The sequence below is a fragment of the Macaca thibetana genome, chromosome 14 (genome assembly GCF_024542745.1).
Source record: "Macaca thibetana thibetana isolate TM-01 chromosome 14, ASM2454274v1, whole genome shotgun sequence".
In the NCBI taxonomy this organism is placed as follows: domain Eukaryota; kingdom Metazoa; phylum Chordata; class Mammalia; order Primates; family Cercopithecidae; genus Macaca; species Macaca thibetana.
The window spans coordinates 118,509,664-118,653,842 of record NC_065591.1 but is presented as its reverse complement, the minus strand read 5'-3'; the positions used below and the strand labels follow the sequence as shown (position 1 = coordinate 118,653,842).

General features: G+C 42.2%; 2 long non-coding RNA genes across 2 annotated transcripts; both read right to left on the bottom strand.

The window, feature by feature from the left end:
- Nucleotides 1-70,382: 70,382 nt before the first annotated feature.
- Nucleotides 70,383-136,626, bottom strand: LOC126935005 (uncharacterized). Its single transcript, XR_007719190.1, has 4 exons — nucleotides 134,798-136,626; nucleotides 85,939-86,106; nucleotides 82,481-82,708; nucleotides 70,383-75,246 (listed from the first exon to the last, which is right to left on the bottom strand). It is a non-coding gene; the product is annotated as an uncharacterized LOC126935005 (long non-coding RNA).
- LOC126935006 (uncharacterized) lies at nucleotides 90,293-123,713 on the bottom strand. Its single transcript, XR_007719191.1, has 3 exons — nucleotides 123,598-123,713; nucleotides 93,019-93,199; nucleotides 90,293-92,353 (listed from the first exon to the last, which is right to left on the bottom strand). It is a non-coding gene; the product is annotated as an uncharacterized LOC126935006 (long non-coding RNA).
- Nucleotides 136,627-144,179: the final 7,553 nt, after the last annotated feature.

Below are 144,179 nucleotides of genomic sequence, written 5' to 3'. Positions count from 1 at the left end.
CTGTAATGAGACCTCTCCAGTCCCATTTGCTGCTTTACCCCCGTCCTCTCTCAAGCCCCATTTCTGGCCCCTTCCCAGTCCTCCTGTCCAGCTGCCTCTCCAGCTGTGCTGTGCCTACTACCCTCTGAGAAGAGCTGTGTCAGCTCCTCTGTACCAGCTGGCAGGAAGACCCCTGTGAAAAGGTGAGTGCCTCTTCGTGCTGGCGTCTGGCAATTTTTTCCCCTATGTATGTGGTTTCTCTTTTCCCTCTAAATTGACTATTACCATTTTGCTATTTTTTTTCTATCCTATTTTTTTTCTATCCTATCTGAATGGTGTCTCTAATGCAGTGAAAGAGAAACAGAAAAAGAGCCAAAGCCCATTAAAAAACAAAATAAACCAAAGCTTAGAATGTGGCAGTGGCTTAAAGGAGCCTCCTCCTCTTTCCCATTATCTCAACCACCTCCCCACCTCACCAGTTTCTCGCTTCTCTTTTCCTCAATGCTTTCATTTTCCTTATTTGGCTAACTTGGTTCTCACCTTCCTTTCCCTCCTTCCTTTGTGCCATCTTCCTTCCTTCCCTCCTTTGAAAGATTTCCCTTCACAGCCTTGGTCTTTGTTCCTTTTAACCATCTCATGGCCTATCCTTTTTTTTTTTTTTTTTTCCCCCGAGACTGAGTCTTGCTCTGTCATCCAGACTGGAGTGCAGTGGCGCCATCTTGGCTCCCTGCAACCTTCGACTCCCAAGTTCAAGCCCTTCTCCGGCCTCAGCCTCCCAAGCAGCTGGGACTACATGTGCGCATCACCACGCCCAGCTAATTTTTTGTATTTTTAGTAGACACACGTTTCACCACGTGGACTAGGCTGATCCCAAACTCCTGGCCTCAAGTGATCCGCCCGCCTTGACCTCCCAAAGTGCCAAAGGCTCATAGGCAAGGTCCTAGGTTTAGTAATTCTTAGGAAGAACAACATTCTGAGGATGCGGTGAAGACAGCTATGAATGAAGAGCAAAGGAATCAGGAGACTAGCTAGTCATCCTCATAGCAACCCCCTGGACAGAGGCAACAGATGATGAAAGGCAGGTAAAAAGGAGGAATGGGACCAAGAGCTCTGCCAGGGAGACAGTGCTGGGGAGAACAAAGGGCACAGGGTAACAAAGTGGCTCGGCTGCTGATTTGCTTAGTAGCTAATTACATGTCATTTAACTCTGTGAGCCTCATCTGCAAAATGGACATCATAAGCTCTACCCATCTCTTAGTGAAGATCAAATGAAGAGTGTGTGGCAAAGGTTAATATAACTATAACCTGTGATATAAAATAAGGTATTTATTATGACTAATGAAATCTCCTTTGACAAGAAGATATATGTTTACTCATCCTGTGACTCCAGAATCCACAGACGACCTTGCACATGGCAGGGTGTTACAATATAGATTGAGTATCTCTTATCTGAAATGTTGGGACCAGGAGTGTTTCAGATTAAGAATATTTTCAAATTTTAGAAGATTTGCATATACATAACGAGATGTCTTGGGGATGGGACCAAAGCCCGAGAACAAAATTCATTGATGCTTCATATATACCTTATACATAGGACTGCACGTAATTTCATACAATATTTTTAATACTTTTGTGCATGAAACAAAGTTTGTGCGTATGGAATCATCAGAAAGGAAAGGTGTCACTATCTCAGCCACCCATGTGGACAATCTCTGGCTGTTTGGCATCACTGTGATTTCTTACTTTGAATTTATATGCTCCTGATAAGCAATCCTTTTCTTATACTTATTCACACATAAGTACTTAACAGTAAAAAAAACAAAAACAAAAAAGACATATCGTGAATACAGTGAAAAAAATAATGTGTTCAAGGTGACAGAACAACACGGCAGCATCGCCAGGTATCTGTGTTGGCTTTAACAGCAGCAACAAATGGCAGCAGGCTTTGGTCTCCACGTTGGTGCTCTAAAAAGTTCTACATTTGGGGGCCTTTCAGGTTTCAGATATTCAGATTAGAGATGCTCAACATGTTTTGTGTTGTCAAATATATCGAACTGAATTCCTCCCATTCTTATGCTCTGGAACCTCTCTAACTGTTTATTTCAACAATAGCCATATTTTCTACCTCTCAAAATTGCCAGTATTGAATAAAACATGTGACATCCTATAATGAAATACCTCGTATGCAGCTCTTAAAAATTGCCTTGTTATGAGTTTGAATAGTCTAACAAAACCCTTCTGCTATATTATTGTTTTAAAAGCATGATACGAAACGGTCTCTTTGGCAGGAGTCCAATTATTTGTGCTGTGTATGTATTTAGTATCCAAAATATGAAAACTTCAAAATATAATTATTTTAAAATTTTGATATCCATCATTGCATTGAGAGGTTATGATTGATTTTAATATTTTTGTCTTTTAAGAGTTTTTGACTGGACGTGGTAGCTCATGTCTGTAATCCCAACTCTTTGGGAGGCCAAGGCAGGAGGATTGATTGAAGCCAGGAGTTTAAGATCAGTATAGGCAATATAGTGAGTTTAAAAATTAGTCAGATGTGGTAGCATGTGCTTGTGGTCCTAACTACTCAGGAGGCTAGGGACAGAGGATTGCTTGAGCACAGGAGTTCAAGGCTGCAGTGAGCTATGATTGTGTCACTGCACTCCAGCCTGGGCAACAGAGCAAGAAGACCCTGTCTCAGAAATTAAAAAAAAGAGTTTTCAATAATGATTAAGTAACATTTCGTAATTAAAAAAAAAAACACACAAAATGCAGTTTTAAACAAAGATTACAAGTGCTAGGAACGACTATATGTGCACTTTCTCATTCCTTTCTTACCAAGAGAACTGCCTTCTCAGATGATGAGTAAATGCAGGGACAGAAAACCTGTAAGAGACCAATAAGCATGTGAGTTATTTTATTTCTAGGAGATCATGCCTAGTTCCTAATGCCTTCATTTTCCCAAATACTGACAACTTCATCTCTTTGTGCAGAAAAACCGGGATTTCATGTTGCTGAGCACAAAGACGAGGCCCCGTACAGTAGAAGACAGAGGAAGAAGGAGGCGTCCACATTCATAATTCACATGAACTTTCTCATGTCTTCTCTCAATCATTTGACAGCTAAGGTCAATAGATAATTTATTTCTACTTGCCCTTGAAGGAGACATGCTCAGTGACCATTGAGGGAAGTTTAGCAGATGTTTTAACAGTGTGGGGTTGGCAGAGCCAACATATCAAGGCCTTGTGCAAAGTACGTGTAACCTGGGTAGAATATGGCACCTGATGGTGGACAAGGAGGAGACAAGGTTTACGAAAAACAATGCCTTTCTGTGCAACAGCTGTACTTTGATGTGCTCATTGCTCTTTTAAAAGATATAACTTCTATCCAAACACTGGCTGGTTCATACCAAGCTCCCAATCTTCCCAGACAGAATGGGAAAAGCCCCCTCAGGCTTTTTCGTATTTTTAAGTACTTACAGGTGTCAGTCCTCGCAATTCAACCATACTGGCCCCACTATTTGCGTATCTGGGACCACTTCTGTACTAGGTGAAGTATACTGAGAGTTCCTGCTCCAACATAAGTGCACAAAAATATTTTTCTAAAAAGAAAAGTTACATATTTTAAACCTTCCAGACACTGTGGGCTGAATCAGAAGAAACTGCAATGTAAATTGATGGTCACAAAGTAGGTTTCCTATGAAGCTGTGACTTAAAATGTAATTCAATTACTTTATGGTAAGCTAGCTATGGGTAAAGTTAAGTGAATGCTCTGAAGATAAAAAGAAATTTCTCAAACTCCGTAATTTATCCTGTTCCCCAGAGACAGGATCTGTGCAGAGAAAAGCTCATTCTTAGACCTACCTTTTCTGGAACTCTATCCCCAGTAGATATTTTTTAAAGCCTCTGAATGAAAATATGCTTATTTTCTAAGAAATCATTTTAGCCCCAGACTCCTGTTTCTTAACCAGAAGAATGGCTTCAAACAAGAGAGTATAATCTCAGGTAATATACTCTGGTGAATATGGGATTTACCAAGTTTTAATTTTCTGGAAGACCTTTGGAAAGGGAACGCTGGTTTATAGTATGAACCTAGAAATTATCCCAGGTCTTCTTTACATCCAGGGCACATTTATTTTGGCATGACTGCATGTTAGGTATATTCTGCTGGGCACCCCACCTCACCTGCTCTTCTTTCTTTGACACCAAATTAATATAAGGAAAGTCAAAGAAAAGTCCTATGACAGAATCCCAGCCCCGCTGACAATAAAAGGTTCCGTGAACATTTTCCCTAAGGCCATCTAATATGTAATATGTATCTACCAATCCCGGTGTGTTATTTTTACTTAAAACTTTCACCCAGGCTCACTCAGCTCTCACTAATACCTGAGCCATTTATCTTAGCTTGGAATTGAAAAAGAATTTTTTAAGCTTGTAAGCTTTCAAATTTTGGTTGAATACTGCTCCTTGGACATGTCTCACCTTTCAAAATAAATCTTTCTTTTTGGTATTGGGTCACTAGGTGCTTTATACCTTCCTACAGTGCCATTTATCTTAACCAGTGTGTTTTCTCATTGGCTGTAAATACACATATGTTGTCTTATTTTGTTCACTTGCAGTTGAGGGCAAAAATGAACTTTGACAGTATAACTTGGTTATTCCTCTTCTGCCATAGTCACAGGAAGAAAAAATAACGCCTAGAATGTCAAAACCCAGAGAACGCCTGAAGTGTAAAACTCTTTGTAACTAGATTTTACAACATGAACCACTTTGGGAAGCTTCCAGAGTAGCAGGCACAATGGTAAATCGACAGTGTCATCACCAAATGGCCTGGAGAGGCAGAGAACCATTGGACTCATTAATTATTGATGACAATCAGAGTCAATTTGACTTCATTATGGGCCGAGAAGAGGAAATTATTGAGGAACTTGTTCTTAATGGACCTGAGTACAATGGGGGATGTTATGGGGGTGGGGGGATTCTATCTCCTCACCTCCTTTCCTCCATCTCTTTGACGGCAACATGGTGACCAGAACTAGATGAAATATCTAAATAATTTAGGCAAAAGTCAATTGGTGGGAGGCCCTGAGTTTCCAAAAACCTAATATCTGTCTCTGTGGCTTACAGCTCATTAAATAATTATACTGTTCTCGCTTGCAAGGGAGGAGATTGTTAAAACAAAAACTGGGTTTCTTCACGAATGTTTGCCTCTGATTTTATGCCCTCTCTCCAGGAGATAATGCAAGCCACCTATCTGAAGATGAGAATGAGACTTAAGACTCGCCATTCAAGCGTGGGGATGGAGCAAGCTGCAGGGAAACATTGAGGCTCTCTCTCAGTTACTCAGCTTCCTGGGCCTTTCACCCAATCCTTGTGTGCAGCCTCTATTTATCAGAGCACAGACATTAGAAAAGAAATGAAGCTGAGTACCATATCTGATTGGAACTGCAGGGGGCTTTCAAGAGACAGGATGCAATTACTTAACTTGGACTGCAGCCAGAGCCTCCACTCCTGTGATCACTCTGATTCCTTTGTATTTCTCCAGCACCTTCTCTAGCACAGTTCATTGCCATCTTCCTATTGGAGCTTAAGAAAAGCTTCTGCTTTCCTACCAGTTTTCCTTTTAAGCAATTTCTTCTAACTGAATAGCACCGAGCTTGTGATATTCCCAATGTTGCACAAGTCATTTGGGGAATTACAAGCAAAATATAAGGCGTGATCTATGTGATCAAGAAACTTGGTCTGTTTGAGAGCAATGGAAAGCATAAACAAGTACAAAACTAAGGGGCTACAAGCTAATGATATTGCTATGCCCAGATAAGAAAGGGAAGCATACACTCTCTTCTTGGCTATAGGGGTCATAGAAACTGATTTTCTTTTGGTCATAGCAATACATTGAAAAATTCATTGGGATAGTGCAGGCATGGTTTGATTATCTGTACTCTCCCAATTAATTTCTCAGTGTGTAGAATTGTTCTATCTAAACCTACTTCTTAAAAAAAAAATTTCCTAGGATCACTCTTTGGCCAGTGGCTTGGTCAATGTGATATGCCATACAGCAGATCTTCACTCAAAATGAATACGTTTTGACCTTCTAAATAATATGTATTCAACTTGGTCCTGAGCATGGTGGCATTTCACTCTTAGAGCCTGGTGTCTACTCAAGTTCCTCTCTCCTTAGGAACTGTAATCAATTAAATCGCAAAAATCTCTTCTGCTCATTTTTTAAGTGGCCTGTGCAGTTCACTTACATTTATTCTTTGAAGTCATTAGTTCCGATTGTTAAATGAACATAAAGTTAATTGAACATTATTGTTAAATCTAATAGAAAGCAAATAAAATGATCAAGAAATGGCAGTACTCATTACTGCCCACTGTACAGCTAGTATGGTCCTTCCCAATATCTACACTAGAAAGATCATGCTCCTTTGGACACTCTTCTTTGGAGATAGGGTCTCACTATGTTGTCCAGACTGGAGTGCAGTGACTATTCACACATGCAATCATTGCACAGTACAGTTTTGAGCTTCTTGGCTCAAGGGATCCTCCCACCTCAGCCTCCTGAGTAGCTGGAACTACAGGTACATGCTATCATGCCCATAAAGGTCATGCTCCTTTGAAGAGTATGATAGGATGACCACCATCTTTAAAAAACATAATAGAGTACCTACATCACTATTCAAAGTTCTTGCATAGGCATTATTGTATTTGAATCTCACAGACACTCTGAGGCAAGTGTGGCGTGTTTTATTATCCCCACATTCATGGCAAAGAAACTTAGGTTTAGCAAGGTTATGTGACTTGTCCAAAGTCACACCTTTAATATCACAGTCAGCTATATTGACTCCTGATCCACTGCTCTCTCTGCTACAATCTCTCATGACATTCCTAGATACTGGGTGTCCAGAACTGAGAGATTAAGTGACACAGTTTGTATCCCATAAGCTAGCCTTCCACAGCCTCATGAATGCCGCCAGAAGACAGAAAACCCCTGGTTCAAAGATGAAAGTGTATTATCCACAGCAATAGCCATGGCTAGAATAACATCATTTTGTCTTCAGCTCCCATAACCCCAGTTCCCTAAGGATGACTCCTGAACATACAATAACTTATATTACAAAACAATAACTCTCATTATAGGGAACCCAAGCCTTCTATACGGGGCATTGAGCATGCTTGCTCTTTGCTCTGAAGATAGACATTACCTCTATTACACTGGACAGGAAGAACCTACCTTTCCTTCCAGAGAGATGTTTGTTCTACAAACATCATTTTGAAAGAACAAAGGCAGTCAATATCTCTGTTTGCAAAATGTGCTAACAGAAAGACTGATGGAGAATTGTCTCACAATACTAAGTGGAGCATGAATTATGGTTTGCTGATTTGCTCAAGTTTAAGTAGCCTATTCTATGGGACAATAACTAGTAAGTGGTTGGCTTGGGATTTAAACTTAGGCCTTTTCACTCTACATTTCATATTCTGCTATTCTATGCTGCCTTTCCAAGACTGAGGCGATATCTGGAAACAATGAATATTGCTTCATTTATTAAATCATACCCTCTAGTCAACTACATCTCCTTCAGTCCTGGTGTAATGGAAACAACAAACATTAACTTCCTATACATGGATGTTACTCCCCATAAGTAATGAGAAAAGATAAAGAGAGTGGATCAGGACAACAGATGGGCTTTTTTTTTTTTTTTTTTTTTTTTTTTGTGACAAAGTCTCGCTCTGTCACGCAGTGTGATCTTAGCTCACTGCAACCTCCGCCACCCGGGTTCAAGTGATTCTCCTGCCTCAGCCTCCCAAGTAGCTGGGACTACAGGTGAGTGCCACCATGCCCAGCTAATTTTCGTACTTTTAATAGAGACGGGGTTCCACCATGTTGGCCAGGAAGGTCTCGATCTCTTGAGCTCATGACCAGCCCGCCTTGGCCTCCCAAAGTGTTAGGATTACAGGCGTGAGTCACTGTGCCCAGCCACAGATGGACTTTTGATCTGCTGAGCTACTTGTCAGTAATGTGAGTCCAAGTTTTAGAGCCAAATAAAATTAGATTGCACTGAATAAAAGAGTAAGCACACACTATATTAAGGGCGGGGAGACCAAGACGGGTGGGGGAACACCTGGGGCCTAGGGACTGAACGAAGTAAAGCCAGATACTTACAAGAACAGATTTACCTAATGGAATATTTGTTTTTATCTTGTACCCTAATGCTTTTGTAGGAGTGGATTCTTTAGGAGAGGAACTGGCAGAAGTGCTAAATTTCATTTCTGGGTCTCTATGGTTTAGAGATAGTGGCAAAGCAGTTTAGAGGAAAAAAGAGTCAAAAGATCATACCTCTCCAGAAACTCATCCAAGTCTCAGGAAGGCTTGGGATGTTGCCCAAGATGCTTTGTGCTGCCAAAAGTCAACTTGTATGGCCTGTATCAATGGGGCCTCTTCCTCTTTAGCTTCTAATTGGGTTCAGCCAATGGGAAGAACTGACAAAAGGTCCACAGGGCAGGAGGAGACTGCAACAAGAATATTTCCTCTTTCCCCAGCTCCCTCTACGAATTGACTTACTCCATTTACCTAAGTTCACCATTCTTTTTTTTTTTTTTTCTTTTTTGAGACAGGGTCTTGCTCTGATGCCCAGCCTGGAGTGCAGTGGTGTGAACACAGCTCTCTGCAGCCTCGACCTCCTGGGCTCAAGCAATCCTCCCACCTCAGCCTCCTGAGTAGCTGGGACTACAAGTAGGTGCCACCATGCCTGGATAATTTTTTTAAAAAATTATTGCAGAGACAGGGTCTCACCTTAGGTTGCCCAGGCTGGTCTTGAACTCCTGGGCTCAAAGGATCCTTTCGCCTCAGCCTCCCAAAGTGCTAGGTTTACAGGGTTGAGCCACCGTGCCCAGCCTACTCAGGCAGGCTTCCTCGGTCACTACTCTCTGGCTTCATACCTTGACCTCAAGGGAAACCTTTGAGGGTATTCTGGATCAGAGTAGCACGGAGTAAAGTTCCAGCTCTTGAGTTGTCAACTGGGCTTCACTGCTTGTTAGCGGTGTGACCTTGGGTGACTAATGAATTTCTCTGTGCCTTGACTTTTTCTTACGTAATATTGCACTAATAATAGTACTTATAGTAGAGGGATGTGTGAAAATTAAATTAGAAAGCCCTTCCCATAGCGCCTGACATGTAATAAGGAGTCAAGAAGCATTCGTTAATTTTTATCGTTGCCATTATTGTTATTGTAATTGTTATTTTTCATCATCAGTAGTGTAGAAAAAGAAGAAAGTTTTGTTCTCAAAGGCCCATTAACTTCTAAAACTGAAAGACCTAGCTAGGGATCCAGTAAATGTCAGTGAACATATGGCCCTTCTAGACTAGAAGATGTGTAGGAACTATCATATTCAGAGTAGCATACTCAGAGTATAGGTTGCAAGTGTTTCAACTGGAATGTCAAATATTAATAGTCCATGTTTGAATATGTTCACTCAGTTCTAGAAAAGATGTCATCTCCATATCAAGGGATTAATATCATTGTGTGAATGTTTCCTCTAAGCTGAGATTTCTTTCACATTATAGGATTCTCTATTATTAATCATTTTCTTTAATATCTTAATAATGTGATAAGAAAATCAAATTAGGCTGCTAGAAGTTTCCCATCAAACTGTATTAACTTTGCCTAGCAAAGAGTTCAGTTTTCTTCCTAATGAGAATGCTAACAGCCAGCTGAGTTGACACACTGCATGCATCAGACAAGCTTCAAGCGCCTCTTTTTGGAGCATGTATCAGAGTCATCTAGGACTATTTTCCTTTTATTTCCCTTTGCAATCAATTAGTTTCCAATGCTTGTCAATTCTGCGTTTAATTACCTATTATCTGTTCTCTATAATTTCACATAGGCTCCCACCAATTCTTATCTAGACTACTATCATGGGCTACAACAATGGCCCCTATCTGGTTTGTTAATACTGTAATCCATCCTCCATGATTTTGTCATATTAATCTCCCAAGGGCACATCTCACTTTATGTCATTTCAAAAGTCGTCTATGCCCATTACCTACCAAAAGCAGGAGTAGGGGATACAAGTTCTTGGCATTGTTCTGCGTGCTGGGTCCCAAATGGCTTTTCCAACCTTATCTTCCACTACTCTCTTCATCAACTTTCTTTGCTAGTCAAACGAGATTTTTTGGCTCTGATGAATATTTTCCCTTTGCATATTTGTGCAATATTTTCCAACTGCACTCTCTACCTTCTCCGCCCTGTTGCACCAGGAAGCTGACCTGTGGAGGCTTTCTTGCTCTCTGGCTTCTAGCTGGGTTTGGTCATTTGAAAACACAAATAAGAGATCAGACAGTGGGAGGAAAGTTAATATAGGATTTTATATGTTCCTCTACTAAAAGCCACAGGTGCTGTCAGGATGTCCTTCCTGTAAGCTCTCTCTGTATTCTCTCTAATCGTGTTCCAGTAACTAATCCCTCTCCTTGCCCTTCAGGCAACACCTGGAATTCTAGACCATCCCTTGTCAGGTTTCCTAAAGCCTGACCACCCTTTTTGTAGACAATTCCTTTATTAAACTATCTTTAGCTACACAGTTTGAGTAATTTGTACTCATCTAGTCCCTGCTGGGACTCTGGTTGATATGGTAACAGGTACCAGCAGTGGCTCCAAGAAACCAACCCTCAACTGTGATTCAGGGGATGGATTTGAGGAGCACAGGCTAATCTTGCAAGAGGGAAACAGAAACTGATTATCTGACTTTCAGTGGCATTAGGATAACTCAGACTAATACCTGTGGTGGCATAAAACAGGCAGCAGTCAAGGAGCTGTGGGGCTGTAATGACAATAGTGATTCTGAAGCTGTGGGATTGGACGGCACTGCCTCCGACAGCCATAGAGTCTACAGGGAGAAGGACACATTGAAGGCCTTCCACTTCCAGCTTAGTACCTGGGTGAAAAACCAAAAAGGCTTCATGACACCTTTGAACACACTTTTCGTCCCTGTAGTTGCTGGGTAGATATGGCTGAGCAAAGTCACAGTGGCAATTAAACATCAAAACTTGCCAGGTGTCTTCTGTCAAGGTAAAGACATTGGTGGAAAGGAGTGGAATCCCCTGGCATGAGACGGGGACATTTGGCAGATAAATCAGAAGAGCCTGGGAACTCTGAATCTACAAATCCCTCTGAACCTCTCATTTCCACCCTTATCTGGTAGGACCTGCCTTCCCCTGCATAAAATATTTTAGTAACTTAAATGAGGCAATTACTTCACAAGGCAACACTAATTTTCCTGAGGAATCTTTCTCTCCAAGCTCCACCACCCACGTTGCCTCCAGGACCACAGCAGGATTTAGATTCCACACAGAGAAGTATGAGGCCTGACCCTGGAAGGCTTAGCCCATACACAGGGGCCGTTGAGGACATCACCTGTTTGTATTGCAGAGTATATAAAGAATGCATGAGGCTGGCTTGGTGGCTCACACCTGTAATCGCAGCACTTTAGGAGGCCAAGGTGAGAGGATCACTTGAGCCCAGGAATTTAAACCAGGCTGGGCAACATAGGGATACGCTGTCTCTATAAAAAATTAGAAAATTAGCCTGAGGTAGTGGCACTTGCCTGTGGTACAGGCTACATGAGAGACTGAAGACGGAGGATCACTTGAGCCCAGGAGATGGAGACTGCAGTGAGCCGTGTTCACACCACTGCACTCCAGTCTGAACAACAGAGAAAGACCCTGTATAAAAGAAAGAAAGAAAGAAAGAAAGAAAGAAAGAAAGAAAGAAAAAGAAAGAAAGAAAGAAAGAAAGAAAGGAAGGAAGGAAGGAAGGAAGGAAGGAAGGAAGGAAGGAAGGAAGGAAGGAAGGAAGGAAGGAAGGAAAGAAGGAAAGAAAGGAAGGAAGGAAGGAAGAAAGAAAGAAAGAAAGAAAGAAGGAAAGAAAGAAAGAAAGAAAGAAAGAAAGAAAGAAAGAAAGAAAGAAAGAAAGAAAGAAAGAAAGAAAGAAAGAAAGAAAGAAAGAAAGAGAGAGAGAGAGAGGGAGGCAGGGAGGGAGGGAGGGAGGGAGGGAGGGAGGGAGGAAGGAAGAAAAGAAAAGAAAACGACTTGTGAAAGCAGATTCTAGGTCAGAGTTGCCATTGGTAATTTCATCCATCTATAGAAAGTCACAGTGCCTGTGAGGCAGCCTTCTTGCTACAGCTTCTCTCTGAGTTTCAGTGAGGGCCTCCTTCCCATGCCCCTCAGGCTCAGGGGTGCTGACTCCACACTGCTACTCACCCCAAGGTACTGGCTGGCTATTCCTTGTTGACTTTTCTTAACCCTGGCTATCCCTTGCTGGCTTCTCTTAACCCTGACCACAACCCCACAACTTTGAGCTCTCCTTAATTATCCTGGCTGTGAGTGTTAATTCCTGCCAGGACCCTGACTGATATACTTTCTAGTTTCATGGTTTCTTGCCATGGTGCTTTCTCTTTGTGCTATTCTGTATAACAGGAGGAAACCTGGTTTTTTTCCTTTTACATTCACACTCAACATAGAGTATTTCACCTCTGGTCACCAAAACATGTGTGGGATTTGGTGATCAATTCTGTGGACACTAATGGTTGTCCTCTAATTCAATTTTGATTCTGACACTGTGTACCTGGACTTAAAGTCAGACCCCAAAGACTGAAGACTCAGTTGCCCAAGACGGCCTCCCACTTTAGATACCAATCACAAGTTGTAAGTAGGTTGTTATGGTTTTGTTTTTTGTTTTTTTGTTTTTTTTTTTTTTGAGACAGGGTCTTGCTATGTTATCCAGGTTAGTGTCAAACTCCGAGACTCGAGTGATCCGCCCACCTCAGCCCCAAATAGCTGAGACTGCAGTCACATGGCCATGTCCAGCTTGTCACCTACACTTCTGACCAACCAGCTATTGAATCAGGGTTCCCACGACCCCCTTCTTGGGTTTTGATTAAGTCTCTGGGACAGCTCACTGAACTCAGGGAAACATGTTTACTGGTTTGTTATAAAGATATTACAAAGGATATAGATGAACAGCCAGATAAAGAGGAACACAGGGCAGTGTGTGGGGAAAGGGGCACAAAGCTTCCACACCTTCTCTGGGGGCACCACCCTCCAGAAACCTCCACATGACAACTACACAGAAGTTCTTGAATCCTGTCCTTTTGGGTTTTTATGGAGACATCATTGAATTAGCCATAATCAATTATATCATTGGTCATTGGTGGTTAAGTCCATTTCCAGTTCCTCTCCCGTTTTTGGATGTCTGGGGCCAAGGTAGGACTAAAATTTCCAACCCTCTAATCAATCTCCCTGGCAACCGCCACCCTGCAGCTCTCCAGGAGCCCACCACAAGTCTCATTAGAATGAAATTTTAGATCTCATTAGAACAAAAGATGCTTCCTATCACCCAGGAAATTCTAAGGGATTTAGAAGCTCTGTGTCAGATGTTCCTATTACTCAGGAAATTACAAAGTCTTAGGAGCTCTGTGTCAGAAACCAGAGTCAAAGACCAAATATTAGAACAAAAGACACTTCTAGTGCCTCTATCTGCAAGGGTTTTCAGGAGCTCTACGTCAGGAACTGGGAGCAGAGACACATATATATTTCTTATTATTTCACACACTCCCTCTGCTCAGAATCTCTCCCTGCTTGTCCTTCATTAAAAGCTCAAAAGTCAGCTTTTAAATGAAGCTTCTCTAGCCCTGAAGGTGGTAGTGATTTATCCCTCCCCAAAGTCATATTGCCCTTCCTATATACACCTTATATATTCTTAGCAATTTCTTCTTTGCCTAATGGCTAGTTCTAAACATGGTGTATTTCCTTTCTCCATCTATAAGCATCCTGAGGGCAGTATTCCTGTTTAATTCTTATTTTTATTCTTATTTTATTCTTAATGTTTAATAAATAGTAATAACAACTTTGTTTTTTCTTATGTTTCAGGTTCTATGCTCCTTGCATGTATTAACTTGTTCAATCGTCCAACAAACTTTAGAAGTCACTACTATTATAAAATCTATTTTACAGAGGAGAAATTAAGGCCTGAGTGACTTGCTCAAGGTCACATAGCTAATAAATGGCAGAACAGGCTTCAAGTCCAGCATTTTGGCTGTAAAGCACATGCACTTAACTGCAGTAATATACAGCCCTTGTTATATGAGTGGAAACAAAAGGAAGGATATTCTGACACATGCTGCGACATGGATGTACCTTGAAGACATTATGCTGGAGAAATAAGCCAGTCACCAAAGGACAAATCCTATATGATTCCATTTAGATGAGGTCAAATTCATGGAGGCAGAAAGTAGGATGGCGGCTGTCATGGGAGTAGGGGATGGGGAATTAGTGTTTAATGGGTACAGAGTTTCAGTTTGGGAAGATGGAAAAGTTCTGGAGATCAATGGTGATGATGGTTACATAACACTGTGAATGTACTTAATGCCACAAAACTGTACACTTAAAAATAGTGTTATGTCATATGTAGTTCACCATAATAAAAAAAAAACTAAATGCAAATGAGTGGAAAGAATGAATAAAGCAACAGACAAATTACATAACTAACGTTGACAGTAGATTTTCGAGTCAATAGTTACAAAAAACCTGACAAGGTGAGGCAAAAGCATCTCTTGCCTCCAGTTTCATTGTTTCATCGGATAATCCAGGTAACGCCGCTGCTGTGGCCGTGGCTTAGGTTGTGATGTGGAGGCACTGATCTTCCTCATTTGAGGCCACCACATAGCCTGAAGGAGAAACCCAATCACCTACTCCCAGCCAGTGATGTAAATGGTCAATTGTCCCAAACTGTAAAAGAATGAATCCAATTATATCCGCTTTTTCTCAAAGAATGATGTTATTACTAGGACCATGGAGAATAAGGGTAGAATTTTATGACTTTCAATCAGTGGACTCCCTTGAGTAAGAGAAAGGCCCCTAAATCCAAATATAGAAGAGTCAGGATGCTTCTTGCTCCCCCTTCTCTCCTATCATCTACCAGCTCTCCCTGGAGATCATCCTGTTCAGTGTTAAATACTCCCTATCCGCCAGTGATTCTCAAATCCCCATCTTCCAGCCCGACCCCTCCCTCCAAGTCCACATGTACGTTTCAACTTCCTACCTAATATCTCCACGTGGATGTCTAAGAACCACGTTAAACACAAACCGCCCAAACAGAACTCAATTCGGTCCCTGGTATCCTTCCCCTTACAGAAATCTGCTACTCATCCCAGTCCTCCCCATCAAAATAAATGGCACTGCCTTCCAATGAATTCTTCAAGCCTTAAGATTGCAAATTATCTTTTAATCACCGAATCCACCACCCATATTGTTACATGCAAGTTCTGGCTACTCCTAAATCTTATCTGAAAACATGCTGCCTTCACCGTATCTGACCTGTGCTCATGGCTCCCCTGAACTACTGTGGTAACTCCAGACTGGTCTTCTTGGTTCCACTCTTGCCTCCTGTAGTCCATTCTCTGCACTTAGAAGCCAGAGATAAAGTTTTAATTCTAAAGAATATGACGGCTCTCTCTTGCCTAAAATCCTGCAATGGTCTCCCTTTGAATTTAGGTATAATTCAAATTCCAAATGCTGCCTAACAAAACTCTGTGTGATTTGGACCTCACCTGCCTCTCACATTTCACCTCTTACTGTTAATACTTGTCCCTTTGCCCTTACACTGCAGTCTTGCTGGCCTTTTGACTTTCTTCAAGCATGGCAATCTCATTCTTGCTCTAGGACCTTTACACTCTTTCCTCTGTCCATATCACAGTGCCCCCTCATTATTCTACCCTGCCTTCTTTATATTATCTAGATGTTAGCTCAAATATCCTTCTTCAAAGAGCCCTTCTTGGCCACCAAATCTAAAGTGATCACCTACTTACTTATTAATTTTAATTAATTTCATTGTCTCCATAACACTTGTCATTACTCCTTTTCCCCTTTTCTCTTTCTTCTCCTTCCTTCTTTCCTTCCTTCCTTCCCTCTCTCTCTCTCTCCCTCTCTTACTGTGTCTCCCTCCAATAGAATAGAAGCTCCATTTGAATGGGAACCATCTCTATCTTAACCATATTCCCCACAATATCAAATAGTGTTTAATACATAACAAATACTCAATGTACCTGTGTTGATTGTAGAAGGTATTTTCACTTCTGAAATATAAATTATTTGTTCAAATTTAGTACATAATCACACATTTAAATTTATATTTGAGCTCCTTTGGGCTTTGAGACTGGGAACAAAACAAGTTACACTGTAGTGTAAGAAGTTATTCATAATAGCCAAATATGAAAAAAAAACTAAATATCAACTGGTAAATGGATAAAATGTGCTGTGTCTGTAACATGGAGTATTATTCAGTGATAAAAAAGGAAGGAATACTGATACATGCTACAACACAAATGAACCTCAAAAACGTAATGCTAAATGAAAGGATCTAGACATAAAGGACCACATGCTGCATGATTCCATTTTTACTAATTGTCCAGGATAGATGAATCTATAGAGACAGAAAGTAGATCAGTGGTTGCCTAGGGCTAGAGTGAAAACAGGAATTGACTATAAATGGACATGGAGAATCTTACCTGGGCAATGAAACTGTTCTAAAACTGGATTGTGTTCATGGTTGCACAAATGGGTAAATGTACAAAAAATAATTGGATTATTCACTTAAAGTAGATAAATGTCATGATACACAAATTATTACTCAAAAAAGATTTTTAAAGTTAAAAGCACTACTTGCCACCCTCCCAAAATAAGTTTTTTTACAAAAAGTAGAAATCCTTGAAAACCACTCTCAAGTAACACTTGTTTTAAGATATGGCCTCTTTTCTATGCTTAAGTAACTAAGTAAGTAAATATAATTTTTCTTCAGCCAGGAATCTACAGTTTTTTCCATTTCTAGTAACATCATGCTTAGTTCATCAACTTTTCAGCTTTTCCCTTTCGCGGACACTTGGCACCTCTATTGCTGTAACATAAACACAGAGTAAATGAGTTGTAGCTGCAATTTTTAAGGCCCACAGGAAGAGCAAGAGATTCCCAGAAACAGATTTTTGAAGCAATAACATGTAAAAATATCTCTTATTCTAATAACTGGCATTTTCTAATCTTATCTTTACCAAATTAGTAAAGAGCTACATCTTACGACATTCTTACCTTAAATAACAAAGATCAATTTTTTAGTAGGTGCATCTACCGTTAACACGTGACATCACAAGTCCTGTCCATGATCAAACTCCAGATAACAGAATCTTAAGTGCAGCCTCCCCAATGTGAGCAGATGAAGTGAGGATGCAGGAAGCACGTGGGGTCAGGTGATCCTGGAAGCATAGAGGACATCTTTATAGCCTTTGGATAAGCCAGTGGAGTGCAAAGGGCATGTAAGATACAAGAAACAAAAAAGCCTGGAGGCTAGAAATTGCTTCAAAATGCCAAGAAACAAGAATTATCAATGAGAGACAATCCAAGGTTCTCATTGAGTATGACGCTCTTGGTATATTGCCTTCTTGTCTTGTAAGTCATGAGAATAAATATTTCCTTGTGAAAATATTACCCCTGGGCCCAATGTTCATTTATACAATGAATATACACTGTGAGCCTACCATATATATTATAGAAAGCTCAATGGTGAACTGTAGGAGAAACAGTATGGCACATTTGTTGAGTACAATTGAGAGTCGGATTCCTCAAGATCAAGTTAAGGCTGTTCCATTTAATAACTATGAAACCCGAGGCAATTTTCTTACCCTCCATAAGCCTATGTTCTCATTGGCAAAGTAGGGATGGAATATGACCTCTTTCAGAGGAACATGTGGAGAATAAGATAATATGTGTGACATTCTTAGCACAGAGAGTAAGTAAGTACTCTGTAACAGTTACTTTTTATTTCCTAAAATAGTTCATGGAGACTGGAATTATCTTTTTCCTTAAAAGTTGAACACAATTACCAGTGAAACAATCTGGGTATGGAGTTCTCTTTGTGGCACAATAAATTGAATTTCTGTAATAGATAAAGAACTATTATGATTTTCTATTTCATCTTGCATTAGTATTGGCAACTGCGTTTTCCAAAATATTTACTTGTTCACCTAAGTTGTTAAGTGACCTTAAGTTTTTCATAATGTCCCCTTATTTTTGTATGTTTGTATGTGTTTATTTACATATACTTTGTATCTATTTATATGTATATTTATATAGTTATATATTTCCATGTATATTTACATATACATATTTATTTATATACTTATATATATTTACTTATATATATACACACAAACAGTTGACCCTTGAGAAACTCATATTTGAACTGTGTGGGTCTTCTTACACCCTCTTACACTATAGAATGGCTTTTCTTCTGCCTCTGTTACTCCTGAAACAACAAGACCAACCCCTCATCTTCTTCCTTTTCCTCTTCAGCCTACTCAATGTAAAGATGAGGATGAAGACCTTTATGATAATCCACTTCCACTTGATAAATAGTAAATATTGGGTAAAGGATTCCCTATTTAATAAATGGCTAGCCATATTAAATGGAAAACTGGCTAGCCATATGCAGAAAACAGAAACTGGACTCCTTCCTTACACCTTACACAAAAATTAACTCAAGATGGATTAAAGACTTAAATCTTAAACCCAAAACCATAAAAACCCTAGAAGAAAACCTAGGCAATATCATTCAGGACTTAGGTATAGGCAAGGACTTCATGACTAAAACACCAAAAACAATTGCAACAAAAGCCAAAATTGACAAATGGGATCTAATCAAACTAAAGAGCTTCTGCTCAGCAAAAGAAACTATCATCAGAGTGAATAGGCAACCTACAGAATAGAACATTTTTGCAAGCTACCCATTTGACAAAGGTCTAATATCCAGAATACACAAGGATTGGATCACAAAGTTTGGATCACAAAGTGATCCAATCTCATCAAAAAGTTGATGAAGGATATGAGCTTCTCAAAAGATGACTTTTATTTGGCCAAGAAATACAATAAAAAGCTCATCACCACTGCTCATTAGAGAAATGCAAATCAAAACCACAATGAGATACCGTCTCATGCCAGTTAGAATGGCGATTATTAAAAAGCCAGAAAACAACAGATGCTGGTAAGGCTGTGGAGAAATAGGAAAGCTTTTACACTGTTGGTGGGAGTGTAAATTAGTTCAACCATTGTGGAAGACAGTGTGGCGATTCCTCAAGGATCTAGAACCAGAAATACCATTTGACCCAGCAATCCCATTACTGGGTATATACCCAAAGTATTATAAATTATTCTACTATAAAGACACATGCACACATATGTTTACTGCAGCACTATTTACAATAGCAAAGACTTGGAACCCATCTAAATGCCCATCAATGATAGACTGGATAAACAAAATTGGCGCATATACCCCATGGAATACTATGCAACCGTTAAAAAAAAAAAAGAGTTCATTTCCTTTGCAGGGACACAGATGAAGCTGGAAACCATCGTTCTCAGCAAAGTAACACAGGAATAGAAAACCAAACACTGCATATTCTCACTCATAAATGGCAGTTGAACAATGAGAACACATGGACACAGGTAGAGAAACATCACACACTGGGGCCTGTTGGGGAGTAGGGTCAAGGGGAGGGAGACCGTTAGGGTAAATACCTAATGCATGTGGGGCTTAAAACCTAGAAGACGGGCTGACAGGTTTAACAAACCACCATGGCACAGGTATACCTATGTAACAAACCTGCATCTTCTGAACATGTATCCCAGAACCTGAAGTAAAATAAAAATATAAAAATTTAAAAAAACAAAATAAATAAATAGTAAATATATTGCATCTTCCATATCATTTTCTTAATAACATTTTTTCTAGCTTACTTTATTGTAAGAATACAGTGTGTAATACATATAACATACAAAATGTGTGTTAATCAACTGTTTCTTTTTGTTTTTGTTTTTCAAGAGCACTCTGTTGCCCCAGCTGGAGTGCAGGGGTGGGAACATAGCTCACTGTAACCTGAACTCTTGGGCTCAAGCAATCCTCCCACCCCAGCCTCTCCAGCAATTAGGACTAAAGCAGGCCACCACATCCAGCTATTTTTCTAGACAGGGTCTCACTACATTGCCCAGGCTAGTCTTCTGTTTATGTTATCAGTAAGGCTTCTGGTCAAAAGTAGACTATTAGTAGCTATGTTCTGGGGGAGTAAAAACTCCCGTTTGGATTTTCAACTGTGCAGGGGGATTGGCAATCCTACTCCTCATGTTGTTTAAGGGTCTATATAAAACTTATAGTCACATCCACTCTTATTGATGATGTTGGTAATTTGTCTTTTTTCTCTTTTCTTCTTCGTAAGTCTAGCTAGAAGTTTATCCATTTCCTCGATTTTCGTCATAGAAAGAACTTTGGGCTTTATTAATTTTCTGTTTGTCAGTTCTCTTTTTCATTGATTTCTGCTATTATCTGTTGTTTCCTTCCTTCTACTTATTTTGGGTTTACTTTGCTCCTCTTTTTTTAACTTAAGGTGCAATATTAGGTCATTAATGTTATACCCTCCTTCTTTTTCTATAGATGCATTTTAATGTCATAAATTACCTTCTAGTTACCGCTTTAGCTGCAAGCAAATTTTAATATATTGTATTTTGCTATCATCAAGTTATATTTTCCAATGTCCTCTGTGACTTCTTCTTTGACTATTTGATTATTTAGAAATCTGTTTATTAATTTCCAAATATTTTATATATATCTTATTATTTATTCATAATCTAATTCCCTTGTGATCAGAGAGCATGCTCCATATGATTTCAATACTTTTAAGCTACTGAGGCTTGATTTATGACCCAACATATGGTCTATCTTGGTAACACACCATGGGCACTTAAAAAAAGCTGTATATAGTTGTTAGGTACAGTAGTCTATGAATATTAATTTGATCGCAATGATTTATTGTGTTTTTGAGGTAATTCTATATCTTTAGTCGTTTTTTGTCAAGTAATTCCAGCAATAACTGAGAGAAGGATGCTAAAATTGTGATATAAAATTGTGAACTTTTCTATATCTCCTTTGAATTCTATCAATATTATATTCGTACATATTAAAGCTCTATTATTAGGTGCATAACCCTTTAATATTGTTATGTATTGTGTTATGTATGAATCCACCCTCTTGTCATTATGAAATGTGCTGTTTCATCTCTGGTAATACTCTATCTTTTTTTTTTTTTTTTTTTTTTTTTTTGAGACGGAGTCTCGCTCTGTCGCCCAGGCTGGAGTTCAGTGGCACAATCTTGGCTCACTACAAGCTCTGCCTCCCGGGTTCACACCATTCTCCTGCCTCAACCTCCCGAGTAGCTGGGACTACAGGTGCCCACCACCACACCTGGCTAATTTTTTTGTATTTTTAGTAGAGACAGGGTTTCACCATGTTAGCCAGGATGGTCTCCATCTCCTGACCTCGTGATCCACCTGCCTCAGCCTCCCAAAGTGCTGGGATTACAGGCGTGAGCCACCACACCCGGCTGGTAATTCTCTATCTTAAGGTCTTTTTTCATTTGATATTAATGTAGCCACTGTAACTTCCTTATGCCAACTCTTTGTATATCTTTTTCATTCATTTTTCTTCAAATCATTTCTATCTTGACATTTAAATTGTATCTCTGGTAGATAGTATATACTTGTGTCTTACTTTTTAAATTTATTTTTATAATTTCCACCTTTTAATTGGAGTGTTTAAAGTCCACTTATACTTAATGTAAGTTTTAATAAGTTTGATTTAAATCTATCACTTTATTATTATTATTCCTGTTCATACTTCTGTTTCTTGTTTCTCATATTTACCTTTCCAGACTTTTAAAAAATTATTTTCACTTTAGAATTCAATTTTCACTTGTCCATTAGCTCTTTTGGTTATATCTCTTCATTTTATAATAGTTAGTAGAGATTATGATATATATCTTTAATTTTTAGTAGCATAATTAGATTTACTATCAGACCATGTTATATAATATGTAAGAACCCAGTAACTATATGAATCTATTTACAGCTTTTTGGTATTTTGGGCTTTGATTGCCATATGCATTACATACAAATACATTATAAACTCCACAATACAATATTATAATTTTAGCTTAGTTATATGTATTTTTCAAATTTAGATTAAAAATCAAACTTGTGTATTTCCTCCTGTACTTACCATTTCTACACTCTTTGTATCTTCTTGAAAATCCAAATTTATATCTGAGGTAGTTTTCTTTCAGCCTGAACAACTTCCTTTAGTATTTCTTGTCACATATATCTGCTCGTGATAAAGTCTCTTAGTTTTTGTTTATCTATAAACAATATTTATTTTGTCTTCATTTTAGAAGGATACTGTTACAATAAGTGCTGGTTGGCAGGTGTTGCCTTCAGCACTTTAAGGAAATTCTGTAGTCAGCTTATATAATGTTTCTCCAAGTATTGTGTCATTTTTCATTGAAAATTATCTTAACCGTTGGTTTTTAACAGTTTGAATTAATGTGCTAGGTGTGATTTTTTTTTGTCTTTGTCCTCCTTAGAGTTTTCAGAGCTTCTTAAATCTGTGAATTTATGTTTTTACCAAACTTGAAAATGTTTTAGTCTTAGTTTATTCAACTAGTATTTCTGCTGTGTTCACTTTTTCCTCTCCTTCTGACATTCCAGTTACATGTATGTTAGAGTTTTGCTATTGCTCCCCAGGTCTCTGGGACTTTTCTTCATTTAAAATTATTTTTACTCTGTGTTTTTGAACTGGATAATTTTTATTGCACTATCTTTAAATATACTCGCACTTTCTTCTTTCTCTTGCCATAGCCAATATGCTGTTAAGCTTATCTGTAGAAATTTTTATTGCAAAATTTTACTTTACTGTGTTTTTTATTCTAAAACTTTCATTTTATTCTTCTTTATAATTCCTCTTTCTTTGCTGAAATTAGTTTTACTCATTCATTTGCTATGAGTTTATTTTCTTTTACATTGCTGAACATAGTCGTAACAACAGCTTTAACTCTTTATCTATTAAATCCAGTATGTGGTCCAGTCCCCATTGATTCCCTTTTCTATTGAATACAGGTTGTCACATTTTCCTTTTTGCCCTGTGTCTGTAAGTTTGAATTGTATTCTAAACACTGTGTGCTGTAGATCAGTTATGTTTCCACAAAGAGTTTTAAATTTTTTGTTTTAGTAATCGATTACCTTAACTGGACTCAGACTCAAAGCTCAATCAATTTTTTGGTGGTAGGCAACTGAAAGCTCTGTTCTTTCCTTTATGCCATAGCTGGGGTGCTTAAAGTATGCTCTTTGAATGTACATTTCAGAAGTGACTCAGATATTTGGGCAAAGTTTGTTTTTACACAGAATGTGAGGCTCCCCCTCTCTGGCTCTCTCCTTTCAAGAATCCCCCCTCCTCGTCAATTCTGGCTGCTGCAAATGCTCCGAAATCTGTTCTCTGGTTCTTCAAGATAAGATGATTGAGGTTTTCTATCCAAGTTTATTCCACCTTACCTGGAATATATACTAGGGTCTGAGCCCAAGGAAAAAAATTAAAACAAAACATAAAATTAGAAATGTGATAACAGGTTGAGTAACATTGCAGAAATTTTATTGACAAACCTATAAATTAATTAGTAATATGGGAGAAGTCAAAGATATACACACACTGTTGCTTTTATTTAAAAAGGCTTTCTCCTCCTTCCACACACATAAAAGTCAATTCATCCCGCCAGGCATAGCTCAAGCTTCCTTGCCCACTCCACTATTTCTCATTTCTACAAAACATCAGGCTGGCCCTGCTTTAGATTGCTTTTGCACAGCATATATCTTGCATTATCCAAGTTGATTTCAGTCTCTCTGAAATTAGGCAGCATGCTTTATACATTTTTGTACAGTTACAATGTCTATCACAGCGGAAGTACTCCGTAAACACTTCTTGATGAATTTCTTATTTCACTAATCTTACATCATAGCGTCTCTGATAATAGAGCAAGAGTTCTGAGGCACTGCGAAGCCTCGCCGTGATTTCTATATACTTGCTAAACCTCATCTCAGAAGAAATTGCTACTCCTAACATCAAAGTTTGTTGATCGATTTATAGTATCGGGTTTTGTCCAAGTTGTCCATTTTAAAGGGACAGAAAAAATACGGCACTGAGAAGAGGGAACTATTCTATTTGAGTAGCTAAAGATCTGTAGAAATCTACTGGACTAGTAAATACATCTCTTTAGAATGGCTCTAGCAATACTAGGCCTGTCTCAGATGGGAAGAAGTGAAACAAAAGAAAAGCATTGTCTGTAGCTATAGGGCACTCCCCTTGGCTCTTACCTGTTGATATTGGTGCAAAGAAAATTATATGCAACTCTTAAAGATGTTGATGCACTCGATTGCAAGCATAATGAATGTTAATCTGCAGCTGTTCACACCCAAACGCTTCTTAGTATAAATAACGAAATGCACAATGATAATAAATGGAGACTGTGCATCTCTGGAAAGTTTCCAGAAGGCAGCAAATTGGAACAGCACAAACCCCAAAGCAGTAGTAACAGAAGAAAGCAAAAGCCAAGATGCCTTGGATCCCAGTGCCCTCAAGAGCTCCCAGTGAGGCCAGTGGAGAAGGCAGCTGGAATTCTTTATGGGAAAAGTCCATGACTAGGTTACAGTGTGGTGGAGCCTGTTCTGAGGTTACATACACGTAAATACACTTTGTCCCCTCTTGCAAGGAATAGAAAGGAGCTAGTCTTAAGACACTCCTTAAGACACTAGGAAGTCTACGGCATTCAGCAACTTCATCTCTTCATAATACCTTGGATGGCCCGACTGAAGGCAAAGAATTGTTTAGAAAGCCTGTAAACTAAGGACAGATTAGGGGAAGGGCAGAGGCAACGGTGGGATAAGAATAGGAGTACTGCTGGTGAATTGCCCTCCACACCACTGCCCTCCACAGCTCCCCTAGCTACACAGGTGGCAATGCAGTTGAGCGTCCCCTCCAGCCTCTCCTGGACTTTGGCTAGTGAGCCCTGTACCCACTGTTTAGGAAATAACACCTGAAGGGAGAACAAGGGAGACCATTCGGGATCCTTCTTACTCTAACCTTACAGAATCCTCCAGGACCCTAGGGTGATTCTTTGTTCAACACAAAGAATCAATTTACTTCCTGGCCTCACTCTCCACTACTTGACAATGAGCTCCATGAGGATATGGGATCCACCTAAGTCATCCTTGTTATCATCGTGTCTAGCAGAACAGAACTTGGCACAGAGCAGGCACACCATACATGCCTCTTACTAGCTTCGTGTCTTGGTTTCCTTACCTATCTTAAGCACGAATAATTAAAATACTTAACTCACAGGATCTTACTGTTATGATGCATGAAGTGAATTTAAACATTTAAAGCATGAAATCAATGATAGGCCATAGTCAAGGTCCAATAAGTGATATTCATTATTATAATAGTTGATATTACTATTATTATTATTATTTTGAGATGGAGTCTCACTCTGCTGGCCAGGATGGAGTGCAGTGGTGTGATCTCGGCTCACTGCAACCTCGGCCTCCTAGGTTCAAGTTATTCCTTCCTCAGCCTCCCAAGTAGTTGGGATTACAGGCAAGCACCACCATGTCCGGCTAATTTTTATATTTTTAGTAGAGATGGGGTTTCACTATGTTGGCCAGGCTGGTCTCAAACTCCTGACCTTAGGTGATCAGCCCGCCTCAGCCAATATTATTAATATTATTACATCGAGTCACTGCAATTTGTCCTTTATGAAAAAAAATTGTGATTTTCAAGACACTTAAAAAATCCCTCTTTTTAAACATATCCCCCTTATTGAAATCAAAATTTTATGTAAAGATTAAATATCCTTCAATAAGAAATTTTCTCCTTTAATTATTGATCTTTCTGAATACAAAACCTTTGAGTGGAGAAACACCTTCGGTCTCTAAAATGTTGGTAAGTTTGAGGGGGGTTTTCTAAATTAATTATTTATTTTATTTTGGATTCAGGGAGTGGGTCTGCTCGTTTGTTACATGAGTATGGAACACTGATGGGGAGTGAGCTTCTAGTGTACCTGTTACCCAAATACTGAATAATGTAATTTTTTAGCCCTCACCTCCCTCCCACCCTCTCCTCAGTGTCTATCGTTTCCATCTTTGTGTCCATGTGGCTCCATTGTTCAGCTCCTACTTGTAAGTGAAAACATGCTGTATTTGGTTTTCTATTTTTTAGTTAATTCTCTTAGAATAGTGGCCGCCAGCTTTGTCCACGTTGCTGCTAAGGACATGATTTCATTCTTTTTGAGTTGTTAATATGGCTTTTCCCTAGACAGAATTGAAGCACTGAGAATCTGGGGGGTAGGGTATGAGGGCACTAATATAGAAACTATTAGAGAAAGGTAATGGCAAGAGGGATGCAGACAAACTCCTCTGGGACTCCATTTTTTTTATGTATAAAAACGTGGCTGGATAAGCAGTTTCTAATGTGCTTTCATTTCTAGCAAGTCATAAGCTCATGTAATAAGAATTTGCCTGAGTTTAAAACTTCATCTAAACTCAGACTTACCAGTTTTTAGGATAAAATCCAACTAGAAAAGCCAGTTCTCCTGGTTTTACTTTGAAACTCAGCCTTCTGATTATCTCGGCTTCCACTCCTTTGTCTGTCAAATGGGTTGAGCAGAAAAACTGAGACTGTCTCGTGCAGTGTGACTTGCAGCGGAGAAGAGAACTGTTTCCAGTGTCTGAGTCAAAGTCAGAAATTCTAGTTGTAACAACTGTTACTACAGTCAGCCGCTGTGCAGTCTACAAGCCTCTGCCCAACTGTTCTTTGAGTTCTGTGTCTTGGTGTTACATGTAAGCAAGTTCTTCAGTGCAAAATTACTTTGTTCCTGAATCAGTTATGTGTATGTGTGTATGTGAATGTGTGTACGCACATGTGTATGTACACAGGCAGGCATAGCATTGCAGAATAATGCTACCCTAGAATATTCTTGCAAACATTAGTTTATGAAGCTATAATGTATAATGTCCATTTTACAGGTAGAGAAAATTATCTAGAATCCTACCCAAACATTTTCCCGTGGGCCAAACCTGAGCACTCTGCCTGCTAGCTACACACTTGCGAACGGGTTCTTATACTTTGTGAGTGGGCGTCCCCCAGGAAGCATGCAGTTACATCTTGAGAATGAAGTCACATATTTTCAAGGAGGAGCGAGTGATTGTAGGACCAACATCAAATTATGCTGATTCTATTTCCCCTCAATCCCACCTCCAGAGAAAACCCACCCCGAACTGTAAGAAACTGCATATTCCTCAAAGAGCAATTCAACAATTAGGGCCAGAAATCCTTCAAACAGGAAAGATTACCAAAAAAAAAAAAAGGGCTGGTGTGACATCTAAAGATGCAAATGAGACCTTGTATATAACATGGCACCTGGCTTCACTGAAGGGGCCCAGATTCTCACTCAGTGTCCCCCAGCCTGGCAGGACCCCAACACAGTTCCAGGCTGTGCCCACATTCTGTTTTCTGCCTGTCGGGAAGACGAAGATCCCCTGTGGGTATTTTCAATCATTCAGCCACCTCACCTCCAGACTTCAGAAAAACAAGAGGGGGTAGGGATAAAGTTAGAATGCCAAGCCTTTCCCCCTACCTCTTTTAGCTTTTCAGATAGGAAAAAAAAAAAAAAAAAGGTAAAAGTGAGCTGTTTTGGCTGATATCCAAACCAAAATAGAAAGAGCTGAGGCCCTGCTAGAAAGAGTACAGAAAAGGGCCTCTTCTATCCAGAGGTGAAGAATGAGGCATTTATGCTTGCCGGGGGAATCTGAAGAAAATATCTATTTGCTGAAGAGCTGTCCCGGCCCCTGGGGTTCTTAGCTCAATGACCTCATATTGGCTGTTCTGGACAATCTAGCAAATTCAAACACAGAAGTGCTACAAGTAGGAACCAACCTCCCCCTGACTGCCTTCCAGCCCTGAGTAAGAAATGGCAGGAAGAAAGATGGTTCGGAAGTGCTGAGCCAGGGTGCCCTGGGCCCTAGTTGTGGAGGATGTGCGCAGTCCTGCCAAAGATAAAAGTCAGGGAAGCTTTAAATCTCATTGTAGGCCTAGAGGAGTGGAAGAACCTTGGCCGTGACAGCAAAGGTGGGTTCACATAGCAGGCGGTTCACTGAACCTAGTCTGAGATGATGCCGAGTTCTCAGAGGGATGAGCAGGGCTGAGCTAAAAGGCACACGTTCATCCAGAAAGGGGATGGCACCAGAAGGGAATGGAAGCTAAGCCACTGCTGCTGGAGGATCAGAGAGGAAGGGAAGATGAAGGGAAGCTTCCATTTGTGAAACAATAGCTGGCAGTCGGGCCACCATGGGAAGAGCAACCACAGGCAAAAGCTCAAAGCCAGGCTTCTGGATGACAGAGGCAACCAAATACCCACCGAGAGTGAGTGTTCGGCGACTGGCTCTCTATCCAGCATCTTCCTCTAATCTTCCTAGGGGTCATTTAGCAAAGAATAGAAAGTGCTGAGGCTGAAGAATGACTTTCCTGGGGAAGGCTACTGCGAGGAAGTTGTTTAAGTTCCATAAAATCTGACTCCAATCAGTACATTATTTGCAGCAATATGGCAACAAACCACACGTTTGTTAAATTTAGAGGAATTTAATAGATTTTTAACGATAGAAAATTAGGGAAACTCTAGACACAAAGGTTTGTTAAACAGATAAATTTAGTCGAAGGATTGCAAATTAATAAATGACCCAGTGCTAAACATGAAACTGGGTCCAGAATTTATTCAAAATGTATTTGAATGTCTTCAGAAGCGGCACACACTTTTCAGTCTCCCAATTCAACACAGTCCCCACCATTCCCTCTTTAATGTGTATTACCTACCCAGCATTGTAGGTATTTGTTCTTTTTTTAATTGATGAGGACCCTACAACCCAGAGATTTAGGGGCAGATACGCTTTCACTTTAGGTTGCTTGCTCCTGTGCCAAGACACGTCGCTTCCTTTCTGGTAAATGAATACCTATATTACCTATTCTAGTCTCCCAAGGTTTTCATTTCTATACTAAGAACTGAATCATTTTTTTGCCTCGAAATTCTGGCAGCACCATCCCCTCCTTTGCATTGCCTTTGGGACGGCATTGTTCCCTTGTAGACTGAGGTCACAGCAAATGTTCCGGACCTGAATGAACTTTTCCATCTGGGTCCTTCTGACCTCTTTCCAGCATTCATCAAATTCCAGCAGATTGTGAAAAAGGTAATAGTGCCTTTTCTCTCTTCTGTTCTCACAATTCATTGCCTGGTCTTCAATTCAAGTCTATTACCTTTGAAAGGATCTGGAAGAATTGTTTTCCTTTAGTCAAATCTCAGTTGAAGCAAATACTCTTACTCAAGAGTGGGCTTGAGTCTTGTTAGTTTTGTCTCAGTATCACCTATTAGATATTTATCTTGGCAACTTTGGCAACTAACGGGCGATGTCAGGAGCGTTTCATTTTTTGTTACTTAGGCAGTCTCTACTTCAGTACCCTTTACCACCCAAAATTAGTGGGTACTTGGATAAAATGTTATAGAGATGGGGCTTCCTTAAAGGCTATAAAACATGTGTCCATTGCCTAAGGGCTGCACTCTTAAAGCAGCTTTCAGAGAAAGGCAGGAAATTTGCCTGAGTTTCTGATCTTACAGCAGCCCTTCTATGGATGCCTCCATTATTTGATCAAAAAACAAACATTTGAAATCTGCGTTCCACAAACGAATGAAAAATCTAATGAATGAATAAGCACATAAATGAACACATGAATAAACAAAAGAAACAGATAATAAGGATAGACTATAACTAATAAGTTGAATTGTTCAAACTATCAATTCTATAGTCCTTAGAGTTTAGAGAAGAAAGGTGCTAAGCATTGCTTAGGGTGGCCAAAGAGCTTTAGGATGGAAGTGATATAGTTTGAATGTGTATTCCCAGCCAACCTCATACTGAAATGTAATTCCCAGTGTTGGAGGTGGGGCCTGGTGGGAGGTGATTAGATCATGAGGGTGGGGTTCTCATAGCAAAACTTGGCTGCATTGTGCTCCTGCCCTAGGAATCTGTGGAACTTTGAACTTAAAAGGGATGATTTAGTGTACTAGCAGAAAAAATTTCTAAGCAGCAAAACATTCAAGATGTAGCCTGGCTGCTTCTAACAATCTATACTTATATGTGGGAGCAAATAAATGACTTTAAGCTGGAACTTACATTTAAAGGGAAGCAGAGCATAAAAGTCTGGAAATTTTGGCAGCCTAGCCATGTAGCAGAGAAGGAAAGCCCATTTTCAGAATTCAAGTGGGCTTCTGAGAAACCACATGCTAGAGAAAGCTGCATAACTAAAATGAAGGCAAGTGCTGGTAGCCAAGACAATGAGAAAAAAGCTTTGAAGGCATTTCAGAGACAGAATGGTTTCATGGACCAGGCCCAGGGCCCAGCTGCCCTGAGCAGCCTTGGGACATGGCTCCCTGCCTTCCAGCCACTCTACCTCCAGCAGTGGCTTAAAACAGCCCAGGTACAGCTTGGCCACAGCTCCAGAGGGTGCAAGCCATAAGCCTTGGTGGCTTCTACATGGTGTTAAGCCTGTGGGTACACAGAGTGCAAGAGTGAATGAAGCTTGAGAGCTTTGCCTAGATTACAGAGGATGTATGGAAAAGCCTGTGTATCCAGGCAGAAGCCTGCTTTAGTGGTGCAGCCCTCACAGAGACTCTCTACCAGGGCAGTGTTGAGGGGAAATGAGGGATTGAAGCTCCCAGAGTCCCCACTGGGGCACTGCCTCATGGAACAATGAGAAGAGGGCCACTGCCCTCCACATTCCAGGACAGTAGATTCACCAGCAGCTTGTACTCTCAATGTGGAAGAGCCACAGGCACTAAACAGCCTGAGAGAGCAACCTCTGGGACTGAACCCTGCAAAGCCACAGAGACAGAACTGCTCAAGGCCTTGGCATCCCAGCCCTTGCATTAGTGAGCCCTGGAAGTGGGACATCGAGTCAAAAGATATTATTTTGGAGCTTTAAGATTTAATGACTGCCTTGCTGGGTTTGGATTTGCATGGGGCCTGTAACCTCTATTTTTGGTTGACTTCTTCCTTTTGGAACAGGAATATTTATCCAATGCTTGTACTCACATTGTTTCTTGAAAGTAACTAACTTGTTTTTTATTTTACAGGCTCATAGGTAAAAAGGATTTTCCTTGTCTTAGATGAGACTTCAAACTTTGGACTTTTGAGTTAATGCTAGAATAATTAAGACTAAGGGGTTATTCGGAAGGCATGATTGTATTTTGAAATGCAGGCAAGATATGAGATTTGAGAGGGACCAGGGGTGGCATGATCTAGTTTAGATGTATGTCGGTGGTAGGGTCTGGTGGGAAGTGATTAAATCATGGGGGCAGATTTCTCATAAATGGTTTAGCACCATCTCTCTTGGTACTGTCCTTGTGATAGTGAGTGAGTTCTTCTGAGACCTGGTCCTTCAAAAGTATTTAGCACCTCTCTTTCTCTTGCTCCTGCTTTCACCATGTGACTTGAAATCTCCCTTCCAAATCTTGACCTTCCACCATGATTGGAACCTTCCAGAGGATTCCCCAGATGCTGATGCTACTATGCTACTCATATAGCCTGTGGAACCATGAGCCAATTAAACCCCTTTTCTTATAAATTACCCAGTCTCAGGTATTTTTTACAGTGATACAAGGATGCTCTCATACAGCAAGAAAACTTAGAATTCAATTAATCATCTTCCTTGTTTCCCCGTAATGTCACATGTCTTATTCAAGCGCTCTAAATCTAAGTCACTCAGTTAAGAGAATATATGGAGAAAGAACCCAGATCTCTGACTCCCAGGCCAAGGGGCTCTCTAGCTCCCTGCGTATCTTTCCAGCTGGAAAGATGTCAAGGAATTTCTGAATCTAGCCATGCAAGCATTCCCATCGCCACCTGACAGCAATTTTTTAAAAAGTTTTTGTTTCTTTTTGTTTCCTATTGTGGATGTCAATCTATGAAGGATAATGCATCTCTTAAAAATTTTGCCTGATATTCTCTTCTCAGGGAACAGTCAATAAATACACATTTCTCTAAAACACATATAAATGGCGTAAAAATGATTGTCTATCAAGTCAGCTTGGCACCAAAAAGACAGGTTTGCATTATGCCTCATGGTCAATAGCCTGGGGTCATTACAAATATCTGAAGACTTGACCTAAAACCTATTTTCTCCCTCAAAGAAAAAAGACTTTAAACTTGGGAACATATGGCAAGGTAGCAGCAGATAAACTGCAGAGAAAACTAATGTGACTTGAGTCATACATGTTTCTGAGACTGAGAGATAGAGTTAAACAGGGAAAGGTGATGGACCATTTGACAGGTCAGGAAGGAAAGTTACAATTATCATGGTCATCTGTTCCACCGCTTGCTGTGGACACATTTTCTCCCCTTCCCCACAACTCCAGAGAGGCCACCGAGAACACAGTGGCCTTCGATCTGGCCTAGGTGGGCTCCACCGTTCCTTCACAAGGGCTGACAGGTTGACAGACACATGGCTTGCACATCGACAGCCCAGACACCCAGCTCTGCGGCCTCGCTGGTCATCATCAGCACTTTTAGAAAGGATGCCAAATATATAGAGGAAACAAAGAAAGAAAAGAAGGAGCAACAGTTTTCCTGGAAAATGGTCACAGAATTTGCTGTGGGTGGACACCTGCCCTTCCTTGCTTACCTTTAATGCCAGTTGAATTTAGGCTTTCCTGCTGAGATGACCTTGACCTCGGGCTGTTTTACATCCTGCAGAACAGCAGGCTGATCATCTTGTGGGTTATCCTGAGACTGACTCAGGCCTTGATCTCATTCTGCCTTCTCCTAGCTGACCCCAGCACACCCAAGAAGCGTGAACTTCACCAGGAACATGTGGCTCACATTGTCACTGTGTATTCTCCTAGCCTGAGGCTCTTAACCCGTCCTTCTGATCAAGGAACCCTCAAGATCCGAAGAAGCAGCCTGTGTCTGACTTGTTTGGTTATCACCAGTGGGTAGAAGACTGCAGACACAGACAAGGCATTCAGATGCTTGTTAAATGAAGGAATAAAGGGCTTTTCCTGTGGAATTTAATGGTGAATCTGGAATTCCCCATCTCACAATCTAATCAGAGCTGCATGGAATATCACCTGTCTGAACCCAGAGTTTATCTATGCTTCCTATGGCAGTTGCCACTCTGATTTATTATACTTATTTTTAACTTAGTAATGAGCCCTTTAGAGCAGAACCTGTGCTCAATTCATCTTTACATCACTCATCGGATACATGTTTATCAGATACTCAGTGTTCTAAGGGTTTTAGAGAATAAAAAGACAAATCAGGTCCGTGCTGTTCCCTCTGGTGTACATGTCGATTGGGGTGCTGGTGGGAGAGAAAGTGTGCCTGATTGAAAGGTGTGGGGAGTGAGTAGAAGAGGATGAGAAGTGAATAATCGTACTAATCGCATGTTCGTGAGTGCTTACTGTGTAACAGGTTCTTTATCAAATGCTAGACTCTCATGAAATAAACATTAGTATTATGCCCATTTCACAAATGAGGAAACCAGCCCAGGCTCAGAATGGTTAAGTTATTAGCAGGGCAAAAGAGGCAGGAAGACATTTCTGATTCTAGAATCCATTTATTTCTCTCTCTTTCACCCCACACATACACACATGTATGCATGCACACACACACACACACAAACACACACACACACACAATTTTGGCTGAATTCATCTTTTAGTGACAGTAACCTTTGTATTATTTGAAAGACAGTCTCATATGTATAATAAAACATTAATAAACATACTATTACCTATTTCATTGAATAAACTGACTTGATAATGTGCGACCAAAAGAGTAAATGTGCTCTTTCTTCCACAGTCCCTAAAACAATCACTGTGGATTAATCTTTTCCATCCCTGGGGTAAAATTTCAAGAAAGTCTATAAGCTGTCTAGGCTCCTTTTAATCACAAAAGCAGTCTCAATGTAGTAATTAAAACACTCAGTCCACTGTAATCATGAAAATGCCATACTTCATTCAGCTTAAGAATTCCCCTTAGGGCCAAGTCTGGCTTCCTTTAGGGACAAAGCCTGAAGTGGGCCGTGGGTATTATTTCCCTACCCTGCTCTCCTCTTTCTACACCCCACTCCCTGCCCAAGGTGAGAGGAAATTAGGAGGAAAAGACACAGTGTTTCATGGAAAGTACGGTTGTAATCTGGACATGAACACTCTCTGAGTAGCAGAAGTATGATTACTAGCTTTTTTACTGTTTGTTGTACTTTGTTTTAAAAAAAATTCCTGCTGAGACCCCTGATGCATCTTTCTTGATATGAGCAAAGTCTGTATTCTTGGGGTCAACCTAGGACTTTCCTTTCAGAAACCCAGCCCAGCCAGCTCCCAATGTGGGAGTTGTGCTCCCTCCAAGCAAAATTTTCTTTAACATTCCCAGGCCAGCTCCTGCTGTGGTGTTGACATTTGGGCCCTGGGAAGCATCTTGCTTTGAGGGGAGGGAATAAGGGAGTCATTCCTAACAGCCTCTTTGTGCTGGCACCAGGTGACCAGCAACATTAGTCTTCCTCTGGCAGAAACCAAACACCAGTTCTAGATTTCTCAAGTTCTAGAGGGCTCGCAACAAGCTGCCTGAGTAGCCCCCTTGAAGCCTTTCTCATATGCTAGAAGATAAGAAGAAAGAGAGATGCCTCCTCACTTTAAAAACTCCCTTCTAGCTTCTCAACCTCAACTACTCCTATGGGCTGGATGTGGGTAACCCCTTCCTATGGAAGAAGCAGTTTCATAATCTTTCTTAGCTGGTCCTGGGCAGGTGGTCTAGCACTCCCTCCTGAGGCAGAGCTGCTGGGGTCTGGTCTATGTTCCTCAGCCTATGAGGCCTCAGGGAAAACTGAGCTAGGAGAAGGCTGTGTTACCATCCTGTTACAAGTTTTCATGTGAGACCCTTCCCATCCAGCACACATATTTAACCACTAGTAGCAGCACTGTCTCACTTCTGCAGGTGCCTACTCCAGAAAGCTATGTGCATTTCCCTTTCAATATTAAGGTCCAAATTCCTAGCCTTCGCTCTCTATCATGTTTCCATTGCTTGCAAGGGCCATTTCGGGAGCAACATCACAATAAGAGCCACATCTGAGAGACTGATTGTCTGCTCTTGGATATCAGTGTAGTCCATGTTTCTAACTACTAACCAGGTGGGTGAAGTTGGGGTTTCCTCTTTATGGCTCTAGAATCCAGAATGTAGAGAGACGGGAGGAAGAAGGCAAGCAATATGAGAAAGGCTCTTGGGTAAGTAAGGCCAATATTCCTGGAAAAGTTTGCTGGAACAGAAGTGCAATATGACTTTACTGGCTAATTTGTATGCAATACTGATCTGCCAGACATTGTTCTGACCACTCTATGTGCAATAACTTGATTCTCACAATACTTCTTGGAGGTCTCTACCATCCGTATTAGCTCCATTTTGCAGATTAGAACACTGAGGCACAGAGAATCTATCTAACTTGTCCGAAAATAGTAAGTGAAAAACAGTCTTTCCAGGGCCCGTGCTTGGAAGCACCTCACTCACCTGCCTTTCGTAGACACAGTGGTGGGAATTCAGGGGCAGACTGTGGAAGGCCCCTTGTGCCATAGGAGTTTTGGATCATCCTCTGTCTCAGTAATATCAGGTTAAGAAATGCCTCTGTGGAGCTCTGCAGGTGGATTCTTAATGGCCTGTTTTTATATAGGCCATGAGCTAACAATGGTTCTTACATTTTTAATGGATTGTTGAACTGTGAGGCAGAGCCAGTGTGGGTATGCAGCTTACAAAACCTAAAATATTTACTATCTGCCCTTTATGAAAAGTTTGTTGACCCACCGCTGAGCAACGATTCTCATGCTGTGTCATCTTGAATGATTGGGATCTGCAAGGATTCAGTGACCACTGAGGCACCAGAGGGTAGAAGCTGCTAAGGGGAACTCCTTAGCAGGAATCCCAGATTTCTCTCTCAGAACTCCCTAAATTGAACAATTCTGCAGTTAAAAAATTTATTTGGGTTCTGTGTTAATATTTTGTCTACAAGGATTCTACCACAAAAAGAACACTGAAAATCTATAGTATGGGTTATAGAAAACCATTGTAAGTCTCTCATTGGGGAACTGGGCCACAAAGCAGAAAGAAATAGGGGCTGATAGTGGTGTTCAGGATGAACTAGAGGATAAGAAACTCAAAGTGAGAAAAAAAAGGTTAGGAAACTGTCTTGATAATCCTAGCATGAAACTCTGGAGGAGGACAAGAGTAATGATAGAAAAAGAAGGAGAAACGTGGGGAACTGGCAGGCCTTAATACATTAGCACACATGAAGAAATGGAAACCTGAAGGATAATGCCAGCATTTCATCTGTGGGTACTGGAAAGAAAAGGATTCTCTTGATGGAAGTAGATAATATCAGAAGGAAAACTCAGTTTGGATGAAAAGTTGTTGAATCGAATTTCATCTGTGTAGTTCAACCTCAGAAAAGAACTCAATGGCTGTCCCTTCTGTTGCCCAACCTGAGGATTAAAGGACAAGAAAGACGAGAGCCACAGAATACTAACCTCAAAACCCAGTCAGCATGGGGCAGTAGGGAGGACTAACGGACACTGTAGCACCAGGATGGCCAGCCATAACCAATTTTCTCATCATTCTCCTTTTCAGGAGAAAAAGGTAGGGTTGGGGCTTTCCATCTTTCTTTCATGTTTTCTTTTTCCGTTATTATTGGTTGATAAAAATATTTTATTATGTTATCAACCAATAATAACAGCAATGACAAGATCAGATGTTTAATCAGCATAGCTGAAAGTACGTTCGGTGTGTTTTACCAACTCCCCACTCCTTCTCCTACACAATGAACCTTAGAACTTTCTCTTTCCTTGAGAGACAGTGATGACCCGTAATAGGTCCCTGATACTGGATTCGACTTCTGGGAAAGAATGCAAACCTTCTAAAGCCAGAAGACTTTAATTCTCTGCTATTCCTTTTAGATCTGTGCCTGTGTCAGCAGTACTATTACAACAGGAGACTTTATTACATCTTATCCAACTGTTGGCAAGTTCTGAATGCTAAAGAGAACTGTTTTGTAGTACAAAGATTAGAGTGCTCCATAGAATACTAAAAAGGGAAAGAGAAAAAAAAAAAACTAAGTCATCAAGAAAACTTTTTAAAAACCCTCTCTGCATATGCTTATTTGAAGAGCCTGTATTATGCACTTGGAATTTACTTTAATTATTAACATTGAAGGAAAATGTTCCTTCTAAGCATAGAAACTTCAAAAGGTAAATAGTCACCAGGGTTCAGGTGCCTTTTTCTTAAAGTGCTGTCATAATAGCAGTTGCGGCGATGCAGCTATTTGGAGGTTTCATTATAGTTGTTTGTTTTATTTTGTTTTCACTCAATAATTGCAAAGTGCTTCATAAGGAAAAAACAATCAAAGCTTCTACTGGGTTGGGGCAAATTGAGACACGAACTATGATTTGGCCAAAAGTCCTTTTGCCAATCCTCAGGGAATGCTCCACTGTCTACAACTGCCGAGGACTGAGGAGCTGGCTTCCAAGGGAAGACTACAAGAAGGGGTGTGTGTGTGGCAGCTTGCTGAATGATGAGTATCTGAGACACTCCAAGTATAGCAATGCCAGGAGGAAAGGGATTGATTAGTGAGACCAAAGAGGGGAGGATGCAAAGAATGGATAGAAACTGCACAGAATCCAGCTGGAAATTTACATATGACCTTAGATGTCCTGTAAATGACATGTGGTTCTCCAAAACAGTCTCCATCATGGGCACAATTTAAACCTAAACTGAAGAACACACCAGCCTTCCTTCCCCAGAGACAAGACAATGACTTGCTAGTTATTTGCCATTTTCACTTCTTTACATCTGCAGCACTGGGTGGCTGGAGTTGGACTTCCTGTTGTAAAACAATGACTCAGAGGTCAGAGAAGAAGTCTCAGGTAATACTGACCTCTTGAAAGAGGTCAGCATCAATTTTTAAGCAATGGGGCAATTATTTTCCCATCTGGCTCATATCTGGCCACATTTCCCTGCACTCCTCAAACATCCATTTTCACCTAGACTGTCTTTCACCTTGTTAACTCTAAGCTGAAGGATTTATTTTCAACTGTAGTCTCATGACTTTGTCTCTGTCAATTACATTCTGCCTGTATCTCCAAGAGGAATTTACACAGGAGAATGTAACATGTATGCTCAAATGTCCCCAAAGGTTACCCAGAGATCTGTCACTAGGAAGTCACCTGGTTGGTTCAGTTGGGAGACGTACAAATTTATACACACACAAAGTACACAACATATGTCTGTGTTTTTCTGTGATTGAATAATTGATGGATTATTTTGCAGGTGGCTGAATAATAGAAAAGACAAAACATGGACAATACTGAGCATTTGTTCACTCATTCATTCATTCAACCAACATTTGTGGAACTCCTAAACTCAAAATACTCACTCGTACAGCTCATTCCTCAATGAGCTTGGTTCTACACAGAGTTCAGCAGAAGCAATTATCTAATGAACTTGAGTTTCATTGATTGACAGTCTTGACTAAGCAAACCTTATACCTGCTCTTTTGTTGAATATTTTGCCTTAGTTTTTAGACAAATGCAGCAACAAATTCTAGTACCAGTTCTCCTTCCAATATCACACACTTGGCCTAATTTCATGCTTCTCATTCTTAATAATGCCATTTAATTGGTGCCATCTTAACTATTGTCATTGTAATCAATAAATATTTATGGAGCAACCACAGGATATCTTGTACTGAACCTAAATCCTTAAAGATTTTATAACCCAGAGGATGTGTGGCCCCTGCCGTCTAGAAGCTTAAGGAGATAGGTGTTAAACATACTAGCTAATTAATGGCAGGAGCTGTTAAGAAGCTACAGAGCTAACCAAATCTGAAAAAAAAAGTGTTCTTATATGTAATCAGTTATTTTGATTTATGGAAAATATACTGTCTTCCCCTCTAATAAGAAGCAGGGAAATAGCTATTTTCTGTTTCGCCCATAGGGATATGTGCATACAAATAATTCAAACAAAACTAAACTTTCAAACTTCACGCTTTCCCAAGGGAATCATCTTTTATTAGAAATAGTCACTTCAAAGGTTTGAATAAATGTGAGGGTTTTTTTAAACACTGGAAGCAATTTACATTTTTTTGTGTACATTCTCTAAATGATTCTGATCAGATTCAGAGACTTTATCCTGCCAGAAATGTTATGAAAGTGTGAAACTTCTTAGCACAAGGATATCAACCAATTAGTGACAGAAATTGGCTGAGTATTCAAGCCCCCAAATAAACTTTAGATCCAATGAATTTCTGACCCAAACTCAAGAACTGAAGGTAAAGAGTGTGTGTTTAATTGGAACTTCTTCTCCAACAATAGGAAGGTCTTTTAAAAGCATAATCATTTCTGTCAAATGTCATTTACAACAATAATTTGACACTATCACCTTTACCAAAGTTTACAAAACGCTTTCTCACCCAATACATTTTATTTATGTCCTCTTTAAACAATTCTATGAGTTTGATCCTGTTATTCTTCTCATTTTATGATGAGAAAACTAAAGATCAGGCTCAACAAGAATTGCACAGCTAAAACATGGAAGAACAGAATCTTGAAGCCAGATTTTATTTTAATATATTGGAATCTATCCTAAGCTGTTTTGGCCTGAAATTTTCAGATGGTTCTATATCAGGCAGTGTGGGAGAGTAATGGTGATGGTAAAAGAAACCTAAATGATTCAGAATGACAGTATATGCATTACAAATATTCTAGATTAATAGTAACCTTTATGCCTGTCTTGATGCTAAGCTGAATTACATCAATAAAATATTTAAATTGCTAACTAGTCTTGTCTTAGTAACCATTGAAACCAAGTAATATGAATAAACTAGCAAAGACCTGAGACTCTGGTAAAATCCAGGGCTGATGATCATGGGTGTGCATTGATAGAGCTATGCTAATTGGTAATGTCTAGCTTCCTTTCTGATTAATGAACACTTGCAGTTAGATATTAAATGATGTTTTCTATAAGCCTGACTCTAAGCTAGACAGTTTCTGATACTTGAGCTCATGAAATCTTTACAACATCACTCTGTGATAAGCATCAGCCTGTTTTCGTTCTTTTTTTTTTTTTTTTTTTTTTTTTTTGGCACATCTTAAATAAATTGCAAATTTTGTGATGGTGATGTTCTGTGTCTTACACAGACTGTAAATAAATTGCAAATTTTGTGATGATGTTCTGTATCTCATGCAGGCTGTAGCTGTCAGGACACATACCAGAAAAAGCAGAAACCAGCTATATTTAGGTAGAGGAGAGTGGCAGTAGGTATTTCATACTTGGGGTGATTATAATCTATTGTATAGCCATTGCAAGAGAGATTTTTTAAAAAATCTGCTTATCTTCCATTTAGGGTTTATTTGCCTTTGACAAGACCTCTCCCTTAGCATAGTCTTGCATAAGACACAACAGAATGCCGATGAAGCATGGACAGCTCTCAGTGCTAGAAATCCTTAGGAAATCATCAATTCCCCACGGGGACTTGAGTCACTGATTCCCTCCTGGGAACTGCCTTCAGAAAGAAAGATCTCAGAGGAATTTAGAAGAAGCATTAGCTCTGTCAGTAAGCCCAGAGGGAAAAAGTAGAGACAAATTCTACTCTCAATTCAATTTAATTCAGCAAGTATTTATTGAGTCTAACACAGTCTTCAGGATACAAAAGTAGAAGAAGTCCCTGTCCTCAAGAAGCTTGATAGTTTAGAGTGGGGGGAAGAGAGGCTTCTCCCTGAAGGTAGTCTACCTCTCTGAGCCTGTTTCATACAGAGTGAATAAATATCACCTGCCTCTACATGATTGTCTGGATCAAACAACATAATGCATATCAAATACCTAACATATGGTGAGAACACAGCTAAGGCTGGTCATCATCACACAACGAGTAAATATTGCTGCTTTGTTGACTTGCTGAATTCTTGTGTAAACAAGAATTCTACCATATTTATGAGAAACAAAATGGGTTGCTGATGTGGTAATTATAATTTGCTTCCTAGCTTAACTTTCGGTGACAAGAGAATAAACAAACCTGTTTAAAATGGTCACAAGATCTGTGCACCAAGGATGAACAAGACATATTCCTAAGTGTTTGGGACATATCTCAACATGGTACACTGGTATTTCCCAGCTGTTTTCTGCCTGGTCTTTCCTCTACCTTGTTCATAATGGTTTGTCAGCTCTTCTATTTGCTATGCATACTTGCTTAGCATTGCAAACACAGATAACCAGAGTACAGTGGTTCTTTAACCTTTAATGGTCTCTCCCTCTCTCTCTCTCCGCCTCCCTCCCTCTCTCTCTGAAGGACCTGGATTTACTTTTCCTTTGCAGTTGTTTTAACTTGGGTTTGTGTTGTGCCTACACATGATTCAAATTTCTGAATATGAAATAAACAAAGCTAATAAAGAATGAGGTTTAGTAGAACAAAGAAAGTCCGTTATCTTAAGCCAGTGACTCAGATAAGAGTCTTAAAGACCAATTAAGAAGGATAATTTTGAAGAGGGAAAAAATTATATGAGCTTACATTTTACCAATGAATGTGAGATGTGTATGCAGGTTAGAAAATACCAGTTGGATTTACTTTAGTTTCTTGAATTGGAAAATACCAGTTGGATATATGTCAACTACACACACACACACACACACACACACACACACACACACACACACACACACACACACACACACACACACACACACAACACACACACACATACACACACATACACACACACATACACACACACATACACACACACATACACACACACACAAACACACACACACACACACACACACACACACACACACACATATACCAGCCAGAAGTAGACTTACCCTAAGTATTTTGGGGCCCTATGCAAGAAGAGAACCACATATATGTCTCAATATTTAAAAGCTTTAAACAAAATAATGAACAATTAGTTAAAATCTGTTTATTTCTGCTACCTTAATAAACATAATTTACAGTGACCTGAAATGTCAGATTCAGACTTAGAATTGTGGGACTTCTCTGAGTCCACTGTTGCAACCTGGCACTGAGGGAGAGCTGGCACCTAGCCCATACCCCTTCTCTTCGTACCTCTGGCTTTGATCCACATGAAGCACCTCATGCACAAGTCTATGGCTCCCCTAGCCTGCACACCAAAGTTCCATTCACACTCACTGCCTAAAGCCTTCCTTGGTCACCAGCAGGCCTAGCAGTGTGCGGATCAGCGGCATAGTACATCCTCAAAACACACACCAAGGAAGAGGCCCTTTGAGGTGCAGTAAGTGGGCTAAAAGGCTGCTGAGCAGAGACTTTTCAAATCCTCAGTACCCATAGAAAAATCTATAAAGAGGGGTACAGGCTCAGGGTATGCTCAGTCCCTTGCCCCACAGACTCCACAAAGAGAAGTAGGACTCGCTACCTCCTCAAAAAGTAGTCCATAGATTAGCATCATTCACATCACCCGAGAGATTCAGAACTTACATTTTTAACAAAATCCCCAGGTGAATTCAGTGTACAATGATGGTTAATAAGTGCTGTTCTGCTATTTGCAATTGCAAAGACATGGAACCAACCCAAGTACCCGTCAACCAATGAGTAGATAAAGAAAATGTGGTATATATATACCACGGAATACTACTCAGCCATAAAAAGGAATGAAATAATGGCATTCACAGCAACATGGATGGAATTAGAGACTATTATTGTAAGTGAAGTAGGTCAGGAATGGAAAACCAAACATCGTATGTTCTCATTTCTAAGTGGGAGCTAAGCTATGAGGACACAAAGGTATAAGAATGATATAATGGACTTTGGGGACTTGTGGGAGTGAAGCTGGGAGTGGAGCGAGGGATAAAAGACTATATTTTGTGGACGGTGTACACTGCTCAGGTGACAGGTGCACTAAAATCTCAGAAATCACCACTAAAGAACTTATCCATGTAACCAAAAACCACCTGTACCCCGAAAACTATTGAAAGACAAATTTTAAAAAATAAATAAATAAATTCCAGAGAAATATAAAAAGAAGTGCTGCTGTGAAGTGTGGAGCCCCACAGAGGTCTGTCTTACCTGCATCTAGAGACAATATTGGCCGTAAGCAGCCTGGGCCTCTGTCACTGCCCTAAAGATGTATACAGAGTACAAAACCAATGACCTGGGATGCTTCCTGGTGCCTAACCTCCCCCTCCTGATGTTTGGTGGCTAACGATCAATCTGATTTTGGCTGTGAATCATTCAGCCCCAACTGAGGCTACCCAGTTATTTCAAGTCCATCTTCCTGCCCCTTGAATGGATGTGAGAGAGCACCACAGATGATCACAAGAAACACAACTTCAATATCAAAGAACACGCCCTCTTTGCTATGATTTTTGTTACTCCAATGAAAGTAGGTCAAGAAACTCAAAAATAATCAATGTGTTTTAAACTGAGACTCAGTTCCCAGATATCCTATAATGGTTTGCAAATGCAGGTTTATTTTTTTCCTATTTAATTTCTTTTGGTAGGTACAGGTAGAGGGAGTCCTACTACTTTATTCCAAAATATCCTTGAGTCATAGTCCCTGGACTCCAGTTACTGAAAACATTACAACATTGATCAGAGCTATGATTTTGAGCTAGAGGATGTCTATTATTGGAGGGCCCTGCTGCTAGGCAGCATTAAGAGTGCTAGAGGGACTTTAAACAGATATTAAGAGCCCCTAAGACACGAAACAGCTCCCCTGACTGTCATGACTCTGATACACAGATCCCTCAATGGGAACAGGTAGAGAGGGCAGACACCACGTAAGATGAGGAAGACCCTGACTTAGAAAACTCTCTAGTTTAGAAAGATTTCTTTCAACTTATTAAATGCTTGATGCTAAGGTTTTCTGAAGGATCAAAAGGAATCGACCTCAGGTCTTCGAAAATTATCTTCTTCTCCAGGGATATCCCTTCAGCTCTAGGTAAGGCAGAAAGACTGTTTTTGGCATTTCAGCATTATCATCTTTTATGAGAAATTCATGTATACATTTTCCCGAAAGCACAGGATTTGCCATCTTCATTTTCTAACTCATAACCAAGTAGAGACATTTGGAAGATTGAAATTTTGTTTTGATGTTTAGAGTGGGAAGACATGTTCCAGAGGTCCATTTTTAGGAAAATGACTAATTATTTGATTAGCATTATTACTACTAAAACAGGTTAACATAAAGTGGAAAGCAGGGAATTTTCAAGTTAATTTATAATTCAGCCCAAATGTGCACCGGAATGACTGCCTCAAATCCTAACCCACCACATCAATGGTTCTCAAAGTATGACTCCTAGACTTGCAGCAGTATCATCACTCAGAAACCTGCCAGAAACACAAATTCTCAGACCCCACTACATATGTACATGGTCAAAATCTCCAGAAGTAAGGTCCAGCCATCTATGTTTTACCAAACCCTCCAGAGAATTCTCACGCATGATAAATTTGAGAACCACTTTGCTAAATCACTGGTTCTCAAGCCTAGATGCTCATTAGAATCACTCAAGGAGCACACAACAAACAGCAATGCAAGGCCCACCTTAGACCAATTAAAACACAACCCAGGGGGTTGAGGCCCAAGCTTCTCAGTAGTTTTTAAAGTCTACTAGGTGGTTCTAATATGCAGCCAATAATTGAGAACCTCAATGCTGAATAATTTTACTTTTATAAATCTTGCTCTCATTTATTCATAAGCAAACTTTCATCCATGAATCAGTAGGCCATTTGCAAAGAGGGACATGTTGTCAAAGGCCTATGCCACTGAGGTTTGGTCACAAAGTCAACCTGCACTTTAGACATAACCTAGCCCAAGCTCCTGTGTTCCAGGCTACGGAGCATCATTTGCACAGCTGCAATTACTTCAACCGTGGTTAAAAATGAGAAAGGAATTAAATTAGCTTGCAATCTTTTTGCATGTTTCCAGAGAACATGTCACCTGTCACTCGGAATGAGATGTGCCTCTCCCTCTCTCAGGATGTGGTATAATGAGGTCTCTCTCTGAGCTCTGAATGCAGAAATGTATTTATGGCACAAAGGGAGATTTATGTATTTTCTAAAAATCCTGGCAGCCAATAATAGCCTTGACTGACTGACTCTCTGGAGCTCCAAATGCAACTAGATTGCGTTTGGATATAAATCTGGATGCATTGTAATCTTAGCCCTGTTTCTCTCCACTAAAGGCCAGATGGGGCACTGGGGCTTGAAGGGGAAGAGGAATAAAATTATTGATAAAATGCATTCAAAAATACTAAATCATGAAAGAGTGTTTCGTTATAATCTGTGCAAAAATCTCTAAGATATCATGTGTAAGTCCCATCTTGGTTAGTGTACTAATGAATTCTGGGATAACAAAGATTCTATACAATCATAGCTTGGTGGTAACTTATATTTTTTAATGCCATAGAAGGTTGTAGAGAAAATATATTCTGTAAAGAATTTGTCCCAGGGTAAGTAAGAGATTCCAAAACTATTTAAACATTTGCCATCTGATAAGTCCCCTCACCTCCATCATTTCATCACTCAAGGAAGTATGAATAACAGAATGAAAAGTTAGAAATGAAACTGACATGCATCAGGCCCAGGTCTGTAATACATAGGATGACCCTAGTGCTCAAGAAGACTGAGGGTAGGGCAGGTGACAAGCAGTTTTAGAATCACTCTGGCTCTGAGGTATGGCATAGATTCCAGTAGTTAAATAGAGTTGACACAAGGTACTATGTGAAAATGTTCTCAGTAAGTAGCACAATCACTTTAGGAATTCAGAGGAGGAAGATGCATTGTGAGTTGGCAGGAGAAAGTGATTTTTTTTTTTTTGACACAGAATCTCAATCTATTGCAGAGGTTCGAGTGCAGTAGTGCAATCACAGCTCACTGCACACACTCACTGTGTCTGAGCCTTGACCTCGTGGGTTCAAGTGAACCTCCCACCTCAGTCTCTAGAGTATCTGGGACACAAGTGCGTGCGACCATGCCCAGCTAATTTCTTTTTTATTTTTTGTAGAGACTGGATCCCACTATGTTGTCTAGGCTGGTCTCCAACTCCTGGGCTCAAGTGATCCTCCCATTTCAGCCTCCCAAAGTATTGGAATTACAGGCATGAGCCACAGCCCAACTGGAAAAAAATGGAAATTGAGTGATGTTCTAAGTAGTACCAGGAAGTCCCAGTCCAGTAAAGCATAGTCCCCACTCCTGGCCTTAGCATTCTCGGAAATAATTTGTTTTTAAAAGCTAAGCATACTCCTGCAATGTTTGATCTTCACAAATTTTATTCATTCCTCGTCAGTTGGAACCAGCTATAGATTTGTGATCACATACAGGAGGGCATCAGCAGAGGACCAAAGCTGCGGAAGCTGGGTGACAGAAACCCAAGGGCTATTGTTAAGTGCCCTGGCAGAGAGAGCAGGTCAGTGCTGCCATGATTCTTATCCTCCTGGATGAGAGTGACCTATATTAGTTTTGGCCACTGCCATTTGGAGACTTGATAAAAACAAAAAAGTATCTGTCCTATAAAGCAAAACCAAGAGTAGCACAAATGCCCTGAAGACATTTTTTTCCAAATAAACTACATGTGTTTGTTTTTCACCATGGGGGTCAGAATCGAAAAGCTAACAGGCTCCAGAGGGATAGTGCATGCTAATTCCGCTGATGGTAAAGGTCCTTTAAAATGCCACTCACGCCTGAAGCACTGATGAGTTTGCAAGTCGCCAGGCTGGAAGTATGCTGTGCACGCTCCCGTTGGAACCCATTAGATGGCCTATAGATAGATGGGCGCTGAATAGTCACACATGCATACACGCCATTCAAAAGTTTAAAATAAATTACTAAGCAATTACACAGATTTTCCAGCTCTAAAAACAAGGCTAATGGCAGCCCGTTTGCAATCAAGTACAGTAGATTAGTAAGGCACAAAGGCAGCTAAACTGTTTAGCATCAGGCTCAAAGCTCCCATAGAAATTACATTCAATCGCAATTCACAGAAAATGATGGGGAGGGGCTGTGTTTTATGTCACATACACTGGATACCACACATCCACTGTGGATGCAGACCATACCCAACCCTCAACCTTACACACTAAAAGCTACAGAGACGCTCTCGCAACCAGCCTACAGAATATACAGACTCTTCAAGTACTTGTAAGGAAGCAGGGACATTTACAGCTGGAAGTAAGCTTCGTTTGACCACTTCTCAACGTATGTATGAGACTTCTCATTGTATGCATAAACACGTATACATGCACACGCACACACATCATGCTAGGGTGACCAACTGTCTCAGTGTTCCAGTTTTAGTACTAAAAGTTCTATGTCCTGAGAAACCTCTCAGACCTGGGAAAACCAGGTCACCCTAATATACCTACGCCTGCAATGAAATCTACGGAATCTAAAAAGCTAACATTAGAGCCCCTTCCAAGGAAGCGTGATGCCCACAAAGTCCTGTTCATGGGAAACACAGTCCTGTTACCTAAGTTGGGTTCCTTTTGGAGCTAAAAGCACAAAATGCAGACACCATATGAATTTCTACCTGTTCTTGCATAAATCAGATCATGAAAGCACTTATTAGAGTTGTAATTAACAATCTATTTAATCAATTGCTTGCTTAGTATCTGTCACTTGCTGCCGTAAGCTTCATGACGGCAAGGTTGTGATCACAGATTTGTTCGTTACTTAATACTCAATGCCTGAAACAGTGCCTGACTCACCAGAAGCATTCCACAAATATTTGTGAATAGAATGAACAAATTCAGAAGAAAAGTCTGTGAGAGTTGTGGTGTGGTGTGCAGACAGTTTAAACTGAGCCCTCCCTCAGTTTTTTTAAAGCATTCCCTCTCTCTCTACAAATGAAAACAAACCCAGAGAGTCCATAGTTGCTCCTTCACAGGCTAAAACTGCCCCCATCCCACCCTTCAACCCCAATATCAATCTTTGTTTACTGTGATTGCCACTCTTTATTCTAAGAGTAAAAACGTAACTATAAAAAGAAAGTTGTTGGTTTTCTACATGGCAATAAATTATAAGGTAGAGTCCTCATCCTGTCTCAGAGCAGAGTCACCACTCTTGTGGCAAAGGATATTTGGGGCAGACTTGTCACCTCTCCACCGTGCTATTAGTCTCTGGAAGGGACAGGCCGGATTCAATGCAAGGGGCTAAAAGCCATCATTACTCTATTATAAAATGCAGGGCGTCCAAGTCCAGGCCTGCGTCTGACTCTGGAGGCTGAGCTCTTCTCAGATGGGGCATTTGCTGTACCAGCAACTCCAAAGCCTAGAGGACTGGTCAGCACTGAGCAGGAGTACAGTGTTGGAGAAATGTCTGTTGGTGGTAAGTGGGAAGGTGTAAGAAAAGATGCTGATTGGGGCAATAAGTAAATGAATGATAACGGAGAGCACCTCAGGCTTACTTTGTCTCCAGTCCTTGAATAGGAAACAGCACATGGTAAGTGTGCAATGACACAAATGGAATATTGGAATTTTGCATTCAAAACTCCACACCTTCCTGAAGTCAGAGAGGAAGAAAACAAAACCCCGAATGCTGTGTTTCCTCACATAAATGAAGAAAATTACCTGGCCCCATCAGTTCAGTGGATCAGCTAAAAATCTCATGGTATGATACAAGTTTCACATTTGACACAACCTGTTCCCTCCGTGCCCTCTCCAAGAAACCTCAGCATCCAGTGGCAGTCTGTCCACTTTATTTCTCTCCTCGTCTGTTTAATTTCCTCCTGCAAGACCAGCTGCAGCTCAATTGTGGACTATGTAATTCAATAGATTCGCAGATATGTCTTGAGTCAATTTTAATTCTATTTAAAGGACAGTCGATAGAGTCATCTCTGGGGCTTTTGGAGATGAATTTCATATTCCATACACTGAACAAAGTGGAAGGGAGAAATGTACTTCTCTTTACAGATATAATGGCTAGGTTTCAAAATGTACCGTGTCTGTCCCACTTCTCCAATTCAGCAAGATTCAGGCTCAAATTTGGGAAATAATTTAGGAAATCTGAATGGCAAGGGAGGTATGCATCCATGAATAGAAAGCAATAGGCTAACCATTGCCTTTTGAGATCATCAAAATGGAGCTGGTAGTCTCAGGAATTCCCTACCCCTTACACTTGTTGACTTTCTCTGCATGCATGCTGTTCCATCCACCAGGGTGCCAGAGATGCTATTCCTTGCCTTTCCTTTTTCCCCTCCCCTTTTTTTTTTTTAAGGACAGCACTTCACTCTGTCACCCATGCTGGAGTGCAGTGGTGCGATCATAGTTCACTGCAACCTTGAACTTCTGGGCTCAAGTGATCCTCCCACCTCAGCCTCCAGAGTAGCTTGGAATATAGGCAGGTGCCACCATGCCTGGCTTTTTTGTTGTTGTTCACTTTTTGTAGAAATGGGTTCTCCCTATGTTGTCCAGGCTGTTTTTGTAGAAATGGGTTCTCCCTACGTTGTCCAGGCTGGTCTTGAACTCCTGGACTCAGGCCATCCTCCTACCTCAGCCTCTTGAGTAGCTAGAACTACAGGTGCATGCATTCCTCGCCTTTCACGTGTTTTCATCCCTCCATGAGAGCTTCAAGATTCACAGCGCTTTAAGATCCAGCACAAATACCACATCCACCATGAAGCATTCTTTCTGCTCCTCCCTCCCGCTCATCCCCACTCTCACGCTGGAAGGAAACTTTTATTAATATTACTTCTCTTGGGGTACTTATCATGTTTTATCTCATATGTTTTTCATTGAGTGTATTGGCTTTATTTCCCCAGCTCATGTCCAAGTTCTTTGAGTGCAGGGTTTATAGATCTGATTTATTTGGGATCCTCCTGTGTTAGTCAGGTGTTGTGGTGGTTGGTTTGTTGTTCTAATGGTATATAATGAATATGCCCAAAGCTTCCCTTGCTCACAAGCACAACAGTGATTTTCCTGACTTGGGTTTGAAAATCAGCTGGGCTGAGTTCAGGTCTGCTCCACAGATCTCTCAACCTGGGACCCAGGATAAAGCAGCAGCAGCCGCCTGGAGCAGGCTCTTCCTGTGCCAATAGCAGGAAAGCAAGAGGTCAGACCACACCATCAAGTACATCGAAAGCCTGGGCCATGTCACATCCTATGCCGCTGGGCAAAGCTTGGCACATAACAAAGCCTGAAGTCAGTAGAGAGAGAACATCTACTTTGCACTGCAAAGTCATGTGGATGCATAACTTTATTCTATTTACCACACCCCTACAGCCCGACAGCTTCCCACGGTGCTTAAATAGGTATCCAGGGAGGTCAGAGGAGGCGGCACCCACCCCCAGGAAGCTTAACTGTGGTGCTCACTGCCTGGCCTTGGCCCAGCACAATTCTGGAGTTTGAGAGCTCAACACACAAGCAAACGAGCAGGGCCCAGTAAGTGACCGTGTGTGTAGTACAGCCTAGCTCTTGACGTTCCCCCAGCCTGGTGGGTATACAAAAATGGGGCAAGCAGGTGGAGGAGAAAGCAGAAAGTCAGTGCTGAAATCTGGCTGAAAAGTTTTTGGGGAAAGCAATTCAAGACATTGGTACTAGTGAGAGCCTTGCCACCGGCCATTATTACTGGAGTTCTGGAGATGAAAACAAGATCTTTGCTACTCAAGATTTTCGTTCGTTCCTGCTGCGTCTTCCCACCTGAAGTGCTAATCCTCTGCCGGTCGCATCAGAGCTGCCTCCATGGCAGGACTCACTGCTGAGTCCAAATACCCGATTGTGGGTTCAGGTGGTGAATGACCAGCAGGTGTGTCTGAAACAGTCCAACAACTATAGTCCTGATTTCCCTGGGACTATAAAAAATAAAAAGAGGGAAAGAAAACACATGCTCTGAGGATGGGCTTCTGCATATACTCAACTTAGCTAAATTCAAAATGTTCTCCCTACGTTTACTCATGATGACTGTGGAGCTAGTAGGGAGAAAAAAGGGTTTGCACCCACTTGCTCTCCCTCAGTGAGTAAAATGGAAGGGCCTCAAAGAGGTATGTCATTTTTGGAAGGTCAACAGGGATTCAATGCTTGGGCCAAGTCTAGCCTGCAGAGACTCTGGCTTTCAAGGGTACTGTGCTCGTCACGAGACCACACCCTGGAAAGTGTTATTGCGAAAGCACTTATTCCGCGATTGGATTTCATTCCAGGCAGTGTTCAAGTAGGTTTTTAATTGTACAATAAAGTCCATTTGTTTGATGCACGATCCCAACTTACTAAATTGTGTTTGCTCCTATAGCCTCTAATCCAGGCTGCTCACTGCTCAGTAATTAGTCAAGTCGATCCTAGCCCTTACTGCAAATTAACAAGGTTCTACCAGAATAGGCTTCTGAGCTTTTGATGAGACGCGAAAATAGTTCTCTCTCTCCTCCTCCACTCTCATGATATATGATCAATTTATTTAACTCAAATTGCATTTTCAATAGCCCTGTCTTTCCAGAGTCAGCATGTCTGCTGTAACTTATACTTGCGAAAGGGAGTCAGTGACAGGGTAGTATAGCTGGAGATAAACTGGGTGGAAATAGAAGTGTTTTATTTTATGCTACCTTAGATAAGCACAGTGACATTTTGAGCAAAGACAGCAAAGCCAGTGGTAGCCACAGTCCTCCTCAGCCAGCAATAATTATCAGGGGACTACAGTGTTGCCCAGGCTTTCTGTCCGCTCTCCTAAGGCGATGTTATTGGAATAATTAATGTATCTCAAAGTGGAGCCTAGTCCGAGTGGGCATTTAAACAGTATACCGTGTTCCCTTGTCAGATGGTTTCTTTTTAACTACATAGAAAGCTCAAGTGAACATTTACTTCCCTATTATGCCTCAGAAATGAACTTAGACGGCACTAATAATAGCATCACTTTAAAATATAAAGTCGAGAGAACATATTCTCCAGTGTCACCAGTGTGGCATATTTGTCTTCTGCTTAATTTGCCCTCACTGTGTATTATTAGGAGTTAACACTGTAGTTTTGTTTAATAACCAGCTTCACCGCCCATGGCTGACTCCAAACTGATCACTCAGTCCTGCTGATGAAAGTCCTAATTCATCCTTGTTAGAGCAATTAGAGGGAAATTGGATAACCGTGCCACTTCTTGCAAAGGTCTACGTGCAGCTATAGCCTATCCCCCAAGAGGTTAAGCAAACGCTCACTTTAGCTGCAAGTGAAATAGATACTTTCCCTGTAAGTGAGATAGGACCAAATTAATTTAGACTTCAAGAAGTTTTTAAGTGGGAGTTGGAGCTCAGCTTCTTTTCTCCTCCTCGTTCCGTTCCTCTCTCTGCGCGCCGCCGGGTTAAATGTTCTCTGCCATTAGAAATCAATTATGATTCCCCGCTATATTGCATGCGCTGTCGTGGCAGAGCTACACCTCAGCACGCTGACTTCAGATGCCTTTTCTTCTTGCCCTTGACATCCGAGTGGTAATTTGAAAGTGGAAAACTTCTCAGGGGATACGACACATCCTGTCTCAGACTGATCACGTTTGCCTGATGGGAAGGTAGCCATAGCTGGCTTGGTTTCTGACTGGGAAGATGGTGTTTCTTCTGTAGGTGGATTTTCAATCTGATTGGAAAGATTCTGGTGTGAGGGGAAGGCTAGAACGGGCTACAGAGATTAGGGATGGGAAAATTAATGCAAAAATTACATAAAATATGTCTGTCAGTGTTATGGCAGAGTTGGTTTGGACCCAGAGAAAGTAAAACAAAACAAAACAACAACAATAGCAACAAAAACAAGTGCCATCAAAGAACCACGTATTTCCAGTCCCTAGACCAGCATGTCTGCTCATTTTTCTGGGAGACTTGTGTATGTCATTTAACTTCTTAGGCCTCAGTTTTCTAATCTGCTAAATGACAGCCTTGTGATCTCCAGTTCTTCCTGCTTCTCTAACGGTTAGGAATACATTTTACTCCAAGTAACAGAACAAATGGGTTTCTTTGTATCACATTACAAGAAATCTAGAGAGAAGTGGCTATTGACCTTGGTTCAGTAGCTTGAAGTTATCAACGTCAGCATCTCTGCAATTCTTTTAGTTTTTTTCTGATCTTGCCTCGGGTGATTAACAAAATGACTACTGCCTTTCAGGTGTGGCGTCCGTGTTTCCTACAAGAACAAATGGACAAGTAAGGATTCCTCCTCCTGAGCCTTTGTCTTTCTCTTTTTTTTTTTTTTTTTTTTTTGAGACAGAGTCTCGCTCTGTCACCCAGGCTGGAGTGCAGTGGCGCAATCTTGGCTCACTGCAAGCTCTGCCACCTCCCGGGTTCACGCCATTCTCCTGCCTCAGCCTCCCTAGAAGCTGGAACTACAGGCGCCCGCCACCACGCCCAGCTAATTTTTTTGTATTTTTAGTAGAGATGGGGTTTCACCGTATTCGCCAGGATGGTCTCGATCTCCTGACCTCGTGATCCGCCCGCCTCAGCCTCCCAGCCTTTGTCTTTCTTAAGTAAGAGATGCCCACCCATCATACTGCTGCCTACATTTTATGTCTCCAGAACCTGCATTTGGCAACCTGTGATACAAGATTCGCTGGAAAGTCCATTGTTTAGTTTTCCAGACTCTGTAGAAAAGGAGCCGAAGTAGAAACGTTCTAAGACTGGGTGCCAATGCAACATGCGGTATCTGCACCCCAGCTTGCCTATTGCGCTACCTGTCTCACACACACAGGATAAGAGGACATTTGCTGTTCTTCTCTCCATCTGCCATAGTAGAGACAGCACTTCCCCACCACATGAAGCCAGGTACAGTGGCCAGTACCACGCATGCAGAAGTAACGTGTGTCAGCTGCAGATGATGAAAACATTTATGAGCCAGTGCGCACTTCTTGGTGTCTTCTCATCTCTCTACTTCTTCATCTAGAGATGTTCCAGATGGTGGACCCCCCATCAGCCCAGATCTGGGGGTGAGGATGAAATGGAGCAGAGTCCCCTGATGGCACACAGTGGACCTACAGCATGAGTGAGATTTAGGGCAGTTCTTGTTATCACAGAATAACAAAGTACCCTCACAAAACACATAGGAAGAGAAGTTGTAGTTATTGCTGAAAACTCTACAACTATTGTTAGATCTCAATCTGGAGTCTTGAACCTCCAGCTTTTCCTGAGTGTGGCCATTCCCTTTGCCCCTTCCTTCATTTCTGCCCTGCAGCCTTAAGAGCTTTGCAAATGATCAAGCGCTACACTGGCCATGGAGACATGATGACAGTGACAAATTGCTGAGATGACTTCCTTTTAGAGCTCTGCAGCCTGTATTGTGATGTGGGACCACATGGAGGGGTTGCTTTCAACATCTTTTTGTTAGGCTTCTCTCTGGCTCCTCAAAGTGGGAAGGGAATGAAATTCTTCCTGGGCTGCAGCACTTGAAATCATTCTTTGTGCTGCAGCCAATGTGATAATAATAACAGCAATGGCTTTGTAACAAAGTTCTGTGGGCTCCATTATCACCATCATCATTACCACCACCAGCACCATCGTCATCATTATTATTATTGTTGCATCTAATAGCATTTGACACCCAAGGAGCCCTACCATAGGGCTGGGGACCTGAAACATATAATCTCTTCCTACTGAACATGTATCTTTGAAAAGCCACTGGGAAAAGCAAGTCATAGAAACCCCAGGAAAGATGGATAATCCTCACCTACAAATGCAAAGAAAGGTGGAGTAGGGGTTTGGAGAGTGGATTCAGCATTCAGGAAATGTGTTCCTTACTCATTTGTAGACTCTCTCTGTGACCCTCAACAAGGCTCTTGTCTTTAAAGTTCCAATTTCTCCAATGTACTATTTTAAATATAAATAACATAATGCACTTTTGTATTTTAATAAACTCAGAGAGAAAAATGTTGATCTTAGAAAAATCTAGCTAGTGGTCAACTTGCTGAAGCCAAGACTATGGGTGTGGTCAGGAAATTCACAGGCACTGGTTTCTCCATATTAAAGGAGATCCAAGGCTGTATGTATACTTTTCCTGCCCTGTAGGAGCTATTCGCTTATTTGCAAAGAGAGAAATGAACAGGCAAACAGGAAAGGCTAAATAACATTAGGCTATTTATTTGCAAATAAGTACAGCCCTGTGGTGTCTGTGTATGCAGGAAGATATTGAATAGGAAAGACCCAGCAGGGCTGGACGCAGCAGCTCATCAGCCCAGAACTCCTCATTTCCAGATACACACTGTCACACACCGCTCACATGCATTAAAACTTCATGTCCTTCCCTGTGTAGCTCGGTAACAGTGAGCTTGGCCTAGGGACTTGTCTTACACCTGTACAAGGCAGACTCAGAGGCCCCCTGAGTATTCTGAGGAGCAGCCTGCCTCTGCCCGATCTCTATTCCAAAGGCTGGCATATTCCGTGGGTAAATAGAACATAAGGGTGGTTCAGCCCCCTAACAACTTGCAAGTATCTGCTGGAGGTCAGTTTCCTTTTGAAAGGCAATATGGTGTTATCCACTTTCTAAGATGCCTCTCCTTCTTAATCTTTTGGGGTTTTTTTCTTGATTTTTTACCCTCACTGTTAACTAAGCCATAGACTTCATTGCTATTTCACCAGTTTTCCCATTCATATTCTATTTCTGCTTGAAGATACCACATTGCATTTAGTTATCCTGTTTCCTTAGTCTCTTTCAATCTGGAGCAGTTTCTCAGTCTTTCTTTGTTTTTCATAACCCTGACAGTTCTTAAAAGTACTAATGAGGGATTTTATAGAATGTCCCTCAATTTGGATTTATCTGATGTTTTCCACATTATTAGACTAGAGTTATAGGTTTGGGGAATGACTATCACAAGAGAAGTGCCTTCTTATCACATATCTGCAGATATGTGGTGAAATGGTTTGGCTATGTCCCCACCCAAATCTCATCTTGAATTGTATCTCCCATAATTCCCACGTGTAGTGCGAGAGACCCTGTAGGAAGTAACTGAATCATGGGGGTGGGTCTTTCTTATGCTGTTCTGGTGATAAGGAATAAGTCTCATGAGATCTGATGGTTTTATAAAAGGGAGTCCCCCTACCCAAGCTCTCTTGCCTGCCGCCATGTAAAACATGACTTTGCTCCTCATTCACCTTCCTTCATGATTGTGAGATGCCCCCAGCCATGTGGAACTGTGAGTCCATTAAACCTCTTTCCGTTATAAATTACCCATTCTCAGGTATGTCTTTATTAGCAGGGTGAGAACAGATGAATACATATGGTCTCAGCATGACTTACCACTGGCAATGTTAACGTTGATCACTTACATGGTTAAGGTATTGATTTCCAGCTTTCACCACTGTAAAGTTACAACAGTTCCATGTTCATATTCTATTTTTTAGAAGGCAGTCACTAGGTTCAAGCCACAAGAGGAGGGGAATTAAGCTCCATCTCCTGAAGAGGGTGTCTATGTATATTATTTGGAATGCTCCTGTAAGAAAGATAGGCCCCTTCCCCACCTTATATTTATTTATATCAATATGGATTTCCATGTATATATTTTTTAGACTTTGGGTTATAATTCAATGCTATGTTATTTCTTTCTTGCTCAGAGTGCTTCAATTTTGGCCATTGGAAGTTCTTTCAGATTGACCCGTGTCCTTTTAACATGTCTCTAGTTTTCTTCTTTCCTACTGCCCTCTTTCCCTTTCTTCTTTTCTTCCTTTCTTTCTTTTTAAATCTTTTAGTGCTTTCAGGCTTTCTGGCAGTACATTATACTCCAAGCTCATCTTGCCCCAGCCCTATCAGCAGACATGTCTCCAAGGAGCTGTAGTTCCTTTCATTGGAGAATGATATATATTAATAGTAACCAAGATCTGGATACTGGCTGTACTCCTTGCTACTGAGGTGTCATTGCTTCTAGACCACCTCAGCAAACTCAGCTAGAGCATATGTAAAAAGTGAACCATGTATGGACACATATCTGTATCTATCTGTAGGTATGTGTGCATACATATACATGTCTATACACAAACATGAGTTAATACTGTCTCTTGTCCTGGCATGAATCCAGCACCACGGGGTTTATTCTAGCTTTCTTCCACTTAAAAAAGTTACTTATTGATAACTTTTTTCTCTGACAGTGAGGAATCTGGCACCCATTACCTAAAATCCATTTGCTCATTTGTTAAACTCTTAACTTCATTTGAAATCTCACTAATCCTTCAGTGTCAACTGGGTTCCTGAGTTCTAACCTTTAAGCGCATCATCCACATCTCACTCGCACTGTTTGCAAGAGTGTTCAAATGACTATTTATTTGATGCCTTCTCACCCTGCCGTGTTGAAAGTTGCCCCAACAGCTGGACCATGCCAACTGTTACACCCTGCAAGTATGTACTGGATAAACTAAACAAGGAAGTGGGAAGCCTGACTAATGTGACAGCTGCTTTTACACAGGTCCTTCTGCCCAGTCCTCATTTGTGGTATTGTCCTCACTATGACATTGTCCCCCGGGCAGAAGGTTTCCCTAATGACTCCCCAACACTCTATGGCATTATCCTATTTTGTCATCTTCAAAGTGGTCACCATTATCTGCTGCTATCTTGACTGTCCGTTATCAGTCTCCCCACTTAGACAGTAAATGCCACGCCGACAGAGACCTTGCTCATCTTATTTACCACCGCATCCTAAGAACAGTATACGATCCAAAGCACATGCCTAATAAAAATTCACTGCAGATTAGCAGCAAGTAGGAATGTTATTAAGATTATTGGTTTTCTTGTATCAATGCAGACAGCGACTAGATATGTAATTAGTATTATTTGAAATGTTATTTTGAAATGACTCTGACCATAGATTGTAGACATAACACTATAATAAATGATTTCGGCTTTCTCCTGATGTTCTTTACCTTTTCTCATTGTGAGTCATTTCTGTAAAATAGGCAGTACCCCTTCTGATGTTACTCATCTCCTCTAGAACCCTACTTAATTTTTAGCCTAAAAAACTCCATCCAGACCAACTACCCTGACCACAAATCTTTTTTTTTTTTTTGGAAACGGAGTCTCCCTCTGTCACCCAGACTGGACTGCAGTGGCACAATCTTGGCTCATTGCAACCTCTGCCTCTCAGGTGCAAGTGATTCTCCTGCCTCAGCCTCCCAAGTAGCTGGGGTTACAGGCATGCACCACCACACCCAGCTATTTTTTTTGTATTTTTAGTAGAGACGGGGTTTCACCATGTTGGCCAGGCTGATCTCGAACTTCTGACCTCAGGTGACCCACCCATCTCGGCCTCCCAATGTGCTAGGATTATAGGCTTGAGTCACTGTACCTGGCCTACAAATCTTTTTATTTTATTTTATTTTATTTATTTATTTATTTTTATTATACTTTAAGTTCTAAGGTACTTGTGCATAACGTGCAAGTTTGTTACATATGTATACATGTGCCATGTTGGTGTGCGGCACCCATCAACTCGTCAGCACCCATCAACTCGTCATTTACATCAGGTATAATTCCCAATGCCATCCCTCCCCCCTTCCCCCTCCCCATGATAGGCCCCAGTGTGTGATGTTCCCCTTCCCGTGTCCAAGTGATCTCATTGTTCAATTCCCACCTGTGAGTGGGAACATGCGGTGTTTGGTTTTCTGTTCTTGCGATAGTTTGCTGAGAATGATGGTTTCCAGCTGCATCCATGTCCCTACAAAGGACACGAACTCATCCTTTTTTATGGCTGCATAGTGTTCCATGGTGTATATGTGCCACATTTTCTTAATCCACTCTGTCAATGATGGACATTTGGGTTGATTCCAAGTCTTTGCTATTGTGAATAGTGCCGCAATAAACATACGTGTGCATGTGTCTTTATAGCAGCATGATTTATAATGCTTTGGGTATATACCCAGTAATGGGGTGGCTGGGTCATATATTATTTCTAGTTCTAGATCCTTGAGGAATCGCCATACTGTTTTCCACAATGGTTGAACTAGTTTACAAAAGAGAGAGAGAGAGAGAGAGAGAGAAAGGAAGGGAGGGAGGGAGGGAACAAGGGGAAGGAGGGAGGGAACAAGGGGAGGGAGGGAGGGATGGAGGAGAGGGAAGGAGGAAGAAAAAAGAAAACTAAATGAAAGCCCATGATAGCCAATGTTAGGCTTCAGTAAGAAAACAACTTTTAACAGATGTAGATTTAGAAATACAGAAAGATCACAGTTTGTCATTTACAGCCTGGTTGGGTTTTTCGGCATTTTTCTACAATGCTTTTCAAATTTACTTGCATCACATTGTCTGCACAAACTGCTGTTTTATACTCTTTCCTGTTTCTTTTCCATCATCTTTCTCTCCCATGAAACTTACGAAAAAATATAAATCATTCAAAATGCAAACTAACTGAAAATGTGTTGGCTAAAGTAAAACGTGAAAAGATTTATCAAGGGGTAGAGATTGTGGGCAGGTTTGCAAAATTCCCTGGGCATAACTAGAGTCCTTGGTCTCAAGTCCTTGGTCTTAAACCTAAGTCCTTCTCTTCAGGTTTTGCTTCATTTATCTGTAAATGGCATCACTTTTAGAGTTGAAGCTTATTAACTTGGACATTCTCAAATCAACTTAAAAAAAATTTGGAAGGGCACCAGGATAATGCTTACTTTATCACCGCCCCCCATCAACCAAAGAAATTGTTTCCTGCACTAGTGATGTACTACCCAAGCAATCTGTCAGAGTCACCTGAGGTACTTGTTTTTAAAACTACGGATTCCTGGAAATCACCCCAGACCTACTGAGCTAGGCAGAGCCTTAGAACACAGGCTTTGGAAACATTCCCCAGGTGGTTCTTATGCCAGCTGCACAGCATTGGGCTGGGCCAAGTACACATAATAAGAGTGTAAATGAGTTTGTAGTGGCACTGTTTAAACTAAATAATACAGTCTATTTTTAGAACTGTTTATTCAAACCACTAATAAATTAATGTTCAAGTGTTCTTTGCATAAAGAAAGTCAAACTTGTTTTTACCATGACCTATGGTAAGAAATATATTTTACATTACATTCTGGTATGCACACACAATAGACAGATGTGTGAAACTGCACGTATATAAGCAAATTGAAAAATTCACAACATAATACTTGTATAGTCGATGATGCAATAAGTATCAAAATGATATTGATATGATCAAATAACAAATAATACATGAAAAATGTCCCAAATTAAGAATACAAAAAATAGTCTAGCCCAACCCATACATACTGATTTCGTGACCCACTAACGAGATGTATTCTGAGGTTTGAAAAATACTAAGTCACAACCTGGAGGGATCAGTTTCTTCTTCCAGGTGTCTCAAGCACTTAAAAATAACAAAACTGCATTTTAAAAAACCCAAAATTTAGAAACTCTACCCAAATAATGAGGTGCTAGGGAATTTATGAAACAGCTTCAAGCACTTTGGATAAAAAACACACTAGTTTTGATGTTTGACAGTTTGGAGCACGATTATGTTTAGAAGCTCACTTACAATTTTCCTGTGCCCCACCACTATTTCCCTGCTACTTACTACATTTCCCCCTTCAGTTTGGATTCAGAGTTATCAAGTGTTATTTTCTCTGTAAAGACGAGAGTCAAACTGACTCTGACCATAAATTGTAGACATAACACTATAATAAACGATTCAGGTTTTCTACCGAGGTTCTTTGCCTTTTCTCATGGACGAGTCATTTCTGTAAAATAGGCAGTACCCCTTCTGATGTCACTCATCTCCTCTAGAACCCTACTTAATTTTTAGCCTAACAAACTCCATCCAAACCAACTACCCTGACCACAAATCTTTCCTTTTTGCCTCCCATGCAAAGTCTCCCTTGTGCCCTTGTGTGCTGTTAGCTGTGCCCATCTGACCGCTCAGGTTTGATTCTTCCATCTGCCCCTCCTGTTGTAAAGTTTATGGGGCCAGAAACAATAACCCCACCTTGACAAATAATACCAGAAATGCTAATAGTGATGGTGATACATTGAATTCATGTTGCTCCCTCTTCCAGCACCTTGGGAGGTCCCAAGATGACAAAAATAGTACATACACAAATTCTCATTATTGTAGACCAGAGGAAGTGGGGGAAGGAATTCTGCATTCTCTAAAATCTGAATTAATAAATTAATGAAACTTTAAAATCTGAACATATATAATAAAGTAGTTCTGCTGGATAAAAATAGTTTCTTTTAAGTATGATTAACCACGAAATTCAGGTTTAAAAATTGTTGTTGAATAGAGCTCCTGAGGGGCTTGCTTTCACAGAAATAATGCTATGTACCTAGCATTTCACTGTTGATTCCAAAACAATTTCCAATGCTTGTTTTTACGAATAGTAATGGGAATAACTAACTTTTATCAGATCAGACTGTTCCCATTTGAGTCTAACAACAGTGCATTGTAATTATCCCACTTTACAAAGGAGGCAACTGACATCTTAAGAAGTAATCTGCCCAGAGGCGTACAGCTAATAAATTCTGGGACACAAACTCTAATGTCAGAGGCACTTCTGTCCTTAACACCACTTCCTAACGCCTTATTTATGTTATTAACTTGCTTTGAAATCCCTATAAAAGTAAGCTCAATTTCAAACTCTTATGTAAATCACTGGGAATTTGAAAAGAGGTTGGTCAGATTTGGTGAAACGTTACCATAATTGCCTTGGGATATTGGAAATAAAGGAAGGAATTGCCAGGAACAGTTCCATCATTTCAGGCTTTGAGAACAATTCCCCTCTGGACCTTTATTTCCAACTCTTATAAATATTGCTGGACCAATTCTTTGCAGGAGGCCTCTTGCTCCCACCTCACTTTGACTCAGAGGAGAGTCATTTGCAAAGTTTCAACCAAAGTGGAAGTGCCCTTTCTGAGTTACAGGCCTGAGAAAAATTAACGTGTTTGGGTTTGCTTGGGCATTTTTTGTTTTGTTTTGTTTTTAAAGTCAAGACCTTTTTTTTTTTTTCCCCGCTAGCTCCCCCGTAAGTCACAAATGGCTTTTCTTTCAAAGTTCAACCTTGTCAGGCTGTTAATCCTCCATGAGGAAAAGCACACGTGATAAGTTTATAAATGTTTAGCTTTAAAATAAGGAAGTTATTAACTTTTCCATTCCTTTTTGGCCCCCCTCTCAATAGTTCTGGAAGTCTCTTGGACTGAAGAGGCCAAATGAACCATTTTCTCTGTGACCGTTGGCTCATAGCTCTCTACTTTCTCCAGGAGAAAGTGTGCCTGGGGTATGAGAAGTCACCATAGAGAGCAGAGCAGGACGGGAAAAGGGCAAACCTCAGAAATGATGCTCTGAGGCTCACCAGACACCTGGGAGGGAGGTGGACTGGACAGAATCTGGTTGGAGACTCTGAGGGGAATGTTACTCGTATGGGCTGAAGACATAGTTGAGTCCTCAAATACTCCTCGGGCATATTATCTTTCAGAGTCATCATCCATCAGTTAACTAGGACATTGCAAGAACTAAACTTTCAAGGCAGCTTCAGAAGGAGTATGAAAAAAGAAGAAGGACTTACATTCAGGAGATCTGATTTTGACTCTCAGCTCCACTTTAGACAGGTCGGCATGCCTGAGCAGGTGTTTTCTCACCTTTAAGAATCCCCACTTCTCAAGATTTTCATGAAAATAATCGCAGCATTGATGGGGTGTCTATTATGTGTCCAGCATTGTGTTGCATGTGAGTTTCTTCTTTAATCCTCCCAGCAATCCTAGTAGGCGCCCACTATGATGATCCTCACTTTCCAGACGAGGAAGCTGAAGTTTACAGCTTAGAGAACTGACTTTCAAGAGAACAGAGTTGGTTTTCCAACTGACACGGTTTAGGAGAGTTCCGTTCACTTAGCCATGGAATTCACTGCCTCAAAAAAGGTAACGGACATGAAAGCATTTTGTAAATTCTAAGGAACTGCACAATAATGGTTACTTGTATTGTCTTATCAAGATGTGACATCCCGAGTGTAATTCCCAGCTCTCAAAGTGACCTCAAAACAAATCCAGTAGAGAAGGGGGAACCATTAAACCACCAACTGGTGCAGTTGTTCTCACTTTAGCATGTCTCCAAATCACCTGCAGGAATCGCGGAAACAAAACTACTGGACCCCAAGCCCAAAGTTTATGTTGCAGTCAGCCTGGGGTGGGGCCCCCAAATTTGCATTTCTAACACTTTCTCAGATGGAGTCAGTGCTGCTGGCCTGGACCACATTTTGAGAGCCGCTGGTATAGTGGTGCAAAGCTTCTGAGGGAGCTCAGAAGTCAGGCCCGCCCCTGCTGACTTAATGAGTTTGCTTGCATCTTAATTCTTCTCACCTCCAAAATGTAAATACTGTCACTGAGACAGCCAGGTGGGAAGAGTTCCCTCGCAAAACTCCAACTGGCCTGTGGACTGGGGAGCACACCGGGAAGGAGCCACAGAAGTCCGCACCATTTGCGGTGGGGAGGAGCCTGGCGCCTCCTCTTCCTGTGTGGTACCTGGAATTCAGTTTGCGAGGTGGGAAGTCCACGGGCAGGAAGCACACTCTCTCGCTCGCTAAGAGTCTCTGTTTCCCTGTTTTTTCCTTTTTGCCCAATAAATCCATTTTTCTCACTCTTCAAATTGTCTGTGAGCCTAACTTTGCATGGCCGTGTGACAAGGACCCCGCCTTTAGTTGAACTAAGGAAAAGTCCCACAACATTAATATCTACCTTGCAGACTTTCCATGAAGATGAATAGTACGACACATGCCAAGTCCGTAGGCTCTTATCCGGAACATGGGAAGCACCGTTGTGGCTGTTTGCATCCTGCTCTCGGCAGGCCCAGCTTTGTTTTCTTAGCAGTTTTCATACCAGATCGTGCAAGAGTTAAATAGACCATCTTAATTTTGTGTCTTTTAAAACCTGTACTTTCATTTTTCATTGAAAAGGCGATGAAGTAACACTAACATGTTGTATCAGTCAGGGTCCCAACAGAAAACAGATGGTATACTCAAAATAGGAACATTCTAGGAGGGTTTATAACAAAGGGACTGTTTACACTGTGTGGGTGTTGGGGGAACCACAAGGGATGGTACAGTAAGCTGGGGCTTAATTGCAGTTAAGCTGATAGCACCCCTAGGCCACAAGGAACAAGGAAGGGAAGAAGCAGTTATTAAGCCTGGTGAGAAAGAATTCTTTAGAGTTGGCTGCCTTGAAAGAAGCAGTGATCTTTAATCAGGGGACACAACCAGCTCCAGGGTACTTGCCAGGAAGAGAGGCCAGGGTATTAACTCCCTGACCTCACTCTTCTTCCTCCTTCCATTACCTGCCAGAGCTCCCTACTGACTAACTGCTCAAACCAAAGGCCATGGGAACAAGGGATGAATCCAGTATTGGTGTATTTACTTTCATTGTATTGATTGATTCTGACACCAACCCTATACTACAGATGAGGAAAGAGTCAGCCTAAGTTTAAGTAACTTGCCTCATGCCACACTGTTTGGGAATGGGTGGGTAGTCAAACTCAGGTAGTTTTATTTCAGAGCCTGTCCACTGAGTGAGCTCAAGAAAGGGAGACCCAGGAGAAAAAGAAAAGAAATTGAGATGCATATTTTTGGTTAAGATAACAATATTATCCACTGTGTATGGTGGATATTACACAGTTGTGTGATCCAGGGCCTCAGTGACCTCATCTGTCTTGTTAAGTTTAAAAACAAAAATAAAAGTGAACAATGCTCTCTCATTGCTACCATTACAAGTAGGTAAAACATGCATATGGTAATTGATAACATTGGCTATAATAGGACATTAGGATGATGCATGATATTCTTTTGATTTTCTCCATTTTCCGAAGTTCTAAAATATGGCCAGATTGGACTTACATCTTTTTAGCATAAAAGCAATCAAATAAAATTTTTAAAAATAAAGTAAAATGGAAGGTGAACCAGGCAATCTCCAAGTTTTGATGAATGTTTTATGAGCCTACAATCTTGATGTCAATCTCTCTATCTCCCCTCTTTTAATATTAAATTAATCCTACAAATATGAATAAAGGTCCACAGAATACATGCCAAGCCTGGGAGACTCACGGTTTAAGAAAACTCTGGTGGAGGGAGTGAAATGAGCAAACTATAGCACAATTGCAGTGATGCCCTCTGGAGTGGGAACAGTTACTTGTACCCTCCAGTTGCATCTGATCCATCTTCTGTAACATTTCCTTGACCTTTCTGAAGGTCATGGAGATTTAGAAAGAGGCTGGGCAAAGCTTTGAATATGGGCAGATAATCTGCTTTTGAGGCATCCCTGGAGGACATTGCCACTGGAGCATTCTCGAAATGAGAGTTGGAGTGTCCTGTAATGGGTATCCTGCTTGCTAGATGACCATAAATGTAAATGGCTTAGAAAGAAAACCCTGAGAGGTCAGAGCATGACATTTCAGAGATGCCCCACAAATAGGTCACAGATCTCCTACAGGCATGAGGTCATCTTCCACAGGAGTGTACTTGCAGGTGGGTCATGGAAAGCCAGACCCACTGCCTCTGTCCTGAAACAGCAAAACTGCTCTGTAAGGACCATGTAAAGTCAAGTCTCTGCATTTCCATTTGTGATACCAGATGTCATAATTACAAATATGGAGACTAACATAAGTCTATCAATTCTTAATATAGTTATGGCATCTTTTCCTTACGTTCTAACTTGGACAAGTGACCACCCATGTCTAAAGGGACTTCGCGGTATTCTTAGCAGAGAGATGATCTAATCTGGTAAATTACTCAATTTTCACTCAGCATCTCTTCAGGGCACTGAGTCGATGGCCACTCACTGACAATTTACTTTGTAACTCTTCTCAAACCATGTTTGCATAAGAATGCTAAATTCACTATGGACAAGGAAAGTGTCTTCTACTTTTCAACACTTGCAGAGTCCCTGGTGTAGGACTCTACATTTGGGGTAGACGGTGGGACTATAACCAGAAGTTACTAAATCTTGAACTTGAGTGAACTTCAGTGCCTCTCGCAAGAATCTATTCCTATGCTCCATAATGGACTTTATGTTTGTAATTTTGCATTTTTAAAAAGAGTCCCCCAAACTGTATAAATTTTAGACATCACATCCATTACACACTGAATCTACCTGGTGTGTAAATCTAAATATTTCAGACTGTTTGTCGGGGTAGGGTTTATATTTCAACTATGTTTAAATAGCAAAAGCCCAGGATATAGGCTCCCTTCATTTATTCAGGCTGATATAACAAAGTCCCCTAGACTGGGTGGCTTATAAACAACAGAAATTTAGTTCTCACACTTCTGGAGGTTGGAAGGCAAAGAATGAAGCACTGGCAGATTTGGTATCTGGTGAGGTCTCACTTACTGTCACAGCTGGTGCCTTCTCGCTGGGTCCTCACATGTAGAATGAGTTCCTTTGAGCCTGTTTTATCAGGGCACTAATCTCATTCATGAGTGCAGAGCTTCCCGAATCTTCCCAAAGACCCCACCTCCAAATGCCATTCAATTGAGGGTTAAGTTTCAGCACATGAATCTGGAGAAACACAAACCTTCAGTGCATTGCACAGGCTTCTGCTCCAGATCTGTTTCCTCTGCCTTCCCCACAACCTCACCAAGTAGTCAAGGAATGGAATGAGAAGAGGAGCTTCAGTTACCTAAACAGTTTAACGCTGAAGGCTGCCCATAGCGACAGACTGTCGTTAGTAAGCAGGTGGGAAATATGGTCCAACTGAGCAGAGACAGTGAAGAATGGGGAGAGAGATGCCCACGAGGTCCCAAGTTCAGCCCCCTGAGTGAGCCTAGCACGATGGTGAAGAAAGTGGGCTCCGGTGTGAAACAGCCTTACTGCTTACCAAGTCTGAAACCCTGTGCCTTGTTACTGAAGTCTCAGTTTCCTTATTTTAAAAAATAAGAATGAGAACGCTTACTTCTTGGGGGTTTTACAAAGACAAAATGAGATAATATGTGTAAAATGCTCAATGTGGTATCTGGCACAGATATATATAATTGTCTATAAACAAGAGCATCTGCAATCATCACTAAACTAGACAAGACAAAAATAAGATCATCTCAGAGAAATGCGACATACCATATGATATTTTACTTAGCACCTTACATTATTACTCCTTTGCCCCCAACCCTTCTCATGTCTTTTATCAGTACATCATAGTTATTATAACCTCATGACTATCTTATAAATAGAATAATATACCATGGAATTAAGAAAAGAAACAAAAAATGTCTTGCCCATGTTGACACACAAAAAAACAAATTATAAAATCAGAATAATAAATTATATTCCTAGGGAGCCCAAATGGTTCATGGTGCCAATAAAACTGATTTCAGCTTATATTCGGTGAGCACTTATTACATACAAGAAATTTGCTAGACACTATGGGACAGTCAAAGATAAAAGAGATTCCCTACTCTCAAAGACTTTATAATACACTAGAAAAGATTTCCCAGAATGAGTTCTTTCCGTGGAATACTAGTTAAGAGATGTTACATTAAACAGGTATTTCGTGAACAAATTAAATTTCAGAAGCTTCAGATTAAACACAAGTATACAGGTTTTTTCACTATCCAGCCTCTCATAACCATTGCCATGCTGATATGCCTTGCAAAGCTCTAAGAAGAGAAAAATGACTACAGCACTTTGCAAATTTGTTTAAGTTTCTTTTGTTGTTTTTGTTTGTTTGTTTTTTTGAGATGGAGTCTCACTCTGTCGCCAGGCTGGAGTGCAGTGGCACGATCTCTGCTCACTGCAACCTCCGCTTCCTGGGTTTAAGTGATTCTCATACCTCAGCCTCCCTAGTAGCTGGGATTACAGGCGCGTGCCACCACCCCCAGTTAATTTTTATATTTTTAGGAGAGACAGGGTTTCACCATGTTGGCCAGGATGGTCCTGATCTCTTGGCTTCGTGATCCGCCCGCCTCGGCCTCCCAAAGTGGTGGGATTACAGGCTTGAGCCACATCACCCGGCCTTGTTTAAGTTTTGAACTCTACTAACATCGTATCTCATAGGTCTAGGGTTCCAGGAAAACACTTCGGGAAACAATGGAGTACATAACTAAAATAAATACACAAATGACTCTAGGACAGATTGAGTGAAGTTCGGTATATAATAAGAGCTCAGTAGAAACAGCAAATATCCTAGTTAGTAAGATTCTGGAAAGGTGTCGGGGGAGACATGGTTTGAGATGGGCCTTAACAGATGGATCAAATGTTGTGCTATTGATACCCAGGCATGAGAATGCCTTGTAGCAAGGCTAACACAGACCGGGAGAGGCACGAGGCCAAGAGTGTGGAACAGTGGGTTGGCTCCATCAGACTAACTCATAAAATACTTGCAGTCAATATGGGGGAGATAAAGTCTGAGAGAAAGAGTGAGCCATGGTGTGTAACAGCATGAAACCCACAGCAGAGTCATTGGAAGTAACTGGGAGAGCTGATCAGAACTTCAGGAAGAAAATTCTGACAAAACGGAAAGACTAGATTGGACTGGGGAAAATTAAGAAGTGAAGAAACCAAGCAAAGATTATCTTAACCTCAGCAAGAAGTCATCTGTCCTGAACCAAAGTGGTGACAGCTACATAATGGGGACCAAAACATTTCAGAGAGAAATATTTTAGAGATAAAATCTTCAGTGATTTGAAATCTTCTGTACGTTTTATCCTATTGATGACATCTTCTTATAGTTGTAAGTGATCAAGTTGTACTTACCAAGTTTAGGAGGTTGAACCCAACATATGTTATTCTCTGCCAGTGTGATGTCAACTAAGGGAATTTGATCAAGTTACTCATGGATAGGCATTTAAATTCTTACAATAGAAGACTTCACTGAAAGAGCCAGTGACACTGTCTGATCAGATGATGACAGACTCCTCTGATCCCCAAAAGGTGATTTATAGGTAAAATTGACCAGAAGGTAGAGCTGAAATTCAATACGCATTTCTCTTTCTTAACACCTTCGGCTGTTCGGACCTGTGAGGAGCACCGAAACATCGGTCACTTAGAATTCAAGGTTCTGCAACACTGAAACCATATTTAAAACTGCTCCCCACACCGTACACAAACAGGCCGTTAGAACAATGCAAGCCCCGGGTCTCTGCTCCCTTGCAGACTAATTGGACAAGGTACAGCGTGTGGTGTGTGAGTGCAATTGTTCAGAGCGGCAGCAGGCTCTCTCAGGTCTCCTGACCCGGACTGCACAGCCCAGAGGTTGTCACCCACTGCTGCCTCTGCTGAGTATGCGTGAACAGAGAGGCCTCGTACTTCATCCACCAGATGGAAACCTTGCTGCCCCATACTGTGGGTGGCAGATGTTTTCCTGCTTAATTGTTGAAGATTAAGATTTGCAAACCAAAAAGTAAAAATACTTCCCCCAGGCAATTATGGCCAATCAAATCACAGACTTTGGGAAGAAAGATGATGACTACTACAGCAATTCCTCACTTAACTTTGTCGATAAGTTCTCAGAAACTACAACTTTAGGCAAAACACCATCTAACAAAACCAATTTTACTGTAGGCCAATTGATATAAACAAGAGCAAAGTTCCTACGGCATATTTCTAGTCACAAAAACGTCACTGAACTTCTAAAGAAAGACCCAAAACACTTCTAATAGTAAACATTGAAATACATGTGATCTATGCATTTCAGAAAGATTAGTACAAACAAGTAAGATACGTATTTACCCACCTTTTGGTGAACCAGTGAGTCGGCAGTCATAGTGGTGGTGAGTTAAATCCAGGAATAAATAAATGTTTGCAAAGGGGAAATTGTCAGAGAACCTCCTACCATCATGCAGTTCAAAAAAGATCAGAAACATGGTGAGCTCGCTGAACACTTTTATACAGCATCGTTTTATTGTCATGTATTTGTATTACTATCATAGACTTTATAAATTTGTATTGTATAATCATTGTATTCATTCATTCATTCATTCATTCATTTCCCAACCCACCTAGTTCAGTCCATCCAGTCCAAGGCACCAGGTGGGAGCCAGCCCCAGACAGAATGTTGTCCCATGGCAGGGTGTGCACTTACACATACACACACACACACACACACACACATGCTGAGACCACATAGACACACCAGTGAGGCTATCAGGCACATCTCTGGGATTTGAGAGGAAGTCGAAGTACCCAGAGAAAACCCTTGCAGACATGGGGAGAACATGCCAACTCCACACAGGATGGATTTCAACACTATAACAAAATGATATTGAAAGAACCTATGTTATTCTAGGATGTGCTGTACATCCTCCCTCTCCTTGTAAGTAAATTGCACTCCCCTGAATTCATTTGGCCTCATGTGGATTTGAGTTTCCTTCAGTGTCCATCTTCTTTCCATGTGTCTATTCCAGGAGTTGTGTCAGCCAGAACAGGGTGACTAGGCACTTCTGTCCTCAGGAAACTCATTTATTCAAATGTGTGTGTGTGTGTGTGTGTATATATATATATATATATATATATATATATATATGGTAGCTGGGTGTGGTGGCTCACGCCTATAATCCCAGCACTTTGGATCACTTGAGGTCAGGATTTCAAGACCATCCTGGCCAACATGGTGAGACTCTGTCTCTACTAAAAATACAAAAATTACCTGGGCGTGATGGTGTGCACCTGTAGTCCCAGCTACTCGGGAGTCTGAGGCAGGCGAATTGCTTGAACCTGGGAGGCGGAGGTTGCAGTGAGCTGAGATCACGCCACTGCACTCTAGCCTGGGCGACAGAGCAAGACTCCGTCTCAAAAAATAAAAAACTAAATAAATACAAAATAATAAAAATTATCGTTTTAATGTCCCAATGCAGAGCACTATGCTAGATGCAATGAGAGATAAAAGTGGAGAGGCAAGTGCTAGAAAGATCCCTTCTAAATGAGAGAAACCAAGGAAGTGATCTTTGAGCTGTGCTTAAAGACTAGGATGAATTTTAATAGGCAAAGATGAAAAGAGAAGGAGAGAAATAACAGAGGAAAATAGTAGGCAAGCAATTTAAAGTCGTATTTGGGGTTCTGTATAGTAAGCCAGATTGAAGGCTTCGTGTGAGTAATTATACACAGTTAATGCCTGAATTATGTGAATAGATGGATCTTGGATTATTTGCGTGACTGATAAAACAGCAATAAACCTATTTATATTTTACGGAAAATTTGTACCATTTAAAAGGACTTCAAAGAATTAACTTGGTTGCAGAACAATGCACAAAATCAAATTAGAATTTAAAACACAATCACATATACACACAAATTGTAATTGTCCTATAAAAGGAAAGAATTGATTTATCAGCAATTGTTCCTAATTAGACAAGTCCACTTCGCTGTCTGGCTACCCAGCTGGCAAACATAATAATCTTTACACATGTACACTTTGCAAAAATGAACTACAGTTCATTTTAAATCTCCCAGTTTGTTTTGGAAGCATATGCACACACCCTTCTGGATATAATGAGATACATTCTGAATGATAAATATCAGTTGATTAATGTATGCAGAGCTTCAGTTTAATAACTGTTTCACAAAAAATTATTTGACTATTGTTAAATCTTAATAAATGTTTTAAATAATAAATTGGCCTGTATTAACGGCTAGCTATTAGCTCTCCTACTTGTTATTATCTATTAACGTAACTCTTTCGATTTAATAAGGTGTTTATCATTGTTTATTTTCGCAGTTGTTGCTTAGAACTAGTAATGCATTTTCCTTCCTACAGATTCTCAGAGCTCTTTTCTAATATTAACCATGACTTCTCTCTTTTTCTAAACCTCTGATGACCTCCACCCAAACACAGCTGCACAATTGGGCTTCTTCAAGGAATACTTACTCAAATAAAGAATCTGCTTGCAGAACTCTGCCCACACTGTCTTTCTAGGCCATGGCTTTGACTTGGTTTCTATTTCAATGACGCCTTGGAACAGGCTGCAACCAGTGACTCCTTGGGAGTGATGGGCACCTGGCAGAGGAACTTCTTGCATGGACTAACCATAGATGTGAATTCCTCTCCCCAGTCCTGTTATAGTAACCAGGAGATTAAAGGGTGCACCTAATGAGAAAGCATCTGAGGCATCTGGGCACAGAAGTGGTCAACAGCACATGTGTCCCACGGTGCCAGGCTGCAGCCCCCTGCTGGCACACCTTTCCCACCTGAACCCTCAGAACAGGTCCTGGCTCCTTTAAGAGCCTCCAGTGAGAATTCAATAATTGTCTCCGTGGAAAGTACGAGTTCCCCCCAGTGCAGCGTGATAAATCATGGATAATAATAGCTCTTTCCAAAATAATCCTTAGGCAGAAGCAAAATCCAACTGAGAAGGTTGTGCAGAGTCAAAACGAGGGACCTAGATCTGTCGTTTATTTAGCTCTATAAATACATTGAGTGTTTCCTTTGTCACCGCTGTTGACATAATGTATTATTATTACTATTCAGCTATTATTCCGTTAATGCCTATATTTTTGTCTCTCTGTTTCCTGCTAGGCCTTCATTCAATGGGTTGACCGTCCACTTTTAACCCTCAGTCTTCTACTGACCAGATTTCAGTTCTAAGCCTCTCCACTTTTACCACCAAGAGTCAGTACCATACTTTCGGGAGATTTCTAGAAACAACATCCTAGTGTGAGTGGAACGGATCCAAGATTCTAAATTTTGCTGATTTTCTCTCCATGGTGGCAGGAATATCTAGAGATAGATTTCTTTTTCCCCAGGCGTAATCCCCATAATATTTGTTCTGTCATTTTCACAGTGTAAGAACAAATGGAACTTTTTATGTCTATACATGGGGACCCTCAGAATGACTCCCAACACTGTTCGAAGTGGAACTTGTCATCTTGAATTGCCTGGGACTGGTTATAGTGTGATTCAGTTGGCAGAGATATGACAGTTTTTCCAAAAGAGGAAGTAGACAGTGATTCATTATCCTGTTCACATTCATGATCCTTGGTGGATGCCTTAGCACTTGCTGGAAGACCTGGCAGCCCATCCCGGGCCCCTGCGTCCTCTACATTGCTGCACATAAAATCCCACCTATTATCTCAAGTATAGCTACCCATTGCTGAGTAGGTAAAGTCCCAGCATTGACTACTTAAAGCTTTAAACCTAGGTTTCCAAGACCCCAGGTTATTACCTCACCCACAAGTTCATGCCTTTCTTCTTTTCGATTTATGGAGAAAGCCCAAATCATAATTCTATTTTAAAAGATCATAAGGCAGATTGTTTCATTTTCCTTCTTTAGAGTGTAATTATTCCTAATTCCACAATTACTTTGCAAAGTGACAGTGTAATGATTAAGAGCACTCTCTTTTAGCAAATTTTTCTTATCACCAAACTCCATAAAAATTTAACTTCCTCCAAAAATTATGATGTTGTTGGGTAGTTTTTATTAGACAATTTTGGGACTTGAAAATTCTTTTTGACTGGTTTTCCTATACTCCAGCACATGTATAATTATAACTAATTGCTTCTCTGCACATTCCCCTTTTCTGTGGAAGGAAAGAAATAGTTTTGGGAAAAATAAGAACAGTGGGAAAAGCAGGGAGGGGCCCTTTTTTTTGTTAATTGTACGGGGCTGACTGCATGTCTAGTGTACAGTCAGCATTTCAATCAGCACATCTTTTCAACTTGTGGCTCTGAACAGCTGGAATGTGCTATGAAACGTAGGCCAGGATAAAAGGCCATAGTATTGTATAGCTTCAAAACCAGCAATCAATCAATCACGTGCACATGCGTGCACGCACACACACTGGAGGTGAATTGAACTATCTCAGGGGCTGTCATTATGCTGAATGATATGTGCTTTAAAAGCACGTGAGTTGGCAAACCTATGCTCTCGACCTTCTTCAAATGCCAAGTCAGGTCTGAAATCCAAGTCAGAAAACATCTGGAAAAACGAGTAGCCTGATGGATCAATCAGGTATGTGTCTCCCCGTGACCCCATCATTGATCGTACACGCTCACGGTTTGGAAAATCAAGCTGCGAGGTTTCAGTGCCTCACCCAAATGTGAGCCTGTGTTTGAACATCAGAGATAAGGTTCAGGCCTCAAGACATATGTCCAGAGAGTCCATGGCTGTCAGAGGAGTAGACTTGCCTGGCCATTAGCTTCCTCCCATTACCACAGTTGAATCAGCCTCTGTTTTGGAGGCAGTTGTTGCAGGTTAAGAACAGAGCTATCCCTGCTTAGCCAATTATAGTGGAAGGCTTACAGCAAAACATATAGCCCGGCATTTGATGGAGACCAGAGAGATGAATAATTCCTTGTACTTGGGTCTCTTAATTATCTGAGATACAATGAACTCTGGTTAACCTTCTCTTCATTATTTCTGACCCCTACTTTCCAACTTTGGACAATAGAATAGGGAACCAAAAACTGAAGGAAGGGCCCGGAGCACATTCTCACACAATTTCCGGGAGAAAGTGCCAGGAGTTTGTTAAACTTCCACTTTAGCAAGCCTGAGAGGTGGGAATAAGCCTCCCGCCATGCGTGTGTGTGTGTGTGTATGTGTGTGTGCGTGTGTTAACTGCGCTGAGTTCTTTCTAGACATTAGCTCATGCAGCCTCCCAGTCCCCGGTGAGGCAGGTAAAAAGCTCTGATGCCTATTTCACATGCATCGAATGTCAACAACGGAAGTGTATCCATGCAAACCTCGGAGAAAGTCACAGAACTGAAGGAATCGTTTTCCTTGATACTCTAAGATCTCACTGGCAAATATGGATTAAATTCCAACTGTGTGCATCAAATTGTTCTGAGTGGAAATGACATACTGGGAAAATGGGAGATACAGTTTTTCTTCTTGAGGATCTAACACTCTTAGGTGGGGAAATAAAGCAATATACATATGTAAAGCAATTAGAGAAGAAAATAGTGCAACATAACCCACTGCCACACCTCAATAGAAGACTGTTGTGATCCTTTTTTGTTAATGCCACAAACACATTTGACAGGTACGAGCTTCTTTAAAGGACTGCTGTCATGACTTCTATGAGAGCAAGACTTCCGCGGTTTTCTTTTTGAGACTGTGGAACTGCTCTCCACACCTGATCTCTGTTGGAGTCCTCCAGCCCAAATACCACAAGGACAAACATATGTCCTAGAAATGGTTGGTGACCCCGCAGAGACGCAGTTGGCACCCTGAGATGTTCCCGAGTGGGCAGCTGATGGCCTCCAGTTGGGAGGGCGCATTTCTTCCCGTGAACTTGCTTGCCTCGGTTCTTCCATTAATGAGTCCATGGGTCAAACGAGGGGCGAAGATGAAGCGCGACTCCCCGCCGCTCTCGGCCTCCCGCCTTAGGGTTGCGGAGGGGAGCCCACAGGGCCCAGCTGGGCGGGAAGAGGCGTTCCCCCCTGTCTCTCTGTCAAAAAATAAAATAATAATAATAATAATAATGTCGATGATGAAAAATCCATTATGGCTTGAGGGTGAAAATAACATTTTCATTCTAACATCCATGTGAGGCATCAAGGCATCTTCTGATAGAAAATGATGAACTTGCACATCAGGAAGTGCAAAGACTATTTAATCAAAGCCTTAAAGAAGATCAAACCTCATCATAAGATGTTAAATATATATATACTGAAAGCAGATAAGAAGAGTTTTGGACTGTGTGACCTGAATCTGAAAATCGGAAAAGAGCCTTTTAGGTTCTTCCACTACAAGGAAAATATGCCATTTTTTTTTTTCTCGCTCAGCAATCCAATTTACTCACTGCAGTGGGTACAAGATAGGACTTAAGCAGTATGGCCAGTCGGATAGCCTGGAGAACCAGAGTGCTTTCTTATGTCCCTTGTTCTCCACACACTTTGTTATTGACTGTCCCTGTTTTCTTATTTTGATTCATGTTATACATGACTTTTAAATGAGAAAGAGACAATGGGGAAATCCCACAATATGTGAATGAATAGGTGTCATGGAGAGAATAACCAAGGTCTAAGAAGGATATGGGGCTCCCTCGTTCTGGCTCCTCAAGTGGTTCCAGGGTTCACGTCTTTGCTCTTAAGACCGGGCGAGGTTCAGTTTCACAGAAGGTAGCTAGAGGGATGCAGGAGCACATAGAAAGCCTGTAGAGAAATCAGGGGGACAACAACACAATGAGGGCAAGGGCAAGGACAAGGACTCAGGGTGGACCATGGTTTTAATGCCAGTGATGTTTGCATGTGTTACTATCATTAATATGTTAGCGTGATGGCAGGTCATCAATACCATTGCTGGATACTGTGGGTATTGTACAGTGGGGAAATATTAATACCAATAGCTATCATTGAGCATTTACTATACACCAAGGATGTGCTATACACTTTTGTAGGTTATATATAATTCTCTCAACAACCCCTCAAAATAGGCATTGTTTAAACCCATTTTGCCCGAAGTGTCAGAAAAGTGAAGTAACTTGATTGAAGTCATATGGTTAGAAAGAGCAAGACCTGGAATTCACCTCAAATAAGCATAATTACAGAGGTTTTATTCTTCTTTCTTTCTTTCTTTTTTTTTTTTTTTTTTGAGACGGAGTCTAGCTCTGTCGCCCAAGTTGGAGTGCAGTGGTGCAATCTCGGCTCACTGCAACCTCCACCTCCCGGGTTCAAGCAATTCTCCTGCCTTAGCCTCCCAAGTAGCTGGGATTACAGGTTCCTGCCACCATGCCCGGCTAATTTTTGTATTTTTAGTAGAGACAAGGGTTTTACTGTGTTGGCCAAGGTGGTCTTGAATTCCTGACCTCGTGATCTGCCCGCCTCAGCCTCCCAAAGTGCTGGGATTACAAGCATGAACCACTGCACCTGGCTTTACTTTTTTACTTACTAAATAATTCTCACTATTATTTTCAAATATAAGCCAAAAAAAAAATCTAGAAATAGCCAAAGAAATCTACAAATTGTGCAGAAAAGTAGTTGCGTTTTCCTGTTTACAGTCTACAGGTAATACTTGGTGTAATACTCAGGCCCCAGTGGCTGCCATCCCTCATCACAAATAACTTATTATCAAATCCATCCCAGAAAAGCCAATGTGAGTAATGGGCAGGGTTTGGCACATTCCGGCTCCCACGGCACTTCCTCATAGAGAAGAGGAAGGGTCAACTAGCAAGTAGGCTACAAGCTGTGGCAGCAACCCCGTCCCTCCTGGCATACCTCAAGCTTGTTATTCTTTTGCAATGTCTTTTTCCTGCAACATGTTGCCAGATGACTGTTTTTCTGCTGTTTGCTCTCCAGGCTCCCTTGATGAAGGCAGCCGCTGTTGTTCAATCAGATTTTACCCGTAAAAAAAAAATCATGGGGTAATTTCCTAGGCCTCTTATATCCTGCTAGGAATGGCTCTATGTATGGTTTAATGGACAGGCAAGCACATACAATCCAATGAGGTATCAGTGCATATAAGGAATACATATATACACACACACACATGTACCTATATACATATATATAATACCCATATATGATATGTATTAATAGAAGTCATTATTATAGCATAAAAATGTAAAGATGTGCTAAGGAGATGGAACAATATGGAGGAATGGTAGCCATTCAAAATTATTTGAAGAAGTTTTACCGGTGGAGGAAAACGAGTTATATGCAGATTTTGAAAGGAGGAGAGAAAAGATAAAAAAGCACATTCTCACCATGAGAAGTAATCATCAAGTAGTAGTGAATCAGGCTGACTATAGAACATGAGTTTTGATATGTTTACAATTTATCTGAGGACAATAAATAATCCATGCTTCAAAAAAGAGAACAAAAGTAAAGCAAACAATATAAGACATCCCATAAAATGCACTGCTAAGTTTTGTGTTCTACACGAACTTTTTCTTTCCTACCACCTCCCAGGGGAAAGGACTCCTCTACTGAGGAAGGAAAGAGACCCAGGACAAATGCTGGGCTTCTGCCCTTCTTTGGCTTCCTTATCTGGCTTCTTAGCCCAGGTCAGACCCAGGATATCCCTACAGAAGATACACGCAGGGCACATCTTTCTAACCTAACACTTCTTTGGAAGTTATCAATGTACTGACTCCCACCTGGAAAAGGGTGAAAGATGAAAGGAAGAAATGTTATAATATCTGCCTATGCTTCTCTTACTCTCCTGCTCCAACCTGTCACCTCTGATGAAGGGAGTGAAAACAGGTAGTGACAGCCTTTGGAAGGGGAGGATGGATGCTGACTGGGCTCTGCATTCTGTGAGCAGTGGTGTTTGCCCCTGATGCCTGGGCTCCTGGGAGGATAGGGATCACTGCAACTTTGGGATAGCTCTTCTCACTCTCCTTGGAAACAACTCCTTTTTTATGATCAGCAGATGTACCTGAGGGCTCACAGAGCTTTAAAACTTTCATCAAGAAGCCTCCCACTACTTGAGGGGAGTTGCCTTTAATCTTCTCATATCACACAAGCATAATCAGACATACTCAGAGATTATGGATCCAAATCCTACAGAAAGCCATTAGCACACTGGTGACCAGAATGGGGAGCTCTGGATACCGGCATATTTAGACACATTTCTTATCTTCCTAGGGCTTCTTGCTACTTCCTCATCTCTGTAGCTAGATTTGGCTTGGGGAGAGAAGGCCACCCAGGTTTTCTGAGTACCTCTCTGTACTAAATCCTTCCATATTTGTGATCTCACTTAATCCTTACAGCAAGCCTTCAGGGTAGATAATATTATTATCAGCCTTACTTTATCAAGGAAGAAACTACCTTGCCTAAAATCAAACAGCCAATAGGGGTTTGAGTCAAGGGCACATCAGTGTGATCCATGCCCCAGACCGCTTCCACCACAGCATGCTGTGAAGACAAAAACTGATGCCAGAACAGAGTTGGCCAAAAGAAAGGCATTGCAGATGTCAGGCAAAGCGCTTTGGAAAAGGGATGTCTGGGTAAGTGGGAGTTTGATGAATCAAGCATTCAGCACAGGTCAATTCAGGATTGTGGAGGCAGAACTGGCCCTGAGCTGAGAGTGTGGCACAGAGTGGAGTGCCCGGCTTCAGCAGAGTCCTAGGAACATTCTGGTGCCCTGTTGAATCACACTGATCCTTCTCTAGCCCAGGGCTCAGGTCTTTGTGCCTTCAGCAAGACAACGAAGCAGGAAAGCTTGACCTTGGTTCATCCTTCCACCCGACACGCTACCGTCTCTTTCCCTCTGTTTTCCCCTCCCGTGATTGTTTTAAAGATCCATCCTGAGAAAATTCTTCACCTGTGTGATTTTCATCAATGTTTTATTTTGTTAGACATACTTAGTCGTTGTTTCTGCTCTTCTCCTAACCTTGGATCTTTTTTGTATCCTTCTCATCATTGCCCCTTTTGCTTTCTGAAATATCCCCCAACTTCTTGCTCTAATTTCCTTTCTATTTTTCTCTTCTGAAATGCGAAGGAGAACAAAAGAATGGGAGCCATCCTTTGCATCTCCCTGAATGATTCATTATTTCATTTTTTTTCATTACATTCTTTGAATGAGCTTCATAAGATCTATGGTAACTAGATACCCCATTTGTGTCAACTGTTCTTTTGATTTGTTGGCACTGTCTAAATAAGCATTTCAGAGCATCTCCCTTCCCCTGTTTTTGTTTCACAGACCTGGTGGTTGGGTTTCCAGCTAAAGGGAGAAGAAAAGAAAGAGGAGGTTTGCAGAAAGGTCAGACAGGCAGAGAGCAAGCCCTTGTCCAGTCCGCAGGTTACTCAGGCCTTCGTTTTGTTTTTGGTTTTGTTTGAGGGGAGGGAAGAATTGGAAAACAATTCACTGATTTTGTGTACACACACACTTGCACACCCACACGCATTTCAGACTGAGAATATCCGTGTTGGGTAGGCACAAAGTCATATAGACCAGACCATTCATTTCAGTGATGCAGAAACTAAGACCCGGAGAAGCAAAGTAGCTTGTTAAGATCATAAAACCAACCAATGGGTAAACTGGAACTAGAATCCGAGCATCCTGACCCCCCACATTTCGGAATTTTTTCTACTGACCTGTCTAAAGATGGAGCTCTGAATCTTTCTGACTTCCCTTTTAGTGATCATTTTTGGCTCTATTATCCATGAACTTATCTGAAGTCTTCTTGAAGCTATTTCTGTTTTCAGTGTCATGCTCCCAAGCAAGACTCTGAAACCACTGAGATGGAGGAAGATAAGAATGTGAAGGGGTTTATTTTTGTGCATTCTCAGATCCTTGACCTCTTTCCTCCTGAGGGAGTCAGGGGCCTTACAACTTAGGAGAGAGATCTAAAGGCGAAGGACTTTGTTTTGGGAGGGGCTTCAGGGCAGGCCCTTTGTTAGCATTTCCCAGGAAATGAACTATCTTCCTCCCACAGGTAGCATTTGGCAGCAGACACGCATCTAAAAGGGACTCTAATCTGACTCTGATCTTGGACGCCTGTCCAGTTCTCACATCGTAACCCTCAGTGAGCTTCGTGTAGAAGAGGCAAGTCAACGGACATTTCAGCCAGAGCCTGGCTTGCTTCCCAATTCTCATTTGCTCATTACTTCCTGGCAGACTTGGGGCCAAACTACCCAACTAGCCCCTAAATATTGTGAGAACAGACAGTAGAAACCAGTCAGTTCCTTCTCCAGGACAAGATCATGAAAGAGTCAGGAGCAGAGCCCCAAGGGCCCGGATTCTCAGGCCACCAGAGCAAGCTCTGGCTTTGTTCTGGGAGAGGTTGTCTTTGCCTTAGTCAGCTGCTCAGAACGGAGAGATTTTCAAATGTCTCTTGAAAATCAAAAGTTGGGAAAGGTCTTCTTTTTAATGATCTAGGCCCCCTCCTGTTAATTTCCCAGCAATGTGGCCTTTCATCTTTCCTCGGGTTCAATATAAAAGGGCCCGGATCTGGTGGAGAAATAATAGGAGGAAGGAGATAACCGCAGGACTTGGGGCTGGATTTTTTCCATTTAAACTAGGAAGATACTAACGGCTTGGAAGATTTGCATAATTAAAGGAGCCTATCGATGCAAAAACTGGGGTGATTGGGGATGAGAAAGGCCACCTAAGGGGTGTTGGGGGGGGACAGAAAGAGAAGAGTGCTACAGTAAAAAGAAATGACAGTGGGTGCCATGGGGAAATGAATCAAACTGTTCTCTTTCTTCTTAAGGAAAATTATCATTTCAACTTTGCTCAGTCTTCTCTGTGACCACTTAGAGGAAGGAAGGCTCCCAATCTGCATTTAAATGGAATGATTTCAGGGAGCACCGAACAGAGAGTAGGCTTTTCACCCCTCCCCCTTCAGGAGAAGGCCATGAATGCATTAAAATTGACAGCTGTTCTTTGCAAATGCAAAAGGCTACACTCACCCATTTCCAGTGGCCCTGACAGGCCACAGGCTTCTGTGATTTGGTTTTAGGGATGGAGAAGGTCCTTTGCTCAAAGGAAAGGATCAAATGCTGTCTGGAACTCTACCATTGAATGTAATTGAACTTTTTCCAGGTCGCTTTGATCTGTTTTTAAAATACTGATGTCCCAGGAGAAGAGGCAAAGCTCTCAGCTGTTATCAGTCCTCTACATCGAGGTGTGATTGGGAGCTTTGAGAAGAGGTTTTCATTCCTTTAACAAATACTGTAAAAGCAGCAGCTGCCAGGCAGGCATCGTGCTTGGTTCTGGGGAGGCCAGAACAAGGAGAAGTCCTGGCCTAAAGAGGTTCACAGTCAGTGGGTTTTGCTGCTCAGGGAAAGGGAAGGGGCGCCAAGTGGAGAAACAGAAAATTTGAGCTCTACAGAAGGATGGAAGGAGCAAAAACAGGAAGCAGAAGAGCACCAAAGATACGCTCTTTTTTTTTTCTTTTTTTTTTTTTTTTTTTGAGACAAGGTCTTGCTATGTTGCCCAGGCCGGTCTCAAAGTTCTGGGTTCAAGCAATCCTCCCACCTTGGCCTCCCCAAAGTGCTGAGATTAAAGGCATAAGCCACCACACCTAGCTGGAAGATACACTTCTATGACATTTCTGTGCTTTTCCATTTGTGTCGCAAACTGGTCCCATTCCTGACAAATGGCTCCCTCTTTGTTTGACTTCCGAGGATGTAAAGCACCTCTGTTCTTATCCCTGCTGTCACTTGAGATAGAGAAAGGCAGAAGGGGAAAGAAACTGTTAACATACACCAGGATTTTTTTCCCCTAAATTTCTTACACTCCCACCTCTCAGGGCTGCTTTGCTGCTAAAAGCAGAGTCCTGTCCTCTTACGAAAATCTCCCCTCCATTTTGCTTGGTCAGCATTAGAAGGACTGAGGACTGTGCCTTTTCATTAAAATTATTTCTATTTCTGACAGGCCCCTAGGTGGGTCACAGGACAGGCGCCTCTGTCCAGAGTTGACTGATGGTCCTCCCGCTGCCCATTCTGCCTTCATAATTACTTCTGGAGCTGCCACACGACAGCCTGCACAGCCTGGGAGCCAGGGCACCCCGTGAACCCTCGAAATGTCTCCTGGAAATGCATAGAAAGGCCTTGAAGGTGAGGATGAGTGGGGGCTTATGGGGAAAGGCACACGCCTCTCTTTCACAGAGAGGGTCCGTGTGAAAGAACCCTGGGGAGCCTCCTGTTCTGGGCTTCCAGAAGAGATGAATCACGGCCCACAGTGTGTGTGGGAGGAGGGGGCGCCTCAGGTCCTCAACAGTCTGCAAAACTCACCACCACAGCAGCACATCTTAGCTTCTCATGTCACTGCATTGGCCCCATAGGAAAGCTCCTTATTCCATTTCTTCTGAGAGATGTATTCTGAGTTCTGGCTTTGCTGTACAGGACTTAGAAACTTCCAGAGGTGTTAGAGACTCTTCCATAGGAAAAAGCTCCTTGTCAGGGGATGGCAGAGCATTGGCATCAAGAGTCCACTTGGTATGTCCCAGGAAGGTTGTTATCCTGAAAGGACACAAAGATAGATGTGTACCCGCCCCCCCACCCCGCTACACCCTTTGTTCTGCTCTCTAATCTTTGCACATACCAGAGATTTCGTAAGTTCTGTGAGTACCTGTTTTTCTGCACGTACCAGAGATTTTGTTTTGCACATACCAGAGATTTTGTAAGTTCTGAGGCAAGGTCACAAGACGTGTTTAAGTAAGATAAACTCTTGCTGCCATAAACCTGCTCTCCCGCCTCAAAGGTTGAACCGAAATATCAGAAATGGCGGGAACCAATCATAGTTAGCCAAATCGCCTTGTTCAAACACTAGCCAATCATATATCTGATTTGTATAATAACTCTATGCCCACTTTTCTTAGACTATATAACACTGCTCGGAGCTCAGTGGGGGAGCTCTCCTGCCCGTCTCGTTTCGCGAGCGAGTGAGAGTTCCAGGTTCGAACCTGTAGTAAAGATCCTTGCTGCTTAGCTTTGACTCTGGACTCTGGTGGTCTTCTTCGGGGAATAAACGGTCTGGGCATAACAATCCTTTCCCCTGACTGTCTAGTGGGGCATTGCAAGAACTGAGAAGTTGCCAGGTAGATCAGTAGAATTTTGGAAGGGTCAGCCTTATTTTAGAGCAGCCAACATTTTTGGCAACAGGGACCGGTTTTGTGGAAGACAATTTTTCTATGGACTGGTGTGGTGGTGATGGTTGTCACCATTACGAGGAGTCAATGGTTTCAGGATGATTCAACTGCATTACATTTATTGTGCACTTTATTTCTATCATTGTTACATTGTAACATACAATGAAATAATTATACAACTTATCATAACGTAGAATCCGTGTGAGCCCTGAGCTTGTTTTCCTGCAACTAGATGGTCCCATCTGGGGTGATGGACACAGTGACAGATCATTGGATTCTTATAATAAGCAGATTCTTATAATGAGCAGGCAACCTAGATCCCTGGTTCGCATTATTCACAAGTGGGCTTGAGCTCCTATGAGAATCTAATGTCTCTGTTGATCTGATAGGAGGCAGAGCTCAGGCAGTAATGCAAGTGATAGGGTCCTGCTGTAAATTCAGATGAAGCTTCACTGCTTGCCCACCTACCCCTCACCTCCTGCTGTGCAGCCTGGTTCCTAACAGGCCATGGACCAGTAGCAGTCCATGGCCCCAAGGGATTGGAGATCCCTGTTTTAGAAGCATAATGGAGCTTCCGAAACAGCTTTTCTTGGAGAAAGGCATTTTGCAGAGGTAATTCCTCTACAAGTCATCTCTATCTTGATACAGGTGCCAGAAACCCATGGCCATGAACCGACTGTGTTTACTCACTTATTCATCCATCGGTTTGTGTTGAGCAAGTCTGGGCCAACCATTTGGGTCCAGCAGGGGATGCAGAGATAAACAGGATGAAGACCCTGCCCCCTAGAAGTTTACTACCTAACAGAAGCCATGACATCACCGTCTCCCTCCTGGAGCTGATCTTCATAGAGCAAGCTCTGGGCACGGTAGTTCCTGCTTCACAGATATTATGTCCTGACTCCAAGCAGATCCACGAGACAAGGACTGAGTGGTCCAGGGTTGCACGGTTTGCCAACACTAAGGTTGGAAGCTGGTTCTCTGCCCAAAGAGCTCGTGCTCTTAGCCATCACTGAACACAAACAGTGAGGTAGGAGTGGGATCAGATGTCCACAGAGGGCTGTGCCCATTCAGAGAAAAGACCTGTCACTCGTCACTTCTGCTGCCACAGTCTCTGTCAGAGGGCTTTGGAGAGCTGTTTCTGGCTGCTCCACCAAAAGCACCTGGCAGCTTTCCTGGGCCAGCTTACAAACAGGGACAAAAAGACACGCCATTTGGATTGGCCCCTGTGTCCAAGAACAGGACATATTTTTCACTCCCTGGCTTCCCAGATACCCCAAGCTCTCTGCCTCCTAAAGGGGAGATAAACATTTCAACTGAGGGAGGCCTTAGAGAGAACCTAGTCAAGTAATTCACTCCCATCCCCTAGTTCCCAGGAAAGGAGATTGAGACTCAAGTGAGCTCACCATGGGCCATAGTCAGAGGCAAGGCAGGACCTCTAGCCCCGGGTCCTGGGCCCCAACCCTCTGATAAACCCCCACCTGGAGCTCACCAGAGAAGTCTTAATACGAAGTCGGACATCTCAAGAGATGGGAGTGACTGGCTTTTATGTGTGCTATCTACTAAGTCAAACCGGGCAACAAGCAGTGATTCAGGGGTCTGAGCTCTTGTCAATCTTGCCTCTTCCCAAGCCTGACACTTGCTAAAACCAGATTCTGAAAACTCTCACTTAAAGGAGATCTCCCTCGGCTGATTAGCTCTCTGCTTTATCCTAACCAACAGTCTTTATTGAACACACTCTGCTAAGCTGAAGGTCTCTGGAGAATCGATTGTACAATCCTTGCTCTCCTATTCACGGCCTAGGTCTCTGGGAACACCTGGACTGGAATTCCCCTAGATGGTCTGGTTTCCACTTTCCCTCTTCTCAACCCCATCAATGAACATGCAGCAATAAGCACCTGGGCATATTTTGAAACTAGCCGGATCTGGCAATCTAGAGAGCGTGTCTGTAACATGAGCTCCCCACTGCCACCAGCTTCCTGAATGAGGACTCAGGGCCATGCATAGCTTCGATTTGGAGAGAATGCCTTACCTAGGGTCATCTTCTTAGCAGGAGAGGTTGTGGAAACAGCAGGCGCCATGACATGACGGGGATGGCTGGGGTGTAGATAACATCCCCGCCTTGAAGAGTAAGCAGGAGATTTACAGGCTTATGAGTCTGGCGCCTGATTCAGCAGAAGCCCTTTGTTTTATTGCACCCTGCGAAATTCAATCATTCCCAGGGAAGGCCTTGCCTCGGAAGGGGGAGATTCAGGCTCTGGTTAAGTTAGGATTAAGTTGCTGATTTCAGCAAATGAAAACCAATGACCGCTGCTTGTCTCCCACTTGTGGGGGGCACCTACCGAGGTAACTCAGCCTCCCCAGTGCCAGGATGAGGGCTTGGATAAGTTCTTGGGGCAGAAGATGCCATTTGGATGCTTTAGGGCACCTCGCCCTTACTTCGTGGACTCTGACATTTCAAAGGGTGAGTTTCCTGCTGGGGCTTATTTTCTTCCTGAGTCGGCACAGAAAGGAGATGAGGGTTGCAGACACGAGCTCGGGTGTCTCAGGAACTCTCCCCCTAGGGCTATCTTGCAGACTTTGCACAGGTGGCAAATCACTTACATGTACAAAGGCATCTCCGTTTTCTTTGAGTAAAGCTTGGAAACATCTCCTGCCACCCGCCCCGCTGCAAGAGTTTGTTCAGTCTTTGTTTATTCCTGCTCAGGACAGGGAGGAAGATGGCTGCTCTCCTTAGGGGTGGTATAAATTTTGGTCTTCAGGTTTCTCCATCTGAAATGCAAATACAACTTAGGCCAATGCCTCATCAAGCAACACATTAGCCTGGCTTAATAACAATCAACTGAGACAAAAAATGAAGCTTAGCATCCACAATAATGATATTATCTATGATCTGTTGAATAATTACTATGTACCAGGCGCTATGCTAAGCTCTCTACAAACAATATCTTTCTTTCCTTTTTTTCTTTCCTTTTAATCCTCACACAGCTCTAAGGCAGGTATTCCATTTTACATTCAGAAAGGTTTAGCAATGCATCTGGAGTTACACACCAAATAAATGCAGAGTCAGGAGTCCAACCCAGGCAGTTGGCCCCCCTCACCCTTTCCTACAGGTGCTTAGGGTTGCAGCAAAAATTAGGAGAAAGAAACAGAAGAGGAAGGAAGATTTTGCTTCAAGGGGAGACGGGAAGGAACAAAAGATAGCTTGATGTGGTTGAACAGTTAATGTCCTTAGAGTCACACAGACCCTTGTTCATACCTCAGATGGAAAAAGTCCTCCCTGCTCTGTGGGAGCTTAGGCTGTAATTCACTTGTCTCTGATTGTCACTTACCTTATCATGGTCCCCTTTTCCCTTAGCACTACAGAAGGTGGCTCAAAAACACTCCCGCTGCTGGTCCCACATCAATGCTGGGAAGCAAATATGATATTATTCCAGTTTCTGAAACAAGGATCCTGAGATTAAGCTGGGATAATGAACAGGCGGATAGTTACCCAGAAAGTGAGGAATAGATTTATCATAATGATAAAATGAATTCAAGACCAGTGTCAAGCAATGGCAGTTCTCAACCCACTCTTCCTGATCTCTCCCTTAGCTTGCTTGCTTGCTTGCTTGCTTGCTTTCTTTCTTTCTTTCTTTCTTTCTTTCTTTCTTTCTTTCTTTCTTTCTTTCTTTCTTTCTTTCTCTCTTTCTTTCTGGTCCAGCTTTATTGAGGTATAATTGACACGTAAACCTCTGCGTAAGGGTTGCTTTCTCTCAGAAGCCTCCCTGACCTTTCACCTCTTTTTACTCTCTTCTAAAAAGCTCATGGTGTATATCACACTGTATTTTAGTACGTACTCAATTGTACCTTTAGAGGCAGGGAATGAGTCTTCTCTACTGTTATGCATTCTGGATCTCATGAACATTGAATGAATGAATGAAAGAATGAATGAATGAGCTTACAATGAGAACTAAAATAACATGGGACACAGAAGACATCCAAGAGATTAGCGTCATTCACTCCCTTGGCAAGAGGTCAGCCTCAACGGAATCACTGCTGAGTGCCTCCCAAAGGTGAAATAACAGCCATCTAGGACAAAGAGACTTTTAAAAGATATTTCCCAGTGTTGGGGACTCTGATTTTTGGTCTAGGGCAGAATTGTGCAGTGACAATGGGGTGCTCAAAATGTTGAGCTTCTCAAAGGCAGCCAGCGTCTTCTTCAGCCTTGCACTTCCCAGTCGTGGGTGAATGGTAAGTTGACCTGAAGAGACGGCATTCCTCCTTAGTCATTGTACGTGCCCACCAGGATGATAATCTCATTCTGAACCAGTGCTGAGGCCATGGCAGCAAAGGTGAGTGACCACAGCTCAGCTGTGACTAGAATAACTACAGCCCAGCCCGATGGTAAAGAGCAGGTGAGTTTGTGGGAAGGATCTGATTCATGGAGCTGTGAGCCCTAGGCCCTGACACTTTCTGAAAAGGAAGAGCCTACAAATAGCATCCCAGGAAGGTGTCGGGGAGGTGAGTGGGGATGGAGGGACAGGACAGAGACAGGCTCTGTTACCACTGCCCTTATGCAAGAGTCCCTGTTATCTTCACACCAACAGAGTGCAATGCTTAATGTTATGTTTCAGCTTTTTAATTTTAGTGCCAATTATACCAGTTATTATTTATTCAGTCTAACCTTTGCACCTCGCACTACAGCGGGTGACTCAAAAACTTCCAGTGGTGGGCCCTACAGCAATGCCATGAAGCAAATATTTATATTATTCTTTTTTACAAATGAAAATCCTGGGATTAAGCTGGGATAATTAACAGGCTGATGGTTACCCAGAAAGTCAGGAATGGATGCGTCAGAATGATAAAATGAATTCGGGACCAGTGTCAAGCAATGGCAGACCTCTTTTCACTCCTGGTCTCTCCCTTAGCTTTCTTTTTTTAAATGTCCAGCTTTATTGAGGTGTATTTGACACATAAAATTTGTATATATTCAAAGTGTACAGCATGATGAGTTGATATACATATTCATTGTGTAATTGTTACCACAATCAAATTAATCAATACTTTCATCACAACACATAGTCACCGTGTGTGTGTGTGTGTGTGCGTGTGCACACATAAAACACACTTAGGAGCTACTCTCTTACCAAGTTTCAAATAAATAGTATTGTATTATTAACTAGAGTCAACGTGCTATACATTAGATCCTCAAAACTTATTCATCTTATAGCTGAAGGTACTTGCCCTTTAACCTACTTCTCCCCATTTCCCCCAAACCCCAAGCCCTAGTGATCACCATTTACTCTCCTTTTGAGGTTCTGACTTTTTTGTTTTTTAGGTTCCTATGTGTTAACTTGACTAGGCTAAGGAATGCCAAGATAGGTGAAAAAACATTATCTCTGGGTATACCTGTGACAGTGTTTCTGGAAGAGATTAGCATTTAAATAAATAAACTGAGCAAAGAAGATCTGCCCCCACCAATGTGGGCGAGCATTATCTATTCCTTAAAGGGCCTGAATAGGACAGAAAAGCAAAAGAAGGGTGAGTTTGCTCTCTCCTCCTTCGGCTGGGATGCCCATATTATGCTGCCCCCCGACAGTGGCACTCCTGGCCTTTGGGCTTCAACTGAACTACACCACTGGCTTTCATGGGCCTCCAGTTTGCAGATAACAGGTCATGGGACTTTTCCACCTCCATAATCATGTGAGCCAATCCCTCATAATAAACCTCCTATGGGTGCCATTTCTCTGGAGAACCCTAACTAATCAACAGAACAACCACTTAAGGACCAGTTTCTCCTCCTCAACTTCATTTCCCTCCCAAATCACTCCTCCCATCCTCCCAGCTAGTTTATCTCCACATCATATGACCCCCTCAACTACTCCACAAGAAATATGTGGCGGAAATACCAAGAAAATGAATAAAGCAGAGATTGTGATGTGTCACCCACTGATCTGAGCTCTCACCAGAACCATGAGAGGTAGGTACTGTCATTCTCCCCATTTTACAGGTGAGGAAATCGAGACTCACAGAGGTTAAGTAATTTGCCCAAGGCCTTTCAGGTGAGGAAGCTTGGAATCAAACCTAGGCGGTCTGGCTTGAGAGTCTGTGTGCATGAGGGAGAGGAGGAGAGGGCAGGGAAGGGGAAAGGGGATGTTGTGTAAACAGGAAAATGAGAATGCTGGTGAGCAGGCAGAGTGGATCCCAGGAAAGGCACTCCTTGCCCTCAGCCTGTCATTTGCATACATCTGTTTCTCGCACTAGCTAGTGTGTTGCCTCTTAGGGAGCATGATGTCAGATGTGTTCTCTCCACCTGCAAGGCAGCAAATGACGTACTCTGTTCTCCAGGTAAACATCAAACCTATTCCCCCGCCTGCCAAGACCAGTGGGTAGAGATGCCTGGCTGCCAGTCTACATATGCGTTCCACAGAGCATGCTGGAAGTGAGCTCAGGCATTGAGCCTCCCAGTCCCCACCTTTCTCCTCCCTACACACACACACACACACACCCCTCACCTTACGACTCTGCCACAAACATCAGCTGCTTCCCCTCAGCAGGGAATGGCAAGGGTCACCCTGTGTCACGAGGACCGCCTTCCTTCCTGCGTCTCTTCCTTACCTGCATTGGCTTTTGACAACCAGGCAGATATATTTCAAGCCACTTTTGTTTTTTACTGAACAAAGAAAAAAAATGTCCCTGTCATTGTTCACTGTGCTGTTGCTTCCTCCTATTAGCTCTGCTAAGATGCACCCAAAGAAAAGAAAATACAAGTGCATACAATTAGCAATGGAAATTATTAATAGGAGCAAGAGATTCAATCCATTCTACAAGTAATTCTGTAGTGATTTTAGTAATTGATAGTAATTAAACACTAATTAATTCATTTCCTAACTAATGTATTTACTGTATTTATGGGTATTCACTTTAATTACACTTGTTTGCATTCCTTGGGTTAAGTAATATGAATTTACTCTCTTTTCTGAAAATATTTATTTGGGCTTCTTTAAGTCATTCTTTGAGAATGTGTGAGAACAAAGACTAATTGCTTCAAATTGCAGCTAAGCACATTGATTTCTCACTTTGGAATGTGGAGCTAATGAAAAGTGAAGCTTTTCTGACTTCTCGGTTGGGCCTTATCTTCTTTCCCCTCATTCTGGTCCAGCTATCTGGCAAACAGTCTCTCTGTTTTGTTCAGAAAAGATCTGAGAATAAGTTGCATGTGGACCTGAAACATCAGGGAATAACAGCCCCAGCTTTGGGCCTCACTTGCAATAAGCAGGATGAGCCCAGAGAGACACGGCAGACATGTGTCTGTTCTTTGGGTTGAGTGGTCACTAGATATCTCAGTGAGATTCCCAGGACTGGAAGCAAAGCGCTAAAGGCCACCCAGCTTTCTTATCTCTCCCTATTGGCCATGTGGTCTGTCTTCAGACACTGCTCCTGAAGGGCACTCTCTTGATATTTCACCTCTGAGCAGCTCCAACTCTTAGAAATCCTTCCTCACACTGAGCCTAAGTCTATCACTTTAAGATGATCTTCCTCCCTGCCCAGCCCCACCCCGACCTGCTCTACTCATAGGACTACAGAGACTAAGTCCAATCTCTAATCTAAAGACCAGCCTGTATGACACCTCACAATTTACATGGTGGCACCAGGCACTCCAATTTGTTTAAGTATTCTCATGTAGAACGTTTTATTCCACAGCATGCTGTTTGCTGAAGGAACTCCAGCCTATTTTCATTCTCCCTAAAACATGTGACGGGTTATGATCTGAGTATCACAACGAAAAATAGAAATGACCTCTTTCAGTCAAGACTCTGTATTTCCTTTAATGACTGCATTAACTTGGGTTGTTCATATAACAATAACTTATTTGAGTTTTTAGCAATAGGCAGCGTGATGAGCATTCCTGAGATCTGTTATGAATGATGGGTAAGTCAAAAGTATAAAAGAGACTCTAGGTTACAGAAAAAGTTTAGAAATTCTAGCTTGGACATCAGCTCTACACAAAGAAGTTTCTCCATTTGGCCCATTTGGCCTTCCATTTTTAAAAAATTTTTGAAATATTTAATTGATAAATAAAGGTAGATTTTATCCAAGGTGTACAATGTGATGATTTGATATACATATACATTGTGTAATGAATGCCACCATCAAATTAATTACACATCTGTCATCACCCATACTGTACAGTAGAGTGCCAGAACTTGTTCATCTTATAACTTAAAGTTTGTACCCTTTAACCAACATCTCCTCAATTATCCCAAGCCCCTGACAACCACTATTCTACTCTCTGCTTCTATGAGTTTGACTTTTTAAAATTCCACATGTAAGTGAGATCGTGTGGTTTTTGTCTTCCTGTTTCTAGCTTATTTCACTTAGTATGATGTCCTCTGGGTTCATTAATGTCTTCAGAAATGACAGGATTTCCTTCCTTTTTATGTCTGAATAATATTCCACTGTATATATGTACCATGATTCCTTATCCATTCATTTGTTGATGGACACTTCGATTGCTCACATATCTTGGCTATTACAAAAAATGATGCAACGAATATGGGGTGCAAATATCTATTTGAGATACTGACTTCATTTCCTTTGATTATGTGTCCAGAAGACCAATTGATGGAACATTTGGCAGTTTTATTTTTAATTTTTTGAAATTCCTTCATAGTGCCTTTTATAATGGCTTTACCAACTTACATTCCCACCAACAGTTTGCCACGATTGTATTTTCTCCTTACCCTCACCAACACTTCTTTCTTGTCTACTTGATAACAGCCATCCTAAATAGTATGAGGTGATATTTCATTGTGGTTTTGACTCACATTTCCCTGATTATAAGTGAGGTTGAGCATAATTTGTTTTATACAAATTATGTTCCACCTCAGACTGCCCAGGAGCAAAATTAGTCAGGGGCCAACAGGAGGCAGAAAACCTGCAGGATGGGGGTGGAAAATATGCCTACAGTCACGATGGTTCTTTTGGCAGCAATGTTGTCCTTTCATTGTGCAAGACTCCAATTCTCCCCTTCATCCTGGGAAGAGAAGGAAGACAAGGTAAGAGAGCAGTGACTGAAACAAGAAGGGACAGGAAAATTGGGGTGGGTCTGTCTTCTGGGAAGTCTGAGATGAATGTCTGTGAAAAATACATGACAATGATAAAAGAGGAAATCTCATATGTACTTAATATCTATACCTCAGGGGCCTCCCCATAATGCCAAGTTCACATGCATCATTTCTTTTTTTCACTATGGGGTAGTGGAAGGGCTAATTGGTCTGGATGAAGAGACAATGAGAAATGAAGGCTCTGCAGCAGGCTCACTGTTCATTCACCAGCCTCTGTAGCCACTGGGGTCCTTCCATCTGATGCCAGAGCCTTACCAGAGGAAGGGAGTGGAAGGCCAGGGAAGGCGAAGTCAGAGGCTTGGGCGAGGAACTGTCCAGCCAGGAAAGTGCTGACTCAGCCCTCACCTCTGAGCACAGAGGGTCCATGGAAGTTGCTGCCAGGACCTAACCTCTGGAAATACACCTTTCCAAGGTGGGCAGGAGGTGGTGGAAATAGCCACACAACCAAATTATTAGAGAATCATTATTGAAGTTTAAGCTGCTAAGAGTTCTGTTGGAGAATGGAGTGGGCCACAGTGATGTAAGAAAGGCCCATTCTAGGCCTAGGGAAACACGTGCTCTTGATAGAGGACACCTGGATACACAAAGGAGCAGGAAGACAGGAGTGATCATAATTTCCTTCCATGGTTGATGGAGCTTCTTCTCCAGCTCCATTCGGATGATAGCCCTTGACTTCCAATTTCCTTATTATTGTTTGGCCCCATAGAAATTACTTCCATTCTATAAAATAATTCCTGCCTGGCTATCTTTTGAAGCTGCAAGAAGAAGGAGATTCTACTATGTAGACGTGAATGTAGCAGTAATATAGATGTGTCTGCATTTTAATAAAAATAGTGTGTGTGTGTGCACAGATACACAAATATGTGTGGTTTGGTCTTATCAGCATTCAGTGTAGAATTTGCATCTGCTAATCAGTTAAGGATCCAGAAAAGAAGCTTTTGATAGAAGAATTCCATTACTAGCCAGCCGTCTGTGAAATACTGTACCTGTTCCATAAAGACAGGCCCGTTTCCATCCCTTACACACACACACACACTCTCTCTCTCTCTCTCATGTGACCTGGGTATGCCACAAGGGAAATCAGCTAAGAATTCATGACAAAGTCCCTGAAGAGGGAAAAAAATCAAGATTCTTTGAATTTAGTTTTTTTATAAACTCGAATGAGATTTCAGGACCAGAATCTTTAACATGTTGTTTTATAATTAAAGAAGGAAGGCAGGAAGGCAGGCAAGGTGAGGAGAGGGAGGGAAGGGAAAGGGAGGGAGGAAAATTGGGAGGAAGGGAGGACTCTTGCAGTCACAGAGGAGTGTGCCTCATTCAATAACTGTTAAATGAAAAATGATAATTACGGGAATAAAGTGCGCATGACCAACACATAGGCCAAATCATCTCATCCTCTTTGCCTGTCTCATCGTCTTTGGAGGAGTGGCATTTAAATATTGACTGGAGTTACATCCCCTGAGCCATTCCTCACTGGGATTGGGTTCTGAGAGTGTAATGTTAACTAAACTTTAAGGAAATGAGAGCCTGAAATAGAAGTGAAATCAAATGCAATATAATGGAGAAAAATGATGAGACACTATTAAGAATTAAGTCCATTATCCTATTTGTTGCTAATTAAGATTCTTTGCCTTGGTTTCTTGTCCCAAATTAGTTCCTCTCCACATTCAGTGTGAGTTGTGTATTTGACTAAATTTAGGTAAGGGGATTCCAAACCCAGAAAAGTAAGCAGTACACAGCCCATCCTATTTAAAAAGAATAATTCAGATGGGTAATAAAGTGCCATCTCCACCATTCGGTATAGTATATGCTGGAACAAACTAAATAATCTGACCAGGCTCCTGCTCAAAATGCATTTCATAATCAAGAGGCTAATTACTTAAAGGCCCTCATTGACATGAGGAAGAACTGGAGCAAAGCAAGTCACCTAGTAATTCCACACCTATTGAAAGACTCGAGGCCTAAAATGAAGCAAGATTAGCTGAACACACCACACAGAATCAAATCAAGGTTCAGAATCCAAGTTCAGGGTTTAAGGAATCAAAATAACAATCAAGAAAACGTTTTGTTGGATATCCATTTGTTCTGATATATGATGATTCTTTTTATTGCTGTCTCCTGATTGACAACTTCATCTCATTTCTTTTCTAGTCTCTACTTATATAATACCTTCCCCCTCAAAACACTCAGATATTCACCCACAGGCATGCATGTGCTTGTGCCCATGTAAACATACCATCTTCATGCACAAAACCAGCTGTTTCTCTTCGTGTATTTCTCTTCTATCCATGTTTGACACTATCAATCATCCTCACCTCTTTGGGTACTGAGACACTATTGCTCTTCTGTTTTCTTCCAACTATGTGGAATTGAATATACAGTAATCTTACTATGTGTGAATTTTAGTCTAAATTGTGTGTGTGTGTGTGTGTGTTCGTGCTCAGGCTAGCGAGAGACAATATACAGATGTGTTTCTACCTCTTTGTTCTCCTTCCTCTTTTCCCTCATCCTGAACATAGATATTTAACTCTGCCAGTCCTTTAATCCTTCTTCTGTAACTTTTCTCATAACAAGGCATTCACTTTTAAGGCTTCCATTAGCCCCTCTATAAATACGATCATCAAATTTAACTTCAATTCTGAAATCAGTCCCGAGTGCCACTTCCAAACGTTCAATTCTTTGCTGAAGTTTTCCATCTAAATGTTCCCACCAGCACGGTAAACTCAACACATGCCAAACTAAAGTCACCTTTCATCCTTTACCCCAATCAAAAAAGAAATAAGCTTTCCAGGCTGTGTTCCTTCTGTGTGTCATGACATCTCCATCATCTCATCTCAAGCCCCAAATGCTTGTCATCGTCTTTCCCTTTTTTGAGCTTTGTCAATGTTGGGTCTTTCATATTTCCTTTACCTACCTCTGCCACTACCCTAATTCACACAATCCTTAGTCATCATCTGGATTACTGTAATAGCTTCTAAACTGCTTTTGATGCCTCTAGTCTTCTACATCTCTAATTTGTTTTACAGATCCCTACAGAGTGATCTTCCTAAAGCACTACTCTGATTATCTTATTCATCTGTCTCAAAACCGTCCCATCTCCTGTTACTCTAGGTCCAAAATTTAAGCTTCCTGAATTTGAACCCAGAGTTCCCCACAATCTAACATAGACAGACTACATCTCTCCCCATCCCTTCACCCAGCCCAGGTGTTTTGGCCGGACGGAACTGCTTGCCATTCACTGTATATCAGCATTTCCAGTTAGGTGCCATTGTCCTTCAGGTTCACTCAACCTGGAAAGCAGTGTCCATTTCCACAGGTTCAAATCCTTTGCTCAAATTCCATCTACTCCTAGGAGTTATCCCTGATATCCAGCTGAAAGCAAGGTTATATCCCTCTGCTCTCATTGTATTTATTCCTTTCCTGACCCTAATCATTTTCTTGTTTTTTCAACTTTTATTTTAGATTAAGTGGGTACATGTGCAGGTTTTTTACCTGGACATATTGAGTGATGCTGAGGTTTGGGGTACAAATGATCCCATTACCCAGGTACTGTGCATAGTGCCCACTAGTTAGTTTTTCAACCTTCTGTCCATCTTGCCCTCCCCCTTTTCATAGTCCCCAATTTCTGTTGTTGCCACATTTGTGTCCATGGGTACCCAATGTTTAGCTCCTTCTGATAAGGGAGAATACGTGTATTTGGTTTCCTGTTTCTGCATTAATTCACTTAGGATAATAACCTCCAGTTGCATCCATGTTGCTGCAAAGGATGTGGTTTCATTTTTTATGTCTGCATAGTATTCCATGATGTATATGCACCATATTTTCCTTATCCAGTACATCATCGATTGGCACCTAGGTTGATTTCATGACTTTACTATTGTGAGTAGTGTGGTGATGAACATATAAGTGCATGTGTCTTTTTGGTATAAATAATTGTATTCTTTTGGATACATACTCAGTAATGGGATTGCTGGGTCAAATGTTTGTTCTGTTTTAAGTTCTTTGAGAAATCTCCAAACTGCTTTTCACCGTGGTTGAACTAATTTACATTCCCACTAACAATGTATAAGCACTCCCTTTTCTCTACTGACTCACCAGAATCTATTGTTTTTAGATCATTTTTTTTTTCTTCTTTTTTGAGATAGATCTTGCTCTGTCACCCAGGCTGAGTGCAGCAGCATGAACATTGCTTACTACAGCCTTGACCCCACTGGCCTCAAGCAACTTTCCTGTCTCAGTTTCTTGTGTAGCTTGGACTATAGGCATGTGCCACCACACCTGGCTATTTTTTTTGGTCAATTTTTATATATTTTTTCTTTTATTGGAAAGATTAAGTCTCATCATGTTGCCCAGGGTGGTTTTGAACTTCTGGAATCAGGTGACCCTCCTGCCTCTGCCTCCCAAAGTGCTGGGTTTACAGGCATGAGCCACTGCACCTGGCCTTGACTTTTCAATAATAGCCATTCTGACTTGTATGAAATAACATCTCATTGTGATTTTGATTTGTGTTCCTCTGATGATTAGTGCTGTACAGCACTTTTTTTTCATATGTTTCTCAACCACTTACATGTTTTCTTTTGAGAAGTGTCTGTTTATGTCATTTACCCATTTTTCCATGATATTATTTGTTTTGTTTTGTTTTGTTTTTTTGCTTGTTGAATTAAGTTCCTTATAGATTCAGGATGTTAGACCTTTGTCAGATGCATAGTCTGCAAGTATTTTCTCTCATTCTTTAGGTTGTCTGTTTATTCTGTTAATAGTTTCTCTTGGTGTGCAGAAGTTATTTTGTTTAATTGGGTGCCACTTGTCAACTTTTGTTTTCATTGAAATTACTTTTGAGGACTTAAACTCTTTCCCAAGGCCAATGTCTAGAATGGTGTTTCCTAGGTTTTCTTTTAGGATTCTCATAGTTTGAGGTCTTACATTTAAATCTTTAATCCATCATGTGTTGATTTTTGTAGATGGTGAAAAGTAAGGGTCCAGTTTCATTCTTTTGTATATGCCTAGCCAGCTATCTCAGCACCATTTATTGAGTGTCTCCTAAAAGAGGAGAGTCCTTTTCTTACTGTTTATTTTTGTTAATAACAGATTGATGTAGGTGTGTGGCTTTATTTCCAGGTTCTCTCTTCTGTTTCATTGGTCTATGTGTCTGTTTTTGTACCAGTATTATGCTGTTTTAATTACTGTAGCTTTATAGTATAGTTTGAAGTAGACTAATATGATGCCTCTGGCTTTGTTCTTTTTACTTAGGGTAGCTTTGGCTATTCAGGCCCTTTTTTTGGTTCCATATCAATTTTAGGATAGTTTTTTTCTAGTGCTGTAAAAAACGTTAGTAGTTTGATAGGAATAGCATTGCATCTGTATTTCACTTTGGGCAGGATGTCCATTTTAATGATACTGATTCTTCCAATTCATGAACATGGAATGTAATGTTTTTCCATTTGTTTGTGTCATCTATGATTTATTTCAGCAGTGTTATGGATATTTTATCTCCTTGATTAGTTACATTTCTAGGTATTTTATTTTTTGTGTGGCTATTGTAAATTACATTGCATTCTTGATTTGGTTTTCATCTTGAATGTTATTGATGTATAGAAATGCTACTGATTTTTGTACATGGATTTTGTATCCTGAAACTTTATTGATGGCATTTATTAGTTCCTGGAGATCTTTGACAAAGTCTTCAGGGTTTTCTAGGTATAGGATTATATCATCCATGAGGAGAGATAGCTTGACTTCTTTTTCTTATTTGGATGCCTTTTCTTTCTTTCTCTTGCCTGATTGCACTGGCTAGCACTTCCAGTGCTATGTTGAATAGGAGTGGTGAAGTAGGCATTCTTGTCTTGTTCCAGTTCTCAAGGGGAATGCTTCCAGGTTTTGCCCATTCCGTACGATGTTGGCTGTGGGTTTTTCATTGACGGCTCTTATGATGGTGAGGTAAGTTTCTTCAACGCCTCGTTTCTTGAGGGTTTTTATCATGATGGGATGCTGGATTTTATTGAGAGTTTTTTCCATATCTATTGAGATGATCATATGGTTTTTGTTTTTAATTCTTTTTATTTAGTGAATCACACTTATTGATTTATGTATATTGAACTGACCTTGCATACCAGGAATAAAGCCTACTTGATCATGGTAAATTAACTTCTTGGTATGCTGTTGAATTCAGTTTGCTAGTATTTTGTTGATCATATCTACATCCATGTTCATCAGGGATATTGTAGTTTGTTGTTGTTGTTGCTGTTTCTTTTCCAGGTTTTGGTATCAGGGTGATGTCAGCTTTATAGAATTAGGGTGGAGCACCTCCTCATTGATTTCTTGAAATAGTTGCAATAGAATTGGTACCAGATTTTCTTTCTATGTCTGATAGAATTAGGCTATAAATCCATCTGGTCCAAGACTTTTCACTGGTAGGTTTTTAAATACTGATTCCATTTTGGAGCTCCATGTTAATCTGTTCAATGTTTTAATTTATTCCTGATTCCATCTTGGGAGAGTATGTGTTTCCAGGAATTTATTGATTTCCTTTAGATTTTTTAATCTCTCTGCTTAGAGATGTTCATAGGACTCTCTGAGTATCTTTAGTATGTCCGTGGGATCAGTTGTATTATCACCTTTGTGTTTCCATTTGAGCTTATTTGGATCTTCTCTCCTTTTTTCTTTGTTAATCTAGCTATTGGTCTAGTGGTTTGGCTTATCTTTACAAAAAAAAAAAAAAATAACTTTTGGTTTCACTAATTTTCCTTGCTAGCTTTGGGGTTAGTTTGTTCTTGTTTTTCCAGTGTCTCTAGGTGTGATGTTAGATTGTTAATTTGAGATTTTTCTAGCTTTTTGAAGTAGGCACTTATTCTTCTTTCCAAACTGCATTTGCTGCATCCCAGAGATTTTGGTTTGTTGTATCTCTGTTTTTATTTATTTCAAAGTTTTTTTTAAAATTTCTATCTTAATTACATTGTTTACCCAAAAGTCATTCAGGAGTAAGTTGTTTAATTTCCAGATACTTGTATAGTTTTGAGAGATATTCTTGGTATTGGTTTCTATTTTTATTCCACTGTGGTCCACGAGTAGAGTTGGTGTGATTTTTTAAATTTTTTGTGACTGCTTTATGGCCAAGCCTGTGGTCAACCTTGCAGTATGTTCTGTGTGCAGATGAGAGAAATATATATTATGTAGTTGATGGGTGGAGTATTCTGTAGGTGTCTATTATGTACAACTGGTCAAGTGTCAAGTTTAGAATTTCTTTGTTAGTTTCTTGTCTCAATAATATGTCTAATGCTGTCAGCAGGGTGTTGAAGTCTCCCACTATTATTGTGTGGCTATCTAAGTCTTTTCGTAAGTCTATAAGTTTTTTATTTTCTATTTTTTATTTCAGTAGTTTTGGGGGAACAGGTGGTGTTTGGTTGCATGAATAAGTTCTTTAGTGGTGATTTCTGAGATTTTGATGCACCCATCACCCACATAGTGTATACTGTACCCAGTGTGTAGTCTTTTATCTCTTACCCTCTCCTCTCCTTTCCCCGAAGTCCCCAAAGTCCACTGTGTCATTCTTATGCCTTCACGTCCTCAGAGCTTAGCTCCCAATTATGAGTGAGAACATATAATGTTTGGTTTTCCATTCCTGAGTTACGTCACTTAAAATAATAGTCTCTAATTCCATCCATCTTGCCGTGAATGCCATTATTTTGTTTCTTTTTTATGGCTGAATAGTATTTCATGGTGTGTGTGTGTGTTTGTGTGTGTGTGTGTGTGTCACATTTTCTTTATCCATGCTTTGATTGATGGGCATTAGGGCTGGTTCCATATTTTTGCAATTGCAAATTGTGCTACTATAAACATGCATGTGCAAGTATCTTTTTCATATAATGACTTCTTTTCCTCTGGGTAAATAGATACCCAGTAGTGGGATTGCTGGATCAAATGGTAGAATTACTTTTGGTTCTTTAAGGAATCTCCACACCATTTGCTATAGTGGTTATACTAGTTTACTTTGCCACAAACAGTGTAAAAGTGTTCCTTTTCACCACACCCACACCAATATCTACTATTTTTTTATTTTTTGATTATGGCCATTCTTGCAGGAGTGAGGTGGTATCGCATTATAGTTTTGATTTGCATTTCCCTTATAATTAGTGATGTTGGACATTTTTCCATATGCTTCTTGGCCATTTATATATCTTTTTTTGGGAAGTATTTATTCATGCCCTTAGCCCACTATTTGGTAGGACCCTTCGGTTTTGTTTCTTGCTAATTTATTTGAGTTCTTTGTCGATTCTGGAAATTAGTCCTTCGTTGGATGTATAGATTGTGAATATTTTTCTCCCATTCTTTGGGTTGTCTGTTAACTCTGCTGACACTTTTGCTGTGCAGGAGCTTTTTAGTTTAATTAAGTGCCACCTATTTATCTTTGTTTTTGTTGCATTTGCTTTTGTGTTCTTGGTCATGAAGTCTTTACCTAAGCCAATGTCTAGAAGGGTTTTTTTGATGTTATCTTCTAGAATTTTTATGGTTTCAGGTCTTAGATTTAAGTCTTTGATCCAGCTTGAGTTGATTATTGTATAAGGTGAGAGATGAGGATCCAGTTTTATTCTTCTATATGTGGCTTGCCAACTATCCGAGCATCATTTCTTGAATAGGGTGTCCTTTCCCCACTTTATGTTTTTGTTTGCTTTGTCAAAGATTAGTTGGCTGTGTTTGGCTTTATTTCTGGGTTCTCTATTCTGTTCCATTGGTCTATGTGCCTGTTTTTATCCCAGTACTACGCTGTTTTGGTGACTATGGCCTTATAGTAGAGTCTGAAGTCTGGTAATGTGATGCCTCTAGGTTTTTTTCTTTTTGTTTAGTCTTGTTTTGGCTATGCAGGATCTTTTTTGGTTCCATATAAATTTTAGGATTTTTTTTCTAGTTCTGTGAAAAATGATGGTGGTATTTTGATGGGAATTGCATTTAGTTTGTAGATTTATTTTCACAGTACTGTATGGTCCTTTTCACAACATTAATTCTATTCATCCATGAGCATAGGATGTGTTTCCATTTGTTTGTATTGTCTATGATTTCTTTCAGCAGTGTTTTGTAGTATTCTTTCTAGAGGTCTTTCACCTCCTTGGTTAGGTATATTCCTAAGCTTTTTTGTTTTTGTTTTTTGGTGGGTTTTTATTTGCAGCTATTATAAAAGGGGTCAAGTTCTTGATTTGATTCTCAGCTTGGTTGTTAATGGGGTATAGCAGAGCTACTGTTCCGTGTACATTAATTTTGTATCCTAAAACTTTGCTGAATTCATTTACCAGTTCTAGAAGCTTTATGGATGAGTCATTAATGTTTTCTGGGTATACAAACATATCATCAGCAAACAGCGACAGTTTGACTTCCTCTTTACTAATTTAGATACTCTTTATTTCATTCTCTTGTCTGATTGCTCTGGCTGAGTCTTCCAGTAATATGTTGAATAGAAGTGGTGAAAGTGAGCATCCTTGTCTTGTTCCAGTTCTCAGGGGGAATGTTTTCAACATTTCCCTGTTCAGTATAGTGTTGGTTGTGGGTTTGCCACAGATGTCTTTTATTACCTTAAGGTATGTCCCTTCTATGCTGATTTTGCTGAGGGTTTTAATCATAAAGGGAGGCTAGATTTTGTCAGATTCTTTTTCTGCATGTATTGGGATGATCATGTGATTTTTGTTTTTAATTCTGCTTATGTGGCATATTATATTTATTGACTTGCAGATGTTAAACCATTACTGCATCACGGTTATGAAACCCAATTGATCGTGGTGGATTTTCTTTTTGATATGCTGTTGGATTCAGTTAACTACTATTTTGTTGAGGATTTTTGCATCTATGTTCTTCAGAGATATGGGTCTGTAGTTTTCCTTTTTTGTTATGTCCTTCCCTGGTTTTCTCTACCCTGTGGAATAGTGTCAATAGGATTGGTACTAATTCTTCTTTGAATGTCTGATAGAATTTAACTGTGAATCCGTCTGGTCCTAGACTTCTTTTGTTGGCAATTTTTCAATTACAATTTCAATTTTGCTGCTTATTGTTGGTCTCTTCCAACTTTCCACGTATTCCTGGTTTGATCTAGGATGGTTGTATACTTCCAGGAGTTTATCCATCTCCTCTAGGTTTTGTAGTTTATGTACATAAAGGTGTTCATGGTAGCCTTGAATAATCTTTTGTATTTTGGTGGTATCAGTAGTAATATCTCTTCTTTCATTTTTAATTGAGTTTATTTGAGTCTTCTCTCTTCTTTTCTTGGTTAATCTCACTAATAGTCTACCAATTTTATTTATCTTTTCAAAGAACCACCTCTTTGTATTTAAAAAAAAATGTGAATGCTCCAATGTTGGGTACATATATATTTGGAATAGTTATGTGTTCTTGTTAAATGTAACCATTTATCATTATGGGTCCCTGATCTCACTGTCCTTTTTTAATGTGGTCGCTTTAAAGGCTGTTTTATCTGATATAAGAATAGACCCCTTGTAATTTTTTTTTCTTTTTGCATGATAGAGCTTTCTTCAACCCTTACTTTGAGCCTGTGGGGTGTCAGTACTTGTGAGATGGCTGTCCTGAAGACAGCAGATGAACAGGTCATGTTTTTTTAGCCAACTTGCCACTCTGTGCCTTTTGAATTAGGTGTTTAGATCGTTTACTTTCAAGGTTAATGTTGATATGTGAGGTTTTGGTCTTATAAAGTTATTAACTGATCGCTTTGTAGTTTCTGTTGTGTGGTTTCTTTATAGGGTCTGCAAGCTATGCACTAAGTGTGTTTTTGTGGTAGCAGATTTCTTTTCTTTTTATATTTAGAACTCCCTTAGGGATCTCTTGTTAGACTAGTCTAGTGGTAACAAATTCCCTTAGTGCTTGCTTGTCTGGATACACTTTTATTTCTCCAAGAATCAAAAATTCTTGATTGGAATTTCTTTTCTTTAGAAAGCTAAAAATAGGCCTCCCATCTCTCCTGACTTGCAAGGTTTCTGTTGAGAAGTCAACTGTTATCCTGCTGGGGTTCTTTTTCCATGTGATCTGACCTTTATCTGTAGTTGCCTTTCAGATTTTTTCCTTTAGCATTAACCTGGTGACTATATGCCTTAGCGATGTTCATTTTGTGTTGCATCTCATAAGTCTTCTCTGGATTTCTTGTATCTAGATGTCTACCTCTTTAGCAAGATTAGGAAAATTTTCTTCAATTATTTTCTCAAATATGTTTTCAAGGTTATTTGCTTTTTCTCCTTCTCTCTCAAAGATTTTGTTTTAAAAAAATTCTCTGTATTTTTGTCTGGCTGAGTTAGTTCAAAAGACTGGTCTTCAAGGTCTGAAATTCTTTCTTCTGCTTAGTCCTTTCTATTGATAAAGCTTTACATTGTATTTCAAAATTCCTTTAGTTTTTCTATTCCAGAAGCTCTGATTGATTTTTCACATGTTTATCTCTTCTTTCCTTTGCTGGATTGCTTTGGAAGTTTCTTTGTGTTGATTTTCAAACTTGTCTTGTATCTCATTGATCTTTCTTGCAATCTATGCTTTGAATCGTTTATCTGTCATTTCTGAGTTTCCATTTGGTTTGGAATCATTGCTGGAGAGATAGATAGTGTGATTCTTTGGTGGTGTTACTACATTCAGAGTTTTCATGATGCCCGAATTCTTGCACTGGCTTCTTCTCATCTGCAGATACTGGTACTTCTAATTTTTGTAATTATTTTTGTGCAGATAGGATTTTTTTTTCTTTTTCTTTCTTTCCCTAGAGTATTATTTTTTTCCTTCCTTTTCCTTTTCCCCCCTCCTAGGGGGAGTGACTGTAGAGAATGCTGGGTAGGGTCTTTTGGCTTTGCTTCTATAGCCCTACATATTTCTTTTGGCAGGTTTTGTATTGGGCTATGCCATTTAACCTATAAGCCAATATACGGCACTTATAGATATGAGCCTGCTATGGCCAATATGGCTGGGGATATACTTTATTCTTGTTTTCTGACAGAAGATCTCTGTTGCCTCTGGGCTGACTCATGGAATGCACAGTGGTCTGAGCCCCCTACTCAACCCCAGGGAGGGCAGGGGCCACAAAAGACAGGGCCAGACTGGGCAGGTCCACCTACATCAGGTCTCCTGATGGCAGGCACAAGCACCAGCACTGAGGGAGAATCCAGTGGGTGGCCACTAAATGCCTAGAGGTGTACCTATGCTTGGAGCTGAGAAACCTCCTCAGCACCAAGGTCTCTGCATGGGGATGGGGGCAGCCTAAACCCCATGAGAGTAGGTGATCCAGATGCCTGAGGATCTGCCTGGACATGGAGCACAGAGGGCCCCTGCAGCAAGATCTCTGCACTGAAGGGTTGGAGCGACTCAGGCTGCTGATGCAGTCAAGCAGATGTTTCAAATGCCTGGAGATCTGCCTGGATGTGGAGCAGAGAGGGACACCCCACCCTATACCAAGATCACCACACAGGAAGGGAAGGATGGGTCAGGCTGCTGATCTAGGTGAGGGGGTGCTTCAAATGCCTGGAGATCTGCCTGGGCATGGGGCAGAGAAAGCCCTGCTGCACCGTGATCCATGCCCAGGAATGGTAGAGTGGTTCAGGCTGCTGGTCCAAGCAAGTGGGTGTTCCAAATGCCTGGAGATCTGCCTGAGGGTGAGGTGGAGAGGGCCCCATGCACCACGATCTTAGGGGAGTAGGCTGGGGCACCTAGCAATGTCACATGCAGACTGGTTCCAGGTTGCCAAACTGGCCCTGGCTGCAAGTCGCACCACCCAGGAGAAACTGCAGCTCTAGTAGCTCTCCTCCCACCCCCAGTTGCTATGGGAGAAGAGGACAACTCCAGCACCTACTGCTGAAGCACCTTCCACAGTTCTGGCTGTGGAGCCTCCTATCCTGCTAAAGAGCAGGTGATCCAGTCTCTGGCCCGAGACTAAAATGCCTGCATGGCCTTGCTGCTAAGTCACCAAAGAATGACTGACTTGTTATGCTCCTGGATTAAAAATGGCATCCTGCTCTCAGTCCCGCTCTGGAAAAATGCCTGCAGCTTTTCCCAGTGTCTTTCCCTCACAGCCTCTCCAAGCCTCTCCCCAAGTTAGTTCCAGGGCTTGGAAGAAACAAAAGTGCCCCCCCAACCCCTTAGCCTGGGTTCCTTGGATCCCCAGTGGGAAGGTGAGTCACAGATGGAGGCTCTTTTCCTCTCTTGTGTACTAGGCTTCATCCACTTTTATCAGCCAGTCACTTTTATTTTGGGGGCTGTTTGCCAGTGTTCTCCTCCCTGGGATCTGGGATGTCCTTCATGATTCCAGTGGATTCTCATTTTCTGTCTTGAATTAAAGCTCACATGGCTGATCTTTATGTACTTTCTTGCTATTTCCAAGTGGCTGAGGCATGCTAAAAGCCTCTAAACCACAACCTTGGGAGGAAAAAACCTCAACTTTGTATGAAAGTTGCATGGTATTATCTCATCCCCTTTAGGAGACTGAAAGCCCTTGAAAGCAGAGCCTGTATCTGTATGTGACACACAACACTTGAACACATTAGTGCTTAATATGTACTGAATGAGCACATACTAATGCATGCATGGACTCATATACTTGTATGAGTACCATACCTTGCTCACTAAACATACAGTCATTCATGGAGACAAAAGCATAAATAAATCACCATATAAATCAATCACTTAACCATGCATTTACAATGTGCTCATGGTAAGAGCCGTGCATTTGTAACTGCATGCCCATGTGTATTGATGCTTGAAAAAAAAGAAAAATGAACCTTTTGAACAAATGGGCAATGACTCTCTCTCTCTCTCTGAGTGCTTCAAGTCATCCTAACACGGGCGCCTCTATGAAAGAAAATGAAAACCCTGGTGTTGCTCTGAAAAGGCCAGGTCAGATGAAAGAGCTGCTGGGACTGGAAGAAATCCATATGCACTGGCTACATCTGAGGACTGGGGCCAAGACAGGCTGCCACTGATGGGGTAAAGAAACCCAAGCTAAGAATGTGCTTAGAGGGAAGAGAAGTAAACTACAGACAATTCCAGAATGACTCTAAATGGCAAACATCCTCCCAAATATACAGCAAACAACAGTGACATGGCTGATGTGTAGAGCTGTGTGTGTGTGCTTGTGTGTGTGTGTGTGTGTGTGTGTGTGTGTGTATTCAGGGTGGAGAGGAATACGAGAATGAATGAATGAAAGAATTCAGGGCACCCTGATAAATTCCCCCAGGGATAAAATCCAAAGCATCTGCTTCTAAGAGATAAACAGAAATCTCTGCTCCTCAGAGGCATGGCCAGTGGCTGAGCACAGAGCTAATCTCCTCTGCACTGGGTCCCAGGCACCGCGGCAAATGTGTGTCAAAAAAAAAAAAAAAAAAAAAATGGAGGGAAAAAAGAGAATCTCACTAAAGGCAGTTATGTGAATTCAAATATTCTTTGCAGTTTGGATGAAAGCAACCAAAATTGATGTTGTTTCAAAAAGACTAGAGGCGCCAGAGCAGAGAAATAGATTAATTTTGGCTGTGGAGATGAAGAGGACTCCCTGGCTAACAGGGTGGGGCCCGGCCAGCTGCCAATGAGCATGAAAATGCTGTGCGTTTTCCAAGCACTATGTGCTCCTCCTTGTGCTTTCCCATTTATTGTGCCGTTTGATCTTCCAAGCACCAAGGTGAGTAAGCAGTACTGGGGTTGTTACTCCTCTGCCATGGAATTTAGCCAGTGCCCAATATCCCCCCAGCCTGGAATCCATCTCCATTATGACCAGTCTGTGACTTCAGGGCAGTGCTTCTCAAGCTTTTATGTAAACATCACCTGGAGTATGCACATATTGAAATTCAGATTCCAACTCCACAAGTGTGGGATAGGGCCTGGGATTCTGCATTCTAACATGCTCCCAAATGAGCCCCTTATAGGTGTGGAATCATGTAGCTTTGGACACCATATCCATGAGTGCTGGGTTTCCATAAAAGTCAGGTTATAAGCTCTTCATTTGGCCAGACATTTTTTAAGCTACTAAAATCCTAGGCCAGATGTCACAAGTAGATTCCAGTCAGGACTGAGTGGTCTTTAGCTCCCAGATGCATAATCACCTGCGGGAGACACCTTCCCAATCCCAACTTAGGACCCTGGAAAAGTCCCAGCCCCTCTCTGGATTTCCATTTCTCCATTTGTACAAAATCAAAGCACATCCTCTCCTAGGCCCCACATGAAGAAGCCCAGTGAGGATTTCTTGTTTGGATTTATTTGACTGCGGTGAAGCCCCCCAAAAGGTCCTGGAACACTGAGACTCCATAGAGAGTTCATTCCCATCAACATACAAGGAAAACGTGAAGAACCTCAACATACTCCATCACCATCTTTGCCCCCCACCCAGGGTGGGAGAACAGGCACGTTACCACCATCCAGTCTTTCCCAAGAATTACGGAATGCCAAAGGAGGATCTTACTCGGCATCCCAGAGCAAGGTAAAGATCAATCCCAATGCCCTGATTTGTGACCCTACACAACAGCATTAAGAGTACAGAGAAGGTCCACTCCAGACCCTGTTTGCCTGGGTATCACCAGGGAAGGCTGCAGAACAGCAAAGCTTTGCTGCCTGATCCTTCCTCTGGAAGCTTCATCCCAGAGGGGCACCCACTAGGTGCCAGCCAGAGCTCTCCTGTATGAGGTGTCTGTCAACCCCTGCTGGGAGGTGTCCCCCAGTCTGGAGGCACAGGGATCAGGGGCCTACTTGAGGAGGCAGTCTGTCCCTTAGCAGAGCTCGAGTGCTGTGCTGGGAGATGGGCTCAAAACCACGATGAGATATCATCTCATGCCAGTTAGAATGGCAATCATTAAAAAGTCAGGAAACAACAGATTCTAGAGAGGATGTGGAGAAATAGGAACACTTCTACACTGTTGGTGGGAGTGTAAATTAGTTCAACCATTGTGGAAGACAGAGTGTTGATTCCTTAAGGATCTAGAACCAGAAATACCAATTGACCCAGCAATCCCATTACTGAGTATATACCCAGAGGATTATAAATCATCTTACTATAAAGACACATGGCACACGTATGTTTATTGCAGCACTATTCACAATAGCAAAGGCTTGGAACCAACCCAAATCGCCATCAATGATAGACTGGATAAAGAAAATGTAGTACATATACACCATGAAATACTACGCACCATACAAAATGATGAGTTCATGTCCTTTGCAGGGACATGGACGAAGATAGAAGCCATCATTCTCAGCAAACTAACACAGGAACAGAAAACCAAACACTGCATGTTCTTACTCATAAGTGGGAGCTGAACAATGAGAACACATGGACACAGGGAGGGGAACATCACACACTGGGGCCTGTCAGCTGATGGGGGACTAGGGGAGGGATAGCACTAGGAGAAATGCCTAATTTAGATGATGGATTGATGGGTGCAGCCAACCACGATGGCATGTGTACACTTGTATAACAAACCTTCATATTCTTCACATGTATCCAAGAACTTAAGTATAATTTTTTAAGAAAGAAGAGTACAGAGGAAAGGCCAGTTCCCATCTAGCCCCCTGACTGACTAAGCACAATGCTTGCATTCCACATTAAAGCATATTCTACTAAGTCCTTTTCACCCTCAGAAATGTCTTTCTCCAACTATAAACATTCCTGGGAGGACTGTTTAATATCTTTGAACCTTAATCATTTAACAAGATCAAGGGAATTTATGTATTAGATTTCTTGTAACAACCAGCTGACACAAAGACATTCCCAGAACAGGGTGAGGGACAGGTACAAGCAGTAAGAGCGGACCCCTAAAAGCACCCATGAGAAGTCACCAAAGACTACCATTGCCTACTTCTCCGCTTTGCATAAAACCAGACCTGTTTCTACGTTTCCACCAATACTGCCCGAGAAGCCCTGAGTCTCTGGATGGTCTTCAGAATTCACAGAGATGCCCTGTTCAGCCACAGCCTTTCTTCTGCCCCGCCCCACCCATGATAAGGATGAGCTATGCTTGTTCCAGCTGTGCAGGAGACTCCCTGCTGTTTCAAAGCACGTGGCTTGGGAATGAGGAGATGCAGTTCCCTGATGCTGCAGCTCAGCACTGCACAGGCACCCCTCATGCAGCCTGTTCTCAGCGGGCCCACTGAGAAGACGAAGAATGAGAACTCCAACATCCTGATTCCCCACTCCAGGGCCCACTGCCTTGGCCTCAGAGCCAGCCCCAGATGCCCTTCAGAGACTGCGAACCTCCAGGAAAAATTAAATCCTCACAAAACACCCTTTAATTTTATCCACTTGCCTTAATGAAGGTTCTGGTATTAATGACCTCGGAGGCTTTTTGTCTGACAGTTCTGCTAGTAACTAAACCCTGTGCTATTTCCCCCGCCCAACAGCCTGAAATCTCAAGCGTCGCCTCTAATCTTATTTTCTATTTCTGGGCTATATTGCATTAGCACCTTTTTATTTCTCCTGGCATGTTTGACAGTGAGTTCAGGCTAGTGAGAATCATCTCTTTGTGCTGGCAAATAGGGATTGCATCGGCTGTTTGAGAATAATGACTTATAGTTAAAATTACCCCCAGGATGTCATAATTACATGGTTGCAGCTTTCTTCTTTGACAAGTTGGAGAGGCGGAGTTCAGGTGGCCTACGGGAAGCTGCTTGGGGTGGAGGAGAAAGATGGATAAACAAATGTGTACCCAGAGCGCCCAGGAAGCTTGAGGACCTAGAACAGAGGCTGAGGCTGTGGCATGCTGTGAGCAGGCAGGAAGGAGCTATTCAGCCCTATCTGCCCACCTCCTGCACACACACACGCACACACACACTCCTTCTGCCCACCCAGAGTTAAAATGAAAGGGCCACCACACTAGCTTCACTGAGGGTGGCATGATTTTCAGGATCCCCCAGACTCCCCAAAACCATGAACGTCACACTCTATGGGCTTTACTGCAGCATCTGAAATTTACAAATGAAACATCCCTTTGTCCTAACTCATTAAACAAAGGTCTCCACTGAAGCCAAGCATTATTTGGGAGATTTGGGAGGGGTTTCATCATTAACATTAACAGTCGGTTAGGTTAACTCATGGTATTCTGAGACCAATGTTTTCACGTTGGCTTTTAGGAGTGAAATAAACATTCTTTTCTGTGAACCGCACGGCAGAAGACAGTGGGTACATGGCGCTGCGGATGAAACTCTGCCCACTCAGCTCCCACCTCACCCCACCCCACCCTGGGCACTTCCAATCGGGGAGGCTGCTGGGGTTCTGGCCTGACAACCATGCTGTCTAAGCTTGTAGCAGGGCACGGGGGGAGAGCTATGGAATTGATGAGTTTTGATATCCAGAGACTAGGAAAGGCAAATGTTGAAATGCTGATTCCTGTGACGGTAGGAGGAGGTCAAAGGGCAAGGCCCTGCCACCTGCCAGGATGATGAAGGTCGTGGGCCAACGGGGAAATGGTGAAGGGTCAAGAAACAACTAGAAATAAGACCAGAGATGAGAGAAGCATACCCTAGGAGGGGACAAATCATACCAAGGGGCCGGGACAGCCTAGTGGCTGTGAACGTGGCCTTTGGCTCCATCACCCGAGTGATGGAATGAGACCGCATCGACCCGAGTGTTGGCGGGCAGATTACTTAACTTCTCTGTGACTCGGTTGCATCATTTCTAAAATGAGAAGGATCTCATCACCTAAATGTGTTAGTACAGGTGAAGTGCTGAAAACAGTGGGGCCCGCGGCTTGCCCTTAATAAGCAAATGATATTAATATTATTTTCATGTAGCTGTTATTGTTAGAACTTCTCCCCCAGACCCCCAGTTTTTATCTTGCTCCTCTCCCTTGGAAGTCTCCAAAATGCTGCATCAGCCCCTGAGGAAGGGAGACAGGGGAATATTCCAGGGGAGATACAGAAGCTGAATTGGTTGAGTGCCAAGGAGCCACACTGAGGCGTGAATGAGGGGATCCCAGGTATTTATCTGTCAGGAAGGTAAGTAGGAGCCATGAGGGGCACTAGGAAGTGAGGTGGGGGCACATGGGAAAGATGATTTTTTAAGCACAACTTCTAATCTGTGTAATTACTGCTGTTGGGCCAAGGCATAAGTCGGGAGGAAGCTTGTACCTCATATTTTTCTTGTTGTTGTTGTTTTTGTCTCCATTAGAGAGACCTTGAGACCTCCCTAGGTTTTGAAACAAAATTACATTTTTTTCCTGCACAGGGCCGACTCAGCATGCAGGAATGAGGCTGCATCACAGCCTCCCAGGATTGTCAATTGAGGCTCCAGCAGACACAAGTGTGCATCAGGCTCTTTTTGCAAATGACACTAATTAATGTGGGGATTAATGAAAAAGCAAATGCACTTCGGCTCCTTGATTAAAATCCTAAATGTTCTCCCAGACACCCCCGTATTTCCACATGGGCTTTGGCAGCCGCTTGTGCTGGGACAGCTGTCTGACAAAAGAAGCACCTCACATGGTCCGCAGTCTCCACGCCAGGCCTGTCACTCCAGCTAACCCGCCACCTAAGGACCTGGCCCACGTTTCAGCTGGTCTCAGATCATGGAGGGTGCAGCTACAATCAGCACAGAGACAGGTGGCAAAGAGGTGGTATGGTCTCACGCAGGAATCCGGAAAACACAATCGTAAGGCTAGCTTTCTCTTCTACTAGTCAAGGTACCTAAACTGAATGTCCTCCACTGTTATAATAATAATGACACTGCCCCATGCACCTTACAGGTAATGGGAAGAACTGTGGCAATGGGTGCTGAAGAGTCTTTAAACCCCAAAGCATTGCACAGATGTGATTATTTGGATGGTACTTGGAGACACAGAAGGTGGGGAAAATCGATCCTGCAATGCCATGGAGCCCAGTGGAAGTCTTGGTAGAGTGGAAGGGGAGAGTCTCTGTCTAAAGTGGAGGTCAGGTGAACACTAATTTCTCTAGTGACAGCTGTACAAGTGTGGGACTAGAGACAGTCCCAGACCAAGCCAGACTAGCCCTTTTTCCTGACAATGAAGATGCTGTCCCCACAGAGACCTTCCTAAGCTCGCCCTTCCCTGATGCTGCCCTGAGGACCCCAGTCCACAGGGAGCTCTGCCCCCACTCATTGCAAGTGGTCTGTTTTCTTTCTTCTGTGTAGATGTCTTTTTACCTCTCATGTGCAGTAAGATCTCTGAGCCTCTGTCTGCTGTATGCTGTTCATTTCTTCGTGTCTGAATGCCCCTGTGACACCAAGCGCATGGCCTGGTGCATATAGTAGTCTAAAACGCAGATATTAGCCAAGAGCCTGAGCTGTTCTCCTTCATTCTCGCAGTGCCTGACTGTATTAAGGATGCTCTGGCCTCTCCGTTTCCTATGATCTGCTTTGCTGTAGCTCCTTGCCTGCAGAACCTCGTTGAAAGCTTGACCCAATGCCCTTACCAAGATGCTTCTGGTCCGTCACTACAAAGGCTGGGCTTGGGGCAGGAGATTGGGCAGTGGCTGTGCACGGGCACAGAGGTCCTCTTCTCCTGAAGGAAGTGATCCCTTTCCCCCACCCATCCACACCCTCCAGAGAAACAACTAGGACAAAGCTTTGCAGTGTGGACATATGAGGAAGTGGTCATTGAAAGACGTGGCCTCAGGTCAGCTGACCTGGGTCATGATCTCTGTATCATTATGGATCATTCTCTTCATCTCTCTGAGTCTTAACTTCCTCATCTATAAAACGAAGGATGTAAGCCGGGTGATCCCTGCAGTTCCTCCCACTTCTAAGATTCCTGGACTCACCAAGGAAGATGGGAGGGCAGCCAGAAGTGACATGAACCTGGGTTAAACCGAGTCTGTCCCCACACGTTGGGGCTTTATTTCTGCAGAATTCTCCATCCCAGTCCCTTTCCTAACCATGGGCAAAAACAGCTCAGGCAGCAATGAAGGTGTGACTACAGCTGAGCAGTTGGATTTAAATCCCACAGAGCCATGGTGCTGGGAAGAGGGGCTGCCCTGGCCAGTCTATCAAAAGACCATTCCAACCAACTGATGTCTTATACATTGGTTTACACACATGCCCTTTATTGTGTCAATTACCCATCAGTAACACTGCTGAAATCTGAAAAAGTGTTACTTATGAAGTTGTGCTAAGAGAACATCTGTTTATTACTTATTTTCCATCTTTTTTTTTTTGAGAAGGAGTCTCGTTGTCACCCAGGCTTGAGTGAAGTGGTGTGATCTCACTTCACTGCAACCTCTGCCACCTAGGTTCAAGCGATTCTCTTCCCTCAGCCTCCCAGGTAGCTGGGATTACAGGTGCCCACCACCACTCCTGGCTAATTTTTATATTTTTAATAGAAACAGGTTTCACCACATTGGCCGGGCTGCTCTTGAACTCCTGACCTCAAGTGATCTGCCCTCCTCAGCTTCCTAAAGTGCTAGGACTATAGGCGTGAGCCATCACACCTGGCCTTCCCCATCATTTTTGCAATATCACTTTGCTATTTGTATACAGGCCAGAGGAAGGAGAGGATTGTGGAGGAGGCTTTATCTACGCTCACATTCTCTTGCTTCGTTATGGCTGTGAAATAAATTACATGATACTCTGAAAAAAGAGGGTCAACCCCTTTTAGGGTTGGCAGCTGGTGTTTAAATCCTGATTTTGCCTCTTTCGAGATGTGTGATTTGGGACAGGTAACAATTGCCCTGATCCTCAGTTTACTCATTTGTTTATTCATTTGTTAAACTCATTTGTTAGATGACATTTATACCTATCAGATATGGTTGTGGTCTTCACAACCACACACTTGGCCCCCAGCATATTGTAAGTGCTCAGTAAATGGTAGTATAGGGATAAAAGTAGAAGCCAGAATTGCATGTGGAAGTCAGACCAGGGCCACCTTCAGTTTTTACCCTCCTGAGTTTCAGCCTGTTTTTGTGAAAAATTTTAGGTCACTTTCTTTTAAATGGAATACATCTTAGAAATTATCCTTCAGGATCAAAATTATCATGGGTGACATATTAGGGTCCAGCATTAGCTAGGCTGGCTCCAAATCTGATATTCACAGACTTCTTTGGGTTGCATTTTTTTTCCCGTAATACAACCTCTTGCTCCATATCTTCTAAAGTAGGACCTTGTACCCTGTGCTCCCTGGCCTTCCATACCATGCTGCCTCCCAGGCCCCAGTTCCAGGCTGTGACCCCTCTATTCCAGGAAAATACAAACAGTCTGCTGTCTTGGCATCTTAAAGTTGTGTCATAACATTCTTGAGATGGCAATTTCTTTTCTGTTGTTCAGTTGAATACATTTTTAAAGAAGATTCCCTTGGCTGCTGGCTCCTTGCTTTTCTTTCTGGTTAGATGCAATAACTACAATCTTTCACGTACTTACAAGTCAATTTTCCTTTAATGATGATTTTACCCGCTTTGAAGCTTATCAGAAGGAGGGTTCATGCACCTCGGGTCTCGGCTTGAAGCTTTCAGTGGGCCGCGGCAGCTGTTCTATAGGCAGTTGCACCTGTTTTGAATGTCATCAATGTAATGCTAATATGCAAAGCGATTTGCGATGCAAGAAGCCAGAACCAACAGTGAAAGAACTGTGTTTAGGATTATAAATCACTTCCCCATCAGCTGCTGAGCTTCCTTTGGGATTCAGCTGAAGAGGTTCTGCAGGCAGTGGGACCCTGTGGCATTCCCTCTACTAACTTCTGTTCTCTGAGAGAGGGGTTGAGAGGGACCTTGTTAAATCTGGACAAGAAGGAATTAGAGGTGGTTAAAGTGGAATAGAGACCATAGGTAGAAGGAGGGAGGAAAGGAAGGAGAGCACATATGAGGCATAAGGCCCCAAAGAAACTTGCTGAGATCTGCTTTAGCAATGGCTGATAGCATTTGCAGAGGTTTGAATGGAGAGTTACAGAAGGGCTGCTCTACATCTTCCCGGGAAGAAAGGTTCCATTAGGGTTCATTAGAAATAAAGTCTATAATCCTCATCTCAAGCAAGTTGCTCTTGTGACTTTGAATTAACCTATTTCCATTAGCAAAACAGGAGGGGTAAAAGTTCAGGGTGCAGAACGAACCGGTGATAGTCTGGCTAGTTCAGAAGCTGAACTTCTTGACTTCTGTGGTCCTCCTAAAATGCAATCAGGGCATGGCTGCCTCAGTGGACAAATCTGTAAAACGGATCCAATCAATTTAATAAGGGGTCAGGCCTGGAGAGTTTCCCTCTAATGAGACCTTTGCTGTTTATTAGGGCCAAGCTCACCTCCTTTCTTTTTCTGAGGAAGAATGTGGCTGGATACAGCATAAAACAATCAATACACAGCACAGGACATAGCTCTCAAACCACCACCCTTTATGTCACTTAAGTTGCACGCTCACCACAAATTCAAAATAAGTCTGGAACTAGGCTGGAATACTTTAGGCTCAGGCATAGAATTCACACTGGGTTTGGCAGTGCTGGTAACCCAGAATTTTTTGGAAAGTTGTCAGAGAAGATTTGGGTTTGGTGTGACAGAGACAACAAGCTGAAGAGGGCAGGCAGAGAAACTACCTTATGTCTAAGCTGCTCCTACGCAAGAGTTAAATGATGGTTGCTGTAGTCCATCAGCTTCCTGGGATAAACAAAGTGGGGTTAACTGCTACATGCAAGATGCCCGTCAACATTCTGCCCCCGCAAGAGCTTCTGTAACCATTAAGAGCTAAATAAAAGCATGAGGTGGCTTATCTCAAATGCAAGACATTGGTGCTTAAGTGCTGCAAGATTTGCAGAGAAGAACTTGTAGTGGGGGAGGGAAAGAGGAAGTGAAACCTGATCTGAAATCTGAAGTGTAAAGAATTAGAGTGGAAGTAGGGGAGGGCATTTCAGGTAGAAAGCGTGGCATGAACACAGTGTGGCGATAAGAATGAGCGTCACACCTCAGGGAGACATGGGGAGGGCAGTGCAGCCTAGAATGAGAGAGGCCTTGGTTGTGGGGGAGCAATCAGGGCAGACTACCAAAAGGGTCATGGAGTCACCATGCAACACAAAATTAGAAACCCTAAACCATTGGTCTCAGTTCTGTGGGCCTGAGACGCAGAGTGGGGTATGGGGTGGGGCATCTACTCACAGATTTACCGCCTCAACATGCAAGTCTGTTCCCACAGCTGCAAATAGTCTATTCTAATCAACACTAGAGGGGGTTAGCCGCCAGCATGTGAACCCTCAGGTGTCTGCGGCAGGGCAGCTGCCCCAGCGCCACACACTCCCAAGCTGATTCATACTTGTGTCTGGTGACACCTGGGTCTCATCTGTCCTGACAACAACAATGAGAATCACCCAGTCTGTGCAAGAATGTCTCCTAGTCCAATTTCGGGTGTGATTGTTTTCAAAGCTGCAATAGAACTCTAGTCCCCCCTGGATTTCTTGAGGAGAAAATAACAGTTATTTACTTATTGGGTCTATTAAAAATGCACCCATTATCTGAATGCCTCTAGGCAACTGCACAAAAATATATTTTTAAAAAGATGAGAATCCAATTAAGCAGAGATGCAGATGCTCCTGCAGCAAGTAGGCCAACCAGGCTGTTCCCTGAAGGGTGGATGAGAGCCCAGGAGCAGGATACCCTTGCCTGCCAGTCAGTGCACCCAGGTTTCTCTAAGCCAGAAGGGGAGGAGCTGCAGAGATGCAACCGTCCACCCTGTGGTTTCCCATTCTCCTGCTCTGTTTCTTGCCAGCCTTGGACTTCTACAATAGCACTCAGACTGGGCTTAGTGTCTGTGATGAGGTCAGGAAGGAATGCAAGGTAGCTGAGGTAGAAACACCTAGGTCGGAGGTTTGGAAAACGCTGTTAATTAGCTGCCTTGTATGTTATTTTGGCTTCTTGCTCAGCCACAATCTGAAACAGTTTTACAGTAGACTGTACTGTTCCTACAGAAATCTTGTGAGATAGGTAGTGATCATGCCAAAACTCGCATCTGATGATGTCACTCCCTACTGAAACTCTTCCCGGATTCCCCATGCTTTAGGGTCAAGATCCTTCCCCCACATGGTATGTGTGGCACTTGGCGGTTGGATTCCCGCCTAATTCTAATTCTCCTCACACACCCCAACCCTACTCTAGTCACACACAACTACCTGTAGGTCCTCAATCTGTTTCAAACTAGTCTACACATCTAGGTCTTTAAAAGCTATCTTATCTCTATATTATCAGTATCGTACCTTCTGCAACTGGACACTTTTTCCTCACCCTTCAGGTCGGCAGAGGCGCCACCTACTCCTGGAAGACTTCCCTGGCCTTCCATTCTGGAACAAGTGCTCCAAGTGCTGAAGAATCTGAGCGCACTGTATTGTGACCTCTTGCTGACACGTCTGTCTCTCTGGTCAGAACATGAGTTACTCAAACAGAAGGTCTTGTCACTCTGCTCAGGGGTCTCCGTGCCTAGCAGAGAGCATCAAAGCTAAAACAAAGTCTTCCTCTACAACCTAGTACTGAACCTTGAGTTCTTGAAACCTCAGGCTTTCCTCTCCTGTAAAATAGACATTATAATATTAACTGCTGCCTCATTTAAAAAACTGTGAAGATGTAGTGAGACATTACATAGAGACAGCAAACCTGAGCATCTTGTGCCTGGTATGTGACCATTGTTGACAAGACAGAAGGAACAGCTACATAGCATATGTCATTGACTTTTTCCAAAGAAGAGACTGAGCTCAGAAAAGCGAACTGACTTGCCTGGAGTTGCACAGTAGATAGGAAAATGGCAGAACTAGAATACAAACCTGGCCTCAGCTGGCTTCAAAACCCTTCTCATTTTCTGTGCCATTCACAAGCTCTGCAGACCAGACATACAACTCACTAGCTGATCTCTGCTGAAATGGCAAACCCAAGGCAAAGGCACCTCCTCTCCAGGAAAACTTAGACTTTTGGGTCCTGCTGGCTGAAGAATTCAGAAATCTTTCTTCACCTTGATTATCTATGGCAGTGATTCCTGAAAACATTTGTTTGTTTTCTGTAGACATAGTTGTTTATATCTGGGAAACAATTTTGTTTACTGGAATAAGCAATGGACTGGGAGTCAGCTACTACCCAATAAAACGGCATTATTTAATCAATTCTTTCCTGATGCTTCCTTTTCCCCATTGCAAAATGAAGATTTTGGAATGAATCACCTCTATGGTCCCATCCATCTCTAAACATCTGTGTTACATATGTGAAATAAGACAGCTAATGCATCCCAAAACCAAATTGGTCTTGAATTGCCCATTCTACCAAATAGCACACATTTCTGCTTCCCTCCTTGAGTTTCAATTATCAGCAGCTATGAGTTTGTTGCTGCTCTCCACCAAGGTGAGGTCACAGTGGTGAGGTCAGCTAGGGAGAAAACATTCGTGTCAAATACAGATGGTTCAAGCCTCCCTAAGTTCCTCAGTCTCCTGGGGAGGGAGAAGCAGGTGCAGGACATGTAACCTGCACTTTTCCCCAGCACCCTGCTCAGAGGCCAGCTCTTCTCTGCTCCTCAGGTCCAGTGAGGGGATTATCCTGGAAAAGGAAAGACTTAAGAGAACTAACACCTCCCATCAGCTACACTGCACAACATTGATTCGACTGTGGGCCCAGCAATTGCTACTAAGAGACCATTCTCCACAGGGAGAGCAGCTGTGGTTGCATTAACTGTCTAGGGGGACCTGCCCTCCCCAGGGGCTCCCGCATGCACTCAGCCCCACAGCCCCGCTCAGAGAGAGCTTCACTTTCAAGGAAAGCAGCATGTTTACCACCTATGTGTTCACGCACAGGGAGCCTGAGACCTGCATCATCAGTGCGATCATTCACAGAGGGACTGACTTTGCTGCAGCTGCGAATATCATTGTCATAAACTTTTCTGTCTGGACTAGATCATGGAGAGTCATCAGATAACCCTCCTTACTTGTTGTTAGAGTCAGGGAGCTACCACTGAGATCTCACATCTCCTCTAGGCTGCCCTTTATTTACTGAAGAGAAGGTCCCTGTTTGCCGGCACCATCATTGTGGCTGGGCTCGGACAATGCTCAGATTGCTCTGTCTACCATCACATCATCAGCATTTCTTCTATTCACACTAGTCCCATTCATCTGGATAGGTTTGTAGTGGGGATTAAATAAATTAATACCCGCAAAGCTCCTACAACAGTGTCTGGTACATAGTAAGTGGTATAAAAGTATTAGTTGTTATTTTTATTTATTCACTGCAATAAGTATGTAGGGAGCACTTACAAAGTGTTGGGAAATGTACCAGGCATTGAATACATAACAGTGGACAATGGCGGCCTGCTTCCTCCTAGCCCTCAAGGAACTTAGACTCTATGGACAGAATCTGTGGGCATTCACAGAGACTTCCCCAGAGGATAAAAACCTGCCCTGTGAAGTGAGAAGAGCAGTCATTCAATTTCCCACTTCCCGAGTTGAGAGGTTAGCTCAAACTGACCTGCTGCTTGAGAGGCAGGGGAAGGGAGGCACCCTCTGAGCCTTCCTTTGAGCTTACCAAGGCAACCAGACGTCAAAGCTGGTCCCCTAGACTAAAAGCCTATCCCATGTTTCTTCAACCTCATGTTTATCTACGGAAAAACCATTTTTGTAAGTCCCCCAGATTTTGTCTCCTAGCAGAGTCTTTCCAGGTAGAATTAATCCCCAAAATGACCCTTTCAGCAAAATTGTCTGTGAGAGTTAATATTGTCAACTGTATTGGATTGAAGGATGAAAAGTATTGTTTCTAGGTGTGGCCAGAGGAGCTTAACATTTGAGTCAGTGGACTGGAAGAGACAGACCCACCCTCAATGTGGGTGGGCACCATCCAATCAGCTGCCAGCATGGCTAGAAAAAGCAAGCAGAAGAAGGTGGAAGGGGCAGACTTGCAGAGTCTTCCAGCCTTCATCTTTCTCTTATGCTGGATGTCAAACATCAGACTCCAAGTTCTTTGGCTTTTGGACTTATGGACTTATACCAGTGGCTTGCCAGGTGCTCTCAGGGGTTTGGCCAGAGATTGAAGGCTGCACTGTCAGCTTCCCTACTTTTGAGGTTTTGGGGCTTGGACTGGCTTCTAAACCAATACTGGTTTTCTTGCTCCTCAGCTTGCAGACACCCTACTGTGGGACTTGACCTTGTGATCGTGTGAGTCAATTTCTTAACAAATTCTCTTTCATTTATACGTATATCCTGTTAGTTCTGTCTCTGTTCTAGAGAACCCTAATACATTGTCCTTTGTCCCTAAAAAAAATCGAGAAAATGATCCCATGGCCACTCTCAGTCACCCCATTTTTGGTACCCCATAAAATCTTATTATTAGGTGATGCTTGATGCTAAAAGATCAGTCTCTCCACTGCAGCTAAAACATTTCACCATCTCCTTTTCATAATACATGGAGAATAGTCACTCAGCCCCCTCCAGTGAATGCCCCTGGGAGGAGTGCCCAGACTTCTGAAATGCCAACCATACATCGCCTCAAGAAAGTCTGGAATTCCTCTTAGGAATTGATTTTAATTGATTCAGCATTCAACAAATATCGAGTACATAGTATATGCTAGGCACTAGGGGATGAAAAAAATAATAAACATTTCTTCAAGTAGCTCACATTCCTGAAGGGAAGACAAATGTAGACAACTTACAATACAGTTGAATGAGTTTGATAATAGAAATATGCATCTAGTGGCTCCTTGTTGCAGGGTAATTTGTTTAAAATGTTATCCCATTGTTGACAGGCTTTTCATCCTCAACTACTGCTGCTACCCATCTTCTCTGGCAATTCCCTGGATATGCCATATTGGTTAATTCCTTCACCTGCCATGCCCTTCTCTACTGCTCCTTGTCCATATAGCAAACTCCTATTCATCCTTTAAAACCCTTTTCAGACTATTCCAACCTTTTTTTTTTCACATGGATTCTGGCTCTGTTGCCCAGGCTGGAGGGCAATGGCACAATCTTGGCTTACTGCAACCTCTGCCTCCTGGGTTCAAGCGATTCTCCTGCCTCAGGTTCCTGAGTAGCTGGGACTACAGGCTCGCAACACCATGCCCAGCTAATTTTTTTGTATTTTTAGTAGAGACGGGGTTTCACCATTTTGGCCAGGATGGTTTTGATCTCTTGAACTCGTTATCCACCCATCTAGGCCTCCCAAAGTGCTGAGATTACAGGTGTGACCCACCATGCCCAGCTGACTATTCCAACCATTTTAAGCATTCTCTTTTCTATACTATTGATTTACTTTTCCATATTTCTATTTTCACACATGATGTTCTATAAGCTAATGAATTATTTGTGTATCCACATTCTTTACCACACCATATGTTTCTTCAGGGCCTAATACAGTACCTAACCTATAATAGATATTCTTAAATGTTCATTGATGTGTATAAGATACAATAGTAATATTACTATGACCACCACTAATTACTACTATTTTTGGAATTTTCATTAGCCAGGCATTATGATAAGTGCCTCATGTGTATTTCTTCAGTTTTTCCTCAAAACAATGTGGAAGTATCATAGATGTCATCTCTAGTCCGTTATCTTTCACAGATAATGTATTGTATAAATTATTACTCTCTTCCACTTCTCTCTCTCTCTCTCTCTCTCGTACACATCCATGCAATCTTATAAGCCATCTCGGAACCTCATTTACTCTTTTTAGGGGTTCATAATCTGACTTAGCTATCTCACTTCTGTATTCCCACTGTACCCTGCATATGTCCATGTAAGTGCATCTTAGTCTAGTATAACTATTGATTTGGTTGTTTGCTTCCTTCTTTAGAAATTCCTTGAAGTCAGGCATGGCCCCTTCCCTTTTTTATCCCAAATGACTGTCATGGTGCCTATAATATAATAAGTGTTAAATAAATATGTATGGTAAAAGGAAAGAAGAAAGGAAGAACGGAAGAGAGGAAATAAGAGAGAAAGAACAATATTTTCCATGGACCAGGTGAGTTGGTTCATGGATAACAGTCAAGCAAAGGAAAAACAGCAAGATCAGTGGGCATATTTGTGTCTTTATAGGTAGCTTCTAATAAATCTGGACATTTATAACTAGTGAGTTATCAATCACTTGCTACATGACAATCATCTTCATTTTACAGAGAAAAAAACTAGGGAATCTTAGTGAAACAACCATCATATTCTCAATTGACCTTAGACAAAGAACTCTTTTACTTCTATCCTATTGCTTTAACTCTTGGATACAATACTTCTCACTGACAACCCCACTGGTCTCTTGCATGCCTTATCTCTCCAAGCAAAAGTGGGCAGGACCAATGGAAATTGTGTATGTATCTATTTATTTAATAACATTTCTTACTATCAATTCTGTTCCAGGTCCTCTACCAGGCACTGGGGACACAGGGTGCAGTCCTGTAAGAGCTTTCCAGAAAGGCAATTATACACCATTTTCGTGCAGCCTACGATTCAGACCATCCAAAGTTAGCACATGGTGTTAATGGTGGAGCCACCTGTGTGCTCAGGTAGCCAATAAAGCTTTTAAACCTACTTAAGAAGCAAGGAAAGAGAAAGAATAAACGCCTGAAATTGAATTGGCCTGGGATTTTAGCCTGTGATTTGGAGTGACTTTGGGGGAAAACAAGTTAGGCATAGACAAATAAATGTAACACGTGTCCACATGATTTTTCCCACGTCATATTAAACAATCATTTTATCTATGATAAATGCATTTCCAGAGAAAATCTCCAGATTTCTTAGAAGCCATTTACAAAAACCAGGCAACTTGCAGTTCCTACTACCCACATTTTGTTATCTGACTTGTAGCCAACCTCCTGCAGATCCCAAAACTCGTCATGTCCCTAAGACACAGAGGGAAATGTGGGCGGTACTCACAACTCCCCATGGAGGAGAATACTCAGAGTGGTCCCACAGTCCTCCCTGGATCTCTTTGTCCATCTTTTCCACTAATAGTACAATGCAACAGGTGTATCACCCTCCTCCCAGTTCTCAACTTCCACGCGAGGCCATTCCTCACGGTTGGTCTAGTCCCCAAAGAGCCACTCGCTAACTCTCAGCTGGTTAGTTTTATAGGATCAGCCAGGTTCCCATTTAGGCTGAGGAGAAGGAAATCCAGCTCCTTTGGGTTCAGAAGCAAGCCCTTTCCGCCCCCGACCCTGCCGCCCCATCTAGAGGCACTGCTTCTCTTACCCTTCACCCTGTGACCTCTCAGACACCTGTGGGAAGGTCCCAGGCAAGTATCAAGGGATCACCCAGTACCTGATACCCAAAGCGCTCCCCACCCACCTGGGCTCCTCAGACAGCAGGAAGGGGATTATAACCTGTAATTTCTCATCTCGGTTAGCAGGTGACAGGCTCCCATAATATGGCATCCATATGGCGTCACCCCTTCTGTTGAGCACAATTTTAGGGCAAGATTCATACCGCTTCTCTCTGTGCTCAAAATAGATGCCCAAAATTGGGATAGAATTTACATAAGTTGGCTGAAGAGACTGTGTTCAATTAAAAAGCTTTTGTTGCCAAGGAATTTTTTTAGTTGATACATATGCTCCTTTATTGCAGTCCTTTGGGGGGGAAAGATTGCGGCACTCTCTCTTCTCTCTCTCCGTCTTCCTCCTGCTCTGCCTCTCCCACTTAGTAAATAAGGAGGGGGGTGGATCTCTCCCCGGCAGCCTGAGTGAGCAGCAAATGAAGAAACCACCCATATGGAAATAACAGGAACCCTGGCCCATGAGAAATAGAAGCCAGTGATGCCCTCTTGCCTAGCCTGGGGCAGTGCAAGCCAAAAAGCTCCTCTCTGTGTGTATTCTGGCCTCTGCCCCAGAAAGAATGGGTCCTCCCACTTGCAATCACCGTAAATCCAATGGGATGTGTTTTCCGTTGCACTGACACTGAAGTATGTATTTAAAAATATTGAGTGTGTTTTTTCAATCATGAAATGATACCGTTCTTGTGCAAAAATTTGGGAAGAACAAATTTTTGTGGAAAAGTGGAAAGGAAGAAAAAATTCACTGGCAATTTTACCATTCAGAGAACTCTTAACACCAAAGAGTATTTCCTTCCAGCCTTTAGTGAAACTGTGTATATTCACACAAATCTGGGATCGTCAAATATAAATACTTTTGCATCTTGGCATTTTTGTGGAACATTGTATCATAATTTCCTGAACATTTTTCTATATCAAGTACATTTTAGGAACAGCACTTTTAATAGCAAAAAACTATAAGGTATTTAACCATTTCTCTATTTGGGATATTTATGTTATTTCCAATATTTTATTGCTATCTATATTTAAATATTGCTGCATTTAACAGCCTTGACTCTTGGTATGCATCTGAGATTACTTCTTTAGGATAAGTTTGCATGGGTTGTGACATTCCATAGAGAAGACAAGGTGCCCTGAGCTTTTTCCATGCTGCAGGATTGGTTCATCTTATGATTAATGTGTGCATTTTTTACAATGCCTGCTTAGCATCAGAAGTGATGTCAGTGTTAAAGAAAGTAGTTTGTGGAATATTTTCCCATGAAAAGCTAAATAACCCTGGGTGAGATATCTGTTGTTCTTGCCTGCTCAGCCTCCATCCCCCTCATTTCTGTTTAAGAGTGTACACTTCGGCAGGGCTCGGTGGCTCACGCCTGTAATTCCAGCACTTTGGGAGGCCGAGGTGGGCGGATCACGAGGTCAGGAGTTCAAGACCAGCCTGAACAACATGGCGAAACCCCGTCTCTATTAAAAATACAAAATTAGCTGGGTGTGGTGACACACACCTGTAATCCCAGCTACTCAGGAGGCTGAGTCAGGAGAATCGCTTAAACCCGGGAGGCGGAGGTTGCAATGAACTGAGATTGTGCCACTGCACTCCAGCCTGGGTGACATAGTGAGACTCTGTCTCCAAAAAAAAAAAAAAAAAAAAAGAGTGTACACCTCTCCCCACTCTGCATTCTTGCAGTTCCAGTGGAGTCTAATGAGCCCTCACCTTTGTGTAAGGAAGTAGCTAATCAGGTCACAATGAAGGGTGGGCCTTGGAATTTTGTCGAGAATAGGACAGAGGCTCTCTTTCCTCTGAGATTATTAATCAGGTGGAACATAAGCCCAGCAATGCTGGGAACCATCTCTGCCCCCACATGTAAAGAGTCTACACAAGAACCAAATCAACCTCAACAAAAGCAGAGCTAACAAATGGAGATAAATAGACTCCTCACAACTTTTATAAACTCTGATCTACCTGTGCCTAAAGCTAGCAAAACCACCCCCACAGATTTTGCAGTTATGTGACCCATGAAATCCCTGTTATTACTTGAAATGATTTGAATTTGATTTCCATTTGGTGCAATCAAAAATGTCCAGCTCACACAGACCAGCTTCAAGGATCAGAGGTTTAGGCTTGTCATAGCTGTGTCATCCACAAATAGGCTACGGACAAACTATGTGATCATCTAACACCTGCTGTGAGTGGGATTCGATGCTAAAATGTGCTAGTGAAACTTCAGTAATTCCAGCTCCAGGCTTCTAGAAGTGTAAAGTCTGGCAAGGTGACAGGGAAAGAACACAGAAAACAAGCTAGTGCAGAACATGGGACCATGACGGGGGAACCACTGGATGGTCCTCGGGATGAGCAAGTCCTGTTGTACTGAAAAATCATTTTGTTACAGTGGGATTTAATTTAAGCCTTGACATGTTGGTGGAGTTTCCATGAGTGAAAGTAGCGAATGAAGGATAGCATGCCAACTAAACAAAGCAGGAGCAAAAAGGCAGAAGCTGGAAAGTACTACTGGTAAGCTAACACTGAGTGTGGAAGGAACTCAAAGAGGATTTTGTCTCTCTCTTGCAAAATGTCAATAAGCCATTAACTGAAGAGGGGGCTAACCATTACCTGGAGTGTTATTATGATGAGATTATAACTGCTTGAATTACATCTTTCAATGACATATTTCAATTATTTTCTCACCTACTGAACAGAAGGCTTCTTGAGGTTAGGCATAGCCTTTACTCTGTACCCCCAGCTCTTGGCATATTGTCCTGTATTCTGCGGATGTTCCCAAAAGACTCATTGATCACAAAGTGGCTTAAAGCTCATTGCAGTGTTCAACTGAACACAATCTAATAGACGTTGCAAGACAACAACCTCACCTTGTGTCAGAACCTTTCCTTGGAAGTAGAGCAGGCAAGTGAGCACATTAGTTGTTTTCAACCACTAAATGCTCTTTGGCTCTGATAAGTGTCTTATTTTCCAAGATGATACTCCTGACTCACCATGCAAGACCTAACAAGGCACCTTGCTTGTAAATAAGAATGCAATACCAATGTTGCAAATTAAATTAACAAGCCATGGACTTTGCTTTGTTTGTTCTTTTAGTTCTTCGAGCTAGTCACACTCTTTTCCCACTTCCTGTGGGAAAATTAGCTACATCTAGTAGCTAATTACTAGATGTTTCTATATAGCTGTTCTAATATCTGACCAGGTGAAAGTTGATTGGTGAGTTTCCTGGGCAGAATTTTCTGGCCCAGGGTTTCCTAGACATTCGTGATCATGGGAATCACCTGGGGAGCCTGGTAAACATGCAGATTACTGAGTCTCACCTTTGGAAATCCTGATTCAGTAGGCTTGGATGGGGGCCCAGAAATCAAGAGTTCGAAACAAGCACCCAAAGTGACGCTTTGTGTAAGTTTAGAGAACCCTGCAACTGAACAGAGCTATTCTGGCTATAACATGTTAATTAACCCAAATCATGAGCAAGTAGTTAATGTGTGTAAAAGTAGTCCCATAACATGGAAAGACAACTGTCAAGAGAATTAGATGTCATAGACTCAGATCCTGACTCTAATACTCACCGGCTGGGTGACTTTGAGCAAATTACGTAACCTCTGTGAACTTGTACTTCTGCCTTTGTCAAATGAGGAAGGCATTACTTGCCTCTTTCTCTCCAAGGAATCTAATTAGAAGATGCATGTAAAAGTGTATCATCTATGGGAGGAATTGTCAGTGTGCAGTAGTCTTGGCTGCCAGCAGAAGCCATACGATGATGTGTTTGGTGGAGGAGATGAGATAAACCCCACCACAGTTGCCAGGGATTTGTAAATATTAGCTCCACAGAACCACTCATTGCACACTTGTCCAATTTTGTGCCAACACAACAAAGCTGGAAGGTCATCTCCATAAATAACAATTAGCATTTATTGAGCACTTACTCTACAACAGGCATGATTCTGGACTAGTTATTCAGATTCATCAATTTCATCCTCATATAAGCTCTGTGAAGAAAAAGTACTACTTTCACTGACATTTCACAATTGGTGAAACTAAGCTGTAACTCGGGTGCAGTTAAATAACCTGCCTGAGGTAAAACTGAGGCATAGCTCAACGACCTATGAGAGGCTGCACAGCTGTCGAGGAGCAAAGTGAGGCTTTGAACCCTGTCTGGCACCAGAGCCCCTATTTCAGTCCCATGAAACCAAGGTGATTTGTCAAGGTGATGGATACTCCCCACAAGGATGGGTAGAATGTCCGAGGTCTCCAATCATCTCTTTCATTACTCCTCTAAAAAAAATGCAAAAGGTGGTAATTTCCTATAGACTACCAATTCATATCCATTTGCCTTCTCTGGAGTTCAGTTTTTCTCCCAAGTGTAACTTAGTAGCTATTACAGAATATTGGATCTTGGCCGGGCATGGTGACTCACATCTGTGATCCTAACACTTTGGGAGGCTGAGGCAGGTAGATCACAAGGTCAGGAGTTCAAGACCAGCCCGGCGAAGATGGTGAAACCTTGTCTCTATTAAAAATACAAAAATTATCCAGGCGTGATGGTGGGTGCCTGTAATCCCAGCTACTCTGGAGGCTGAAGCAGAGAACTGCTTGAACCTGGGAGGCGGAGGTTGCAATGAGCAGAGTTCGTGCCACTGCACTCTAGCCTGGATGATAGAGCGAGACTCCATCTCAAAAAAAAAAAAAAAAATATTGAATCTTAATGGAATGTTAGCAAATATTTAGTCTTGGTGGGTCTCAAACTAGAGTCCCATGTACCAAACGTGCTCCTACAAATTGGTACAGCTCTTGTTTTTAGAATAGCACCTGCCTTTCAGAAAAGCACACACTATGCAACTGTGGCATTTTCTACACCTGGACATTTCACACTTGTCTGGCTCCTAAACATACTTGAATGTGCTCCTTTAATCTAGTCGCACCCCTCAAAGAGGAAACAAAGAGCTCAGACAAATGAGAAGGATTGCCCAATTTCAAAGCAAATTAATGGCTGAATCTGGAATAGATCCCAGTCTCCCAACTCTTAGATCAGTGTTCTTCCAAACCATGACGGGGGAAATCATGGCAGTTTCCTGGCTATCCCCCCAAACACAGGAAGCACAGCAAGAAAGTGTGATGAGAGCTGAAGACGGGACAGGGAGCATTTCCTGGTCCCCAGTGAGTAAACTTTTGTTCACTCTGATGGAGGACAGGAGAGGACAGGAGCCCAGAGAGCAGCCACTTGCCCCAGACAGTGCCCAGGAATTGTAATGGTGCAGCTGGGAGTCATTATTGTCTGCCTGGAAAGTGGGAGCACTTAGGAAGGGCCCCCCAGCAGCCCAAGGAGGCAGGAGAGTCGAGGCTGCCAATGCAATTGTGGCATTTTAATTGAAGCCTGCAAGGAAGAATACAAGAGACTGGCTGCCTTCTCTTTGGCCTCGCAAAGAAAGGAGCAGGGGGAGGAAAGTGGCACAAAGCCGCCGCTCTCCGGGCTGCGTTCAGGTTGCCATCTCCGAGCGGCTTGTAGCTCTGGAGAACTTTTAATAGAATTCTGCCGAATGAAATGGGCTACAGCTGTTTGCCTTGATAAATATATTTTATGCTACATGCCTCAGCCGCCATCTGTTTGCTGATATGAGCACTTCTTCGTGGCAACTAAGGAGAAGTCATCAAAAGGCATAACAGCAGACGGGTTTGGGAGCAGGTAGGGAGGGTGAGGAGGATGGGACAGGGGAATTGTCTTCAGGCCAGAAGGAGATGGCCTGGGATAAAGAAGATGGGGGCAGGCTCAGAACAGGGAAGTGTACTGGGCAAAGCAGATAATCCACCTCCCATGCACTCTCCAGTAAGCTTTCGGCATACCCTCATTGTCTTCAGCCTCTCCTCCCTCCACCACCCACCTTTGGCCTCTAAAATTTAAACTAAGATAATAAAAAGAAGTATAACAATGCCACCTCCCAGCCAGCACTGGCCCGTGGCTAGCATGCCCAGTGGCCCCTGGTAAGAGCAGCTGCTCACCTAAATCGGTCCCAGCCAACAAGGGGTCTCGGTTCCCTGCACCTGATTCCACTGTTCACTGAGCAACAGCCTCCAGCTCCTCTGCTCGTGGCTGAATGCCCAACAAATATGAACAGGGCAGAAGCTAATGCCCCTGCAGGTAATGCAACCTAGTCAGGAGCCAAAGCAAATCAAGGAGAAGTTTTGGAGCTCTTCTGCCAAGCCTTGTGGCCACACAGCTACCCAGGCCTGCATGGACTGGGGAGATGGTTCACATATGCTTAGAAAGGATTTGAGGCGGGAAGCGGGTGAGGGATGAAAAATTACCTGTTGGGTAAAATGTACACGATTTGGGTGATGGTTACACTAAAAGCCCATGCAATATATCCACGCAAGGAGACTGCACTTGTAGTCACTAAATCTTTAATAATAAAAATAAATGGGGCAAGGTATGAGACAAATCACATCATACGCTTCTGTCTCCAAAGCTACCTAATTTTTTAACAGGCAAATTCTGGTTATTATAAACATTGAGGGCATCCTGAAAGAAAAAACAAAAGGAATCACAATAGCCCTTGAACAATATGGGAGTTAGGTGCATTGAATCCCTGCTCAGTCAACAATTCACTTATAACTTGACTTTCCTAACACTTCACTGCTAATAGGATACTACTGACCGGAAGCCTTACTAATAACATAAGCACATGACTTTGGCCTCTAAAATTAAAACCAAGATGAAGAAAAGAATTATAACAATGCTACCTCTCAGCTAGCACTGGCCCACAGCACTGGTATACACACATTTTGTATGTTATACGTGTTATATACTACATTCTTACAATAAAGTCAGCTAGAGAAAATATGATGTGATTAAGAAAATTTTTTGAAAACAAGAATGGCTATGAAGGAGGAAAGATGTACCCATTATGGGACTCTAAAATGTTTTCATGCAAGACAACAGATTTGCTCACTCCTGAACCATCAAATCAAGAAAACATAGGGATTACCTTAAGAGAAACCAGCATCCTTGGGGAATGGCTAAGATATTTAGATATTTCTGCTTTCTGAGTGCACAGTCTACATGAACTTGCCTCCCCTCCCCACACTTAGGAAAAAATATGAGAGGCCGGTGTGACTCACGGCTGTCCTGAGTGTTTCCTATTTCTGGCATCCCATGGCATCACCTACCCATCTCTGTCTCCCACGCGCCAGCCCCTCTGCTGTTCCACTCAGAGAAGCTCAGCCTCCCCGGAAATGGAGTAAGTGTGTATGGATCCCACATAGCACCACCCAGGAGCAAACTGAACCCCCAGTGTGTCTCCCTGTTCCCTTCTCCTTCCTCTGTCCCTAGCTGAGTCATGGGATTAGGGAAGCTACCACTCAGATTCCTCCTGTGGGCAACACAGAGACAGAGTGTCCCTATAGCTGCCTCCCATACCCTCCTTCCATACCCCATTGAGGCTGTGAGCCTCTAAAACAACTGGCTGGGGAGCAGGTTTTTGATGCTGGAGGTTAGAGAGGTTATTATTCCTGGCTGTGAAGAACAAATGGACAGCTCAGAGACACGCAAAGCAAAAGGAAAACTGGGTAGCTGAAGAGGGGGTATAAGCTTCCAAAAACACATTAGTCACAAACAAACTGGACCGCGCACCCGCTGTTCAGTGCCACCTCCTCCCGAGGACGTGGGCAGGGTGAGTGCTGGTGACATGCTCTGAGAAGCTCTGACAGAAGGCACTAAATCACTGTGTACTGAGCATTGTGATTTTGGGTCCAAGAAACCAAGTACTTTGGATGAGCTTCAGAACTGCTGGCTGTTCATTGGAGCCAGAGCAAGCCTCCGGCTCCATCGAAGCACCAGCCCCTGGTATTAATAAGTGTTTCCATGGCACTTGATATTTTGCAATTATCTTTTCTAACACGTCTGCCTTAGCAGAAGAAGCAGGCCAAATGCGAATCCTTCTGCCCTCCCTTCTTCCTGCCAGCTTTTGAGGAAGGCATCCTGGTTCCCTGGCACATTGTAAGAGGGGATGAGTAGAGGCCACAACTGGAAGGGGCCCTGAATCTGCAGCCTCCTCCATCCCCATTCACTGGCTGGCTCCACACCCACCTCTTCTTCCGCTCTTTCAAGGCCAGCTGAAACCAAACTCCCTCCAATCATGCATCTATTTATTCATTCAACAAATACCTGTGGAGCACTTACTGTACACCAGGCATTGCTTCAGGCATCAAAGATACAGCAGTGGAAAAAAAAAAACTCTGTCCTCATGTAACTCACATTCAATTAGGAGGTAGATCACAGGCAGTTAAATATTTAATGCTATGAGTAAAAATAAATATGGGTAAGGGGTAGAGAGGGATAATATTGTAGATCTAGAGGTCAGAGGGCTTGAGATCTGAGCAGAAATCTGAATAAAATGAGGGAGCAAGATAAGCAGGAGACCAGGGTCTCTTTGCATAAAGACCCTGAGGTGGGAGCACAGCAGGTGTGGAGAAACAGCAAGGAGGCCAGCTGGGCTGGACTGGAGCCCTTGCGGGAAGTGTGTTGTCATGGTAATAGATGTGGCCAGAGAGGGAGGGGGGCCTCTGACCAGAAGCCCTTTCTTCTCTAGCCGTGACTGACACCCTTCTTTGAACTCCCTTATTAGCCCTGCCCCAAGTGGTTCATTTGGACCTTGTCTGTCACCTGCTTCACCATTTCATACCCTTGTGCTTTGTTTCCCCAAAGCAGTTGAAGTTTCCCCAGATTTCCTAGCAGATCTTTTTCAAGCCCCATGGTCATCCCAACCCTCCCTCCTTTCTAACTTCCCAAGCTTCTTTCCATCGCCTCCTGGAATCCAGATGTTACGGACAAAGCACACCTCCTGAGTTCTATGGTTCCTTGAACCCACCCAAGCGCTCAGCAGCACTCATACTTTCAGCTTTCATTTTAATCAGACAGTAGCTCCACTGTTCAAATTAATCGTAAACAGCAATCTGTCTTTCGAGAAGGCATTTATTTACTCAGCAGTCATTAATTTATTCATTTAACTTTAAATATTTTTTAATTTACTTTATGATTTAAAAAAAGCATCTGGAAACTATGCTAGATGCTGAGGATAAAGAGATGAACAAGATAGCAGCAAGTCTAGTGGACAGATAAATGAGAACAAGAGAAGTAAATGCTAAACAAACAAACAAAAAAAACCAAATGAAACGCCATGAGGCCACAGAGGACAAGGCGATTCATATTTGATTATTTTTGGAGAAGACAGCGGAAGTTTTACAGTGGGGACTGACATTATAGGTACGGATTCAAATATGTGTAGGCTCTTTCCCAAAGCTGTCCTCCTGCTAAAGCAAAGCATCTCTCTTCTTAGTACCTTCCAGAGGAGGGAGTGCAAGACATTAGAACAGGGGTCCTCAACAGGCAGTGATTGTGCCCCCAGGGGCATGTGGCAATGTCTGGAGACATTTTTGGTTGTCATGACTATGGGCAGGAGAGTGCTACTGGCTTCTAGTAGGTAGAGGTCAGAGATGTTGTTAAACATCCTAGAATGCACAGAACAGTTCCTCAACAATGACCTGGGCCAAAATGTCAGCAGTAGTGCTAAGAATGAGAGACCCCACTTTAGAAGTAAAGGGAGTGACAGGAACAGAGGCGTCAGGTTGCAGAACTGGCCTGGCAGGTCAGAAGGGCCTGGCAGGCCTAGGGAACAGTAGAAGTTCAGGTGTGAAGCAGAACTATAAACGAACAACGTGGCAGGAGATGAGGCTGGAAATATAGGTAGAGCCAGAGAGAGAACCGTCTCATTCACCAGGCTGTGACGTTTTGCTCCATAGGCAACAAGAGGCCAACTAAAGAGAAGGCCGAAGTAGGTGAGAACAACAGTTGGCAATTACTGAGCCTCTACTCTGGGGCAAGAGCTTTATTACATTACTTACTCCTAACGAGAGAGGGACACACATAGGGCAGTTATTATTATTCCTACTTTACAAATCAGGAAATAGAGAAAACAAAGCCCATAAAAGGGGAGTTGCCTGCTCAGGGTAAGCCTCAGGTTTGGTTACAACAAAGAACCCAGATTCTGACCAAGATCTATCTAGCTCCTGGGCCACTAGCCTTCCTGAACAGAATAGGCTCCACTAGTCTGGCCTCTGCTGGGGCTGTGAATCCACACTGGCTTTCATAGAGAGCCTTCCCCTCATCCCCAGTGAACTGTAGCCACAGTGTTCTGTACATGGAGGTGCTGAACAAGACCCTTCTGAAGGAAGGGAACGCTGGATAACACATAAATCCATTTGGAATCAATGACATTCATTGATTCCATTCTTCTACCAATTGACATATTCTGGGCCTCAGAAAACATGTTTTAATTACCTCTAGAGAGCAATTGAGCATTTGCTGGCCTTTTCTCTTTTTTTCTTTCCTTTTCTTTCTCTTTATTTTCTTTTTGCTTCTTTCTTTCCTTTTTTCCTTCTTCCTTCATTCTTTCCTTCCTCTCTCTTTCTTTTTCCTTCCTTTGTTTTCCTTTCCTCTTCCTTTCTTCTAGGTGTGGTTGGCAAACCATGATGTATTCACCAAAATTAATTTCCTTTTCCTCCTGAGCATATACCCAAACTACACTTCCCAGCACCCTCTGTGACCATGTGACTGAATTCCAGTCAATGAAATCTCAGTGAACACTGACTATGCCTCATCAGAGCATGGCCCATAAAACCACTCATGTGCTCGTCCTGCTTACTTTCTCCAGCTGCGGCCACATAGAAGATGTGAAGGGCATATGGTTCAGTAGAGACACAGACAGAAGCACCACGTGTCCCTGGGTCCCAGGGAAGCTGCTGGCCAACCAGTTATGGATGCATTTGTCTCAACATAAATAACAAACTTTTGTTGGGTTAAGCTACTAAGATTTGGAAGTTGTTTGTTACAGCAGATAAATTTACTTTCCCTACCTAATATAGGCAGCATAGGCAAGAGATATAGCACTGAGAATGGAGTTCCCTGCATGCACAGAAAATTCAAACAAGTGGCTTCTTACACTGAAATCCAGTCGTAGGCAGATATAGCAGTCATCAGATACCAGTGTCCTCCTAAATGTCTGCTTTATTACCTCTAGGATGTGATTCTGTCATCGAATTTGCCTCAAGATCCGAACAGATGTCCACATATTAGGCAGAAAGAAGAAGAAAGAGAAAAAGCATCCCCCAGCGGAGTCAGCTGCATTGAAGGACTTGCCTGGAAGTTCCACCTGCTGACTTCTGCTTACCTCTGATGGATGAGCCAGGCCCACTTGCAAGGGAGGCAAGCAAGGTGCATCATTTTCCTTGATATCTTGTTCCCCGGGGGGAAGAAGTCAACATTCAGTTAGGAAGAAAATGGAGACTGGATATTGGGTGGGGAAACTAGGAGTCTTTGTTAAAGGAAGGGAGGAAATAATGGTTTAGGCTGAGAAGATACTGCCCAGACCGGTGATGTAATTGTCTGCTCCCCTCTTAAGTGCTGGGCTGTTTCTGGCTTCAGCAGCCTATGGATGGGAAAAGGCGTGGGTCTCTAAAATGGCTCTGCCCTGGAAGGAGGGGCTAGAGAGTTGAAGCGTCTGCCACCCCATCCTCTCTTGCTTGATTGCCTCTAAGACACGATGCATCCCACTTATCTCTTGCACTCAGCCCAAGCTCTCTGCACACTCACTCTCACGTCTCTTTCCCAAAGCTGCCATCCTACTAAAGCAAAGTACCTCTCCTCTTAGTACTCCTTCCAGCACATCTCCCACAAAGGGGAAGCAGCCGGGAAGGCTCCTGGGAAGGAGCTGCGTTGGCGCCCCTGATCACTGGCTGCTTTCACTCCTTCACACTTAACACCATAAAAACACACATCTCCTGCCATGAGACTGAGCCAATTTCCAAGTCATATGTGGAGTTATTGCTGCTTTCTCTGCCTCTCCTGCTTGATGTTGCTAAATGCTGTTCCCTGTGGCACTCAGCACAGGCCTGCAGGGAGAAAATAACACAGAATTAACCTTGAACATAGGTGTGGGGGTGCAGGAAAACCAGATTTACCAAAACAAAAATAATAAAGGGCCAGTAATCACCCCCTTAATGTTAGCTCTTTGGGGTGCCACATGGGGGAAAAGCTGTGCTGTATTTTCCATTTATAATCAAATGAACTCAATTAGTTCCTCTTCTTCCCACCTGCACACCCAGGCAGTAATGGCAAAGAGGTAAGCTGAAGAAATGGAAATCAGCCTGTCCTGGCATCTGTCCTCCAGGTAATCAAGCATAGAAGAAGAAGGACCATCTAACTGAACAATGCACTGGTCATGAGCCAAGGCTGGCTCCAATAGCTCATGCTCTGGGCACTCGTATGCTGAGATTTCAGGCATAGACTTTACATAGTTTGGCATAATTCAAGATTTGCCAGCAGGTTGAACTGCCTCTGTTTTCTCCTATTTCTATTTTATTGTGTCTGATTTCCTTTTATCCCTCAGCTATGAGAACCATCAAGGATACTTTGGTAATCTAGGGCAGCACTTCCAAAATTTTAATGTGCTTACACACCACTTGGAGATCTTGTTAAAATGAAATTCTGATTCAGTAGGTCTGAGGCAGGTCTGAGATTCTGAATTCTATCTAACAAGCTCCCAGGTAATGCCAATGCTGCTAGTTCATGGACCATACCTTCATCTTGATGTTCTCGGCACATAAACTTGTATGGGGTTAAGCAACTGAGATTTGGAGATACGTTTGTTAGAACAGGATCTAGAAGGCAACCAGGACATTGGATGGAAGACCTGTGACTTTTAGAATTGCTGATTCCTGCACCTCAAAAGTTCATGTCTTAAGACTTGAAGGTATATTTGAAGCCAGAGCACTCTGACAAATGGCTCAGCCATGAAACGTCATGATGTATATGAGAATGGAATTGTTTCCAAGAATCATCATTGACATTACACAGGCTATAAACAGGTGATCCTTTACTGGATGGTAAACCTGTGGAGAGTTCTGTCTGCAAGTGGCATCCCAAGCAGAGGGGCCAAAAAACCTTCTGCTTCATTCTCTCTTTGATATCATCAAATGGCTTTGTCAACAGCATCCCAAAGACTGATGACCCGCTAGGCACAGTGGCACATGCCTGTAATCCCAGCACTTTGGGTGGGATGGGTGGGAGGATCTCTTGAAGTCAGGAGTTTGAAGCCAGCCAAACAAAGTAAGACCCTGTCTCTTGAAAAAAAGAAAAAAAAAAAATGAGGACCTTGGGGAAACTAAGGCAGGACACAATGTGCTCAACAAAGCACAAATCTGAAGGTCTTTTCCATGTAAGCTAGCCTCACAAGGATCACATGGTAATGTTAGGAATAATAGCACCCAGCCCAGTACTCCCTTTCAAATGCCCACGACCACCTTCCAAGCACACATCAGCCGTCATGTGAAAGGGCCTCTCGAGTGTGGAGCTTCTTTAAGGACAATATCCAGAGACACTCAGTCCTCCCAGTTTTTTTGCTCCTCACATAACCTTCTCTCACTTCTCCTAGCCACTGCCTTCACCCTTTCTCTCTCAGATCTTCCCAGTTGTTCTTTGGTTTGTCCTTGCTTCACTCTTGGGATATGACACACTCTACTGCCTTCCCAGTGACAAAACCCTGAAACTTCAGGTTCTCTTGTCTCTGTTTCAGTCTTTGGAGTAAGAAGTACATCCTTCAACCACCTCAGGGAAGAATCTTCCCACACTAGACTCTCTCCAGGTGATATCATCCGCTCCATCGTTTCAGTGATCATCTGTGTGCTGAGATATCCGCAGTCTACATCTCCAGACCAAACCTGTCTTCAATGTTCCAGACTCAAATATCCACAGACACATCAAATTCGACATGTTCTCAGCTGCACCGATCAGCAAGCCTGAAAGAACAAAGAGAAGAAAGGAAAGCAAGAAGGAAAGAAAGAACTCGCTTTTTCATCCCCCACCTTGTGAAATGACTCAGTGGCCCATGCAGCTGCTCTGCCAGACCCCTGGGAGCCATTGGCGCTCGTCCCTCCCTCATCCTCTGCCAGGTCAACCAACTTGTAAGTCCTGGGACTTGCATCTTCTAAATTGCTGAGAATCTGCCATGTTTTTGACTACTTTGGGGTCTTCACACAATACTTCTGCCATTACCCCTGCTTGGGTACTTTTCCTCCTCCTTTTAAATGGTTTACTATTAACCTGCAGGGCTATGTCCCAACTTTCCCTGACTCTGCTCCAGAGTATTATTTATTATTATTATTATTATTATTTTATTATTACTGAGTGGGTAACATGAGAATGTGATAAATGAATGCTAAGTGAGTTGGAAAAGGCCATTAGGAAGTTAGACATTTTAACAGGAGATACATTACCCTTGGCATTCATGTCATTTAAGCAACACTGCTGGGGACACAGGTATTTTCCCCAGGAGTATGATTCCCAATTATTCCAAGAAAGAAGAACTACCCCCATGACTCAGCACAGAAAGCAAACTCTGTCCACTGGTGATGTCTTTTTCTCTCCAGAGATCAGGTCCCTGGTCCCTGTAGGTGAAAGTTTACCACACAAATTCCCCTCTGACTTATTTCTGGTCAGCAGGGAGCTAGGAGAGATGAGCGATTGTTTAGAAGAGGTTAATGAGCCCATGTGCTGGCTGTTTCAGACCATTGTTTCTCACCCTTTCTTTGTGCCTCTCATCCTTCTGCCTGGGAACACTTCTCATGTAAATCTTTCTAGTCCATGAAGTGCAGCCCAGTTTTCCATGGCGCCTTATAGTGTCTGCCTAAAAATGCTTTATAGAAGCTAATAAACAAGGCGGACAGGTTGCATGATGTTGCTTGAACTACATTCTCAAGACTTGATTCCGAAATGCTGAGTCTAATACTTACTCAGGACATGAAGGTGGGTAAGGTCTTTAACATCCTCAAGACTCAGTGCCTCCATTGATAAATCTGATCCCTGCCCACCACAGTTATTATGCTAATCATCAGAAGTAATATTGACATTTTATAAACTCTAAGCCATGCTGAAAAAATAAACATTACTACTACTGATGATAATTATAAGTTATAAATAAGTGTTTGGGGGGAGCTGGTTACAAATTGCTCCAAAATTATTAAACATGATCAGAGAAAAAAATGAAGCAGAGGGAATAGGACAATAGACACAAGAGGAAATGAACATTCAGCTTCTAATCTGGGGCCTCTTACCTGATACTTCCTTGGCCTACTTGATTTGTAATAGGCCGGGGTTTATTTCCATGGTTCCTTAAATTTTATAAAGCCTTTCGTGGTGAGAAAACTTTGGGAGAATCTTATTAGATATAGCAAAGACCAAAATCAGCACAAAACTCACATATAAAAGCTTTAGCAAAAAAATAAGGATTTCTCTAGAGGCTCTATATGTGCTTAAATGGCGCAGAGAGCTAAATTGTGAAATTACAAATGAGATGTGGAATGGCACATTTGATTATACAGAGTCATCTGCAATGCCTCATAACATGTAAGAAATTTGAGAGACTGTTTATCCAGCACCGAACACCAGGAGGAATCTGCGGAAGAACTGAGCGAGCTCTAATGGCGCACTGAGAAGGCAGAGGGTGGGCTTCCAGAGGAGCTACATGGGCTCTTCTTCGTGCCGGAGGCCCTAATCCCTCTTTCTTCCCCATGTTTCAAAGGCTCACATGGACATTATTTGGTTTGACTCACTGGAGAATAAACAGAAAGATTAGCTCTGTTTTTCACAGGTGATGAGACTGTGTCATAAAACAATTAGAAGGCATGGTCTGTACTCTCCACCAATTTATGACCTAACAGGGTCCGAAGACAGGCCTGTGATACAAAGAGCTGCCCTGCTCAGCCCACTGCTAACGTGGTGTTCTGTACCTGCTGGGAGACAGCGCAGCAGGGGCTTCGCAGCCAGGCCACCCTGGGATTAAATCCTGACTCTACTACTTACTGGCCTTGAGGACCTGGATTTCCTCAACTGTAAAGCAAGGATAGCAATGCCCGCCTTAAAATGCTGGTGTAATTAAATGAAATACCATGATACATACAGGGTGCATAGCCTAGCGCCCCCACACTGGCAGCGTTCAATAGCTATTAACACACCACGTGTGTTACTGATGGCACTTACGACTAAGGGTGTAGTGGAAAGCATCCAGTGACCCAGGGGCTGAAAAGAGGGGAGGACTTGGCCTCCTTTGATTCCTAGATGGTACCTGAGTCCTAGCCACAGTATCCCAAGATGCAAATGTTATAGTAACAACGTTGACAACTGAAGAATTCTGCATTTCTCCAAGTAGAAGCCAAGACAACCAGACAAAAGCAGTTGCCCTCCTTGCAGCACCCAACTTCTGTTGGAGGATCCAGAGCCAATCTTCTGTCCCCACCTCTAACCTTGGCTTTTCTCTCCCTGCCTCTGGCCACGGGAACTCAGAGGAACAGGAGCTGCTGTGCCGGGTCCATCTGCAGCAGACCAGCCACTGGAGCCGCTGATGCTGCAGCAGCACCCGGCAGGCAGGTGTGCGAGAGGAACACACAGGAGAGAACAGATTGAGAAGTGCTTTGGGAAGTCTCTGGCACAGATGCAAAGGCAGAAGGGGAACTTTTCTCTGTGCTCCTTCTTCCCACTGTCCTAGCAATTCAAGGAGACGGGTGATAGACTGGAGATTGGAGCTGTTCATCTGAATCCAGCAATGTCCTGTGTCTCCTCTTCAAATCCAGGCAAATGATAATGTGGCCCTGGAGGTCGACATCAAAGCATGTTTATTAAAGCCCAAGTGTAAAGGTCCACGCCACTCCCAACAACATAAATTTATATTTTGACTATCGAGGGAATATATTAACTCAGCACAGAAGAAAAAATAAACAATAAATCTATGTGTGTGGCCGGGTGCTGTGGCTCACACCTGTAATCTCAGCACTTTGGGAGGCCGAGGCGGGCGGATAACCTGAGCTCAGGAGTTCGAGACCACCCTGGGCAACATGGTAAAACCCCATCTCTACTAAAACACAAAAAAATTAGCAAGTGTTGTGGTGTGTGCCTGTAGTCCCAGCTACTCGGGAGGCTGAGGCACGAGAACTGCTTGAGCCTGGGAGACAGAGGTTTCAGTGAGCCGAGATGGCACCACTGCACTCCAGCTTGGGCTACAGAATGACACTCCATCTCAACAACAACAACAAAAATCTGTGTGTGTGTGTGTGTGTGTGTACACAAGCTCATGCATACGTTGACATAGAAGGGATAGGGAGATAGGACACTTACATATTTCAATTTTATTTTACTTCTTAATCAGTTCTAAATGAGTAAGGATGGGACTTACAGATAGTGAAGAAACACGACAAAGACATAAAGAGAAATATTTCTTCTACTGGGCTTTCTCGCTTTTCTTCATGCCATAACTACTTTCCAAGAAGAGTCCACAACAGCATTACGGCATTTCCTAAAATTTGTTGCATTTTATAATTCTTGCACACACACACACAGATGCACACACAATTTAAATGACATTTCTCGGTCTGGGGGGTTTTCAGACTCTGCCTAATGTCTCAACTAACTCAATCAACAGAGATATGCTAAACGCCTACCATGTGCAGCGTACTGTACGAGACATCCCAGAAGACACAGCACAAGAAGGCATACAATTTTCCCTGCGCTTATAATCAGTCACGAAGCCCCACTGATTTCCTCTGCTAAAGTTGTCCCTAATCTGCCAATCCCTCACTGTGCCTATTGCCCTTATCATCTTTTTTCCGGACCTCCAACCGGTGACCTTGGATGCCACATCCTCAGTCCCCATGGCCCTGACTCAGTCCCCTGCTTTGTTCAATATTCCTGTCTGCATCCTCAGAGAACCTGAGGCTTATGTTTTCTGTAGCACTTACCATATGGTATTAAAATCATGTGTTTTCAGATCTGCTGCTGACCCTACACTGATTGTACCATCTTAAAGGTCTTTGTACCTCTTTATCACATAGCACAGTATCTACCGCTCTCAGTACCTGCTCCAGTAACAACTGCTCACCGGTGCTCAGCCTCCATCCAACACGTTCTGCCATGTGTTGTATCTGCTCATGTATCCAACCACCTCCCTAACATGTAGGGGCTCCTCAAGTACAGGACCCGATTCACCTTGGAATCTCCAGTGCCCAGGTGGCAGAGGGCTGCAAGATTTCTCTGCAGATTTGTTTGAGGCCTGGGCCCCATTGGGCCACGAGGCCCCAGGCAACTCTTGATATATCATGCTGAGATGTGGGGAAGGGATGAGCTGAAAGGGAAGGAATTCCAATTTAGATGCTGGATAATGACATAATTTATGGATAAACTCATGTCAGTTCATCATATTTTCCCCAAGTTTTTATTTTGAAAATTTTTAAACCTGTGGAAAGTTGAAAATATGAAAACTCATATTTCGTTCCCCTTGATTGCTAACGTTTTGATCTGTTTGTGTTCTCTCTTTCTCTCTGGGTTTGTGTGTTTATCTCCCTCAGTTGAATATTTTTGCTAAACCATTTGAAAATTAGTTACAAATATCTTAAATTTTCTAAGAACTAGTTATGAGCAAATGAAAGAATGAATGAAACTATACATGAGCACATAAATTTCTGAACTCCTTTCGAGTTCTCTGTGGCTTTCTAACTCTAAGAGTTGCCATGTACCACAAGAGCACACAGACAACAAACACCCACATTTCACGGGGTAGCGGGTGGAGGAGGCCATTTTCAGCTAGAACAGTTGGGAAAGGTTTCAGCTAGGCCTGGACGGGGAAGATTGGGATATACTTATGAAGAAGGGAAAACATTTGAGGAGGAATGGAGTGCAGCAACAAAATACAGTAGGCAGGAGAAGCAAGCCCTCCAGGCACCATGCTTGTTCACTATCTGATTTGTATGGAAAATGAAGAAATGAAGTTGGCTTTTTTACCCTTCTCATTTCTCTTCATCTACTTCAGAATTCTCAGAGCTAGCATGTTATCTAATTCTTTCTTCACATACGATTCTTCATAACAGAAAGATGCTGTGGTAAGGTGGGAGGGTCATAGGGTGACCCATGGTCCCAGTTTGGCCAGGAATAAGGGTTTTCTGGGACTCAAGACTTTTCAATGCTAAAACCAGGCAAGTCCCAGGCAAATGAGGCTGAGATGGTCACCCTAGCCCAGTTGCAGAGATGGGAAAAAAATGAAAGAAGCCTGATTAAACTTTTAAAACCGCTTTTCACCCCTCCCCTACTGTGGGCCCTAGTTCCTGATTTATTTTTAACTTTGAGGACAAAAGGCAATAATTTTAAAAGTGAAAGAAAATATTCTTTCTCTCCAAGAAGTTTTCTCTCATGCCTTCTCCTCCTAATTTAGGTTAAGTGCACTACCTCACTGCTACAATATGAAAATTGCTGTCATGCATTTACTAATTATTGTGTGGCAATAATAATACACAAACCACTCTCTCTCTCTCTTTTTTTTTTTTTTTTTTTTTTTGAGATGGAGTTTCACTTTTGTTGCCTAGGCTGTAATGCAATGGCGTGATCTCGGCTCACCGCAACCTCCGCCTCCTGGGTTCAAGCGATTCTCCTGCCTCAGCCTCTGGAGTAGCTGTGATTACAGGCATGTGCCACCACACCCGGCTAATTTTGTATTTTTAGTAGAGACGGGGTTTCTCCATGTCTGTCAGGCTGGTCTCAAACTCCTGACCTCAGGTGATCCACCCGCCTTGGCCTCCCAAAGTGCTGGGATTACAGGCATGAGCCACCGCGCCCAGCCAATCCACTCTTCAGTAGAATAGACCGTGTTTTATCTTTGCAGCTCCAATATACAGTACAAAGCAAGCAGCCCAGTACGTATGTGTTGAATGAGTAGATGCATTTATTGGTTGGTTTATTGGCTGGTTAGATGGTCGTGGCTGGTTATTTGAATATTCCACAGTAATAGTGGATCCATCCAAAAGCAGCTGGTGGGCCAGGCGCAGTGGCTCATGCCTGTAATCCCAGCACTTTGGGAGGCCGAGGTGAGTGAATTGCTTGAGGTCAGGAGCTCAAGACCAGCCTGACCAACATGGTGAAACCACATCTTTACTAAAAATAAAAAAATTAGCTGGGCATGGTGGCACATGCCTGTAATCCCAGCTACTCAGGAGGCTGAGGCAGGAGAATCACTTGAACCTGGGAGGCGGAGGTTGTAGTGACCTGAGATTCTGCCACTGCAGTCCAGCCTGGGTAACAAAGCGAGACTCTGTCTCAAAAAAAAAAAAAAAAAAAAAAAAAAAAAATACAGTGGTTGGTGTATACACCTTTCTCCTAGAAACAATCAACTTCTTTATTTGCACTCTCCATTTTATAAGAAAGGCTGGGGCAGCTTTTGCTGCTGAGCAGAAATCTGTCCTGTTACCCCAAATTTTAGTCTCAGGCATTAACTCTCTAAGCAGAAGGGCTCGTGAAGCCTTAGGCCACTGAGGCCCTGCAGCTCCCCAGACACTCTTTTAGGTTCAGTGATGAGTCAAACAGCTTCCACGAATAGTCCCTGCTGGTGCAGCAGCAGAGTCCAGAGGTGGCAGAAGGCTGCAAAACTTCTCTGCAAATTTGTTCGAGGCCTGGGCCCCATTGGGCCATGAGGCCCCAGGCAACTCTTGCTATATCATGCTGAGATGTGGGGAAAAGGA